Source organism: Pempheris klunzingeri, chromosome 5 (assembly GCF_042242105.1).
Source record: "Pempheris klunzingeri isolate RE-2024b chromosome 5, fPemKlu1.hap1, whole genome shotgun sequence".
NCBI classification, from domain to species: domain Eukaryota; kingdom Metazoa; phylum Chordata; class Actinopteri; order Acropomatiformes; family Pempheridae; genus Pempheris; species Pempheris klunzingeri.
Genome location: NC_092016.1, coordinates 28,837,568 through 28,981,073, shown reverse-complemented (window position 1 = coordinate 28,981,073; position 143,506 = coordinate 28,837,568). Strand labels below are relative to the sequence as shown.

The following is a 143,506-nucleotide window of genomic DNA, read 5'->3' as shown; positions in this document are numbered from 1 at the left end:
AGAAAGTACCATAGAATGTAAAGCAAATTTAGATTCTGACTCTGAAAACTTAGACAAGGACATTGAACTTAAACTTGCATCAGTTCTTCTAAAGTTAGAAAGTGTCTTTCTTGTGTCAAATGCAGCTTTAGATAAGCTCTTGCATGAGTTAAACTATTTGATTGGATCTCTGTCTCTTCCAGTTACTCAAAAGACAATTAGGCAAATATTACAAAACCACCAATGCCAAATTGACCCCATAGTTGTTGAAAAACTAGCCAGTACCCTCTGCGAAACAAACCCTGTTAAAAAAAGCAATTGGAGATAAAGGTTCATTTTCCAGTGCTTGGAGGTGAAAAGCATACTATAAGAGCCACTTTGATGTAGTGGAACCTGTAGAATATATACTTGATCAAAGGAATAATAAGTCATTCCAGTTTATTTCAACTTTACAGTCTTTGCAGCAAATTCTTGACTGTCAGACAATCTTAGATCAGGCTGGTAATTTAAATACTATTGATAAACAACTACAGACGACTTGTGTACACATATACAAATCTTTCTTTGATGGTGCCTTTTTCAGAGAAAATGGGCTCCTGTCTAAGCAGGAAAGCATTTCACTGATATCGAATGTAGCAGCATAGAAATTGTGTTGCCATTATTATACTTTGACGGTGCCAATTGGCAGCACCATAGCCAACCACTGACGGCGCCATGGCTATTTAAGGGGTGGATTTCCCCCTGCTGGTTCTCCCTCTCTGCTTCCTGGTTGGTTGCGTCACTGCTGGCTCGACCACGCTCTCGTCGGGCAGGGCCCTTAGTTCGAGTGCCCCGGAGTTTTTAATGGATCGTGTACCCCGCTCACTGTCGGCACGGTGATTCTTGCGCTCAGGTGTGTGGCATCAGCAGCTGACTACACGGTTGGCGCTGCTCGTAGCTGGGGATCGCTGTTGCTTTGTTGGGACCTGCTTTGTTGGGACCTGCTTTGTGGAGACCTGCGTTGTGTGGATCGCTGCTGCTTTGTTGGGACCTGCTTTGTTGGGACCTGCTTTGTGGAGACCTGCGTTGTGTGGATCGCTGCTGCGTTGTGTGGATCGCTGCTGCGTTGTGTGGATCGGCGTCAGTGAGTTTCCTCGGCGTGTCCGCTATAACGCACCGATTTCCATCATCCGTCCGGTGGAGAGGTTCTACTTCACCAGCTGTGGACCTGCCTTCTTAAGACAATTGCTTTTCCCTTGGCTTACATCACTCGCAAGTATTGCGTGGTACTCTGGTGTGCTGACTGTTAATTGACTGGCTTGATTGGAGCCCTTTTAAAGTCTGTTTGTTGGGAGTGTGGGTTGCATTTTTGTTTTCATTGCCCTTCTTCGTTGTCTTGATTTGTTGTATAGATTATTTTTGTCTTTAGATTTATTTGTTTAGATATTTCATTTGGGCAGAGTTTTTCTTGTTTCTTACCTTATTTTTCTTTGTATTTTGAGTAACTTATATTTGGCAACCGGTAGTTTTGTTTAGTTTAATTGATTTCTGCTGCCATTTATTTGTTTCCAGGTTTTTGTATATTGTTTGTTCTGTTGGATTACTGTAACCCCACTAACCCGTGTGTGTGTGTTCCTTTTGTTTTAGTTGCTGAGGTCCGGTGGTCTGGTGGTGGGATCCCCCTTTTGTGTGCTGTGCTCCCTGGGATTCGGGCATCCTTCACGTGTGTGTGTGTGTGTGACTGTCACAGCTGGGTGTCTTCTCTTTTTTTTGTTTTTGTTGGGATTCACCGCTCCATTAACTCGTGCACCGGTATCCTCAGCTTTAATTTGGTCCCCTAGTCTAATCCCCGTGTGAATGGTGTGTTTTTATATCATTTTAATCAAATTCTGTTAATAAAACTTATTTTTTTTTTTGAGATTGGAACACTGTCTCTTGCTATTTGAGTGAACGGACCTGTGCGCCTTTAAAGGTGCGTCATTCAGTTCTTTGGGCTGAGATCCCAAAGTGGCGTTGTCTGGCAACTTGATTTGTTAAATAGAGTAAGAACGACTGTCTTTATTTCCCTGACCCTCCGCTCGCCACAACCCATTGATGAATTTGAAATGTGTAATCCTCTTGGTACATCTAAAAGGAAGTATAAAATTTGTGGTTTGTATTGGGTTTTGGGTAATTTACCACCTGGTTCTAACTCCACTTTGTCCTCCATTTATTTGGCTGCTTTAATCAAAAGTAATGACCTGAAGTGCTATGGTTATGAGAAAGTGTTAGAACCTTTAATTAATGAGCTTGTAATTTTGGAACGAACTGGAATATTTGTTAAAAAGTTGGGCGGAACAGTAAAAGGAACAGTTCAGTGTGTGGTTGCTGACAACCTTGGTGCACACAGTATTGCTGGATTTGTGGAAAATTTCACAGGGTCATATGTTTGTAGGTTTTGCACTGCAGAAAGATCAGAATTTCAAACTACAGAAGTTAGAAGTGGTGCTTTTACTTTGAGAACCAAAAACATTCATGCAGATCACTTACGTTTTCTTGAGGAAAATGAATTGTCCAGTTATTATGGTGTGAAATCAAATTGTGTTTTATCACAGAGTCATATTTTGACATTACCACAGGGTTTCCACCAGATATTGTGCACGATCTTTTTGAAGGAATTGTTCCTTTTGAACTTGCTTTATGCCTCAGTGTATTCATTTAACAAAACTAATCCAACCTCATCTGGTAGCTGTTTCGGGGGAAATGCACATGAAAACTGGAGTCTAATCAGATTTTTGCCTTTGTTGATTGGGCAAAGGGTTCCCTGTGAGGAGCCAGCTTGGCAAATCTTAACAGACCTGAAGGACATTGTTGATCTGGTTGTCAGTCCTGTTCATACTGAGGAATCTATTGCATATCTTGACTTTAAGATTTCAGAGCACAGAATTAGATTTCAAGAGGTTTTTCCTGACTGTGACCTTAAACCCAAACACCATTTCTTGGAGCATTATCCACACTTGATCCGTAAATTCGGTCCACTTGTAGCCTTATGGTCAATGCGCTTTGAAGCAAAACAGTTTTTTTAAAAAAGTTTCAAGGAATATCAGGTGCTTCAAAAATGTGCTCTTTTCACTTTCAGAGAGACATCAGTTTCAGATGGCACTTCCCAAGCCTCCGTTGGAAGTGGCAAATCTTTCCATTGTTAAGATTGATGTTCTTGACAAGGAAATTGCAAGTGCTTTAAGTCAGAAGTCCTCAAACGTGGATACAGTGTGCCTAGCTAAAAGTGTGACATATAATGGACTAAACTAAAGAGTTCAGTGAAGTTATCCAAATTGTGATACTGCAAGACAAATTGATCTTCATAGTCCAGAAGCTCAGAACAGAACATTACAGATCTTATGATCTCAAAACATCACCAGGCAAGGAAGTGGAACTTATTGAGCCACAAGAACTACATGATGCATACCCACTGGCAGACTACAAAATTGGAGTAATGTGTCTTGTCACATTGAAAAGATATATCCATGTTTAAAGGGTGAGATGATAACTTATTTTATTACACTACAAACAAAGACACACTCTCAGATTGCACACTATTTGCCTCTTTGCCATGCTCCCTTTGAGAGATTATTTTGAGGAACGTGATTGCAGCCTTACACAATTGTGGATGTCACTAGATTATCCAAGTAGAAATGAACTTCAAAAAGCCACACAATGGCACTTTCAGCACTGCTTTTTGAGACAGTTAATGGTATCACAAAAGGGGAATTGCCTTACATGTTGTACCTGTAATGTCTTTGGTAAAGATGTCAAAAAAAAAAACTGTGTCTTGTCAATCAACCACAAATGATTGTTACTAACTGTACTTGTGTTCTCTTCAAAGATTGCTATGGCTGGTTTAAAGCCTGCAAAACTGAAGGTGATTTTGGGGGAGAGCAACATTGAAAAACTGACTCTACCAAATGGCATACCAGAGTCAGTACATGAACTTCTCAGCAAGGTAAAGGATACCTTTGGATTAGAGGACAACATAAGACTGCATTACATGGATCCAGATTTTGGCAATGACTTCTTCAACCTCAATTCAACTACTGACCTTCAAGATTTGGGAACAATCAAGGTTGAGCGCCGCAGAGACAGCATCATCACATTCTTATTCACTTGACTCAGATTATTGTGGTTCATTGGTGTTAAAATCACTTTTAGTCTTTTCCCCACCTATTCACCTACCTGTCACTGAAAAGGCCACACCTCCCAAGACGATATAGGCCAGCCCTTCAGGCCTCCAACTCCCTCTTTTCCCTCCACACCAGAACAAAGGAATGGATATTCCTGAGTTCATTGCGAGTACCTTAGTTTAACTGACCTAAGACGGATGCATTAATGATGTAAGTTTAACTAGAGACTTCATTTGTATTATAACTGTCTTTGTTTAATATTGCAAGAGTTGTGATATTTTCTTATTTATTTGTAGACAAAGTCATCCAGTCAACCAGTTGTTTTGAGAAAGTGGAAATTAAATACTTGGAACATCATGAAGGATCCTGTGTTTAAATGTGCACCCACGTCAGATGTTCAGTGAGCCTGCGCCACAAAGCCACAGTTTTTTCATGGTCCTTCGAGCCAGAGGAACATCTATGCTGGAAAATGGATCCACATGCTGTTCCACCAGGAGAGCAGGCCGAGGAAGGAGGAAGGCCCCAGAGGGAAAGGTTCCCTCCAAGATACCTTCAAGATTACCAAACTGAGCTTTATGGCAATCACCCTAAACAGTTAAGAGACTGTGCAAACCTGTTCCAGAGAAATCAGAAACTGATTTATTAAGACAGGAAGTAGCACAGTTAAAGGATATGGTTAAAGATTTAACTGGTAGAGTTGAACAGTATGAGCAAAGCTACTCAGAAGGAGATTCAGAGGGGGAATGTGGATCTCAGGAACCTCACCAAGCACAATACGAATGTGGACAGCTATCAGGGCGGGAAGGCCCAATCAGAACCAAACCTATTGGGACCTGTTCCTGCTCGGAACACGGGAAAAATTTCCCAATCAGTCCAAACATTGTGTCCTCAAGCCTGTAAGTCCTCTACTTTTGCAGAATATGAACAGAAAAGACCTGCTTTTGATCCTTACATGAGATATAGTCTAGAGCTTCAACACCAGGAACCCTCAAGTTTATTACCTTCAACCTTATCAGCCCACGTGCTACCGCCCCCAGCACTTGTCTGGAGAACACCTTCAAGTTCTGCCTTCCCAGTGTCGGTGCCCCCGTCCAATATACCCTCAAGCTCTAGGTTGTCGTCCAACACCCCTTCTACCCCACATGCCTGCTATTCAGCCCCCTTTACCTATTCCAAACCTGCAAATTCCTCACCATGTGCATCCAGCCTCTTCTTCCCATGTGTCTCCTCACCAATCGCACCACCCACCTATTCCTGCACCCCACGTTTCATTGACCAGTTCACAACCATCTGCTTATCATCCAAGTGATATAGCACCATACCAGTACCAACACGTGCCTCAGCAGTCTGTACAGCAGCTTCGGCCTCAGTACTCTGTTCCTCAGCCAGCTGCAGTTTCATATGGTCCACAGCTAACTGGAATCCCACTTAATCCAAGCTTCTCCTTACCTTTGGCTCCTGTACAGCAAACAATGAGCTTGAGGTATCCATCACGACTGGAGGGACCCTCATTCCCTTATTTCATCCATGACGACCCTCACGAGTTTGTAATGCTGAAAATGGCCTTCACAAACCTTTTACCAGCAGAGGAACCTGAATTGTACAAGTTTCACATCCTATTGGATCATCTACGGCTCCCCTCTGCTCATCATATTGCAATTTCCTATGCTCATGACCCTCAGCCTTTCAGAACGACAGTATGGTCAACCACATCAGCTGGCCCTTAAAGAGATACAGACCATGTTAAATCTCCCTAGACTAGCTCGTGGAGATGCTGAAGAATTTCAAAACTTTGCAGTGAGAGTGAGGTCATTAGTGGGTATGTTACAGTCCCTCAAATTGGGAGAAGGTGCTGCAGAACTTGCCTGTGCTTCACATGTTCAACGTTTATTGAGTAAACTCCCTGTAGAACTAGTTTCTAATTTTGCCAGACAAGCCCGTTCAACGTCTCCTAATGCTCACTATAACCTAGTGGATTTTTCCGCCTGGCTTGAAGGAGAGGCCGAATGTCAAGCTGTTGTAGCACAAGCTAACAATCTTCAAATCAGTGCTCCCCAACTTCAAAGGAGAGACGTAAGACAAAAATTGAAGTTTCCACCAGCTACTATTCTCCATGGAGCTGATCGGAACAAAACAGATGTTGGAGATGCGGTAGGACTCGCAGAGCGGCAGACTGCACACTGAAAAAGCCTTGCCCTAAATGTAATGGCCAGCACCTAGGCATATTACATAATGTAAATAGAACTAGAACAGCATCTAGAGTGTTGTGCATGAACCCGCAAAGTATGTCACCCAAAGTATTACTTAAAGTAGTTAAAGTCAGACTTTGTAACAAAAATAAAATATTTGATACCTATGCTATTTTAGATGATGGATCTGAGCGATCAATGTTGCTACCAGGTGCTGCCGAGTACCTTGGTTTGGATGGACAGCCAGAAAAACTTGAACTGCGCACGGTGAGACAGCAGACAGAAATTCTAGAGGGAAGAACAGTTAACTTCAAAATATCTGCTGCCACATCCCCTGGAAGAAAATTTTCAGTTGATGGTGCCTTCACCTCTGACAATATCATGTTTGTTGAGCAGAGTTACCCTATTGATAAACTCAAGAAACGTTACCAACATTTACATGGTCTCCCACTTACTTCATTTTCTAAGGTACAGCCACACATCCTTATTGGATCAGACAATCCTTTCCTCATCACACCTATAGAGCGAGTCCATTATGGGCCAAGAGGAGCACCGGCAGCAGTGAGGACAAGGCTTGGATGGGCTCTACAAGGACCTACTTCTCTCAGTGAGTCATGTGATTCTACCCAGTGCCTATTTACATCACAAGGCAACTCCTATACTGAACTGAAACACCAGGTGGAGCTACTGTGGCAAGTTGACACTCTTCCTTTCAGAAATGAAAAGTTGATCACTAGATCAAAACAAGATCAGGAGGCCATGGACCTTCTGAATGCAAAGACCACACAAGTTAATGTAGATGAAACTCAACGTTATGCCACCCCTCTGTAAAGGAAGAAAGCTGCACCTGTTTTCAAAGCCCCACGTGAATCAGTAATGCCTCTTCTCCGCCAAGCTGAGCGCAAACTTGAGAAAAACCCTGAACTGGCTGAAAGCTACAATAATGAGATAGGCAAACTAACAAACTAAAGCAGGCTGGTTATGTTGCAGTGCTGACCACAGGACAAATTACTGAGTCTCCAGAATCCTGGTACATTCCACATCATTTAGTGAAGCGTAATGGTAAACATTGCGTTGTATTCAACTGCTCCTTCACTTATCAAGGTCAAAACCTTAATGACCAGCTCCTTCCTGGTCCCAGTTTAGGTCCATCACTAATTAGTGTTCTGCTCCGTTTCCGCCAGCACAGAGTGGCTATAAGTGGAGATATTAAAGGAATGTTCCACCAGGTGAGGCTTCTGCCAGAAGATAAACCACTCCTCAGTTTGTTGTGGCGTGACATGAAACGTAAGGAGACACCAACTGTCTATGAACGGCAAGTGCTCCCATTTGGCGCAACATGTAGTCCATGCTGCGCAATATATGCTGTTCAAAAGCATGTGCAGGATCAGAGTAAAGGTAATGAAGATGTGGTTGAAACGGTTCTGGAGTCATTTTATGTGGACAATTGCCTAAAATCACTCCCCTCCTGATGTAGCTCAAAGGCTCCTCCTGAAAATAAGAGCTCTATTATCATCTGGTGGATTTGATATTAGGCAATGGGCAAGTAACTTCCCATCAGTCGTTGATAATCTACCATCGGCTGCCAGATCAGACAGTGCTGAACTCTGGTTGATTCAGAACCGGACAGATCCAGTAGAAGGAGCCCTGGGGCTAAGCTGGCATTGTGTCTCTGATACCTTAAGCTACAGACATAGACCTGTCTCCTACCAAACTCTAACCATGAGAAATGTCTACAAGGTTCTGGCTTCACAATATGACCCCTTAGGATACCTCATCCCATTCACGGCTAGAGCCAAGGTCCTGCTCCAGCAACTTTGGGTGAACACTAAGCAGTGGGATCAGCCTATACCTGTTAGTGACCTGCAGCATGCATGGAATGAGTGGGAGAGTGAACTTCCAAACCTTGTTCATATTTCCATTCCAAGGTGGTATGATGGCAACAACACTCACGTTCCTTGCAACAGACCAGACAGAGAATTACATATTTTCTGTGATGCTTCAGAAAGGTAAAGGTAAAGAAAGCCAGTAAAGATATTTCCCCACATAGCCGGCTGTCTCCCCTCTCTCCTGAGTTTGATGGGATACTGGAAGTCATAAGAGTGGGTGGCAGACTTAGACAGACTTAAGATCTTGAAAATGATACAATCCACCCCATAGTGCTTGACCCTAAACATCCTCTAACGCAGCTCCTGATTAAAGATTATGATCAACGTCTCTTTCACCCAGGTCCTGATAGAGTATTTGCTGAAATCCGCCGTGCCTACTGGATCCTCCGAGGTAGACAAGCTATCAAGAAACATCATTGGTCATGTACAGAGTGCAGAAAATGGCGTGCAAAACCTGTCTACCCAAAAATGGCAGACCTACCTGCATCCAGACTAAGACTGTGGAAACCCCCCTTCTGGTCAACCGGGGTAGACTGTTTTGGTCCCTTAAACATAAAAGCAGGACGCAGAGTTGAGAAACGATGGGGACTGATATTTAAGTGTATGACCACCAGATGCACACATATTGAACTCCTGAACAGTCTTGACTCTGATAGTTTCCTTATGTCTCTCAGGCGCTTTATTGCTCGAAGAGGACGTCCTTATGAGCTCCTTTCAGACTGTGGTACCAACTTTAAAGGAGGTGGAAGAGAACTGAGAGATGCATTCACATCCATGAACCCACACCTGAGAGAACAGCTAAGTAAATCACAAATAAAATTCCAGTTTAATCCTCCTAATGCCCCTCACTTTGGGGGAGTATGGGAGAGAGAGATTAGATCCATTAAAGCTGCTCTCAAGGTAACACTAGGAAGCCAGACTGTTTTTGAGGATTTATGTAATTCAAATGTGCCATTTGAAGGGGCGGCTGTTAAAATCACAAGTCTTTTCCCCACCTATTCACCTACCTGCCACTGAAAAGGCCACACCTCTCCCTCTTTTCCCTCCACACCAGAACAAAGGAATGGATATTCCTGAGTTCATTGCGAGTACCTTAGTTTAACTGACCTAAGACAGATGCATTATTCATGTAAGTTTAACTAGAGACTTCATTTGTATTATAACTGTCTTTTTATTATTGCAAGAGTTGTGATATTTTCTTATTTATTTGTATACAAAATCGTCCAGTCAAGAAAGTGGAAATTAGATACTTGGAACATCGGGAAGGATCCTGTGTTTAAATGTGCGCCCACGTCAGATGTTCAGCTCCAGCTACACTGAAAAAAATTATTCTGACCCTTTTTAAATGTAACATGTTTTAATCAAGTTTGTTTCATAGATTTTAATGTGTAATGTAATTTTTCTTAAATCATTTAATTAATTCCAACATATTTTTGGAAATTAAAACAAGTCAATTTTACTTGAGTAAAAGCATGAAAAAAATATGTACATTTTAATTTCCACTTGGTGCTCCCATGTGTGCATGCCCATACACATGCGCCATTTGCAGAAGCGTTATTTTGAAATCTTGAGCAACTGTCATGTGCTCAGAGTAAAAGATTCTACTAAGACGGTCTGATTTTGGTAAGTAAACTTTTAACGATCATTTATGTGTTTCTACTTTTGCTTTAGTCATGGTGTATTTACACTTAAAACATAGTTTTGTTAAAGGAAGATATTGTTACAGCTATAAACGACATACAGTCAACGATTCTGAGTAACTTTAGCTAGCCAAGTTCGAGTGAGTTGCTAATACCTTAAAAGTAATCATTATAGTCTTTTTAGAGTTCTTTTTAATTCGTGGAGACCAGAAACAAAGTCTGCCATGTTTAATTCATAATTTATTGTCTTGCAGCTTTACATTTTCTTCTGCCGGGGCCAGCACATTTGCCATCCTGACTTGTCGTAAGTATGTGTGTCTGTGATTTTACAGTGTCCACAATTTAGCACAAAACTAATTATGTAAAATGATACTGGTAAGGTTTGTCGGGGTTATCATGGTAAGGGGTTAATGTTTCTGCTATTAATGTGAAACCTCTTTGCTAAACGGAGCATTTTACATTGTAAACTGCATGAACTGAAAATAACTCAGTGATGTATTTCATGCAAAAAATATGTCAACAGTTTTCTACTGCCTTAGAATCATGTTTTCTATGACAAGACGGTTGTGTGTTGAGAAATTCGCATTCGAATTGAGAGAATACAAGTAAGAGCGTTGTATTATAGGTTGCCTTAACGTCGCTAGGCTTGCAAGTGTTTTCAGCGTTGTTTAGCATGAGTTTTTAACATTAATCAGCCGCTACATTTATTAGTAAACCGGCTTTAATCTGCGGGAGTTTCTGAAGGCATATATAACGTGCTTTGCTGCTACGGAGTAATTAGCGTCACACGATGTCTTCATGCAGAGGAAAACAAGGGCTGCTTCAGGTGATAGAGATGGTTTGTTTTTCAAGGACAACGGTTTTTTATCAGGCGGTGAGTTGCGAGTGCTACTGAATTTGTATGTTGATGATTTTGAGATATGTAATCCGCTTGGCACATCACGTAAAAAACACAAGATTTGTGCTGTTTATTGGACTCTCACCAATTTGCCACCTGGTTGCCGTTCTTCATTGTCTTCCATTCATTTGGCTTTGCTCTGCATGTCTGAAGATGCGAAGAGCTATGGATATGAAAAGATCCTAGAGCCCTTGTTGAAGGATCTTGTGATGTTGGAAAGTCAAGGTATTTTTATTGCTCACCTGGGGGATTTTGTTAAGGGTACAATACAGTGTGTCATAGCTGACAATTTGGGAGCACACGGGATTGCTGGCTTTATTGAGAGTTTTGTAGGTGAGTACATTTGCCGTTTTTGTGAGGCACAGAAGTCTGAAATTCAGGAGAAGGAGGTGAGTTCAGATGCGTTTACTCTCAGAAGCAAAGAGACACATGAAATGCATGTAAGTTTAGCACAGGCTAACGCAAAACCATGTTATGGTGTTAAAAGGCCGTGTGTGTTCTCTGCACATCTTTCTCATTTCAATGTTTGCACTGGCTGTCATGATCCTGTATTTTGTCTAGTTCTGGCTACCCTCCTGACGTTGCACATTATATCTTTGAGGGCATATTACCAGTTGAGTTGGCATACTGTCTAAATGTGCTCATTTCAAAAAAATATTTCACACTTGACGAACTCAATGAGTTCATTTTGAAATTTCCATACAAATGGGTAGATAAGAGTAACAGGCCCCACGCTATTCCCAAGACATTCATGTTGAAAAGTATTGGAGGAAATGCTCATGAAAATTGGAGTCTCTTACGATTCCTTCCATTTCTGGTTGGGAAGTTGGTACCCCCAGATGAGCCAGGTTGTTTGACACACACGCTGCTTTAAAAACATACTCCTGTCCCTGGCAGTGAAACATCAGTTCATGATGGCATATCAACTGGAGTCTAGCGCAGCCGAAAAGGCTAGCTTGACTGTCTCAGCTGTGTCCACTGTCTCTGTTGACATTTTGCATCAGGATGTACAGAAGGCTCTGAAGCTTAAATACCCTGATATTACCCACATTCAACTCACAAAGAATGCATCTGTTAATGGAGTCAACTACTTGTTGTTCATGGCACATCTGGTGGCTTGCCAGAATTTGCAGAAGTTGTCCAGATGGTTGTTGTGGAAAATAGCTTGAGCCTTTTTGTTAAAGAGCTAAGTGCTTGGTATAGAGAGCATTTGAGAGCGTTTGAGTTGTGTCCTACATTTAAAGTATCCGTCATTCAACATGATGCCTTGGTAGACCAGTACCCATCCATCCATCCATTTTCAACCGCTTATCCGGGGTCGGGTCGCGGGGGCAGCAGTTTTAGCAGAGATGCCCAAACTTCCCGGGCCCCAGACACCTCCTCCAGCTCATCCGGTGGGACCCCGAGGCGTTCCCAGGCCAGCCGAGAGACATAGTCCCTCCAGCGTGTCCTGGGTCTTCCCCGGGGCCTCCTTCCGGTGGGACATGCCCGGAAAACCTCCCCAGGGAGGCGTCCAGGAGGCATCCGAAACAGATGCCCGAGCCACCTCAGCTGGCTCCTCTCGATGTGGAGGAGCAGTGGCTCTACTCCGAGCCCCTCCCGGATGGTCGAACTCCTCACCCTATCTCTAAGGGTGAGTCCGGCCACCCTGCGGAGGAAACTCATTTCGGCCGCTTGTATCCGAGATCTTGTTCTTTCGGTCATGACCCAAAGTTCATGACCATAGGTGAGGGTAGGAACGTAGATCGACTGGTAAATCAAGAGCTTTGCCTTTTGGCTCAGCTCCCTCTTCACCACGACGGACCAATACAGCGACCGCATTACTGCAGACGCTGCACCGATCCGCCTGTCGATCTCACGCTCCATCCTTCCCCCACTCGTGAACAAGACCCCGAGATACTTGAACTCCTCCACTTGAGGCAAGGACTCTCCACCGACCCGGAGATGGCAAACCACCTTTTTCCGGTCGAGAACCATGGCCTCGGACTTGGAGGTGCTGATTCTCATCCCAGCCGTTTCGCACTCGGCTGCAAACCGCCCCAGTGCACACTGGAGGTCCCGGCCTGACGAAGCCAACATGACAACATCATCCGCAAAAAGCAGAGATGCTATCATGCGGTCCCCAAACCGGACCCCCTCCAGCCCCTGGCTGCGCCTAGAAATTCTGTCCATAAAAATAATGAACAGAACCGGTGACAAAGGGCAGCCCTGCCGGAGTCCAACATGCACCGGGAACAGGTCTGACTTACTGCCGGCAATGCGAACCAGACTCCTACTCCGGTCGTACAGGGACCGGACAGCCCTTAGCAAAGGGCCCCGGACCCCATACTCCTGAAGCACCCCCCACAAGATGCCACGAGGGACACGGTCGAATGCCTTCTCCAAGTCCACAAAGCACATGTGGACAGGTTGGGCAAACTCCCATGAACCCTCGAGCACCCGATGGAGAGTGTGGAGCTGGTCCAGTGTTCCGCGACCAGGACGGAACCCGCATTGTTCCTCCTGAATCCGAGGTTCGACTATCGGCCGTATCCTCCTCTCCAGTACCCTGGAATAAACTTTCCCGGGGAGGCTGAGGAGTGTGATCCCCCTATAGTTGGAACACATCCTCCGGTCCCCCTTCTTAAAAAGAGGGACCACCACCCCGGTCTGCCATTCCAGAGGCACTGTCCCCGACCGCCAGGCGATGTTACAGAGACGTGTCAACCAAGACAGTCCCTGTACATCCAGAGACTTGAGGTATTCAGGGCGGATCTCGTCCACCCCTGGTGCCTTGCCACCGAGGAGCTTTCTGACCACCTCGGCGACTTCGGCTTGGGTGATGAACGAGTCCACTTCTGAATCCCCAGCCTCTGCCTCCTCAATGGAAGACCTGGCGGTGGGATTGAGGAGATCCTCGAAGTATTCCTTCCACCGCCCGACGACATCCCCAGTCGAGGTCAACAGCTCCCCACCCTCACTGTAAACAGTGTTGGTGGGGTACTGCTTCCCCCTCCTGAGGCGCCGGACGGTTTGCCAGAATTTCCTCGAGGCCGACCGGTAGTCCTCCTCCATGGCCTCCCCGAACTCCTCCCAGGCCCGAGTTTTTGCCTCCACAACCGCCCGGGCTGCAGCACGCTTGGCCTGCCGGTACCTGTCAGCTGCCTCAGGAGTTCCACGAGCCAATAAGGCCCGGTAGGACTCCTTCTTCAGCTTGACGGCATCCCTTACTTCCAGTGTCCACCACCGGGTTCGGGGATTGCCACCACGACAGGCACCAGAGACCTTACGGCCACAGCTCCGAGCGGCCGCGCCGACAATGGAGGTGGAGAACATGGTCCACTCTGACTCAATATCTCCAACCTCCCCCGGGATCTGTGAGAAGCTCTCCCGGAGGTGGGAGTTGAAAACCGCAGCGACAGCGGGTTCCGCCAGACGTTCCCAACAGACCCTCACGATACGCTTGGGCCTGCCGAGTCTCTCCGGCTTCCTCCCCTGCCAGCGGATCCAACTCACCACCAGGTGGTGATCAGTTGACAGCTCAGCCCCTCTCTTCACCCGAGTGTCCAGAACACACGGACGGAGGTCAGATGACACGACAACGAAGTCGATCATCGACCTCCGGCCTAGGACGTCCTGGTGCCACGTGCACCGATGGACGCCCTTGTGCTCGAACATGGTGTTCGTTATGGACAGTCTGTGACTAGCACAGAAGTCCAACAACAGAACACCACTCGGGTTCAGATCGGGGAGGCCGTTCCTCCCAATCACGCCTCTCCAGGTCTCACTGTCGCTGCCCACGTGGGCGTTGAAGTCCCCCAGTAGAACAATGGACCAGTACCCCTTGGCATATTATAGGATTGGAGGCTAACGAATGGTGACACTTAAGGTTAGATAATAATTCATGTTGTTTTTGTTGCATGAGTTCATATACTAATACACAAGGTAACAAGAGGGATGCCTAAAATTTCTGCCTTGAGGACCAATTTTGTTTAGTATAGATAGAAAAAAAAAATCTTTTAAGAATTGTCTTAACAGAAGTTAACCAGTCTTACATTTATCTCATCACCCTCATGTTGCCATTTCTCTTATAAGTGTGTATGCATTTATTTGTGACTAACATAACGTACATTCAAAACTGTTCAAAAGGAAGAACTGCAACACAAAGCACCAAAAAGCAAAACATAGTTTCGGGGTTTTTGGTCACTTTACACAGAAAGTAATTGTAAAATAAATTGCATTTTAACTGCACAATAGAACTGTGTTGCAGTATGTTCCTACTCTGCCTTACTCTCCAATAAAAAGCTATACTTAAGTGTCAGTAATACCAAGTACTAATTTAATAACATGTTTTTATTCTCTTTTGATAACTAGATTAAGGAATGGCAGAGCATCTGAAGCTGAGAGTCATCTTGGAGGAGGATGACTTTAGAAGACTGGACCTTCATTCAGGGATGCCAGAAACTTTGACAGAGTTATGAAATACAATTCGCCAAACATTTGGAATTGAAAGAGACTTTCGTATTCAGTTTATGGATCCCGACTTCAATAATGAGTTCATGAATGTTGCATCATTACAAGACAGAAGTACAATCAAGCTGGTGTACATACAGAATACCCCATGCACTCCTGGGCCATCTGAAAGCTCACCAGGCATTCACAGTACTCTCAGTGTGTCGTCATTGTCCTCGTCCAACTCTGACAGTACCATCATTCTGCAACATTCAGACAGTGAGCTGAGAGCACGTGCATGGCCAAGTGCATTTCCCATACCATGCTTTCCATACAACGTGGAGGTGCAGCTTCAGCGTGGAAATGAGACCTTCAGAGAAACTGGCAATAGACTGAAGATTACTCCAGGACTGAAGTCTGACATCTTAGAGAAGCTAGCCCAGGAAATTTTCCAATATACAGCATATCCCCAAAACTACCAAATAGATGAGGTGGCAGCGGCACTGATCAAAAACTTTCCCTGTTTGCAAGAGCCATCTGCCACTGGTTACTATGGCTGGATGATAAGCCTGAAATATAAAATGGCTAACTACAGGACGAAGATGCGAAACATTGGCTGTCCTGAAGTGACTGTAAATGCTTTAAAAAACAAACCAAGAGATGAATGCCATCCATGTAAAAAAAAAACTAAAAAAGGCTGAGGTCAACTATTGTCCTTCACACCCTGCTGGTGAAACAGATGAAAGTCTTGAAAATGTGAGAGTTGAACTACTGAATGATGTCAGACAAAGAAACCGTGCATCAACCATCAGGGAAAAGATGGCAAAAACATTCTCCTTCCGAAGAAAAGAGGTGGTGCAGGGAAATTCCACTGCTGGAGAGTTTAAAGCCAGATGGCCCGCGCCTTTTCACATTGATGAGGTAAAACATGCTTGCTTTTTCCTATAGTATGCGTCTTCTCATTATGCAGTTTCAGTGTGTGTTCAAATTTAAAGACTGACACAAAAGGTGACAGTGTTGAGAAAACAGTGCTTGGTGATGCAATGCAGGTACTTGCATTATTTAATTTTAGCTTACAGTTGACTAAAACTCACTGTATATGCCTTGGTTACAAAATTACTCAGGTATCTAAACAGTTCTCTTTATTTTCTTTTTCTTTTTCTCTGTGTGTAATAGATAAATGCTGAATTCCAGCGCATAACAACGCTTCCCCTGGAGAGCAGATTTATGGAGCAGTTGGATAATCTTTTACCCCAGCTAGCATCAACTTTCCAGACGAAGGGAGGTGTTACTGGGCAAAAAATTGCCAAACATCTTCATGTCTTACAGCAGGTAAATATGTTTAAACTTAATTATTATTATATTGTTTTTTAACCAAAGGCTGGATATTGTGTTTAGGAATACTTAACTCATTGGAATCCCTGTTCACAGGCTACTGGGGATGTTGTCCTCAAAAGGGCAGCAGTCCTCAAGGCACTTTGCCTCTACCTTGGTGAGAATGATGGAGATCTCATTCGGGAGGACATGGGAAGTGTAATCACTACTTCCCATCTACTTATGAAAATATTTTGAAGTCATTGGCCATTAGTTATTGCAAGCCATTGGAAATTTCCAAGGTGTGATTCGAAAAATTATGTGTAAAATGTTTCCTAAAACTCTCTACTGAGATTGATGCACTAAAAGAATTAGAGGCATTCTATTGTACAAATTGCTGGCTTTTTCAACACAAAAACTTGCTGAAAAAATGCTTATTATTAAAGATTACACATAAAACTGACATATCAAAAACATTTGATATGCAAGGGATGCATAGCATGTAAAGAAAATATGTCCAAAAAGAACATTAGAGTAAAACTATGGTGAAGATGAATCAAAGATATGGTTGTTTGGCCAAAATAACCATAAATATGTTTGGTGCAGACCAAAGGCAGCTTTTCAGGAGAAGAACCTCATGTTAATTGTAAATCATGGTTTTAACCCTCCTGTTGTCCTCATATTCTGTATACACCCCGTGTCCTCCGGGTCAAAATGACCCATCTTCGTTAAACCCCCAATATAAGCAACTTAATTGAATTTGAAACACCAAATCTTATTTTGCTTGAAGAAACAACTTGTCATTCACCACAAATTGTGTGAATACCTGAGTTTTCCCTCTTCACTTGGCAGAAAGATTGCATTTATTCAAGACACCACTCGTTGCTATGACACTGTCAATTGTATTATTGTTTCTTGTTGTCTTGACTCCCAGTTATCAAATCGTAGCAGTCTTCAGTAGGTGTGAAAGAGTTTGAGTGGCATTGTAGCTCAGAAAATTGGCCTTCCACTCTCTGCATCCCATAGACTAGCTACAGTCGCATGACTGTATACACCTGCTAAGATTATGGGTATTATAGGGTATTCCTCCCCATCTTCTTCTGATACATCCTCCACTTCCTCTTCTGAATCAGAGTTGTCTTGCTGGACATCTGAAAAATCAGCTCTAGAGCCTGTTCGACGTTATGACGCGCACTCATGGCTTCAGCACAGAGATAATTCGGGGTACTGTCATCTGCAGCACCTTTATAGCCTCTGGGAATCCACAGACAAAGGGGCAATATTGTTCCATTTGGGTCAGATCAAAGGCAGTGCAGTCTGCAAGAAGACCACCTGTCTTGTCTTGTTTATGTCTGCTACTGATTGATCTGAGACAGAACTAAAACCTTCTCACATTCTGTGGTGTGTAACTAACTCTGTGACTGTGATTTCAACTCTATTTGACTGTCGGGTCATTTTGACCCGAAGACGATCTTTGTACCTTTTTTTGTACAGCTTACATGGAAATGTGAATAAAGGCAACAATTCACTTTTTCTAATGTTGGGGTCAATCTAGGAAAAGTCATCAAATTTCAAGTTGAAAAAATATCGTTTAGGGGAATTTTTTTTGGTTTTTAACACAGTGGCGGGTCATTTTGACCCGAGGACAACAGGAGGGTTAAAAGGTTATGGCTTCAGGTTGATTTACTGCCTCGGGGACTGAGCAACATTACACTCTAGATTCACCTTTGAAATCTGCATCATATCAAAAAGTGCTTGAAGACCATGTGAGGCCATCTGTTGAAAAATTTAACTGAAACTTTTTCTTTGCACATGATAATTATCCTAAGCACACAGATCTGTAAATTTCTTCAAAAACTTCAGCAGGCTGATGTCTTAAGACCAGTGGGCACCTATGCATAGTGCCCAAAAGAAGTCATTTATGCTAAAGGGGTCAATACTAGCTTCTGATACCACATACTTACCTTTTCCACAGTAAAAAATATCATATATATCTGTGGATGCTCCTTTAAGATCAAATGTTTGCTTGTCAAAATATGTTTAAAAAGCCAAAAATTGCCTTTGACTTGAGAGATCGTTGGTATGGTATGTGACCAAAATGAGTATTTGTTGTCACGTGAAGTACACTCCCCTCCAAAAGTATTGGAACAGTGAGGCCAGTTCCTTTATTTTTGCTGTAGGCTGAAAACATTTGGGTTTGACATCAAAAGATGAATATGAGATAAGAGATCAACATTTCAGCTTTTATTTCCAGGTATTTACATCTGGATCTGATACACAACTTAGAAGATAGCATTATTTGTAACGGAACACCAAATTTTTAGGCGAGCAAAAGTATTGGAACAGATAGACTTAAAATAGATTAACGTAAAAAGACTTAATATTTAGTTGCAAATCCTTTGCTTGCAATAACTGCATCAAGCCTGTGATCCATTGACATCACCAAACTTTTGCATTCTGCTTTTGTGATGCTTTTCCAGGCTTTCACCGCAGCCTCTTTCAGTTGTGGTTTGTTTTGGGGCGTTTCTCCCTTCAGTCTGCTCTTTAGCAGGTAAAATGCATGCTCTACAGGGTTGAAGTCTGGAGATTGACTTGGCCAGTCTAAAACCTCCCACTTCTTGCCCCTGATGAACTCCTTTGTTGTTTTGGCAGTGTGTTTTGAATCATTATCTTGCTGCACCATGAAAGATCTCCCAATCAATTTGGTTGCATCTTTCTTTAAATTGGCAGACAAAATGTCTCTGTAGACTTCTGAGTTCATTTTGCTGCTGCCATCATGTGTTACATCATCAATGAAGATGAATGAGCCCATCCCAGAAGAAGCCATGCAAGCCCAAGCCATGACATTACCTCCACTGTGTTTCACAGATGAGCTTGTATGTTTGGGATCATGAGCAGATCCTCTCTTTCTCCAAACTTTAGCCTTCCCATCACTTTGGTAAAGGTTCATCTTTGTCTCATCAGTCCATAAAACTTTGTCCCAGAATTTTTAGGCTTGTCTCGGGACTTTTTGGCAAATTCCAGCCTGGCCTTCCTATTCTTCTTGCTAATGAGTGGTTTGCATCTTCTGGTGTGGCCTCTGTACTTTTGTTCATGAAGTCTTCTGCGAACAGTAGACTGTGACAGACTGTCATCGACTGCTGCTGTTTTCCTTGGTCTACCCGTTCGATGTCTGTTACTTAGTACACCAGTGGTTTCTTTCTTCTTCAGGACATTCCAAATGGTTGTACTGGCTATGGCCAATGTTTGTGCAATGACTGTGATTGATTTTCCATCTTCTCTCAGCTTCACAATTGCTTGTTTTTCACCCATGGACAGCTCTCTTGTTTTCATGTTGGTCACACCTCTAACTATAAATGCAGTCTGCACAGGCAAAACCCAAATCTGAAACTGAACGTAGACATTCAGCGCTATTTATTGTTTGAATGATCAATGTAATAGGACACACCAGGCTGAAATGTTGATCTCTTGTCTCATATTCATCTTTTGATGTCAACCCCAAATGTTTTCAGTCTACAGCAAAAATAAAGGAATTGGCCTCACTGTTCCAATACTTTTGGAGGGGAGTGTATATGGCATTTACCTTTTTCCTTTTTTCCTTTGAATATTAAGGACACTGACGGAGATGACATGCAAAGAGACCTGCAGAAAGCCACAATGAACATTTATGTGATCAACAAGGAGGGTGGAATGAATGGACACTATGAGGACATCGGACTTTTTGTTGAGGGAGTCATCATCCTGGACAACATTACATCTCCACCCCAAGATTGTGCTTTAATGCTGGGAGTAATTTATGCACTGAACCTGGCCTATTCCAAGGAGCTGAAGAATTATTATGAATTCATTCAGAAAGTACTCATGCAGATGGATGGGGAAAAGCTTTCCCCAAAAGTCCTTGGGCTGCGGAACAAAATCACTGTTGGACTGTAAAGATTGTGCAGCCGCACATGCACGTTCAGCGTGTCCCTGTCTCCTCTCTGTGGAAGCTTCTCTGAGACACACTGGACACATTTTGCTGCCACAATTCCAAACATAATCACAACCCATTTTTCATTTTTCTGCACACAAACGTCGTTACTCTGCTTTTGATGTTAATGGTTGTTTAAACCGTCTGAGAAAGGTTTTATTTGTATAAAGCTGTCTCAAGTGTAGCAGTTAAAGCTAACGTAAAGCGTGCAACAGTTAATGCACTTTGCAGTTAAAAGGTGGTTGTCAGATGCTTGTTTGAGTATAATCTCTGACACTCAAGGTTTGTAGCATAATAAAGTCGGAGTTATAACCATTTTTGTGTTTTTTATATTTTTATATACTTCATTGACAATTACTCTACTAATGTTAACTAAGAATGTGTACTTTCACTCAACTTAATTTAAATATGTAGTCAATAAACCATTTAATTGATCTTAATGTACATTTTTAAAAAAGGTTAGTGGTAAACAAAGAATTTAATTACTTTTAACAAGTGTTAAGTTGGAATTACTAAGGAAAATTGAGTAACATTTATTCAAAACAAATGAGTTGGAATTACCAAAATAATATATTTTAAATTGACAGAAAAATAATAAGTACAGTCAACTTAAAAAATATATCTAAATTTAGATAAATATTTCGTGCAACCACTTGACATAGTAAAATTAAATACATTCAACAAAACATTTTTTTCAGTGTAGAGAAGGGAAATTCTGATTATCAGGTTAGCCGCAAAATGTTGACTGTCAGCTCCCGAATGAAGGCTGACATCTTAAATAGACTAGCAGAAGACATTTTCAAATACAAAGCCTACCCAGATGATGCACATTTCCGCACAGTTGCAGAGGCTTTAATCAAAAAGCACCCTTGTTTGAAAGAACTGGGCTCATTCAATGGCTGCTATGGTTGGAAACGAAGACTAAAGGACAAAATGGGAAACTACAGGACCCAGCTCAAATTGCAGGGCTGTCTGGAGTTGTCAGTAAACTCTCTGAAATTCAAAGCAACTACAGATGTTTTCCCTGCAAAAAAAATGACGTCAAGAAAAGAAACAACAGCAGGGTTATTGGAGACAAAATGGCTCACACGTTTGCCTACAGATGACAGGAGGTGGTGAACCAAGGAACCCAGCATCAAGGATTTCAAGGACAGATGGCCTGGGCTGTTTCAGCAGAAAGAGGTAGTAATGGAAATTAAGTGATGGACATCTGTATCTTGCTATTGTTACTGTGAAAATTTTGGATTAGTCATAATATTATTTTAATGCGAGATCCTATATCCACTTCATTTTGTCTGTTTCAGATCAATGCAGAGTTCCAGAGGCTTGTGGAGAAATTTATGGCCCAACTAGACAAGTACTCCAGTCAGTTGATCAAAGTCATCCGGGCCAAAGGAGGAGTAACACGTGAAAAAACGGCTGACATCATTCAAACACTGGACCAGGTATGTACCTAACCAGGGGACCCTAATTGGGCTGGGCTGTACCAATGTTTTTGTATCTTTATGGAGACATGAAGACCAGTGTCTCTATTGTTCTTAGGTTAGTATTCAAGTGCATGTTTCCTGCAACTCAAACTGTTACGGATACATGTTTTCAGAGATTTGGGGAAATAAGCAAGATTATGTTGTCCTAGGTTGAAGACGTAAATCTTCAGAGGGAGTGTCTCCTGAAGGCCCTCATCATATTCCTGGGAGAGGATGCAAATGACCTTCTTAAGGAGTATGGTCAGTTTTCACTGAATATCAGGTTTATTTTTCACAAGCAACAAATGACCAATAAATAGAACTTTGAGCTTCAGGGTGGACCCAAAACAACAAATAATAATTCTCTCTAGAAATTAACCAAAAAGCTGACCTAACAGGTAACAAAAAGACAGGGATCTAACTTCCTGCTATAAGAAACACAGGAGAAAACTTCATGAACGAAACTGGCAGTCCACCCCTACTAAATTTAAGGTAACTGAACAAAGGTTGTGTCATGATCCTGCATTTTGTTAAGTTCCGTTTTTGTCTCGTCTCCTGTTGTCTTGTCATTTCCTGTTGTATTTTGTAGTATCCCTGTTTTCCCTCGTCTCAGTTAGATTTACTTCCTGCTGTCTGTGATTGTCTGGCCCCTCCCTGATTGTTTCCACCTGTTCCCCATTACCCTGTGTATTTATTGTCTGCGTCTCCCTCTGTCCTGTGCCAATTCGTCATGTCCATTGTCATGCCTTCCTGTGATTTCTGGTTCATGAATTTGATGATCGGAGTACTGTTTCAGAGGTTTGGTTTTCTTTTCAGTTGTGTACTTTGTTTCAAGCCCTGTCTTGCTCCTTCTGTTGTTAACTTTGATATTAGTCTAGCCTAGTCATTCTTTAGTTGCTACTTTGTTTCGTGTTTTGAGTGCCCTTTCTGGCCTGAGTTTTTCTGTTGTTACGTTTTGATTTAGTTTTGTTTGATCACTCCTGTTTTCTTCAGAGTCGCCTTTTGTTAGATTAGTTTTAGGGTTTTGTCTTTGTTCCTGTTTTTGTCCTGCCTTTTGAATAAAGTTTCTTTGTTACTTTACTGAGTCGAGCGTGTGGGTTCCATTGTCTTGTCTGCCCGGACCTTGTCAGGTTGGTCATTAAACAGAACTCCGAAGGACCAGTTGGGAGCTGAGGGAGATGAGGGCTGCGGGACAATGCGGAGCGAGTCAGGGCGAGCGAGCGGAGAGAGAGAGCTGCGAGCCGAACGCCGGGTGAGCTAGTAGTGCCGAGAGAGAGAGCCATTCCACCATCTTGCTCCTTATCTGGCCAACGTCATCCGACACCCCCCCAATCCATGTCCACAGCGGCTCGTGAGAGGAGCCACCACATCAGAGAAATTCCTGCAAAATCCCCGATAATAACCACACATGCCCAGAAAACGCCATAAGGCTTTCTTTGATTCTGGAACCAATAATGACCCTCACTTTCGCTGTCACCGGGCGCACCTGCCCTTGTCCCACCTGTTTGCCTTGATAGGTCACAGTGGCTTTACCGAACTCAGATTTAGCGTGAGTGAGGCTTCACAGAGACGGCGAAATATGTTAGTCCGTGTTCCCATATGGTCGGTCCAGGTAGACGAATAGGCCACTACGTCATCCAGGTACACCTCACAGTTTTTTATGTCGGACAAGACTTGCTGCATGAGCCGTTGAAACGTGGCAGGAGCGTTATGCAGTCCGAACGGCATCACCGTATACTGGAGGAAAGTGTCCGGTGTAACAAACGCCGAGATTTCTGACGCACGGGCTGTTAATGGGACTTGCCAGTACCCTTTTAACAGGTCCAGTTTAGTCACAAATCTGGCAGAGCCTACTCGGTCAATGCAATCTTCCATCCGGGGAAGCGGGAACGAGTCAGGTTTTGTAATGGCGTTTATTTTTCTGTAGTCATTACAAAAACGAGGGGTTTCATCCGGTTTCGGGACCAACACACATGGGGAGCTCCACACACTGGCACTGGGGACTGCCAACCCATGTTCTAAGAGATATTTTACCTCTTGCTGCATCAGGGCCCGTTTTACCGGATTAACCCGATATGCGTGCTGTTTTATTGGTTTATGGCCCTCCACATCAACATCGTGACATAAGACCGACGTTTTGCGGGGATGATCAGAGAAGAGGGACATGTTCTTTTTAATTAGACCCACTACACTGTAAAATGTCATTGTATATCTTACTTAAAACAAAAAGTGACCTTAACTCATTTCAGCTTACTCTGTTGAGTCTCCTCACTTAAACTTAGTAAAGACAACTTTCTAATGAGGCAAGTAGCAACTCGGCAACTTTCGGCAGCATTCGGCCTCTCTCATTGAATACACATGCGCAGTTGGCCACTGACGCCATGCTTTGAATAAGGCAGTCAAACAACGAGCGGGAAGAGACATTGCTGCATAGTGCCACGGTAAGTTTAACTTGTTTTATAGTAGCAACCATTTTTGTCATATAATTTATTCGTTAGTCCAAGCATTTCGCGATGCAAACCTCTATGGAAAGTGTACATTCAGAGACAACTGGAGTTTCCGTAAGCACAGCGTGCTTATTAACGGTTGAAAACATACATGCAAATCATGTCGTTTTTCGGCGAAATTCGTCGTTTTGAACTGAAGACCCGTTGCTGGGCACACTTCAAAAGTCGACTTTTAACGGTTTAGTTTTTCTCTTGGTCCCGTTTCGGGCCGTTTGTGGGGTTACAACGGATCCGGTAGGTGGTTTGCTAATACATGGCTAACGTTTCGCCGGTTCGCTAGTTTTACTGCTCCGGCGGGACTGTAAGTGCTTAGCTAGCAAGCTGGGGAGGCCTAGGAGGGAATTCTGGTCGGGTTCGGGGGTTATCTTTGTTTTTAGGTGCGGGGTTAATGTTTTAGAGATCTCATTTTTAGCGAATGTCACACACAGCCTCGGGCGCGCTCGGCGGTACTCTGCGGCGCCCGTCAGAGGCGCGCACAATTGCTAGACAATGACAAGCAGGACATTTTCATCACTTTATAAAAAGAAATCTCCGTTAAAATACTTTAAATAGGTTCCTGATTTAAAAAGCAACAGGCAGTTTATTAATTTTTTGTTTGGGCCTTATTTCATAGTCATTTGGGTTTTATTTTATATAAATTGGGATTTCATTGATCTTTAATAAATAAAACACACCATTCCTTATTGTTTATGTATAAACCCTTTGGGGGATGCTAATGTGTATTTTGCCTTATTGTACTCTTCAGAGTGTTCCAGATTGCTTAATTTATGTGTTATGTGTTTTTTTTGTCACCTTTTTCATGCCTGGTCTTTGCATGTCTGTGACAAAACAACTCTGCTGATCTTTCAGGGCCACTCTTCAACTCAGCAAGCATGTAGTTCATTTCTCAGCTCTTAATTAAACAAAAAATGAGTTTGTCATTGTCCATGGCTCCTTTTTTAACTTGGCGGAGATGTTTTTTTAGTTTACGGTTGTCTCTTTTTATACTGGTCACATATGTAGCAGTTTAACTGATTGGTTTTGTTGTTTCTTTTGTAGGTTTTGATTTCTGAAGACAGAAACCTTGCTATGCATTGGAAGTGTAAGTACTGCTTGTTTTCTTCTGAAAAGAGGGCTCAACTATTCAAGCACTACTGCTTAAAACATGGAAGCTACGCCAGAAGTACTCCAATTCCATGCCTCCACACAGATTGTCTGTGTTCATTCAAGTCATTTAATGCCTTAAAAGTGCATCTTACAAGAAATCACTCCCATGAAGTACATGATGGGCAGATGAGTGGAGCTGATGAAATCCCTGTGATATTCCATTGTCTTCTTTGCAATTTTGAAGAACCCTGCACAGAACTAACTTTTTTTTCCCATTTGCGCCATCATCTTAAAAATAAGGAAACTGTGAAGTGCCCATATGAAAACTGCATTTCTGAGTGCAATGTCTACTCAACATTTAATGCTCATAAATGCAAAGAGCATCGGCTTCCCAGTCAAAAGCGGTTGAAGCCTGACATTGCCTTGCGCAGCACACCTCACGATTCAGATCCAGACGTGGCACAAGATATACAAGAAGTTGAGGATTTTTCAAGTGATCCTACAGACCAAGACAAAAATGAGGAAGAAGCTAAAATTGAAAATTTGGATCACTTACAGCATCAACTTGAGCATAATTTGGCCTCGGTCTTTCTTAAACTGCAGGCAGTCTTGCATTTATCTGACATGGCAGTACAGGAGGTAATTCAACAACTAAATCAGCTTGTTGCATAATGCCATTCAGCAAATTCTCAATGAACATGGTGTCAGTGACAGTTCAGTCGTGAGAAAGATTGTGAATGCTGTCAAAGAGAATAACTTGTTCTTGAAAATGACTGATGCTGGCCAGTCACTGTCCACAGCCAGTAAAAGAGCCTCATATTTTCAGAGGGAATTTCCAATGGTCATGCCAGTTGAATACAATCTTGAAAAAGACTTACAATCACTCTCTTATGTGCCAATTCTGAAAATGGTACAAAAACTTTTAAACAGAGCTGATGTTCTAGATAAAATTCTCACACATGAGTGCACCGTTGATGGATTCAACATTTACAGAGATGGCACTCACTATCGCGGAAATGATTTTTTTAAGACTGAAACCTTAAGGATTGTGCTTGGCCTTTACATTGATGAATTTGAGATAGCCAATCCTCTGGGCACTTCCAAAAAGAAACACAAACTGTGTGGTATTTATTGGGTTCTTGCCAATCTTCCCTCAAAACATCGCTCCTGTCTCCACTCTATTCAGCTAGCAATACTGTGCAGAGCAAGTGCAATCAAACAGTATGGCTATGCAGCTGTCCTTCACCCACTTCTTCAAGACCTGGTCACTCTTGAAAAACACGGTGTCTATGTTGAGCAGTTAGGTGAGTGTGTGAAAGGAACTGTGCTCTATGTGTCAGCCGATAACTTAGGTGCTCATTCTTTTGCTGGTTTTCAGGAGAGTTTCACAGTGCAGCACCCCTGTCGATATTGCATGGTAAAGAGGAGTGACATCCAGCAGAGAGAGGTCCGATCAGGAGCATTTGAGTGCAGAACCAGCCAGGATCATGATAGGCAAGTTTCTGAAGTTTTAGGGAATCCAAATCTGGTGAAAGAGTATGGCGTGAAAGGTCCTTGTGTTTTAAGCGACAATTTGGAACATTTCCACACTGTCACTGGGTTTCCACCTGACATAATGCATGACCTCATGGAAGGTATCATCCCTGTTGAGATGTCTTTGTGCATTAATGACTTGATCTCCAAGAATTACATCACCCTTGAGTCCTTGAACAAAGTCATCAAACATTTTCCTTACAAATTCACTGACAGGACTGATCAGCCTCAGATTATCCCAGCCACATTTGCCTCTAGAGGTACGATTGGCGGTAACGGCCACGAAAACTGGGCACTCACAAGACTTCTTCCACTCATGATTGGTTTTGATGTCCCAGAGAATGATCCAACATGGGAAATTTTAATGCTTTTGAAGGACATCTTAGAACTGTCAGCATCATTCAGAGTAACAGAAGATTCTCTTGACTTCCTTGATGCCAAGATCTCAGAGCACAGAGGTTTACTTTTAACAGTATTTCCTCACTTCACATTGCGCCCAAAGCACCACTTTGTGGAACATTATCCACAGTTGATGAGGATGTATGGGCCGGTCAGAGATATGTGGACAATGCGCTTTGAGGGAAAGCATAAATTCTTCAAACAAGTCATTCGCAACACAAAAAACTTCAAAAACGGGTTAGGGTTAGGGTTAGGCTAACCCTGTCCTTAAAATTATATTTATTCCTTCTCATCCCAGTATTTTCTGCAGATGAATGTGAAAATCGCCTTTTATTATCAAACCCTGCACAGTGAAGCCCAAATATTCAACTTCAACAGGAACAATAAGAAAAACATTTTTGAGTGGAGGGTGACTTCATGATTTAAGAAATTGACCATTGTAAATCCGAGTGCCGAAGTGTCTCATCAAATACACTACTCACAAAAAGTTAGGGATATTCGGCTTTCAGGTGAAATTTCAGGACCACCAATACATTTCCTGCTTCAGTTAGAATTGGTATTTTAAACAGTCCTCCTCATCGTGCTGTTCACATTCTGACATCATGAGACCAAGACGACACCTAGCTATTGATCAGCAGCACCTCAACACTGGAGGCTTCAAACAGGTCCTCAGACAGAAGTGTCCACTGAGCTTAGAGGGTCACAGAGTGTCATCAGGAGGTTGTAACAGTGATACAGAGTGACTGGAAGAGTCACAGAAAGGAGAGGAGTGGACATTTGATTTCTTGCTACTGGACTATGCTCTATATGACAGAGAGGTCCTCACTAGATCCTTATCTGATAGTGCTGTTGCCAAATTTAAGGAGGTGATTCCTTCAGTATTTCAGCCAGTGTGTCCCTGTGCTGTGGATGACCCCTATGCTAATCTTAGCCCCTCCCAAATTGATTATCTGGTCGATAGTGCTGCAGGTTCACTGCGAATGACACTAGACTCTATTGCCCCTCTAAAAAAGAAGAGAATTAAAGAAAAGAGACAAGCTCCCTGGTAAAACTCCCAGACACGTGAGCTTAAGCAACACTCACGAAGGCTAGAAAGGACATGGCGGGCCACCAAAGTGGAAGAATCCCGTTTAATCTGGCAAGATAGTGTTAAAACCTATAGAAAGGCCCTCTGTAATGCCAGAGCCGCCTACTACTCCTCATTAATAGAAGAAAATAAAAGCAACCCTAGATTCCTTTTTAGCACAATAGCTAGGCTGACAAGGAGCCAGAACTCTATTGATCCTTGTGTTCCCTTGGAGCTCAGCAGTAACGACTTCATGAGCTTCTTTAATGATAAAATCCTAACTATTAGGGACAAAATTCAACACCTCCTGCCCTCAACAGGGTCTGGTCCAACTTCAAACCTAGGAACCATAGAAACAGCTGTTAGACCTGATGTGTACTTGGACTGTTTTTCTCCAATTGATCTTGCTGAATTGACCTCAATAATCTCCTCATCTAGATCGTCAACATGTCTCCTAGACCCCATTCCTACTGGACTCCTTAAAGAGGTCCTGCCCCTAATTAACACGTCCTTACTGGATATGACAAATCAGTCTTTACTAACAGGCTATGTACCGCAGTCCTTTAAAGTAGCAGTAATTAAACCTCTCCTGAAAAAGCCTACTCTTGATTCAGCTAACTATAGACCTATATCCAACCTTCCCTTTCTCTCCAAGATCCTGGAGAAAGTTGTAGCTAATCAGCTGTGTAATTTTTTAAACTGTAATAGTCTATTTGAGGATTTTCAGTCAGGTTTTAGAGCGAACCACAGCACAGAGACAGCACTGGTGAAGGTTACAAACGACCTCCTTATGGCATCAGACAGAGGACTTCTCTCTGTCCTGGTCTTGTTAGACCTGATTGCTGCTTTCGACACCATCGACCATCACATCCTGTTACAGAGGCTGGAACAGTTCATTGGTATAAAAGGAACTGCATTAAGCTGGTTTAAGTCCTATTTATTAGATCGATTTCAGTTTGTACATATTAATAATGAATCCTCTGTCCACACTAAGGTTAGACATGGAGTTCCACAAGGCTCAGTGCTTGGACCAATACTCTTTATCTTATATATGCTTCCTCTTAGTAATATTATCAGGAAGCACTCCATTCATTTCCACTGTTATGCAGATGATACACAATTATATTTATCAATAAAGCCAGATGAACCCAATCAGTTGATTAAACTTCAAATCTGCCTTAAGGACATAAAGTCCTGGATGAGCAGCAACTTTCTGCTGCTAAATTCAGATAAAACTGAAGTTATTTTGCTCTGCCCCAGACACCTCAGAGACAGCTTTTCCACTACCTTAACTGCTCTGGACGGCATTACTCTGGCCTCCAGCTCCACTGTGAGGAATCTGGGAGTCTTATTTGATCAGGATTTGTCCTTTAACTTAAACAGATTTCTAGAACTGCCTTTTTCCATCTACGTAATATTGCCAAAATCAGGCCCATCATATCCACTGATGATGCAGAAAAATTGGTCCATGCATTTGTCACTTCTAGGTTGGACTATTGTAACTCTTTATTATCAGGCTGCCCCAATAAGTCGTTAAAGACTCTCCAGTTGGTCCAGAACGCTGCTGCTCGTGTTCTGACGAGAACTAAAAGAAGAGACCACATTTCTCCTGTACTGGCTTCTCTTCATTGGCTTCCAGTAAAATCTAGAATAGAGTTTAAAATCCTTCTCCTCACCTACAAGGCTCTTAAGGGTCAGGCCCCATCATATCTTAAAGAGCTTATAGTACCGTACTACCCCACTAGAGCACTGCGCTCCCAGAATGCAAGTCTACTGGTGGTTCCCAAAGTCTCCAAAAGTAGTTCAGGAGGCAGAGCTTTCAGCTATCAGGCTCCTCTCCTGTGGAATCTCCTTCCAGTTTGGGTTTGGGGGGCAGACACCCTCTCTACATTTAAGAGTAGACTAAAAACCTTCCTTTTTGACAAAGCATATATTTAAGGGCTGGATCAGGCCTTAGACCAGCCCCTAGTTATGCTGCTATAGGCTCAGACTGCCGGGGGACTCCTATGGTGCACTGAGCTCCTCTATTCTCTATCCTCCTCTTCCTCTCCATCGTTATGTCTCATGTCAGCCAAATGTCTGCCTCTAACTTGCTATCTTCCCCGGAGCGTTTCTGTACTTTCTCATCTCTCAGGTTCCTGTGGATCCTGTGGATCCTGGTCCTGGCCCTGCTGATGTGGTTCTCTGGTTCCTGTGGGTCCTGGACCCGGTCCCGCTGATGTGGTTCTCTGGTTCCTGTGGATCCTGGTCCTGGTTCTGCTGATGTGGTTCCCTGCTTCCTATGGATCCTGGTCCTGGCCCCGCTGATGTGGTTCTCCACCAGCCAATGGATGTGCGTCTGTCCAAGGCTACAGCCTGTCCGTCCTTGGGAGCTGGATCTCTCCTTCACTGTGGTGCTCCCGGAGGTTTCTCTTTTCCCACTGGGTTTTTTGAGTTTTTCCTTCCCGAAGAAGGAGGGTCATAAAGGGCAGGTGATGCCTCGGACAGATCCACTGGACTGATCCTTTGGCCTCATCGACTGCTGGACTCTTTATTAGGTTGTTTGTTCGCTTACACTTGTTTATTTCAGTGAACTTTGTAAAGCACTGTGAGACACTCTGTTGTGATATTGGGCTATACAAATAAAATTGAATTGAATTGAATTGAATTGATTACCAGCATCAAGTTCTTTAGCCAGTTATCTCTAACTTAATATCTGTTGTAAGTCAATCTCTAGTGCAGTTCTAAACTCAACCACTAGAATTTAAATCTATGTGTTCTGAACAAAAAAAGTTAAATTATTAAACTTTGTTTTCCACTCAAACTGTTGTCTTTCTTTGTTTTAATAGCTTATCACTTTAAGTTCAGCTTACTTGAACATATCAAGGCAATCGGTTTCCTGATATTTTGCTAGTAATGTGAATGCTTAAAATTGTAAGGATAACTTAATTTTACGAGTACTGTTTAATTAACATAACTCACAAGTTTAAGTAGTCAAAATTGACTTTTTCTAGTCAACCTAACTAATGATTTTGAGTTAACTTTACTCAAATTTACTGCCACTGTATGAGTTGTCTGAATTTATATTTTATAGTTAACCTAATTAATGATTTTTAGTTAACTTCACTCAAGTTTACTGCCATTATCTGAGTTGTCTAAACACACTTATTTTCAGCTTTAACAACAAAATGAATGATCTGCTTTACTTGGGAATTTTGAGGCAATCGGTTTCCTGACTTTTTTTAAGTAAAGTGAACTTATTACAATTTACAGTGTATATCCGCACGGGCTGAATCGGACAAGTGAGCCAAAAAACAATTCAAGTCACTCAATACCTCTGAGTGTCTCAGCCGGGCGGCCGGCATCAGGCCACTCTTCTCGATCAGCCCATCGACAGAGAGATGCTGAGGTGGAGCAGCACACAGGGACCTGACCGGAGGATCAGAAGGCAGCTGAGGGACATAGTTTCTGGCAAAATAACGTTTCAACATGTTAATATGACACACTCTACTTTTCCTTTTCTGATCAGGGGTTTTTACCACATAATCAGTGTCACTGATTTTCTTTTCCACTACGTATGGACCAGAAAATTGCGCGTGTAAACTCGATCCAGGCAAGGACAGCAGCACCAGAACTTCCTCACCTGGCTGAAAAGTCCTGAATACAGTTTTCTTGTCAAACCAGTGTTTCATCTTTACCTGGGCCTGGGACAAATTCTCCCGGGCCAGATGACATACCTGGTGGAGACGCTCGCGGAAAGTGCTCACGTAATCCAGCACATTATGCTCAATTTTTGGCGTCTCCGACAGCCACTTCTCCTTAAGGAGCCGGAGAGGACCACGCACCATATGGCCGAACACCAGCTCACACGGACTAAATCCTAAGGACTCTTGTGGAGTTTCTCGGACCGCAAACAACAGAAGAGCGAGACCCTCATCCCACTCTCTGTTGGACTCGAGGCAAAATTTCCGTAACATGGATTTAAGTGTCTGGTGGAATCTCTCAAGTGCACCTTGGGACTCAGGATGGTAAGGACTTGACTTAATGTAATTCACTTTAAGCTCGGTCATCACCTGTGCAAATACTTTTGACGTGAAATTTGTACCTTGGTCCGTTTGGACCGTTTTGGGCAGACCAAAGGTTGAAAATTGAATTGAATTTGAGTAAAGCTTTTACCACAGGCTTGGCTTTTAGTGTGCGTAATGGAATGGCCTCGGGGTAACGCGTCGCGGCGCACATAATAGTCAAAATGTACTGCTATAGGCTTAGACTGCCGGGGGACTCCTATGGTGCACTGAGCTCCTCTATTCTCTCTCCTCCTCTTCCTCTCCATCGTTATGTCTCATGTCAGTCAAATGTCTGCCTCTAACTTGCTATCTTCCCTGGAGCGTTTCTGTGCTTTCTCATCTCTCAGGTTCCTGTTGATCCTGTGGATCCTGGTCCTGGCCCTGCTGATGTGGTTCTCTGGTTCCTGTGGGTCCTGGTCCCGGTCCCGCTAATGTGGTTCTCTGGTTCCTGTGGATCCTGGTCCTGGTTCTGCTGATGTGGTTCCCTGGTTCCTATGGATCCTGGTCCTGGTCCCGCTGATGTGGTTCTTCATCAGCCAATGGATGTGCGTCTGTCCAAGGCTACAGCCTGTCCGTCCTTGGGAGCTGGATCTCTCCTTCACTGTGGTGCTCCCGGAGGTTTCTCTTTTCCCACTGGGTTTTTTGAGTTTTTCCTTCCCAAAGAAGGAGGGTCATAAAGGGCAGGTGATGCCTCGGACTGATCCACCGGACTGATCCATTGGCCTCATCGACTGCTGGACTCTTTATTAGGTTGTTTGTTCGCTTACACTTGTTTATTTCAGTGAACTTTGTAAAGCACTATGAGACTCTGTTGTGATATTGGGCTATACAAATAAATTGAATTGAATTGAATTGATGTGCTGAAAATTCTCTATTGATTTGTATATTTACAAATTACAATCAATAAAATTATTTTTTTTTTCAGCTCATGCTGTGAATGACACAGTCCCTGCCACATGCTGCTTCAAATTCTTCATGGGAAAGATACCTCGAGTGCAAATTATCTCCATCATCAAGACTCACTGTAGATGTCAGAAAGGGGTATGTGTAAATATAAATATTACATTTCAAAGTAACATGAAGTTAGGTCTGTAGCTATTCAGCCAAATAATATTTTCTAGTCCTAACTTTGTTGTTGGCTATATCTGTAGAGCCAGTACAGCAAGAGGAAAAGAGATATGTGTGGTAGAATCTGAACTTCTTTTTTTTTTTTTTATTCATTTGGCATATTCGCAGAGCACATGTTCCCATAATTGTTTCCATACTGTGTGTATATTTCCGCACAGAGCCACATTGCTAATCTAGATTACCATAATGTAATAACAGTCTTCAGACAGATATTACAGAATGAGTGCAGGGACTCTTGCAGTCCTGTACAGTGGGAGGCAGTAATGTGTTTACAACCTGCCACGACTGGACACGAAGAAGAAAAGGAAAGAGGATGAGGGAGGAAGAGAGGGGAAAGAAGAAGAGGGCCTGTACTAACCATGGCGACACCTGACTGTGGGGTGAAGCCCCTTCAAAATGCCATGAAGATGGCTAAAGTAGCAATACAGCTGGACGGGGGGAACAAACACAAGGTAGTGTGCTTCTCAGCTTGACTGCAACGATAACACGAAGGTTTGAGGCGGCAGGACACAACGCTGACGTTAGTGATGGAGGGGGCGGGAGCTGCTACAGGGTTAGCTAGCAGCTAACTAGCTAGCAGCTAGCTAGCCTGGCTGTCACCTCACTATGCTGTTTACAAGTTGAACTCAAACAGCAGCTGGAAGTCAATGGCTGCAGACTACACATTTCACTTGGTATTAAATGTACGCACTACTAACTTTACCTCAGCCTTTACTGCTCACTGTTCCTGTGGTTAATATCGCACAAATAACTTTAGATGTAAGGAGTAGTTAATTAGCTTGTTATTCCAACAGCACGAGCACTTTGTCACTTTCGATACTGTGCTAATGAATCTTAACTTTAGCGTTAACAACAAACACTCTGCTTTTATTTGAGACCAATTAGATTTGAACAACGAGCGAAAATAAAGTATTCGCTTTCCTAATAAATTGAATTCTACCCACTGCACCGTCTCTGCATTACCTCAGCAGCAGATGAACAACAGCCATGTCGTGAGCTGTGGTGGTCAGATGCTGTAAAGGAGTTGGTGTGGCAACTGTAGCCTAGTTTGACATGCATGACATGAGTGTATGTAAATAGTATTTATATAGAAATGTGTCCAGTAACCATAAAACTTTTCATCTTGATACAGAATAAAAAGTTTATTTTGATAAACATGACATTGTGTCTGTGCAAACTGCACCTGAATTGATCAGCGCAATGCTTTGGAATCTCTGTTGGTACTGTACCCAGTATTGTACCCCTGGATTTGGTTGTTAAGAAACCATCTGCATCTGTTAGATTTAGTAAGAACTGCCAGTGCTACTTTTATTTCTGACATGTTACTATTAACGTGTCTCATTGACAAGAGTTGTTTACTCATTATTCATTATTGTTATGATTATTATGAATGACTGTATACCATAATAATAATAATACTAAGATACACATGCCTGTGGTCTTTCTGCAGGAAGCTTACTGTGAATACCTCCGGACGATCAACTACATATCACATGCACTTTTGGAGGAAGGTGGGTGGCAAAGTAACAGCTGAATAGCGTCATACATGGCTGTGACACTGAGCTTTATGACAAAATGTCCAACCTCATGATTGTGTTCTTTATTTCCTCTCATGTATGTTTACACAGTTTGTACAGATTTGTCAGTCAGCTTTTGAAAAAGTAAATGTGTTCATGCTATGAGCAAGTTTAACAACTGCCAGCCAACTCCCTAGTTCAGGGAAAGGAAGGCCTTAAACATATCACTGTGCTCAAAATGTTGACTGTCATATGACTGTGCTATTGCAGTATTGTTTAATTTTATTCAAATTAATCCAAAAAGTTAGCATGCCACTTTTGAGGGCCTTCATCCAATTATGTAATAGTTGAAGCTGCCACAGTGTTAGATTATACAGTAAGAACTATTACATCAGTGGAGACTGAAATGGGTTTTATTTGTAGCTCATAGTTCTAAGTTATAGCTTACATGGGCTTTTTCATTGGATAAGGAGCTTGGACCCTTTTTAGCTGGCACTCTAATATCTGATGCTGCTCATGTGGGGATTCTTGAATCCTTAATGTTGAACTCCTGAATCGTTGGGTCTCTCTCTTAATTAAAGAGTTTGGTCCAGACCTGCTCTTTGAGGAAAGCGTCTTGAGATAACACTGTTATGAATTCGCGCTCTATAAATAAAGATTGATTGACTCTGTCCAGTGTCATGACAGCATGCTGTTAAGTCCTGATGTTTCTTGTTTTAATTCTTGCTTGCTCATTAAAGCAAATGCCTATCACATGGCAATAAAGCATTGAATCTTTAGGAGACTGTATAAGTTCTCCAATAGAATATCGGAATATAGTGTTGAAACAAGACGTCGTAGCCATCTGATATTTTCAGCAATGGTGTGCTGACATTTTGGGTGATTTTGATTTTGCTTGCATGTGCTCAATCAGAAAATATATTGCAAAAGAGGGTAACCATATTAGTAGCTGTTAACTGCATCAACAATTCAGCCCTCTGCCAAGCTCTAGTGCCAACCAATAGGAACGGCAGCACTATAATGAATTTCAATCTTACAAACATACAATTTTATTTTCACCCCAGATTTCTGTGAAAATATCACTGCTAAACATAATTTTGCTGAATTATGTTGCTGCCTTTTCAGTTAAGTTGATTTTTCTAAAGTAGCTCAAAGTTTTGGTGTTCCAACTAAGACAAAACAAAATCAATATTATTGACTTTCACTTGTAACTCAGACTGACTCTGACCCCTATATCTAAGAAAGCATAAGAAAAAATGGGGGGGGGGGGCAACTTGACTGCATGTATACGTGTAAGAATTCACAAATGTGGACATGCCAGATGATCATATACATTGCACTTATGTAGGTTATCTCTTTCATATGCTGTAATTGAGGGTGGGGTGTCTTTGACCTGCATGTTGTGATATTCAAACATTATTTGAGGACAGGAAGTTCCCTGCTGGACGATGATGATGAGGCTGATATGAGATTTGTAAATCGTGGGGTTTGAACATGTGGCGGTCAGTGGATTGGTTGCTGGGACCAGTCCAGACTTGCTTCATGGGGCAAGCAGAACACAAGTAGCAGTTAGTTAGTTAGTTAGCTTATCAGTCTAACCAGACTTAAACTAATCAACTTGAATACAATAGTTGATAGCACAAAATGGAATGAGATCTCAAATGCTATATAATGGCCTATTTATTGTGGACCTGCATTAGATTTATAATTGAAAAAAACCTCTCTTCTCATGAATTTCTGTCTTCTTTTTCTTTCTGTCCTGCCTTCAGAGGAGAGCGAGTTGGTGGCAGTAGAGCGGCTGTTGAGGCTGGCTGAGCAGTGTCTGGAGAGAGCCAAGTCCTTTATAGGGAAGAGCGCTGACCCCCCCGATCTCTCTCCCTCCATATCCACTTCCCCTTACTCTTCACCTGGCCAATCAGAACCCCACCATACTGCTGTCCCCCCAGCCGGCGCTGCTGCAAACATTGGTGAATACATCCGCACCAATCAGAAACGTCTCTTTTATTGCCATACTGTTGGGAGCCTTTATACAGGGGTCATAAATCAAAACAAGGGGAGGATCATACTGATCCAATACCTAATAATACAGAATTGCTGATATTCATACTGATACTTTTTATTACTTATTTACCTTCATGTAGGGGAGAGCAGTGTGCCAGAGTTTATGAGGTGAATAGGAGCAAACACTTTAAATGTGTCGGGGGCCTAGATGCCAAAGTAATTCTGTCTTCCTTCCTTCTTTTCTGTTGCAGCTCCAAATTCTCTTTCTCGCTTTTTTTTTTTTAGTTATGTGTGTTTAGTTATGCAATTTGTGGTGTTGTCTCAGTAGCCCAAACACATTTCAGTTTGCAACATTTTCATTCACAACTGTGAAATAGCTCCCATGTGCGTGCTGAGAATGTTGTGCTGTGCATACAAAACAACAACAGAGGAGCAAAGAATACATGCATTAGCATGTGTTCAAGACAACAGGACGGTATTTGTTCAGACAATTTTGCTCTTTGATAAGATGCAAATAGTTACAGCGTAGAAGAGAGAAACTGATCCCCTTTTTGGTATCAATCCTGTTAGATCTTTAAAATGAGATGTGGTATCTGCATTATCAATATTTTGGTATCAATCTGCCCCACCCCTAATGAAAAGCAGCCCACGTGAGTTTGTCCTGTGAATCAATCTTTGCACTAATGTACCCTCTGCTGTCACAGTCCCTCCATCTGATACTCCTGTTGACGCAGGGCATAAAGCAACCAGCCCAACAAAGACTGGCCATCGAAGAATCATGTCAGATGGTGGTGGGGAGCTCTCCCCTTTTCTGCCTCCTGAAATCTTTCACAGACTACAAACAGTGGAGTCACAGGACACAAGCAAAAAGTAAGGGCCAGTTTTTATCAAGAAGGGCAAATATTGCTCCATTCAATGAGAGATATCCTCTGAAGTGAACAACACAGCAGATAACAGATTTCTGAGAACCAGTCACTGCTAGTTTCTATTTAAAGCACAGTGTTTTGAATTGACCAACTTTGTCAAAGAGATTCTTACAGTCTTAGATGTTTTATTTAAGGGATAATGTGCAGCGAGCCCCCCAGGATGATTCAAGACCTGCATCACCCTGTTGGGGTTCATTTTTGCAATAATGGCCACTGCTCGCTGTACATTATCCTGCTTTTTACATGGCGTTAGCTAAAGAAATCAACAATTTGATTGATTTTCTTGCTTCAGCTATCAGAACTGCATCCATAATAATGGTCTGTTGTACATGGCAATAGTCCTCTATACAGAAATAACAGACAATAGAATGCTGTAATTGATCAGAATTGAGTATCCAACGAAGACATGCAATAAAAAGAGTAATCTAAATTTTAGACCTGTGGTCGGAAACAATTAAAATGTAAGACTATTTAATAGGGAATCCAGGGCTCCTTCTCACTGTCATCTTCAAACCTTCCTCTCTTAATACCCAAGGATGATTTAAAAGTCTTAATTATAAAGTGAAAAATATAAGATATGACTTGCAGAATTTTGTAGTATGTTAAGACTTTGCATGAATGAACTTTAAATGAGAATGTAAGCCGTGTTATAGACGTTGTTTGATTTGCTTTTGACACACCCTTTAAGTGAGATGTTGGTTTGTTTGTGTATGTGTGTGTATGTACTCCAGGGAACTGACACCTATTGAAGAGGCATCACGTATGAACCAGAAGTTGAAAGCGAATTATGAAGCTCGTCTGGCAAGGCTCACACCTGGCCAGGCATACCAGAAGACATCTTTGGTATGTGAGTGTGTGCTCGCGCGCGCGCGTGTGTGTGTGTGTGTGTGTGTGTGTGTGTTAATGATGGAGAGAGAGAAAGAGGGACAGACGTTCTGGTTCAGGTTTCAGTGTTCGGAGTTCAGAGTTAAAGGACTACCAAAAAAAGCTGTTTTTCAGGTATATGTGTCACATGTATTGACCATATTAATGTCCTGACACTAAAGCAGTGGGCAAACTGAAAGATTGGATAATTACATAATGTATTATGGTACAAGATGCGGTTTGTTTCGGGGTTGTTTTCTTCAGGCAAGACCCCTCCTATTGATACACAAATGAGCTGTGTGTGACATACTGTGACATTTTGGGGGTCCTGTGCTGTGTGCAATACTCATTCTCCACTCAAGTCGAATATTTGTTACATCATTACAGAGTTTTGAAATGTCTAATTTCATCTCAGATGTCAATGAGGTAAATAACATCTTATCTTCTGAGTGGACTGTTTTTATACAGTATTTTATACAGCATTCACACACACTCACACACTGATGGCAGTGCCATGACACATGGACAGGAGGAGGACAGGAATCAACCGCCTACTGTGCAGTTTCTGCACAACCTGAGCCACTCTCTTGAGCCACAGTTGCTGTGGAAACCGTAAACTAAATTCATTTGGGAGTTTGTTGATGAAAAATCTCCTTCAGTTCTCTTAATTGGTGTTTTGTTCCAAAATGTATTTTCAAAAGCAACATAGATTAACTTCACTTAAATTGATTTAAAACAACTTAAATTAGCTTAACTTAAAGTTGAACTCGAGACAGGTTTATGGAGTTTATTTTGCTCTTTTTTTAGCTACAGTCGATCCAGCTCGATATGTTATTTTCAAGAGTGCATAACTTAAGTACTAAGTGCATTTAAGATTGTGTAAGGACCAATATGTGACACTCCCATATGCATCAATAATTGCACACTCAACGTGCCGCTATTTGTTTCCCCTTTATTGGATGTGAATAGAATAGATAGTATGTATGTTTAGGACATAGTGCAGGATGCCTCCCAGCAGGATTGCTGAAAGACAAGTTGAGTTTTGGGCCAATGAAAATAGACCGCTCTCACATGCACTGATCAGTTGTGAAACTTCTGAGTTTGGTTAATGCTTGCTCCAACGGTATTTGCACTAAAATTTGTGAAATTCTGTCAAACTGCAAAAACTTCATTGTAAGGTTTTTAGGGGTCCTACAGTAGATGATAAATAAGTGGTCAGAAACCTCCTTTATTTCAGAATGACCATCGATGATCCCCTGACTTTTCCTCCTCCACCACCAGCTGGTCAAAGTTTTCACTTCCAGTAAAATATCTTCCCAAATAAAGACATTTATGGTTCCGAGACAATGTATCCTAATGAATTTGGTGATTTCGTGACTTTTCCTTTAGTTACACAACAAGGTTGACATTTGTGGTTTTGAGTGAAATACCTCAATAACCATTGAATGGCTTCTAATCATATTGCTTTTTTGTTTTTTATGTTATGTTTATTGTCTCGGCCACTTGTCCTTAAGGGTCGCAGGGGGCTTGAGCCAATCACAGGTTTCCCTGGACTAGGCAAGCACTGTTCAATCACAGGACCAACACATAGAGACAGACAACCATTCACACTCACATTATGGGCAATTTACCAACAACAGTGCTAACCACCATAACACCGTGCTGGTTTATGGTAAGGCACTTGCAAAACTAATGACTAATGACACCAGCCTGAATGTCCCAGGTTGCACAAGGATGGAGGAGCAAGGGGATTTGAAATATTGTAAGATAACTGAGGTTTGCCCTTCGTCTAGCCTTCAGGTTCAGGCTAACAAAGGACATGTCCCCATGGGTTCTGGAGGATGAGTGATGAGTTGAATCAGTTCACCAGCTGAAGTCTTAAACTGATTCAGTATCCGTGGTTGGGCTGTGTTTTGTACAGTTAAGTGATCTGACACACCATTAAATACAAAATAAGCATCCTCTGCTGCTTCAGATCCATGTAGTGTGCCCCAACAGAGCAAAATCAGCCAATCACAGCACATCACCAAGCTCTCTCACTTTTCTCTTACCCCTCCATAGTTGTTTACAGACATAATACTCTACAATCAATTCTCAGAACAGTACAAGTGAGCAATGGGAGTGATAATCATTATACTTTTGATAGTTAAACTGCAACAACCGTTGGGGGCAACCAAAACAGCCTAATCACGAGCCATGAATAAATACGATCGGTTTTAAACGACATCAAGTGTGCTTTTATTTTGGATGTCTCGTGATACTTCCGTTATGTCGCCGCTCCTCGCTGAAGATGAGGTACCTCAGTGAAGGGGGGAGGCTTGTGTAAGGAGCTGCTCTCTATCGCACTGGATATATCAGGCTAGGTGACGTCCCGGCGAACAGGCACTACTTTCTCTTCCCCTCCTGTTGATCTACTTGGAGAGAACCAGTGAAGACCCCCTCCATTTGGGAAAAAAAAAAAAGATGGTGAGCGAGACACGGAGTTAATTTTGCAACACTTGACAAATTCACAATTGCAGCGGTTGCTGAACCAAACATTTTTATCTCGATGCCACTTCTGTATTTGTTGGCGATTTTTTTAAAACTTCGTATTACCCTATCATTCAGATACGGAAAATGTTCCGGCGTCAAGTGGAGCTCCGTGCTTACTGGAGAAAGCTAAAGGCGTTTGTAAAGGTAAAGACACACCAGCCGACTAATGAACGCTGCGAAGGGAAGCTGTGACTCAGCCTGGAGGTGCTCTAAAGCTGTTGTCTGCTTGTGTGCTTTCATATAAACAGTATTAAACGGGGCCGTGAGGCTCCACAGTCACTGAGGACTGAACAGTGTTTAGGGTTTGGGTCCAGAACAGCTCATTCACACACACTAACTTTGTGGAGTTTGGAAATGGCCTTGGCGAGGCAGGTATTCAGCTTTATACAGTCCTTAGGTTGTCTGGATGGTTGAGAGCATAATTTAGGTTTTTGGTCTCTGTGTTTTGTCCCTTGTTTTGCAGGTTGTAACTCTATGGTGGTTCTTTTTCAGTCAGTAGAGTCAAAGCATTGATAAGCATGGATTTGGTAGATTTTACACCAGAATTGGGATGGAACATGGTTGGTGGAAACTGTCTGACTTCCCCTGATGATATTTAGAAACCAGCCTTGGTTTCCCCTTGTTTGTGTTGTGTTTGTGATGAGATGAATTGAATGTTCTCTGTAAAAATCAGTTGACATATTATTGAAACTTTGCACATTTTTCCATGGCCATATCCAATAGCATGAATGCATGTATATAAAGTAATTTCTTTTGCTCTTTTCCAATGCAGACGCTCTCTCTTCAGCGGCAAATGATGGAGAACCTCATCATAGCCAAAGCTAGGCAGGATGCTGTATCCTTCTGTGGTCAACCATTGTCCAGTTTTCACTGGGTTGTAGTGTCCATCTTTGTTGCTTGACAGGTACCAGCAAGCATCACTAACTTAATGAAGTTTAAGGCAGAGTGTGCTGCTTTATTCCCATATCTTATTTGACTCAATTTACTGACTTGGTATTTATTATTAAGATGATAAATATTCATGCACCAGCAACTTAGTAAAAAGTTATCAAAACTAACAGGAATCACAATTTAAGTGCAAACCTTTTAAATGCAGCAACATTCACTGACCTTTCGACTTTAATGTTGTTGGCGATTGTTTGTCTCTTTAGGGTGTCGTTTTTATGTGTTCTTTTGTTTAACACGTGTGATTTGTAACGTCAAGGCTGTCTGTTCCACTCAGTAACGCCCTGGTATGGTAAACTGACTGTATTGTATAGCGACTTTCTAGTCTTTCTGATATGTAATACCAAGTATCAGTATCGCCCCTCCCCAATATTTACAAAAGGGAATGTTTGTGTTTGCTAGTTTTTCCAAGCTGTAATTGTAAGATGCTCCTGATTTAAAGGTAGTTTATGCAACTTATTTTAGAACTTTTTGCTTTGTTATATTCTCATAATAAAGAAGGTCCTTGGACAAAATAAATAGAAACACATGGTGTCTGTGGCTGTCCCAGGCCTGAAATGAACAATTCGGATGGCCAACCTGCCTGTCTACTTACGTACCTGCCTACCTGTGTGGATGCCACAAGTGCAGTCATTGCACATTACCAGAGTTTTCCACTAGGCTAAAGCTAGCGAGTTATTCTCATGTATGGCAGAGAAAATTCAGCCATAGTTTGAGTCACAGTTCAGCAACCGAGTTGTGAGTGACCCAGCTCAAAGCACAAACCCACTTTGCTGAAGAACGAGAGCCGCAATTCTCAAATTTGTGTACCACATGAGCAGTAACTTTAAACTAATGATAACATTATGTTCATGGCGGTTATTCTCTTGTGTTTATGTGATGATGGCCCTTTCTTAGACTGAAAAGCTGAGAGAGGCAGTCAGTCAGTGGAGCAGTCATTACTATTGTGGCCTCCTTCAGTCCAGAAGAAAAGTTAGTCAGACAGTGCGTGTTCATGTGTTGTTGGGGGAGTGGCTTTAAAAGGAAAGCCTGGAGGGAGGGGGTGGGATATTTTCAGTGGGACACTTTTGAAATCTAGCTGCTCTTGCTTGTTCCACCAATGTTGCAGACCCTGCCTTTAAATTCAAAGACATCATCATCATCATCACATCATTTTTGGAATTTTCCTTAATGTTGGTCACTATGTTAGCTTCAGCGGAAGATGGAGGAGAGAAGACAGAGGCTACAGGAAGAGGCCAACAGGTACACCATACTTCTTTACAAACACACTGAATTAGGTTCAAACTTTATTCAGTTTTTTAGGTACTGAAGATGTATTTGAGTATCACACATGCCTCTTTGTATGCATGCATGCATGCATGCATGATACTCATGATACAAGGCCCATGTAAATCACACCCCTCTAAAATAATCTCTTTTTTGTATTACAGTCTAAAATCCAAACCCATTAAGAATAACTTTTCAGCTTTATTGTCACATTTTCTTCAGTCTGTTTGGATATGTCAGCTAGCTTTGTGCATCTATATTGGGGATATTTGTCCAGTCTTCCTGGCAGAATTTGGTCAAATTTCACACCAGATGCATACCTGGGCTTCCTGTACTCCTCCAAATCAGTAAATGTCAGTTTGTACTTTAAGCTTGGCAAGAACTTCACCGATAACCCTGGACATCTGATTTGCATACATACCCTCAGCACAATGTGATCAATACACGTGCTTGTGTAAGACAGCGACTGCGATTAAGTGCTAAAGCAGTGTAGGTCTGAATCTGATTGGTCGCTGATGGGCATTTTAACAATTAAGTAAGATTGGAAGATATGATGGTATAGTAAATGTCTGCTTTTGTCTGTGTGTTTCTCATTGCAGGAGATTTGCAGCATCTGGGACAGTGACTGCCGAGGAACAGGACCAACGTATCCTCTATACCAATGTACTGGAATATGAGCAAGACCATGTAAGTTTGAGAGTCATCACTGTAAAAATGTCACAACTAATGAAACTCAAAATAATTGAGTTGCACTTACTTGATTTGACCAAAACCTCATATAAATCATATATTGGATGCAACAGGTTAAACATGTTAAATGCTCAAAGGCTAAAAAACTCTTTGCTTTGATCAGTTGAGTCATGTATGAGTTTTTTGTCTCTTTAGGATTGGCCCAAACTGTGGAAAGCCAACATAAGGAAGAATCCTGAAGATGTCACATTAGTGTCAGGTCTAGTCTCCTACCTGCTCAGGTAACTGACTACAAAATGAGCATTTTAAATGCAGTTTAGGTATTTGTGCTGTTGTTAGTGAAACGTTGTTGAGGACTAACATTTGTTGTGCCACTGCACCATAAAAATAAATAGGAAATGTGTACTTGTAGCATTGATCTTCCCCATCAACAGAGAAGCAAGTGTTGAAGTGTTTTTGTCCCAGTTTTATCCAGTTGATCAGGGGGTATACCAGAAGGATCACCAGGGAGTTCACAGTATTCGCTGAAATTGAATTTCAGGGAAAACCTCCCTGACCCTGAAAGTCCTTGATAGTACAAACATTGCAGAATATTCATTCAGTGTACACCCAAAAACTAATAATAAAGTAATCTAACAAGTTGATCTTTACCCCTAATCTCATGCCAGTTTTGAGGCTTTAACTGGTGCTGTTACAGCCCTTGCTACTATTAATCAGGAATAGTGCACACACTTACACAGTAATCATATTGTTTTGCATCAGCGCTGCCTCTACATGATGGTTTAGAAGCGTTTGCATTTCCCTTCTGTTCTTTTTAATGATGGCTCTAGTCAGTATGACTCGAGATTGTTACTATACACAGACAAATTCATCATGTAACAAAGATGTTGTCAGTTGTTCTTGTACATAGATTGTACAGACTATGGATTCCTCTTAGAGTTAAAGTTTTCTAAAGCCATGAACTGTAGATGCCAGTGGTCCACTTCTATATTTATCCTCAGTGTGCCGTTTGTTCCAGTCTCCTTGCCCCAAGTTGGCCAAGTGTCCTAAGAAATATAAAGGTCTCTTATATTAATAAATGATTAATGGTGAATATGTTATATCAGCTATCAGTTATATATGAATGAAAACCAAAAAAACAAAATTATGACTAAAAATCATGAAACTATATCCCCTAAACTGCCTAATCGTTGTCTCTCACGATACATTTGAGTGCACTTTGCACATAACGTTTTCAGGCTGGATGGTGATAGACTGACATTTGCACTGTGTTCTCAGTCGATCTGACCACCCAGTGGTAAAGCTGCTGAGGAAACACCAGTACCGGGTTTACAACAGGCTCTACCCCATCGTCAGTAAAGGCCTCCCCCAGAGTCCTGCCCTGCCGCTGATGCCCTCTCGCAGCACTCACAACCTGCTTCATCCAGGTAGGACCAGAGCCATGTATTTGTGCGGTGGGTTGAAAACACTGGGTCCAAATTGATCCTGTACTTTTCCTCAGCTTCTGTCTACTTTTGTTTTGTGCCACAATTAACTCTGTCATTGGTTGTAGTAGCTTTTTCACTTAAGGTCAATTACTGAAATAAAACCCTTTCTTTCCTTTTGAGATCTGGAGACGGCCTCACATGCTTTTATTTCAAGTCTTCTAGACTGGTGGTTTTCAAACTTTTTGTGTGTACCAAGGCCACAACCTTATGAAGATTAAATGTCCAAAGCACACAGATTTATTTACTCAAAATATTGCTATATGCATTATCATAAATATCGACTATATACCATCTCAAACAGACAAGGTAAAAGAGAGATGGCCTACACATGAACTCCTCTCAAAGTACCACAAAACACAAGCCATGCCACTTGTCATAGCTTGGCACCCATGATTAATGGGTGCTACATCAGCACTGATACAGTTGCTTATGTGAAAATGTTGTTGTCATACAGAGACCCAGAGGAAGCCAACCAGGACTGGGGGCAGTAGCATAGGTGGCCAGAGCTTCAGCACTGGCTCTTCTCCTTCACTCTCTCATGACCTCTACGCTAATTATGACGATGACGAAGGGGGGGAGCCTCAAACACAGGTGACGGCGACAGATCGGGAGAACTCGTTTGAAGATCTGGAGCAGTTCCTGAATCAGTTGGACTGGGCCATGCCCCACAGCAGCACAGATGACACCGGCTCGGATTTAGAGCTGACCTGTGATCCGTCGACGCAGCTGGAGCAGGACGAGGGAAACATCCAGGAGCTGGAGATGAGAGCCTTGACAGAACACTTGAAGGCCATCGTCAAAGACATTCATATTGCTATTGGTGAGCACAGTGATAGAGGATCTATGTGTTTGCATGCGTAGAAAGTCTTATCTTGTTGATTTTAAGCGGCATCAATTTCCAGTTGCTGTTGAAAATGTTAAGGCTGAATTTTACATTAACAGCAAATGTAAAGGTTGTTGGATATTAAATGCTTGGGATGTTTCTTTATGTTTCAGATCAGCTTCTTTCATTGTGCTTGCTGTCTTTTGAGTGTCTAAACACAGCCAGCTCTAAAGACCTGTGCCTTGCCAGTATAGAAGAAGCCTTCTTCACGCCCCTGTGGAGTGCCTTGATGGCTCTTTTCAGGTAGTGCATCCTAAATCCTTGTGACCAAACACACGTCTTCATAGATCTTACAGTACATAAGTGCAAAGGGAATGGTGATTATCAATTAAACATACACAAATTATTTACCAACATAGGTTTTGAGTAAAACATATTTCTGACCAACAAGAAAACACAGATTGATCTGGCAAGACAAATTTGAAAAGTGTTTCTTGCTAACAGCCAGCTGCACTGGTAGGTAGCATTTGAATTAGTGTCATTTGAATGCTTGAGGCATCATATATTGCATTCTAAGTGGCATTAAAAAGTCTTGACCCTGTTTGAAGTGTATTAATATACTTCATTTAAAGCAAATATTCACTTTTGGCATGAACTGCTTCCTAGAAACACGCTGTGGGTCACGGTCTCTCACTGACCAGCATGTGGCAGTGCTACTCTAAGTATGTCCGCATCTTTCTAGCTTCTATTGCTGGTTTGATTATAATTACACTTAAGTCTTTAACATTGTCAGTTGTGTTACAAAATCAATATTATGACTAATACAGACTTCTTGTAAATGTACATGTATCTTCACTTATGCATTTATTTATTGTATTATCGTTTGACTACTGACGTCTTTTGAGAAAACATTTCTACGGAAAAGATGAGCAGATGAAGTAGTTAAACAAGGTAGGCATTTAGTTGACTGCAGTAAATTAGCTAGACTATATGCCTATGTGCATAATGTCTACACAGATATAACCTAAACTAATGTGATAGCATATGTGTGGTCACGTAGCTTGTCTAAAAAAAAGTCATTTACAAACTGTCACTGACAAACAGCCATATTAATTCATGTAATCATGAAGTGTTTGTTCATCTTGGTAGACAGAGAGGGCACATGGAACGAGCATGGAAGAGGACGGGAGAACTCAGGGAAGGACACAATAAGAGACAGAAGAGAGGAGGCGAGGAGAGAAAAGTGTGTAGGCGAGGGGAGCGAGAGAGGGAAGGAGAGAAATGTGCTCACTAACCAGGAACAATACTGGAGGAATAAGTAACAAAAAGAGCTAGATTTAATTTTTACATCATCAAGAAGGCTGACTGGCAGACCTAATAACTGTTGGTTCAAAATACCTCCACTCCCAGTTGCACCAAACCGTGCTTGTGCCCTGACCAACCACTAAGAGTCACAAGTGGAGCCACAATCCACTTGCAAGCTTCCCACCCACGAACATGGCCAACATGTTATGTTGGAGCAAATACCCAAGCCCCTCAAAGTTAGACCTCTGTACTACCACCTAAGTTTTTGTCTTTTGATCAAATTGCTATTGATCTTTCAAAAATACCATTTGGAATTTTGTCTGTCTTTCTTAGAAAGGTCCACAGGGAGAGGGAGCAGGCCTTTGAGATGAGTATGAAGCTGTACCGAGATGTTTCACCTGAAGATGTTGGTGTTCCCTTGAAACTGTTTCCCAAAGACCCTGGGCAACTGCAAGGTTCCTACCCCTATGAGTCTGCTGTCCAGGAGCTTAAGCTTCTCATTACAGACAGCTGTCCACAGAGGAAGCTGGAATGTATTGGTGAGTCAGATTTCGCTGTTTTTATTTTTTTTTTCTCACACAAAGGATGCCTTTCAGGACAGATGGCTTCAGGCAACCTGAAATAAGGCAACCCACTCTGGTGCAGCCACAGATAGCAAAGTTGTTTGCTTTAGGTCTGACTGTGCTGACTGTTGGAAAATCCTTCAGCGTTCACCAGTTTCATTCATCTTATTGAAACAATGCTTACCTTACTGCATATCTAGCTTCTTAATAGCCTCATGTAAGATTACATACAACAGGGCTGTCATTAGTAATGGCCAGGTGGCGTCTTTTCAAGTGTGTCAGCGTAGGTATTGTTCTAGCTCTTGGGTAGCAAATGGTTTTCTATACACCAAGTTAACCAAAATCTTTTACATTTTCCATTACACTCTGTGACTGTGTTTGGTCCAAAGACAGGTTTATATTTACTGCATTTACTTTATTTTGTCGCAGTTAGGACATTACGGCTGATCTGTGCCTGCGCGGAGGATTACAGGTGTCTACATGAGGTGGAATCTACACCCAAAACAGCGGCCATGTGAGTAAATGATCAGGTGCATCAGATTTTTGGGGTCTGCATCTCCTGAGAAAATGAGAAATTAAAACACCCATTTATACTGGGAATTTCAGTAAAAGAAGACCTCGTTAAACTTCAAAATGAGACAGCATTTTCTCCATGGCTGTGATAGGGAGGCACAGACTGTACCAAAGTTCTTGGAAGTACCCAAACATCATTTAAATGCTCTTTGCCTTGGTAGCTGCCCTGTCAGGTCTCATCAGTTCTCAGCTAAGCCTAGCACAGCAGGGGCTCCCCTAGGTCTATTGGCCCCTATAGTGTCCCTCTCCCTAAAAGTGGGTCGGCCTGTCTGGGTTTGGAACCCATAATGGAGAACATTATGGGTGGACTGTGGACTCAATTCAAATGTTTCTGTGTTGACAAAGTTTGACTTCGACACGTACAGATGATATGCAGAGGAAACTGTTGCAATGTGTATCTTCCTGTTGTGGCTTCACATTATCCCCACATGTGATGCGCCTATAATGATCCTCAGCACTATATGGTTTTAGAACCTTTATTTCTAAGTTAGTGGACTGAGAATAGTTTTGCATTAGTGTTGTAAAAGCAGAGACTGAGACTTCTAGTGAAGGTGGGGATCGTAGTGCTAGAATAGGAGCATTTACTGGGTTGTTTGGTAGAGCCAGTAATGGGTTAAGGTTAGATACTTTTTATTATGACTTAAAAATCCTTAATTTTGAATTAACTTAATTTAACTTAATTAAAGAGTTTGGTCTAGACCTGCTCTTTATGGAATGTGTGTTGAGATAACACGGTTACGAATCTGCGCTATATGAATAAAGATTGATTGATTGAAAAAGTTGGTGTGCAGCCCATAGGATATGTCAGCAACATTTTAAAGGTGTATATGAGCACATCATTAATGCTTGTAGTGCAACCCACAAGCACACAGTATCAGGAAAAAACATGCAAAACATCATGTTGATATCATGTTTTTTTTCTTACACACTCTTGTCCTCGTCCCTTTCTGTCTTTTTTTTTTTGGGTGCACTAATCTTTTTTGAGAATGGCTGAGGCTATGTCTCCTGCTCCATATCTGTCTCCTTGTATTGGCATGTGTGTGAAAGATCAGAGACGGCAGGGTGGAACAGTTGACTGGGCACAGCGCACAGTGACGCTGAAGGATTTTTCTGTGTACTCCCAGCACGCTAAAATATACAACTTGGTAACAAAATGTGGTTCCAAGAAATTAAATCAGAATTATGCTTTGTGGAATTTGTTTTGTTTCCTAGAAACATTAGTCAAACTCGACCAGACCGTAGAAGATGATTAATTTGTTTTTGTTTATATTTTGAGACAAAGAATATAATCATTTCTGGCATCTCAGGATATGATCTGTAATCATCTTTGGTGAAAACCATTACAGCTTTGCCAAGAATAAAAAAATCAAACAAAACCAGCATTTTAAAGACAAATTCTGGCTCTACTCGCTCATCACAGATCCATTTTATTGTTACAATAGCATAATGTAGGCTGTGGTCATTTGCAGATATAATTCAATAAAACTTTTACTCAGAAGTAGACTTCTGAAGAAGTTTGGGTCTAAATTTTTATCCTCCACTACTTGAAGAGGGTAAACTTTAATGGTGTGCTTTCCTGCCTCCAATCTACCACATTTTTTCTGTCCTGAATTTGGCTCAGTGCAGGCCCATATGTGACTGCTTTTCTTAGTCCATCTAAATACAGGTTGCCTTTTGAGTCTCACTGTGATTCAGAAAATGTTTTTGATCAAAGTCTGACTAGAATTTAGAGGTGGATGTATAAGTAATCACAATGTTCAGCTGACAGACGAACTCATGGCAGGAATGAATGCATGTATGTGTATTTATATTGCATATATAGCATTCATTGTTTCTGCTTATTTTCTGCCATCCCCTTGCACTTAAGTTTCTAATTTGAAATCTCACCCACTAACACACTTTATTGTACTCAGTGCCCTCCTTTATTCATTGAACAGCATTTCCATGTTCATCGGTTCTTTGTCCTTGACTAACTCCTTTGTTCTCGTTTGTGCTTTTGTCCACATCCTTTTCTATTCTCTTTTCTATTGTGCTGCTAAATTGGTCACCACTCTTCCTCTGTATCCTGTTAATTAAGAAGTTTTCCCCTCTGCCCGTTTCTGCTGGTTTTATCACCCACTACTGTAGAATGCATTGCAAGCCCATAATGGAGCCTAATCTTTTTACTGAAATCTGTATTTATGCATGTGGGAAGAGTGCATTGTATTCTTGGAATGCAGAGACACAACAGGTTTCGTGTGAGAGGACCGATGTGTGTGTTTACAGTAGTGAACTCAGAAGAGTATAATTCAGGGTTGTGTTTGTGTATTTGAGGTCCAGCTCTCAGTGGTTACATGAGCCTGTCCACACCTTCCAGAACCTGCAGGAGGAGAATATCGAGTTGCATGCAGCTGGGTCAGTCAAGGGCCAGCAACCTACCTTCTCACGCAAACTAGCAAGCAAGCAGTTAGCCCTGCGTGTGAGTCCTGATAAACAAATGGTCACTGTCTGCACACAGGGAGAATGCTATCAGGCTGTCATCATCTCCCAGGCTGCAATTTGTCCTCCCAGCAGATCTTAGGCAGAGGGAAAAAAAGCTTTATCATTTCCATCCATGAACACACATCCCATTAAGAGCTACATTTGATTTAGTTTCCATTCAGTCCCCCAGGAGAGTATGTGCCATCATACTCTGTCACTCTTTATTTTTTCCCTTCTGCTCTATTTATTTATTTCTGTTATCCCACTTAACTTTATCTCACCACCTCATTCTTCCTGTCGTCTGACAGTGGTGCAGATGACCTGTTGCCTATCCTCTCCTTCGTGGCCTTGCAGTGCCAGAGTCCTCAGCTGGTGTCTGAATGTGCTGCTTTGGAGGAGTTCATTCATGAAGGGTGAGTTATCATCATGCTATAAAAAGATGCTGCATCACCAGCTCCTTTTGTTTGCACCAAATACACAGATTAGCCTTAATAGCTCTTAGCCACAATTTGAAGGAATGTCTACCTGCACAGTACCATGGCACCATGTCGAAGAAGACATTTGCAAATTGTCTTGTACTTGGTACGATCATGCCTAAAGTTAACCTGATAATATCAGCCAGCTTGCACAGTACTCATCACTGCAACTGTTTTGATCAATTACAGGGTTGTAGGGCCTACAACTTTGAATTTGGCAGTGCATTACATCAGTCAACACCACTAGATTTTTCTCAGGAGTGGGTGGAAACCAAAACAGAGCTAAAAGCAGAGTGAAATTCATTCATCAGGTGGCCAAAAACATGACTCCAAATGAATGCTAAAGTTGCCTCGTCTCTGCTGGATATATAAATATGAATATATAAAAGATTAGATCAAAATAATGCGGTAGAGTTGCAAGACCTTCTGTACACCACAGGTATAGTACTAATTAGAGCCTGACTAATACATTGCATGTATTGTCTTGCACACTAGATCAGATCCTTATCAAATCTGTGGTCATGTTGAAAAAAAATCGAATACAATATATCAGCCAATTTTTTTCAATATAGGTATCTGAATACAACTCATGCTGCTTTGCTGTTGACAGTGCAATAATATCCAAGTTTTAATCCAATAATCATCTTATTGTTTTCTGATGCTGACAGGTGCACTGAGCCTTAAAATAGTGTTTTAAACATAAGCCACCGCTACCAGGTGAATGCATGATAGCAAATAGCAGTCAAGTAGGACAATTGGGGAGGGATGGTGGTCTTGAGTTGAGATACTACTGTATATCATACTGAGTGCCATTGCGTGTGAGTTCAGACCACACCCAAGAGGTCTACTCATGGCCATAAAAATAGTGAGTAGTAAAAGCCAGCTGGTAAGATTGGCGGTAGCTAAGGAATGTCAGGATATTTGGGATTTGGGTTTTCTTCTCTATAAAAATACAAATAAAGTCCCACTTGATGTTTATGTAGTTCAGTGGGTTGGAAGCGTTCAAGCGAAGGAAGAGGTGGAACCAAGTCAGGCCACGAGGCTGTGAGAGGGCTCTTGTTCTCCAAAGACGGTGAAGAAAATAAAGAGTTGTTTGCTTGAGTCAGCTGTCAGTCAGCGTATTTGGGATTTTTCCAAATATATAATGACAGTTCAGTGTGCGCACAAACCAGTCAAGGTACAGGATGAAGCCTCCAAAAAAATACATTAAGAAGTTAAGATGGGACAAAATAATTCATTTGACATGATACAAAAAGAAATTAAGCCTTGTGAGATGAAAATGTATATATTTTTTTTTTTTATCGTTTGACCAACAACAGTGTTATTGTCAATCACATTTCACAGACATCACATCACTAAAATAAAAGATACTATAGTTACATCAACTGCTGAAGAGATACTCTGGGGCAGCAGAGGATAATGTTAAACCAGTCAGGAGCATAGTTGGTTTAATTGTTTAAACCCATTTAAGAGCAGATGTCACAAAGAATTAAAGAAAAGAATTAAAGCAAGGAAGAGTGAGGCGCATATTTGTTTTGGTCGGAGATGCTGAGATATTGTATAGAGGAAAAAATGGACGAGATCTCCAATCTGTTTATTACCTTTACTTAGTTGTTTTGTTGTGTATCTTGTCGGCTAACACTTGCTTCTCCTTTTCAGCTATTTGATTGGAGAGGAAGGCTACTGTCTGACATCCATGCAGAGTGCCTTGGCCTATGTTGAGTCACTGCACACAGGAGGAGCTCACCTACCTGCAGACAAGATCATTTGAAAAAGGTAAAGGTCATACTTGATGCTCTGATGAACATTTTGTTGAGCTGTAGTTTAAAGTAATCTGAAAGGCTATGTAATGGGCTTTTCATTAAAACAAAGAAATGTAGTATGAGGATAGAAAACAGTCTCGCTGTTGAAGATTTTTAATGAAATAATATTCACGCCATCCCTGCACATCCAAAACCTTCTACACATATTACCTAAACTATCTGACTAACTAGTATTTACAAGGTTTTAATTCAAAAACTTTTCCATCCTCTAGCGTTATGTGAATATTAGGAGCTCAGCACATAGAGGCTGGTGCCACTAATTCTGCAGTGGTGTGGGAGACGGCACAAGGAGCTGACTTAATGAAAGAAATTCAGTGATGGAAAACCATGTAGAAGACGTGATGGAAATATGGCATTTCTGTTTTTTTCATGTATTAATTCGAGGAAGGCTTTAGTCTCATCCTCACAGATTTGACGTTTAGTCTAACAAACAGGATTTAGTCTCAAGCTTCAGCTTAAGTGACGTTAAATCACATGCTTTATGCACGTCCTTTTTTATTTGCCAAGTCATTATAAGATATTCCTTTTATTATGAGTAAGAGATGGGTGAGAGAGAGGGATGGATGGAGTGAAGTGGACTGAGACTGATGCATTACACTGAGAGATGAGTGTGTTGCTGAATGGCTTGTCTGGGGCCCATGGTGGCGATTCTACACTGCTGCTCGGCGGGACGAGGTGTAAGAGACTGCATGTTATAAAAAGTGACATCCTCAACTGGCATCCCGCAAAACTCCCAGTGACACAATGATTCCACCACAACCAAATATTTCACTTTGCAGACTGCTGTGCTCCACAGAGCCGTCGCTCATCTGCCGGGCGGCTGGATTGATAAATGGAAGCATTCTGAGTATTTCATACTGGAGGAACAGATTTAGTTTTAAATGTCTTGTTTATACAATATGTGGGCAGTTGTTACATGACTTAAAATGTTGTCACTCTTATTCAAATGGAATTTGAACGACATCCATATCTAATAAGGCTGTAAGTCATGTGCAGTTGCCTCTTGCCAGAGTGAAACATAATTTAGGGAGATGAGTTCTAAATACTGTTGTTTTTGATTTTCAGGATGTAGAGCGCCATCAGATTAATTTGTAGCATGCTACAAACTTTAGTACACTGAAAAGTTAGACTATAGAGGGGATGGCTGGTAAAGTCTATATGCTGCTTTTCACCCACTCAGTGTCTGATCACTGGAGGAAGGAGGGCAGTGGCATGCATTTCTTTCCTTTTTTTTTTTTAATGGCTGGAGGCATTATGTTTTTCAGCTGTCACAATCTTGTGAATGTGATATCTCAGGAATGCCTGGAGAGGATTTCTTCAAATTTGACACAAATGTCCACTTGGGCTCGAGGATGAACTAATTTTGATTTTGGTGGTCAAAAGGTCAAAGTCACTGTGATCTCACAAAACACGTTAAATACAAGAATTCACACTGTAATCATGAAATTTCCGACAAATGACAACAGAGGTCGGGTATGCCTGCGGTGGTTTTGCCTGCATTTTTAAATTCTGCATGTAGGAGCTTTTAAGGAGAAGTCTAGCATTCCTGTATTTTTCTTAGTGACAAAAACACATTAGAAATGAATAAAAACCCATGCTAAATTTATCCAACTAACAAGTGTTGTGTGTATCCAAAGCCTGATTTATGGTATCCGTCTGTTGTTATGTTGCTGTATTGTCATATTATATTTGAAGAAATCTGTTTATTTTGTCTTTAACAGTTGGTCTGTGTTAAGAGTTTTGTTAGCCCAGTTACTGGAGTATTGGATGATGTGTTGCTTTTGCTGCCACAAAGGACCGTCACATTCTGGTGCCAAGAACTGACACACACTGAATGTCATGATGTGCAGTTAAAAGAGTCCTAAAAATCCTAACAGCCAGAGAAAAATAAGTCTTTCAACGCTCAGGAGAAACTCCTCCCATGTAGACACCATTAACTGTACGTGCGACAAGCTACAGAAATGTGGGATTTAAGTTTGTGTTTCACGCTTCTTCATTACCATGGACACACACACTGTATATTGTTTTTACACACTTCAACACACACTATCCGACTGCTGTAAAGGCACACGAGAGCACCAAATGTGGATTAATTTCCAACACATGCACTACTTCTGCCTGTTTGAGTAAGATTACTAAAAGAACTACAGTGGCCAGTGGTGTTGGAAATTACTGAGACATTAAATACAAAAGGAAAAGGGAAAAACTATACACTGTGTTTCAGTAGGAATGAATACCCGTCAGTTTGGGTAGGACACACTGAGAGGCAAACTCACAAAACACAGTAAGAGAAATATATAATGCTCTTTTAATAAAAGTATTGTTCCATTTTATGTTCTAGGCTGCTGTAGTCACGAGACCTTCCCAAGAGTTCATCCCTCATTCCCTGCTGTGCTACAGAGGAACACCCACTGAACCTGCATCTCCCTGCATGTTCTGCAGACTCATTTCTTGCACACACAGATGTACTGTGTTCAACAGAGGGGGAGCTCCTTTTGCTCTGTTTCCAACAGAGGCCTAAACCAGTGCCTATGAGTTGTTTCCAACCATATCAGACCCTGCATCCAAACTTGGCTTTGCTGGGACCTCTAAGGATGCGTTTTCAAACTGTAAAGCATCGCCACATTAACCAGCACTGTATTGTAACCCTAAGTAGGGAACCTTTGGACATGATGGAACTGATTGCTTTGCTTATATGCAATATGGCTTTACTAATAAGGGAATGTATTTGAAACGCATATTGCAGGTTCTCATCAGATTTTTTTTCCCTTGCATTGCAAGTACCTTGTACCTTGTGGCTTTTTTAAAAAAAATCTTGCGTGCAATGCATAAATTAGGCGGTGTGTGCATGTGTGTGTCCATATGTTTTTATGACTAGTGGCGAAATCCATCCACGGACTATGAATTAAAACTATACATTTTTGCACTTTGGATTGTTCATGGGTGGTTACACTGGATGATGGTTTTGAGTTCAGATAGTGGATCTAATTGCAGACAGACTTGCCCACAGGACAGAGACGGCGTTTGTCAGAGATCCCATATAATGGGGACAATGTGAGACACTTGAGGAGCACCTGCTGTGGGTTGAAAAGTTTGTAGCATCTGTTGTCACTGCACATAACAACATGCTGGTTAACATAACACACGTTAGGCGTACAGGAATATGGTTAGGTTGTACTTATGGTAGGTATTTAAACTGTTGCACTTTGTTTGTTAGTACACTTTAAGTGCATGTGTTTGTGTGTTGCTTGTAAAACAGTTTGCAAGTGAAGCCACATGGACTGCAGGTATATGTGACGATTATCACGCCATGTTGATTTATGAGAGTGTTTTCAATTTGCAACAGTTAACTGGTTTGTTAAGTTTAAACCGTGGTGTTTACATAATGGATTCAAGGCAAAGATGCAGACATGGGAGCAAAATCAAACTCCTCTGAAGCTCCCTTTTCCCAGTTACACCCTTTGCTCCAAATTCCTAATCATAGGATGGGAGCTGGGAAATGGGTGATCCAGTAGTAGACCTTCTAGTGCTTGGAAAGGATTTGATTTGATGTGTGGTGTGGTGGGATCGTATCATGTTGATTTTACATGACTGGAAAGTAGTGGAGGTCTTTACTGATATTTGATTTTTTTTAAATGCTTTTCTCTGAAATCCTTCAGGCTGTTTGGTTTTAATACACGCAGACACCAGAGTGAGTGTTTACCTGAAAGGGTCTCGTTTTTAGCATTTTTAGCCAGTTTAACTACAATACCTGGAGCAGCTCGCATGTCTTTGATTCAGTCTGTGTAATATATTGGAATGAATGGAAACCAACAACTCGTGGAAGTAAAAACATTCAGGATCTTTAATTTTGGTATTCTTCAGTAGATGATGGGCGGCGAAATCAAATTACACTACACGTGTAATAGATGGGCTAACATATGTGAACATGTTGTTTACCCTGTGTTTTGAAGACGCACGTGCAGCAATCTTGCCTCCAATTACAGACTGAAACACTACTGTTTTACAAATCGTCATCTAATCATTTGTTTGTTTGCTCGAATGTACTATTTTATTATTAACTTTTATTTTGTATGGGGCCCAAAAGATGTGAAAAGGTGTCTTAAGAATTGTGCATTTGTTATTGCTACCTATTTTTGTGACATTTACACCAAAAACAGATTTGTCTATGTAATAAATGTATGTAATAATAATAAAAATGGCAGAATGATATTTTGCAAAGTGGATTAAACCACTACATTTATGTAAATGATTTATTGTACATTTTGCATTGCTTTTGAAAACTAAAAGTGTTACTTCATTATTAAACCTATTTACTGTGAAAGATTGGAAATGTTTGAATGAGAATGTTGAATGTGAGTTTTGAGAGCTGGGTCAATAAAGAAAGAAATGTGTAAATCATTTCCCATGTATGGTGTGGTCTTACTTTAGCCTGTATCATGAAGTTCAATATACTACTTTGGTTCTTCAAAGCTGGTTTAAAGTGACAGAGCAGCTCGTTTTTGGGTAAACCGCAAACATGAATTCCTTTTCAGACACAAAAGGCTGTTTTTCTCAGATTTATGACAATAATTCCACAATTGCATTTTTCATAGTGAAGAGTTAAGTGTGTCTATGATTAAATATACAACAAAATAAATGTGCAAAGCAGCAAAAAGATAAAAACCCAGACCTTGAAAAGACCAGTGGTTTCAAAACACATGGCTTTTAATTTGACATTCAAATGAGAATTTGGCAATGGAAAATGTGTTCGATAAGTAGCTGCAGAACACACTGTGCTAATTTTTCTGCAATCAAAACTGCTTTTCAAGAGGTGTGGTTGAGGACTCATGATTATCATATAAATGTCTCTTGCACATCCATGGGGGAGAACTCCACCCGGAACACACCCGGCATTAAATGTATCTGACCCCATTCATTATGATTCATTATGTTATGTCTAAGGGAGAGCAAGGAGTGAGGACGCCTAAAGCAGAGGGGGTCAGAGAGGTGCAATCTGAGATGAAACATAAGCTCGGACAGGGCCACTGAGCTGAATGGGTTGTTTAATATATATAAAGTGGATAAGAGTGGAAGTACAGGGACCTGGTGGTTAGCTTTGCTGTGCAGTGCAGAAGGAACTGTCTACTCCCGAACATGACCAACACCAACAGGATGGTCATAGACTTAAGGAGAATAAGGACTGTTCTGCTCTGAAAGAGTAGGTGGAGGTGGTGGAAACATACAAATGCCCTGAACTTCACCTAGACAACAAACTGGACTGGAAATGTAACACAGAGACACAGAGACCAGGAAAGGACATTTCAAGAAACTCAGGTCATTTAAGATGTTGCCGATCTTCATTCAGTCTGTTGCAACCGCAGTCAATCAGTCAATCGATCCTTATTCATATAGGGCCAATTGACAATTCAGTTTTCATACAGAGCCAAGACCAAACTCTACTTAAGGATTTAAGGAACGATTCAGGAATTCAAAATGAAGGAATGTAGAAGCCCCACTTTTGCGAGCAACAGGGAAGAGAAAACTCCCCTGTAACAGGAGGAAACTCAGCTCAGGCGTGGGTGGCTTTCTGTCTGGGGCCGTGTTGGGTGTGGGAGAGAGAGAGGGAGGGGGAGAGAGGGAGAGATAGTTGCGCAGCAACAACAAAAATAATGGCAACTATATTACTGATACTGATGGACCACTGATAATAGGCTGAATGACTAATAATGAATAATGTGACTAATAATGAAAGATATGACTTGTAATAGATAATAACTCACAATAGTAACAGAAACAGTGGCTGTGATGAAAGTGTGGGAATTTTTCATGCAATTAAAGCTGCTTTTTAAAATAGAATGTTTAGTGAGACAGACAACTATTAAATTATACTTCCTATTGTAAATACTGGTTCATCTACAAAAATGAAACACTCCTACTTTCACAATAGACACTTTGTAATGTCATAGAGGTAAGGCACAGATGTGACTGTTAACACCTTGAGTAGAAACATTCAGAAGATTTTAGTTTCTACAGAGGCACGTTGTACAATGAGATGTCACTCTTTATTGAGAGAAAGTTATCAACCCTTGAGTCTCTGCCTCTTGACACACACCCAGCACTAACAAGAACTAACGTGACATGTTTTTCTTTGGTGTTTTTTTTGCCAGGGTGTCTATGTGGGTGTGATTCCTGGGTGATGCGGGAGGCTGTGATGGGCACATGGCCGAATAGCAGCAGAAGAAAAAACAACATGCCACTGCGAATCAGTCAGAACACCACCAGAAGCCAGCGCACCACCCAGCGTGTCATCCTCCTCTTGCTGCGTTCTCCTGCTCTTTCTCTCCATGGATGTTCTGTTTCTCTCTCACTGTGTGTTCTATTTGTCCCTTTCCAGTTCACTGGAGTTGTCGCCACCGTAACTGAACCACGGTCTCAGAGTTCCCTGGGCGTATTCCACGTCAGCGGAGTTATCGTTGAAGTCATCTACCAAAAATCACGTAAAGATTTATGTCAAGGGATAATCTAATAAGTTCATAACGAGAGAATACAGAGAGACTTCATATTTATTGTATATTATGTTGTATATATTCAAAATGTCCTGGCTCTAATGCTGATTGCATTTCCCCTGCTCATCCACATCCTGCAGACAAGGTGCAACGCCGTGGAGTGAGTCCAGTAACCCCACATTAACAAACAGCCCAGGTCAAAACGTATATATACTGTATATATTTTCTTATTTTTCTGTCCTCACAGAAATGTGCATCATGGTGAAAGTAATGGGTGCTCCTTGCTCTTGTCCTCATTTAAACATGGCAGCAGTGGTAAAATATTGTCCCACTCTGGCCTTAAACCACTTTACAAAATCACATTTTGAACTAATTAGTTTAGAAGTGAGTTGCTCTGTGTGACATGCTGGCATACATCAGTGTTTACAAGTGTGTTTTCCTGCAGTGTCCTGTTAGCACAGCGGGACACACCCTGGACGAGATAGCGTGACTTGAAAGTTCTGTTGTGTTTCCCTGACCTCAAAGCTGGCCGCTGATACAACACAGGCCTCTGGAGTGTGAAAGCCTATATCAATCGTTTCAAAAGCAATAAGTCTGCAGACAGCTGTAACCAAATGGACAGATTTATGGGCTGATCACCCTCCTGTCCCCTTTTTAAATATGCTATGACTCCCACTGACTCTCCAGACAGGGAAAGATGATATCTCACCACACACACACACACTCACACACAATATCCTGCCTTCACTCTGCCCTGCCTCTCTAAACTAAACTTAACTTCTCCTAACTAAACCAGCGTGTATCAGTCAGCCTGGCCAACTGCGGCCTGTGGTGTCGCCTGGCGAGTGAGTGTGCGGTGTGCCTCAGCACTGCTTTGGTGAGGTCCCGCTGCTCTCTCACGAACTGCAGAGCACCATACTGCCAAGATCATGGCTTGTGTTGCCATCTGGTTTCAATTTTTGATCTCTCTTGTCTCAGCCACTCCAGTTTTTAATCAAAAGCAGAGGAACGATTTGACACCCACTTCTCATCTGTGAACTGCTCCACCTCTCTCATTGCCCTCATGTCCACATTCTCATCGAGTACGGGGTAGCACTGCACTGTCAGGGACGTCTTCATCCCTCTTCGCCTACTCTATATTACGTTGACAAAATAAAAGCATTCACTCTGTGAAGCCATGTTTGTGAAAGCACCCTGATTATTCTAGGATTACTGATAACCCTACTGCTGCATACAACTTTTCATTCTCATCAACCTTATCCTGGTTATGCTCTCATTTCTAAATTAAAAGATGGGATCTATACAAAGTGAATTGCAGGTTCCTGGTTGGTTCCCTAACATTTGAATCTCAGCAAGTTTTCTTTGGTCCTAGATTGTTACACTAATACTTACGATGCGTCACTCCTAGCGTAAGCATGCTAACATCTCTGAGACACAGCAGTGCTTTGAGTTCAATGCTAACATCAGGAAGTGACAGTGCTGGTGTTTAGCAGGTGTAATATGGTCACCATCTTATTACTAACATTTAGTCATAATTAGCTGAACACTAAGTTCAACAGCTGAGGCTGAGGGGAATATCATTAGTTCAGCAGGTGATCATGGTGATCATGTCATTTTGACATGATGACAGCACTTGATAAAAAGTCAGATTCAATTCAATTCAATTCAATTCAATTCAATTCAATTTTATTTGTATAGCCCAATATCACAACAGAGTGTCTCACAGTGCTTTACAAAGTTCACTGAAATAAACAAGAAGTGTAAGCGAACAAACAATCTAATAAAGAGTCCAACAGTCGATGAGGCCAATGGATCAGTCCGGTGGATCAGTCCGAGGCATCACCTGCCCTTTATGACCCTCCTTCTTCGGGAAGGAAAAACTCAAAAAACCCAGTGGGAAAAGAGAAACCTCCGGGAGCACCACAGTGAAGGAGAGATCCAGCTCCCAAGGACGGACAGGCTGTAGCCTTGGACAGACGCACATCCATTGGCTGATGGAGAAAGAGATCACCACACTGATTGTAGTTCATCCTGAGGGGAACATGCACATCAAAGTACCATCAGTACCAGTTCACAGGCTCACCAGAATCAGCAGGATAAGTTGTTTGGGAACCATGAACATCTGCGCGAAATGTTGTGGCAAGCTTTCTTGCAGATGTTTCAGTCAGCCGATGAACCCCACAGTTGTAGTAATTAAACTTGAGTCACCAGGGATGTTTGTACCAAATTTAATGGCAATCCATCCCATAGTTGAGATAATTGACTAAAACAAAATTCAACTTGATGGTGGTTTTGGAGGAAAGGTCAGAGGATCTCCATCGTTTGTGCACAACAGGAAGTTAATGTGGGCATGCTTAGATTGCCACGACGTTTGTTACATGCTGTCAGAGGGACAATTCCACATTACTCTTTTGACCAACGCCACTTCTCTACCGCTCTCATGTTCCTACCCAAATTTCTCTCATTTCATTTAATCTGTTTGGCCACAATTCCTTTCTGACTGCTCCTCAGTCCATTGAGTTTCGTTTAGAAGACCATGGCCCCTCGTTTCCCCTTAAACAAAAGCCAGTTTTCTTTTCCTATTAGAATGAGATGAGTCATCATCAGAGGGTGAACATGGCCGTTTGTGTGTGTGTATTTGACCGTTTTTGTCCTTTTCAGCAAGAGAGAAAGAGAGGGACAAGGGGGAGGAGATGGAGAGGAAGAGAAAGTGGGGCCCAATGGGTTCCCTTGCGATTTAATTATAATTTGGCCTAATTGAGCTCTCAGCTGACAAGTTCAAAACAAAAACTGTGACTGACTGCTCCCCGACTACTACTACTCTCGCTTTCCCCACTCTGCTTTCTTGCCCAATCCCAGTTATACTTGTCCCTGGGGACCAAACGTAGCCCAAACCTTCAGAACCGTCAGCTTTATTGGCTTGACAAATTTAAATTTGTGTTACAGAGCGTGTACACATTAACGGGACAGTATACAACACTGCTCCCTCTGATGGTGCAGTCTGCTGTGGCCTCCAAACTTGTTGCCGCTCCAAATAACGGGTCGTGCATACAGTGAAGGGGATTATAGGGGGTCGGTGCTGGTGGTTGTGAACAATACAGTCACGCTAGGGGGATGTAAAATCTGTCGAACCTGCCCCGTCCCAAACATCACCCTTGATGCTCTTCATTATTATTTATTCATTTTGTTTCAGCGCTACAGTTTCCCCATGGACACAATGAACCTTGTTACTGACATTGTTAAAAAAAAAAAAAATCCAAGCAAACACTGCAATGAACACACAGGATCAATACTGTACACAATATCTTATTTATTGTGTATTTGAAAGCAGGACGCTACATATTTAAGCTTTCATTTTTTTCCTAATAAAAGCTTTACACAGAGGCTAAAGTGGACCAGGTCATGCTGAGTGCCCATTGTATCCCTAATCAGTCAGGTTCTGACATTGTGTTAATCATGCCATGCAAGTGACTCTTACTATTCAGAACCATGAACCATCTACAAGGGGTCAGTGTGCTTCAAATGAAGTGCTTGTTAGATTGTCTTGCGATATTCCCCCCCCCCCGATGAGGTGTGTGGAGATGAAAAAATAGAACACGCGCGTAACGCGTAACACGCACCCTGGCCTATGAGGAGTTGGTACGCTTCGACAAAGTGAAGGTCAGATTGTCTAAAAGCGGAGGTGACAGGATCTGATGTTTTTCTAACAGCTCTATTGTTTCATTCTTAGATCTGTCATGTTTTGCATGTGACTGGTGACTGTTGTCGTAAACCAGCCTGTACATGTGTGGGTGCTTTCTAATACAGAACAAAACAGGCACGGAATCCTTTAATTCTAGGTTTGTAGATATACACAATCACATGATCTCCAACCAAACGACCTCTTCTTTTTGGTCCAGTTGTTAAAACTAGGAACTAGGCTAACTAGCCTCTATCCACTCAGTGTGCCATTAACCTTCACCTGCTCGGCCCAGCGGTTTGGAAGTGTAGACGTCTAGTTTTATAACAAGTATATTTAGCGGATTGCTGTGTCATATTGAGTATCATCAACAAGAAAGACAGAACAGAAGTGTGTGATAATACTTGTACATACTTTTACAGACATGTCACATAACAGCACATGCAGAGAAAACAGTTGCCAACGATCTGAGAATGGGCAGCAGACATATAATATGATATATATTCACATAAAGTTGTGCATGGATGGGGTTCAGAATTATGGGAGAGGAGAAGAAATGCACCGAAAGACGCTGTAAATGTGTTTCTGGAGAGTTCAGCGGGGGCACGAGCAGAGGAGCTGTAGATATGTCCCTGTAACAACAAGGTGTAGCTGGAGCAAAGGTTGCTAAGTCTAAAGGTTATTCTCCAGGAGGACAGTTTTTAAGTCTGCGGGGCAGTTGATGGTGAAGACGGTGTGGGAGGTGTTTCGTCTTTCCACAAGTGTGGCGACAGCCTCACCGAGGTCCAGGTGATTCAGGTAGCCGGGTGCCATGCGCTCTGGAGTGGCTACACCTGTGTTGATCTTGATCTGCCAGGACCAATCAATAAAGGAAGATTTTCACTCAGGCTTGACCATCGACCCTCCTGTGACACCTCTGTCTCCCTGGCTGTCAGTGTCTCACCCCAGATGTTTGGATCTGGACCTTTGTCCTCCTTCCATTGTCTCCCCCCCCCCCCCCCCCCCATGCTGTACATGTCTCTTCCTCCCTCTGTCTTCCCCTGTAAATAGCTCAATGAACGTTCTCCCAGATCCATTCTTCATAAATGCTTCCACTCTATCTCTTACTTTTGCCACCCATGTTCTTAAGCGTATTGTTAACGGCTTTATTTATTTTCAAAAGGAAGAAAAATAGGTTTTTGAGGAAATATCAGAAATTGGAATTTTTTCTCCCTATTGGATTCTGATTTTTCCTCAAAGGAGAAAACAGAACGTGTGTTTTCCTAGAGCAGAGGTTGTATGATGTGGCAAACAAAAAAAAAATGCAAATGAATTTCATTTGGACGTAAAGTGTTGTGAGAAATGCAGCCTGTTCCATATCAAAGTGACATCTATGTGATTTTCAATTATCTAACAATTGCCATGTTAAACAAAGCCTGAACTTTCTATTTAAAGCCTCAAGCCGCTCTGTGTGAAAAAGAACAGGGCTTTGCCGCAATCTGAAGGCTTTCTTTTACAATCTCAGCTGGGAAGAACTAAATGAACATGACAAGGCTACGACACTGAGGCCCTTGTTAATTGAAGTCTCGCTGTTTAATCCCATTAACATCTCACCTGGTTGAGTTTGCATGGCACCTCGGGGTACTCTTCTCGTAGTACCTGGCAGAAGGCCAGGGTGCTGGCAGCTCCCACTGTCAGGAAGCCCGTACCAGGCATCAGCAGCTTCTCACCTGCTCCACCTGTGGCATAGATCAGCAGAGGGCTACCTCATCAATGCCAGGCTTTCCTTCGAGGCCACAGGACCGACAGCCAACTGATAAGACACTGCATCTGCACTAACTCTCACTTTTATGTCATCGGCTACCATAGAGCAGTCAATGCAACTATCCAACTTAAGAGTTTATATATTATACCACCTCTTCCTCATTTGAAATCATGTCATCCGCCTCCCATTTGATCTGCTGAGTTCATTATTTATTTTCTTTGTTTTGGTTTTATTCAAAAGAAACAAACAATTAGGTTTTTAATTCCCTTTTTTACTTGAGTTGGAGGTTTTAATGATTTGTTATTAGACATACACTGTGTGTCCATAGCTGGACAGAGTGGCTATGTGACAGTGATCATCTTACATTAACTGTGATGAACTGGTTTGTTCTTGTTTTTTATCACAGAAAATGATAAAATTACTTAAATGTATGCTGTTATGAAGAAGAACTTTAATATGCTAATTCTAAAGCTGAAATAATCAGGATTTCTATAAAAACGATGGATCCCCTGACTGTGTGTCATGTGACTCACAGTGGTGAACCCACAGGAAACTGTCTCCTCGGCTCTATTGAGCTGTTTAGGGTCTTTAAGCTCATTGCTTTGATTTTCTGGCCTCCTGTTTTACTATTGGCTACGAACGGCTTCTCTCTTTACAAAAGCCTTTTTATTTGGCCTCTGTGTGAAGAGAAAGCAAACAGCAAGTGTGTTCAGTTCTCTCAGAGTTTCTCACATGCAGCATTTGACAGAGGCTGTGCTATTAGCAGAAATAACTGGCTGAGTTACCTGTTATGAATGTGTAGGTAAAGTTGGAGTCGTCCCTCACCAAGGGGAAGAAGGCCTTCCAGGACACAAATGTGCTGAAAAGTAATGTCTCAATTACCTGGAAGGTTGACAGGAGATGAAATGTGAAATAATCAAAAGGTCATTCTTGCACCAGAGGAAAGCAACAATATTGCATGCTTACTTAATTCTTATTAAAACTACTGGCGGTCTCATGTATCGGTCTGGCAGATGTCTGGTATCTGAGTGTGTGTGCTCACCCAGTGGAGGTCCTTGAGAGACTGGGTGTGCGGGGGTCCTCCTTGCCACCAGCTGAAGCCCAGAGAGGAGACGACGTCTGTCACCTTCCCCACCGCCTGCAGCAGGGCCTGCTTGGCCTGCTCTGCTCCCTCCTCTGACCCTGGAACAGACAGGAGAGTTCAGGAGGTACAAAGGCCTTCAAACCAGAGCAGTACGGGAGACTATGGTTAGGCTGATGTGAGGTTTTAAAGGCTGATAATGATGTTAATGTTAATGGTTCCTAAAAAATGACTCCTACTGACTTTGGTAATCTAATTATTTAACCTCATCAGGTTTGCACCTCGGTTCCGATTGAAATGTGTCAGCAACTATTGGATGGATTGACATTACAGTTCATACAGACATTCACGTCCCCTGTAGGATGAAATACAATAACTGACTTTTCATGCAGCACCACAATCTGGTCAAAATGAGGAGGTTCACCTGTGACAAACACCTGCAACACTCAGAACGTTTCCATCAGCCTCAGCTGCAAGTCGTGTTTTTGTGCTATTAAGCAAATACTAACATGCTAACACACGATACTGAGATGTGAACGTGGTCGACATCGCACCTTCTAAACATCGGGATGTCAGAATTATCACTGTGAGCATGTTAGCATTCTAATGTCTGCATTTAGCTCAAAGCACCACCTTACCATTGTTTGCAACGCTCTAACAACAGCAAAATAATCAGCACTTGTTGATGTAAAAAACTTTGCAGAGATTCTTTTCAGTGCAGCTGCATGTATGGTGGCTTCACTGGATGGATGGATGGATGGATAAAGTGGTAACATGAATTAAAGGATATGTAACCTGACTTACCCACATTCCCCACTATAGTGGTAAGGTTATCTCTCGTGTTGGGCGAGACAAATGATCGCAGCCTCTCCAGCCGGCTGCTGTCCCTGGAGATCACTGCAACTTTGAAACCTTCAGAGATGCACACATTTATTTTGGTCACCTTTGAGGATGTTACAAAGACTTACATTCATCACTTCCTAGAGACCTTCCCTAATCATAATTATACCTACTACTTGTCAACCATTAAGCCAAGTCTTCACCCTAAAATGTAATGTAATGTAATGTAATTTACGTTACAGGGGCTTACATTTTGTCCACAAAAGGAGGGCGAGCCACCACAATGTGACTGTGTGTACAGATTAATATCCCCCCAACATGAGTAATACATGACACTCACACACACACAGGCACACATAACATTAATCTATAGTGCAGACAGACAAAAGCAGCACTTTTAATACAGATTCAGTGGGTCTGATCCCTCTCATGTGAAATTAACATTCACTTGTAGGCCGACATTGTCCTAATCTGTTTATCAAGGTCATCGGAGGGATAAATGTGACAGAACAGCAGATGGTAACTTTCTGCTCAGTTCAAACAGCAAAGCTAAGGACACGCATTGTAAATCCAAGGCCAGCGTAGTTATCCTTCTATGTCTCCATCACTGGTTCATGCATAGTCCAGAGGCAGGGGAACACATTAAATAACCCAAATCCAATAAATAACCAAAACCAAAGCTACACTCATCTACTTTGAACCAAAACCAAAGCTGAGATCAATTCATGACAGAAAGTTTTGGACTTCAAACCACCAGAAAAATCCAAGGTATGATAAAAAAACCACTAGCTCACTATCCAGACATAGGATTAATAACCACACATTTAACAATTCAGATACAGAAAATGCTCATTAACTACTAAAATACACACAAGATACTCATTAACTGTATATTCTGCCTTTATCAAGATTGCATTAAAATCCTACATGTGTGCGTAAATTAACTTGGATGTCAGTTAACACAGAAAATGCAAAACATTCCTCTGTGTTAAGGAATATATTGAGAGCAGTTTCCCCAAATGTTCTCTTAGGAAGTAGAGCAGGTTTTCCTCAGTGGCCCCCTGAGCAGCTTACCTTTGTCCAGCAGTGCTTTAACTATGCCAGAGCCCACAGTGCCCGCTCCCCCCAGAGCTAACACGACCCTGTCCGAGTTTGGCATTCTGGCTGCAGCTGATGGAGGATGCCACACTGAGTCCGCTGCAAGTGAAGCTGCTGACTTCAACGGAGCATCTTGGCCGACCCAGGATGCTTTAAAGTGAACTGAGGCGGCTCAGGTCCGCCCTTCTACCAGTGTCACTGAAGCCACGCCTGCGGGTCGCCAAACGAGCCTCACCGCTGTCTGCAGCCCAGGACTGTGTGTGTGTGTGTGTGTGTGTGTGTGTGTGTGTGTGTTTACTGGCTGATTAGAACAGACAATAACTACAAGGAGCCGGTTAACGTGGAGGCTTTCCAAGCGGTGCGCTTAAAGTATGAAATGACGCCATCTAGTGGTTGATGCGGTTCGGACAACATGTTGAGGGCAAAGTAGGCCACACAGGCAAATTGGTACTTTTATCAATTCATTTCACAACAACATTCACCTAGTAAACCTTTAACTGGATTTTCTCAATGCAGTTTTGATCCAGCATTTTAAGTTGAAGCCATCTTTCTAGTTGAGCTCCTCTTCCTCGGGCCGCCCGGATACACCAACCACGCGCACCCGAGTGAAACTGGGAAAATCCGGGCCACGTGACAATGTTTACTTTAAAGCTGCCGTCAGCTGCAGGGACGCGGCGGCGGAGGAGCCGGAAATGTTTTACATGATTCTTTGATATACATCTGAATAAGTGCCAGACGCAGGTGAGTTTGTGTGTCAGCCAGCGCGTGTATTTTGATTAAACTTTCAGCTGTAACTTTAGCTGCGAGGCGACGTTAGCTTAGCTCAGACACGAGTAGTTTTCTCTCGTAATTTTACTGATTTAATATTGCCTTACGTATCGACAAAAGACCATACCTTTTAAAACCCCAGTCACAACACGTTCTAAACCAATTAGAGTCCACCTGTAATTCGGCTTATGTCCAAAACTACATGAAAGTCTTTTCTATATGTATTTTGAACTTTCCTGAGGAAACGTGCTATTACTTCCTGTGTCTTCCCTGCATACACCACAGTGTTTGGCGGACAGTAGTCTGGCCCAATTCGAAAAGTTGACTCTTCGTTGGTAGGTTAACCGATTTGAAGAATAGCTCTCACATTTCTGTAAACTTTTCCAGTGGTATTTTATGTCAAAGCCATATTAGTAACAAGCCAGGGAGTTTTAAATGTGCTAATTTTTATGAATAAATTGGTGTGAAATTCTCGTAAATAAAAAAAGACCAAAAACGAAACAGGTATCCTAGCAGCACTAGCTGTCAGTGTAGACAAAGGTTAAGCTAATGCTAACATCAAACCTAGCTTCAAACAACCATTACTGCTGTCACACACATTGACTAATGGCCTGTTTGCAGTTGTTGGCTAACTTAATGTTATAACCGCGTTGGTATAGTTAGCTGTGACCTTTTACACTGTTTTCTTTCACTTCGGCTGAGGTGTCATACGTTTCACTTTCGGTTAGAAATACAAGTAAGTCCGCTCGGAAACACAGTATGGCGAACGTGTTCTGCACTATTTATTATTTCCAGTGTCCGTAGTTCCGCCAGCCTGTGCTGCGCCCGTGCGAGAAATTTCCACGACACCCAAAATCGCCATAATTTCGTGAAAGCCATGCACCGCTGCAGTTTGTGCTTTGTGCCATGTGCATGTTTACAGGAGCTGCTTTATGTTTACAGGCATGCACCAAGCACACAGCAACCACAGAACAGACAACACGACGGGCCTACACACACACACACACACACACACACACACACACACATACACACGTGGATTTGGAAGAAAAAGATAATAAGATAGAGCTACATTTTCCTCAAATGGTCAAGTTTGTCCTTGAAGGCACCTGGCAGCCATTTAACTATTGCCGTACTAAAAGGTGTTCTGGCAAATTCTGGCAGCCCCTAGCAATGAATAGGGTGGGTTACACCAGCAAAGCAGTCAGTGATGTGTGACTATGGTCACTGTGGAATCTGGTTGCACTGCTTTTTATCCGAGAAGTTCTTAACTTACTTATTTCTGAACTTGAAGTGAGCATGCCTGCCTGGCTCTTACAGCTCTGTGTGTGTGTGTTTCAGTTGTTGCATTTAGTTTTACATGAATTGTAAAATTGCTTTCTGTATGTGGTGGAAAGTGGTCAAACTATTAATTGCATAAAAGTTTCCTGCTGATCACCATCCTGCTTTTCATTTAGGGAAAGATGTATTTCTTTAAAAACTGAGCAATCAGTAAGCACACTGTAAAATACTGGATTAGATTAGTGATGGCTTAATATTAATTCAGTACATACAATACTTTCAAAGGGGAGAATAAATCCCATAGTTTTATTCCTCGTTTCAATGTCCTTCTGTCTCCCTCTCACCTGAAGGGAAAAGATGAGCTTCCTCAGGCAGAGAGCCAGAGATCTGTTGACCGCCTATGATCACAGTTTGGAGCAGCAAATTGTGGGACGAGGCTCCAACCTGGCGTGTAGAGATGAGCAGCTGTGGAAGCAGGTAGAGGGGCTGCTGATGGACGGAGATGCTCAGGAGACACACTGCCTGGGTCTTGATCCACTGAGGGTGATGGAGGAGTCGCTCAAAGCAGCAGCAGCAGCGGCAGCAGCATTCATACCAGCAACAGCAGCAGCCGCCGCTGAGCGAGTCAGATCCAGAAGAGGGCTTCAAGGCCTGGCTAAAGCTTTTGAGGTTCTGGAGCAGGCGGCCCTGAACCTCTACCTCGGTCCCTGGAGGGAGGAGTACAAAGTAGTCAAGGTTGGCTGAAAAAGCTGGAATAATGGAGTCATGTATTAAATTAGATGAGTTCGATTAATTTCTTCTTAAAGCATTAAACATAATATCCCGCTAACTCTACAGCTACTCACTTTTTGAAATTAAATAATAAATCCAGGAGTTTCTCCACTTTGACAAGAATAAACTCGTCAGACACTCAGTGCTTTAGCTTTTTTGCACGACAGTTCAGGACAAAATCATGACTTGATTTTAGTGAATCCCTGATCAGCTTCATCATTTTTTGATTAGTCTTTCGTTCTCTTCTTTTGTGCCTCAGATGTACTCCGGTGTGTTCACCCACTATATCAAACCAGTAATGTCGATGCAGCAGATTAAGAAACTGTTTGGCCTGCTAGGATACCAGCCTAGCACGTCTCGGCACGAGCAGCTTCGTCTCCAGGCACCCAGAGTCGGTCCCACCTCCCTGGATGACCTCCTCCACTTGTCATGTGCCTTCTTTCTGGCCCGCTGCGAGTGTCGCCTCCTTTTGACAGTCCTAGGGAAGCACGGGGGTGATGTCCAGTGGGAGCTGAGCGTGGTGAAGGAGAGGCAGAGGGGAAACAGTCTGCAGGTTTGTCTGCCTGGTATTTTGAATATTAATCAATCAGAGGTCTGTATTCTGAAATGCTTTATCGCCCCTTGTCTGGAAACGGGATGCTTTCTTCTTTTGCAGTCCCTCTTTGTGATTCACCTGTCCAACCCAGCTGGGGGGTCAGTCATTACAAACTCAAGCTGTGCTGCCAGACATTGCTCACACCCAAAGACATTCTCATACCAAAGTTTCCACAGATCCTAAATAATGCGTTGTTGTGAAATTTGATGGCAGAACATAAAAAAAGTTCTACCTTATTTAATCTTATTTCTCTTACAGCTTAATTGACCTAGTAGCACTGCTGATACTGTAATTCTGCTATCATTTTGAAATGATATCAGATCTGTAATGGATGTTTATTTCAGATAGAAGTCTTACTGACTGCACACTAAAACAGTCAGCCCCATGTGACACTTACTGCCATCTCGAAGTACAGTTTTAGATCCTCACTGCTGTGGACACATTTAGTCAGTAGTAAAAAAAAAAGATTTAGGTTTGACGCTACACCACCTCAAATGGTAAATGCTCTGTATTTGTACAGCACCTTTCTAGTTATTTCAACTACTCAAAGTGCTTTTACATCACATCCTCATTCACCCACTGAAGCTGCTTCAGGAGTAGGGGGTTCAGTGTCTTGCCCAAGGACACTTCGACATGTTGACCCATAGGATCGAACCCCTGACCTTCTGATTGAGGGACGACCCACTCTACCGCTGAGCCACAGCCTTTATACCCTTTATGGTTTGACGAAGGCTCAACATGATAAACACTGCATCAGCTAGATCTAATAGTGAACAGTAAATAGATTTAAATGTCGGGGATTCATTGTCCATGCATCTTAACAGGTCGCCCTGGACAACACCAAGAAGACGCTGGAGGTCAGCCAGCCACTGATGGAGCCGTTTGATGGAGAACTAGAGGTGGATCTTTACACCGATGAGCAGATGAATGGGGGGCAGAAGAGGGTGGCTGTCAATGATGATGAGAGTCCCCGTTCTTTAACTTGGGTGACTCAAAACAGTGCATCACCCTCCGCTGTCACAGCACACAGCAACGGAATAACGTCCTCGTCCTCATCATCCACCTCCCTGTCCGCCAGAGAGCAGGTCTGCATCTCTACATTCAGCTGCCAGCTGACCAAGATGTCACCACTGGAATCAGACACTGCCGGGAGCTTGTCAGCCAGCATGAGGAGCAGACAACCCTGTGAGGAGTCGGCGTTTGACAAAGTGGACTTACAGTCACACAGCCTGCAGGTAGAAGCAGTGGGGATTCGCAAGAGTGAAGCTGACGCCAACGATTTGTGCAGCTGTCTCCAATCTCCCCTTGGTCTTAAATTCTGTATTGAATGCAACGCCGTGCACGATATCACCTGTGCCTTTTTTGAGCATTGCCGCTCGGAGGGCCACCATGTGGTATCCCATGACAATATGACAGAAGAGATGGAGGAATCAAGAGCAGTGCCACCGCAGGATGGAAGCCGCGGAGCGAGTGGTATGAGTGCGTCGCCAACTCTCTGCAACAGCAGTGCAGCGATGTCCTCCTTAGTTCTGTGTGATGACCATGAATCAGTAACTCCATCTCTGCATCCAATAACCTACCACGACTGCTGTGACCTCGCACAGCTGGACCCTCAGGTCCTATGCCTCAGTTGCAACGTCTTCCACTCTGGCTCCTGCAGAGGGATAGACTTCTGCCAAACTTACCACACGATCAAGCCACTGGGAGTGTGCTCCTGCGGGAGGTCATGCTCCAGAGATCCTCTTGTTCTGTGCAGATATTGTGGAAATGAGTATTGTAGGGACTGTTGGTATAGAAATCCTGTTGTATGCACCTGCGGCCAAACTTTTGACCAATCATCCTCTGTGTGATTTGCATTAGACATGCCATTATGAGGCACAACTAGCAACAATTGTGCCTTAAATCCATGTACTGGAAACTGAATATATTGAAAATCCAGTACAATAAATGAAAATTCAAATGTTGCCTTGACACAGCAGTGTATTTAATGTTCTCCAGTTTTTCTACTTTGGTCCCCTTTTGGACTTATATTAGTGCCATATTTAACATCAGTATTTCTGTAATGTGTAGACCACTTCAGTCTGAAGCACATGGAAGTCTGTTTCATCTGCATTTGCTGCCTACACGCATTGGAGTAAAAAGGGTCAATGTGCCACTTGTCTGTGTTAAATGTGTTTTATAATACATGAGCAAATTACTGTGTGTGTGTGTGTGTGGTCTAGGTATACAGGTAAACTAACTGACTGAAAAAGTACCTGGAAAATCAGTTATCACATTTAATATATTATTATTAACTAACAAGCTTTTTGTGTTCTTCATAAATCTTTTCTTTTTACATGTATTTGCTGTAAAAACTTTGACTGCAACTAACAGCTACTGTCATGAACTCTGGAGGAACTGATTAGGAAGTTTGTTGATAAAATGTCTGAAATTTGTAAAAAAAAAAAAGTCATTACAATTTCTTTGAACATTTCTTTGACATTTGAATTGCTTATTTTGTTCAAGTAAGTCTGAAACATAAGTATTCAGTTTAGAGTCGGAGGAATACGGAGCCAGGGGGTTTTCTTGCCTAAGAAATGGTTATCAAAATTTTTCTTTTTAACAATTCAACCATTTCAGCTTTTAAGCACAAGGGGCAGGAACTTGTTGACAACGTAATGTGTCTGTACATAATGATCTACGTATCAAAGTGTTACCTTTTCAGATATGAGAATACAGTTGTGGGATAATTTAATGGGTTTCATTAGCATATAAGGTTACATTTCACAGGTTTAAATCTTTCTTATTCTCATATCTTTCAAATTTATACACTTGAAAATCTCCAAATTTGCAGGCACGTGCTTTGTGCTGCATTCAGTCCATATCTTGATGTCCTAAACATCAAGGCAGATCTCTTAAAATCTCAAAACATAAATGTTTTGTCACCTAAGTTTGTACTGGGTCATGCCTGCTCATGTCCAAAACACATCCCGAGTCCCCTCCCCAAACTGACTAAGTTAGAGTAGATTCTTCCGTTGTCATGTACAACAGTTGTGGGTAATGGGTAACCCTTTGCTCCACAAGTGTTCTCCTCTAATTTGGGTATTTGTACAACAGTCGTATTAATTCATTGTGGTAGCACTAGGTAAGGGCCACGCTTATGATTCAACCTTTTTATCATGAACATATGAACCTCTTTATTAATCATAATTCACAGAACATGCCTCTCTCAGCTTGTGCAGCAAGTGCAGTGATGGGTTTAACCCTTATGCACCCCTCGGTACATTTTTTGCATTTTTCAACTAAAAATACTCAATAATTTTGCCAATTTTAATGATAATGAGACAAAATTTTGCAGGGATGTCAGTCTTTTACCACATTTTAAGATTTCAACTTTGAATGTATTAATAGAATTATAATACACTGTGGAGAGAAGAAAGTTCCTCTCGTCACCCTTAAAACATTTTTTGCACCATTGACTCCCATTAAAACATCACTTTTTGATCCTACTTTAATTACACCATAAAATAATGTTTTACTTATGACTACCTTTTCAATCTAAGCTTTTGGCTTGAAAATTGTAGTTTTTTTCATTATCCATCATTTGACATCTTTTTCCACTATATGGCTGAGGGCTCCATTATATGCTGTTTCAGTGAATCCTACTTCCGTTGCATTTCTCACTATTGCTCCCCAGCAGAATGCATGATTCCAACTAAAATGGTCTGAGTGTGTTGGCAGTGATGTAAAAGTGTGGTATGAATGTGTGTTTTGACAAATTATTTGATGAGTGTGTGTGTGTGTGTGTGTTTGTGTACAGGGAGTTAGAAAGTCATTTTTGCTCACCACATTTTGCACATCCCTATCGCTATCTTTCTTATGACTACAGACCACATGCACCCACTCACCCCCCCGCCCACAAACACACACCTACACACACACACACACCTATTCGAAGCCCCCAGACACACTACAGCACTTGTAAAAAGCAATCAAGGTCAAAAGGTCAAAAGGTCAAAAGGTCAAAGAATCTAAGGAGGAGCACCCTAGCTTTTTTTTTGCCTGGAAACGTTTTTTTTTTTTTTTTTGACCAAAGCAGTCTTTTTATTGTTTTGGTTTACAGTGCAGCATGTTTATACAGGTGCTGTGTCTGCAAACCTCAAGCTGCACCTAGCTGGTGCTGGCTGGTCATTTCCTCAGTGACAATGAAGAGACACTTTTGTGTTAGAGGAGGCTCTGACTGCTGTCCTGCAGTCGCCTGAGAACGAGGAGGAGATGTCCGGCACAGACACAGGCACTGAGGACATATCAGGGGAGGCTTCACCTGAAATTCATCCAGATGGGTCTCCAGCTCAAGTGAGGACATCCATGTCCTCACTTGAGCTGGAGCTGGAAGACCCATTTCCTCACTTGAGCTGGAGCTGGAAGACCCACTAGTGCGGCTGCTGCTTGGACCAGCAGCAGCCACACTAGTGGATCATGTCAGAGGAAATGGAAGAGCCAGCAGGAGAAGCCAGGCCCTCAAAGAGGTACAGGCAGTGCACATTTTGCATGGGACAGAGAAAGGTCTGGACCCATTGTGCCAAGTACAGCAAGTATGGATGCCAAGTACAGCAAGTATGGATGCAAAGTATACATGACAGTGATCTGCAGGTCCTGCTCCACTGAGTGACCTTTCTCATCATTTGTCAATATATTCCCAAAATACCATTAAAGGGTTAAAATTAATTCATAAATACATGTAAATTGAATAGTTATGATCTGGACTGAGGTTGTTCAAAAGATTTAATGCATTGAAAGTGAAAAAAATATTAATGTATAATATTTTTAGAGCACTTCTTAGGAACAGAGTATTTTTTGCACAAAGGATAAAAGGTGGCATATTTTGTACATAAAGTCAAACTGCTCAAAAAATAATGATGGATTCAAATCAATGTTGTTGTCAATTATTGACATACCCAAGGGTGTAATACCCCCCCAAAAAAATTCCAGTTTGCAATTAGTATATGGAAAATATTTCATATTTTGTGTTTTACCTCATTTGAAATTTTTGGTTTTATATTCCCAAAATGGCACTAAAAAGTTAAAAATACTTAATAAATCCATGAAAATGGAATAGTTATGATCAGGACTGAGGTTTTTCAGAAGATTTAATGCAATAAAAGTGAAAAGAATATTAATTATAATATTTTTATAGCACTTTTTAGGAACAAAACATTTTTTTGCACAAAGCATAAAAGGTGGCATATTTTGTACATAAAGTCAAACTGCTCAAAAAATAATAATGCATTCAAATCAATGTTGTTGTCAATTATTGACACATCCAAGGATGTAATTGCCCCCCCCAAAAAATTCCAGTTTGCAATTAGTATATGAAAAATATTTCAGATTTTGTGTTTTTCTCATTTGAAATTTTTGGTTTTATATTCCGAAAATGGCACTAAAAAGTTACAAATGTTTAATAAATCCATGAAAACTTAATAGTTATGATTAGGGCTGAAGTTGGTCAAAAGATTTAATGCATTGAAAGTGAAAAAAAATATGAATGTATAATATTTTTATAGCACTTTTTAGGAACAGAACATTTTTTGCATCGAGGGTAAAAGGTGGCACATTTTTACATAAAGTCAAACTGCTCAAAAAATAATAATGCATTCAAATCAATGTTATTGTCAATTATTGACATATCCAAGACTGTAATACCCCCCCAAAAAAATTCCAGTTTGCAATTAGTATATGAAAAATATTTCAGATTTTGTGTTTTTCTCATTTGAAATTTTTGGTTTTATATTCCGAAAATGGCACTAAAAAGTTACAAATGTTTAATAAATCCATGAAAACTTAATAGTTATGATTAGGGCTGAAGTTGGTCAAAAGATTTAATGCATTGAAAGTGAAAAAAAATATGAATGTATAATATTTTTATAGCACTATTTAGGAACAGAACATTTTTTGCATCGAGGGTAAAAGGTGGCACATTTTTACATAAAGTCAAACTGCTCAAAAAATAATAATGCATTCAAATCAATGTTATTGTCAATTATTGACATATCCAAGACTGTAATACCCCCCCAAAAAAATTCCAGTTTGCAATTAGTATATGAAAAATATTTCATATTTTGTGTTTTTCTCATTTGAAATTTTTGGTTTTATATTCCCAAAATGGCACTAAAAAGTTAAAAATATGTAATAAATCCATGAAAACTTAATAGTTATGATTAGGACTGAAGTTGGTCAAAAGATTTAATGCATTGAAAGTGAAAAAAAATATGAATGTATAATATTTTTATAGCACTTTTTAGGAACAGAACATTTTTTGCATCGAGGGTAAAAGGTGGCACATTTTTACATAAAGTCAAACTGCTCAAAAAATAATAATGCATTCAAATCAATGTTGTTGTCAATTATTGACATATCCAAGACTGTAATACCCCCCCAAAAAAATTCCAGTTTGCTATTAGTATATGAAAAATATACCATATTTTGTGTTTTTCTCATTTGAAATTTTTGGTTTTATATTCCCAAAATGGCACTAAAAAGTTAAAAATATGTAATAAATCCATGAAAACTTAATAGTTATGATTAGGACTGAAGTTGGTCAAAAGATATAATGCATTGAAAGTGGAAAAAAATATGAATGTATAATATTTTTATAGCACTTTTTAGGAACAGAACATTTTTTGCATCGAGGGTAAAAGGTGGCACATTTTTACATAAACTCAAACTGCTCAAAAAATAATAATGCATTCAAATCAATGTTGTTGTCAATTATTGACATATCCAAGACTGTAATACCCCCCCCCAAAAAATTCCAGTTTGCTATTAGTATATGAAAAATATTTCATATTTTGTGTTTTTCTCATTAATTAATTGTAGTTTTATATTGCAAAAATGGCATTAAAGGGTTAAAAATATTTGACAAATACATGAAAACTTAATAGTTATGATTAGGACTGAAGTTGGTCGAAAGATTTAATGCATTGAAAGTGAAAAAAAATATGAATGTATAATATTTTTATAGCACTTTTTAGGAACAGAACATTTTTTGCATCGAGGGTAAAACGTCATTATTTTTTTAAGGGGTGCACAAGGGTTAAACAGTTCATGATTACCCTGATACCAAGCTCTTAGTCCAGCAAAAACCAGAAACCAAAATGTATCTCTTTCTGTTAGCCAGAAAGTTTTTCTCATGAAAGATTAAGCACTTAGCATGTGCTGATCAGGGATGGTGTGGAGCGAAACCAAACTGTTTTACAGATTCTTATGTCTTTCTATCCATTGTGTTCTTGCCAGTTGATGTTGATAAAAGTCTTGCTGTCCATGCGGTCGATGTAGAGGGCCCCATTCAGGTGGTCCATCTCATGTTGGAGGATACGAGCTGGCCAGCCAACGGCCTGCCATGTGACAGCTTCACCTTTCTCATTCAGACCTGCAGGGTGAACATGCAGAGGAAGGAAGAAATACATCAGCTTTTGCCCTCTAATGTGCCCTCTAATTAGACATTCATTTCTCCAAAGAAACTTGGTGCAAAGAAACTTTTCTTGTTTCGGGTGCATCACAAAGACAATTTTTTTACAATTACCTTTTGTTTTTCATAGCCTGAGCAGTCATAGTCTCAGCAAATGAGATTTGAAAGTCACTTAAGGATAGATTTAGCTATAAACATACGTACCAGACACTTCCACAGACAGGTAGCGTGGAACTGTGGCAGAGAAGCCTGAGATGCTCTCACAGGCCTCCTGAAAGAGCACAGTCCGTCCATCCAGGATCCTTAGCTGGGGGTTGACAAAGATCCTCAGGGGCTGGATGGAAAGACCACGCAGCTCCCTCTCTGCAGGTGAACTCTCTTCCAACATCTTCACGGAATATTCCAGGGCCAGGATGCGGAGAGGCACCCCGATTTGAGGTGCACTCAGTCCCACACACTCAAGTTTCCGCATCACCTTCACCATAGTGTTGATGACCTGTTGGACCTCGGGGCCTGTTACAGCTGCAGGGTCAACAGCAGCTGCATGTGAACGCAGCACCGGGTCCCCTACCTGGCAAACATGACAATATGGGGGACTGGGAGAGGACAAGAGCTTGTTTTTCATGTACTGAAGATAGGAGCGCACTTTGACGCTGCTGGAGTAAGAGCGACTGCAGAGTACAGAGGAGTGGGGTGAGATATGTGGAAGACAAGTGGAAGTCACTGTTGTTGCACTCAAGGCTGTGACACTGCAGCGAGGGGCTTTGGATGCACAAAGTCTGAATCCCATCTTGGAGAGCTGAAGCAGAGACGCGCACGATGCAGTGTTCATGATGGAGGCGAAGCTCAGATGATGTGTCACACATCAAGGGCGGTGCACGTGCTGCAGGGAAAGCATAAAAAGGAGGACATTAAGTCGTGCTTAAAACTTGTCATGTTGACTCAGTGCACACTGAGATTTTATGAGATCATTGCTTTGATGACAATGACGCAGTTTCATTCAGGCCCAATCTTGTCCTAAAGCTACATATCACAATGTTTGTGGGCAAACAAACAAACAAACAAACAGTACCTGCATGTACACAGAACGTCGTTCTAAATCCTGGGCTTCAGTCTGCTGCTGTCAAGGCCAAACAAGAACTACTGCCTCAAACATCATTGTATGCTGTAGCATTAAAGTGTCCCTGTCTTAGAATTAAAGGGCCTGGCCCAAAACCACGGAAATCAGACAGAGACCAGAAGCATGCCTCCATCAACACACTTTGGCCACATGATGTAGAATTACTCTGATGGCTCGAGCCACAGAATCTCATGCTACCACTGGGTGGCGCCATTGTCCGCACATTTCAATTGGAACCCTCATGAGTACATTTAGTCATTTGTAGCAGACACACTTTGTCGGTGAACACAGTAAACGCAACATGTATGTGGTTAGATTGGCGCAGTGCTTCCTTCATTCATCAGACGACTCACCGCTTCACAGTGCGACAAACACCGCCGACGGGGCATGCAGGTGTCACCAACATGCGCGCCCAACAGACACCGCTAGCTCCAAGCCTGACTGACCCGCCCGCCTGTCGGTGCTGTTATATTCACAGTGCTCTGTTAATGCTAAAAACGACACTTAGTGTGTTCATATTTAAAAGACATTGTCTATCTCCGTTACCTTACACTACAGCGAATGCTTCCATGTTAAGGAAAACGACCACATATTCAGGACACAAGGTGAAAACAGCTCCACTCTGAAAACACGTCCGGGTCAGCGATGTCGCGCGGCAGTAAACTTCACAATAAAAGTCTGTACGCGTTGGACACTGTCATCTGATAGAGCACTTCCTTTAAAAACTTTTATTTTGACAATCACCTCTGAGTTGATAGGGAAATAATCTCCAACGTTTTCAAAACGAAACCATTTGCAAACGGTCTCAGAACTGTAGCGTTCAGCACCTCACATCGTCCACGACTTGCCGGTACATGCCCCAGCTGGGTGGGTGAGGCCACCCCACTCATGAATGGGAGATGCAGGAGTCCAGCCGGCCGCCCCCCGCTGATTTCTCCCTTCACCAACCTTGCGGAGCTGCGGGACGTAGTTTCACTGAGCAGCTGATGGAGGGAGAGGAGCCGCAGTCTGTCCACGGATGTGTGCACGACTTCCCAAAGTTGCCTCTTTTGATCATAGAGTATGTCTGGGCTCACAAGATGATGGATATACAGGAAGGTTGGTGTTTTTGATGAGCTGTTTAACTCAGATTGTGACGTTATATGTTTGATTTTTTTTTTGTAGGTTACAATTCAAAAAGTTGGAGTTGTTTGTTCTGGCATTGTTCAACTGATTCCACACTCCAGTGTCTGCAGTCTAAGCCGTCGTGAACTGAAGCATAATTGCAAATTCCAATCGCACGTGTTTATTTTAACATTATATATATTTATTCTTCCATATCCCCACTACTAAAGCTTCTACTCCAGATAATCAGCACATTTACATTTGGCATGCATGACCTTTACTTTACACAAAGTCCTGAACAAACCCAAACCAGCTGCACCATAACACGTTTCAGAATAGACATCAAATCTGTCACTGCAAAAGTTATTTTGAAATATCTGTGATTATTATACATACACTACTCACAAAAAGTTAGGGATATTCGGCTTTCGGGTGAAATTTCAGGATGAACCTAAAATGCATTTTAACCTTTCCAGGTGAACTTAATGTGACCTTCTCTAAACTTTTGAATGCACATGTCCAACTGTTCAGTGTTTCAGTACTTTCTGCACCAGTTGCTGTTCTCTAACAAGAAGCTTAACAGCAACATTCACAACAGGTTTGATCCATGAATCCACCAATACATTTCCTGCTTCAGTTAGAATTGGTATTTAAACAGTCCTCCTCATCGTGATGTTCACATTCTGACATCATGAGACCAAGACGACACCTAACAGTTGATCAGCAGCACCTCAACACTGGTGGCTTCAAACAGGAAGTCCTCAGACGGAGGTGTTCACTGAGCTTAGAGGGTCACAGAGTGTCATCAGGAGGTTGGAACAGTGATACAGAGACTGGAAGAGTCACAGAAAGGAGAGGAGTGGACGTCCTTTGGCCACATCCCAATTTATTGAGACACTGAAAATGTTTTGTTGCGGTATACCTACCACTGTTGTTAGATTTTCTTTCAATAAATTGTTTAAGATGAATAAAATGACCATTGCATGCTTCTACTTAAATGTCCTACTATCATGATATAATATCACTGTAGCATTCACTTTTTACATTTTCCATATATTTCACCTGAAAGTCAAATATCCCTAACTTTTTGTGAGCAGTGTATATATCTAAATAAATATCTATGATATGAAACTGACGATGGCGATGAAAGTTAAATCAGAGGAGCGTGTGATGTGATTTATGTTGTTCCTTCCAGCTGTGGACCCTTCCAGCTGGCCAGACATAGACTCTCAGCCCCTGAGCCTTGAAGACTCGTGGAGGCTGCGTGTCGCCTCTGCCCACGTCCATTCCATCGTGAAGAACAGGAGCATGGAGCACATGGAGAGAGCGATGGGCTTCTTGGACGCCACTCACAGACTGCTGCCCACACTGGTGGCTCCCATCAAACACATGAAGATCATGTTTGGTCTCAAGACCATGGTATGGAAATGAGAGGCAGGAGCATCCATGCGTCTGACTGCATGCTGACCCACGGCTGTATTGGTGTTGTTCATATTTTCAAATGTTATTCTTAGTTTCCCACTCTCAGATTGTCTCTCCTTCCAGGTTGTCATGTGGATGTTGAAGGAGGGCTGCGGAATGGTTGAAACTGTGTTTAAAATCAACCAGTTCTTCCCAAGCAAACTACCTCAATACCAAGATCAGTGTGTAAGTACAACTACGTGTTCTGCATATCTTCAAATTGAAATTTGAAACAGTTTAAACATACTCTGACTCACTGTTTTTATATTGCATTGAACTTCTTGTAATGTTAAAGGTGTCTCTATATAAAAAAAACAGCCAATTCACACATATGTACACAGTACAGACACACCTTCTCAATCAATAGTTTTATTATTTATTTTATATTATTTACTACAATGCAGATTAATATTGAAGACGTAAAAACTATAAAGGAACATAATTATGGAATTTGACGACATAATTCCATATAGATAGATAGATAGAAATACTTTATTGCCTGGGGGGAAATTCTGGTGTTACAGTAGTATAGAAAAAGTGACCACCACCATGAATACAAACAATAAATAAGCAAAATAAAAAATGTACAAATGTTGTGTGTAGCAGGTAAATAAATACAGAGTGTAATATACACTATAAACAGTACCAAGTGGACCAAATGTAATGTGCAGAGTAGAACAGTACCAGATGTAATGTGCAGGGTAACACTAAAGTGCAAGTTAAATTAAAAATGAGTGCAAGTAGTAACATGTTAGTGTTAAATGGCAGAGGGTGCTGAGAGCTCTCTGCCAGCCAGAGGTGAGTTATTAAACAGCAGCATGGATGTTGGCAGGAAAGATTTCCTGTATCTGTCCTTGTGACAGCGGAGCTGAACCAGCCTATTTGAGAAGCTGCTCCGCTGTCTATCCAGAAGTGGGTGAAGGGGGGGGTCAGGATTGTACAGAATGGACAATAGTTTGTTCAGAGTCCTCCTTTCCACCACCACTGCGAAAGTGTCCGGTTTGCAGCCAATCACAGAGCCGGCCTTCTTAATCAGTTTGTTTAGTCTGTTGGTGCCGCCGGCTCTGATGCTGCTCCCCCAACAGACCACTGCACAGTATGTTTCATAGTTTTAATGTCTTCGATCTTAATCTACAATGTAGAAAAAAAACAAAAGTTTGACTGGTACTGTTCATATCTCCAAAGAGCACATCTTTTACCGCACTATTTGTTTAAGCATGGGAGCACCTCGCCGTGTCTAGCTACTGTCTGTATGAAAATCTTACCAGTGTGCACCAATGTTTTGTGTCACAGAGCCAACGTGAAATGTTCCTAATGAGAAAGAATCATATGGACTTCAAAGGTCTGGCACAAACACTTGCTATGGACAAAGACAAACTTGGAGACTATATTATGGTAAGTTTATTTTACCATGCTGTCTTATAACAGTAGGAGTAACTTTTTAAGTGGCTTGTGTTCATTCCTACACAAGAGCCTGATTTAACATGTTCAAATGGACCTTCTCTCAGTACACAGTCCAGCATCTTATAGTGGGGTTAGAGGAGGAGCAGAGGCTTTGAAAATGCATTTGTCCTTATCATAAATGAGGTACTAGCACTGAAAACAAATCCATTAAATAAAACATTATATTTTAGTACTTTTTATATTCTATAATTGTCTAAATAAATTGATTTATTTTATTTTTTAAGTTTTTAATATTTGTGTCATGCTACCTGCACATATTTCTTCCTTACAAAACGACCAAATGAATGCAAGGCAGATCTAGAATGCTCCATATACATTTTCAAACAATTCCACATAAAGCACTGAAATTCATACATCACTGACAAAACATGCGCTGTATAACACTGGAAAAATAAGAATAAATGCAAATTAAATAATTCATCTCTTCTCTAGTCTTATTTAAATTAGAAAACATAAACACATCAGTCATTTCTCTCACACACACACACACACACACACTTTTTCACATTTCTAGTATTTATCCTGTTATAGTTGTTCATGTACTGGGACTGGTACATAGCAGCACCTAATTGTCAGTCCCTTTCTATCCAACAGGGTGCAGTGCAGATCTAGATCTATTTAGAAATAAATGCAGGTTTACCGTACATGGTGTACCATACAAATGTAGAGCTGTCCATGTACTCATGGCATCATGACGAGTAATACATGCTCTCCATTGTTGTTTCCACTTGGGGCTTGGAGGGGAAACGTTTAGAGGTTTAGAGTTTAGAGGGTGCAGGAGTGGAATTTGGCAAAAACAGCTCTGTAGAACTATCTTGAACTTGTGTATACTCCAGTATTTAAAAACCCATACCATGACTGTTGGATTCATCCTGTGTAGCAAATTAAAAACAGGCTCTGATGAAAACAACCCACGTTATGTTTCTTAAAGTTTAATGAAGGGTTTGTTTGCTTGCTTGTTTTTCAGAATCAGATGGAGGAGCAGTATGGTGAACATTATGCCCAGAAGGTAGAGGACAGGCTGCTGCACTATCTCCATGCGCTGGAAACGGTGTTACCAGGAGATACCTACATTGATAAGGTGTGTGTTAGTGTGTGTGCTGTAGTCTGTGCTTGCAGCCTGATGTCACCTTTTAACAGAGCTGTGTTATTTTGGTAGATTTGGTTGAAATGTACAATGGTATTTTCAAAAGCTTTATTGATTCTGATGGTGTGACAAAAATGAAAGCTTAGTAATACGTTGCACACTATGAACACTGTAAAAATGACATCACTAGAATTACCTCTGATATCAGGGGATTTCTCATTAATTGCATTTTTTGCCGTCTATAAATGTGTTACTAGATACTGAAGAAAGAAAGTCCCGTGACTGAAGCGGAGAGGCTACTGTTGGAAGTGATTACCTCTGATTCCGTGACCATAGCAACAACTCTAAAGAAACTGCTGCACTGTGGTAAGAAACGCACAACAGCATACAAATGCCTACTTCACTTCATACATTTGTGGAGAGCAAGACGAGAAGAATCTTTGCTGTAAAGTAGAATCACACCATCTCTGGAAAATAAATAAAAACTGTAAAAAAAAAAACAAAAAACAAACTTTAACCACAAATATGAAAAGGTTTCACATGCCAATTGCATTGATGAAATTATGATTATTCAGAAAAATGCTTCTTAGAAATGATGGCAAATAGGAATGAAATTAGAGGAGCAACTCAACATCATGCAGCTGTATGTTAGTGCACAGCTGGACTTACTTAATTAGGAGGCATAATTCTCAAATACACTGATGATGAGAAAACGGATGTGAGTGCTGAGGTGAGGGGTTGATGGAGCGTTCCTCACACTCACAATAATTGATCATTAATGCTTCAAAGTCAGCACTGATGCAGCCCTAGCCTGATGCTTTGTTTTTCCCTCAGTAAGGAACGGTATATCCATCCTGCCAACATCATTTCCATTTGGCAAGGTAGATATAGTGTTTGTAAAGAGCACATAATGAATCTTTTTTTAACACTGATTACACTGGTTGTTCTCTCTGTAAGTTAGTGTACAGCATTATTGAACATTACTGAAAATGCAAATAAAAATGCTCTGCCGTTCCGTTCCTTTTAGATGTGGCTTCCTGTGGCCTTGGCAGGGTTTCAGAGTATGGAAAGAATGGAATAAAAAACCCTCAACTCTCAAAGTCCGTTTTGTACGGAAGCTCCTCAAAGGCTGTCCTCAAGTCTGTGGATGCCAAAACTCCCCAAGAGCTTGAGTCAGAGGTTGTTAGGGGAGGATTGACGTCTGACCGAGACATATCCAAGGTCAGTGTTAATGATTCAAATGTTAAGAGACATCAACAAACAGAGGAGGATGGTGGGGTAGTCAAGAAGCTTGAGGGGGAGAGCAGTGACAACAGTGAAGGTGTCCAGGAGGCCGCATCCTCAGGAGATCCTCAGTTCTGCTCCAAACACCAGCGATGGGTGAGGACCATCCTGCAGGAGTGTCCTGACGAGGGCTCAGAGGAGTCGCCGCTCCAGGCCAACGCTTCTTCTTCTCCCCTGCTGTTCCAGTCGTCCTCATCGACCTCTTCATCACAGGACCTCACCCCCTCTGACCTGATCCCATGCCCCTCTGACCAACAGCATCCTCCCTCCCACACCTCCACCCCACTTCAGACAGCAGCCCAGGCATCTGAACAAGCGAACCTCAAAAGTAAGCGTAGCCATGGATCTGCGAGCGATACCTCTCAAACAGAACCTCCACCTCAGCCTTCTTCTCCTAGAGACACTCCGCGGCCCACCCTGTTTAATCCGGTGGTCCGATTAATAGACATCGCCTCCATCAGAGGGCTAGACCCTACCTTTAAACTCCATCAAGCATATCCAAATCACTTCAGCATGTCTAGTAATAAACAGGCAGCTTCCAGCCCTCAGGTACTAATCTGTCCATATGGCCATACCTCAGAGAACAACGCCATAACTCAGGGAACGATGACGGAGTCTAAGTTCAACCAACCAGAAACTCAGGCTCCAACAAATCCCCCTTACACAACGCACAAAATGCAAACAGCTTCTGTATCTGAGGATGCATCTAGCGCCACCAGTTCTCAACCACTAACTCAACAGTCTTTCCCCAGACTCTCCAGGACGTTCAGACGGGCTTGTACTACCACCAGACATTCACACGCTCTGAACACATTTAATCGAAACCCCGAGGCTGAGCCGTTCAAAAAGGTCCCGACTACCTCTCGGACAAGTTGTCTGCACTTGCCTGATGACGTCAATGTCCCTCGGCCACCTACACAAGATGCTACCACCTCCACCTCTCAATCGGGGATTCTATCCTCACTCTGTAATCGTCCTTTTATCCCTTTATCTACTAAGTCATCTCGACAGATTGTCCCTCACAACTCCATCAAAGCTCATCCTCAGGCACACATCAGCCGTTTTCTATCGAAGACCCTACAGTGCTCCGTCGCTGTCTCCTCTCCCTCAGATTCTCATTGCCTGGCTGTCAGATCTAAGGCCAGCAGAGTGTCAAGATCCCGGCTGAGGTTTTCACTGCCCTGTCAGGCTGTGCTGCTGCAGTCCAAGCTGCTACAGCCCTATGTGAACCTTACCAGGCTTAGTGCTCCAGAGTGTTACAGATTGACCAACGGGAGGTCCTCAACCAGGTACGTAGAGCCTGTCGTACAGGACAACAGTGATAACGAGGATGAGGAGGAGGAAAAGACAGACTCCTCTTTTGATGTGAACATTCTTTACTCCAGTCATTCTTCAAACAGTGACGAGGATTCACTTGATTGCGACCCTGAATACAAACCTTGCATTAAAAAGAAAAGACTTCTTTTAGAATATGAGACCGCAAGGAGCCTGGACATTTTGCAATGTAATAAATCAGTTTACATGTCTAATGGCGGCACTGTTAGATTACTACAAACCTAACTACATTTCTGTACTGCAATTTAACTATTGGCAAAACACAACATATATAGTGATTCCAACCATCTGGAATAAGCTATAAGAATATGCTATCTGTTCAGCACCAAACAGTAGACAGGTAAAGTTAGCAGCCAGCTGGTGAAGAAAGTAGAGCATTTGGCAGCTAAAGAGCCAGATATTTTTTTCAGAAGGGGGTTGAGTGATTTTATTGTTTGCTTCATAAATGTATAAAGCTATTACACAACCTTGTGAATTTCAGAGTGTGAAGTGTTCCAATCAGAGAGCAATTTCAATGGTCTTGGATACACATTTACTGTGTGATAGAGCTATAAATCCACCATCTAGAACCTGTTCTCAAGTATTATCATAGCAGGTGTCTCCTGGATGGTTGAGATTTATGTAACCACAGAAAAAAAAAGTGTTTCTTAGTATAGATTTGTTGAAATATAAATGACCCAGAGGGGCTCTCGATAGAGCCGTCTGATATGTTTTTTGTTGGTCAGTAGGTTTGTCTAGCACATTGGTCCAGACTGAAATATCTCTACAATTGTCACGAGATTTTATGAAGGCATTCACGGTCCCCAGAGATTGAATAGTTATTATAATCCAGGTGTCATCAGATGGTCAGTTTTTACTCTGCCAGGGAAATATCTCAACATCATCTAGATAGATTGACACAACATTTTAAACAGTTGCGATTCCAACGTGATTAGGATACATCGTGTATCCTAATCACGTTGGTGATCCCGTGACTTCTCCACCAGCACTGCCATGAGGTTGATATTTGTAATTTTGAACACAATGTCTGACCACTGTTAGATGATCTTTGGTAAAGTCATTCACGTCTGTGTTCAGACTAACTTTGTTCTTACTCATTCAGGCCAGTCCAGCAGGGTAGCAGGGGTGCCAACAAAGAGGGGGCTAGCAAAGTTTTGCCTCAGCTCTCGGTGCAATGCAAGGTGATATCATCTGACAAGGTGGTGCGTTGACTAATCACAAGCCGCACATCGTCATGAGCAAAGATAAAATAAATGCCACTGTGATAGCGTTCCAGAGTTGTAACATCCTGTCTGTGAGTATTGCAAAGCGTTGTTTGGTGTTCTTCAATCTGATAAACCATTAAATGCAGTAATGCATTACTTGAATTGGACTTCTGGGTCGTATTTCATTGTGTCACTAGTAAGCTCCCTGAGTTGTTTTAACACATGGCTGCTCTTCGTCTGAATCCCCACTTGGGATGAATTGTAATAACTTCGGTGATCCCTTAACGTTTCATGTAAAATGGTAAATGGTCTGTATTTGTATAGTGCCTTTCTAGTTATTTCAACTACTCAAAGCACTTTACATGACATCCTCATTCACCCATTCACACATCAATCACACAGGAGGAATGTAATTTGGAGGAGACTATTCTTTCATACTCATTCACACACTGAGGCCATGCTTCAGGAGCAAGTTGGGGTTCAGTGTCTTGCCCAAGGACACTTCGACATGTTGACCCATAGGAGCTGGGGATCGAACCCTCGACCTTCTGATTGAGGGATGACCCACTCTCTCTACCACTGAGCCATCATCGGGGCAACACAAAACTGGGGAAACTTTCAATTCATTCTTTTCACACACTGGTCTGAGCAAAGACAGAAACCTATACGCATGGATTACTGCAGAGAGCCCAGTACCTTGCTCAAAGGCATTTCGGCAATTTCCAGCATGAAGGACTGGGTCGGGGGGGGGGGGGTGACCTAAAGCTGGAAAAGCCTGGTCTCTGTCTCTGTCTGCACCTCCAGATAGGAAGGGACGCTCCATTGTCAGGGTTACCAACATGATGTGGGGTTACATGAATGGTCATAGTTCCTTGTTTAGGTTTCAGGGATTCACATTTGGGCAAGAGGTAAATTTCACATGCCTAGAGGGTTCACAAGAATCACAAGGAGCAGCCTTTCAGAACGGAGGCAGCATCAGGTAGTGTTCACACTGAGTGCTGTTGCCTCTGTTCTTCTCCCTGGAGCATGAGTAAACCTTGCTGTGTAAGATATCAAGGTCTCCAGTGAGCTTTTCCTCAGTGACTGAGCAAACCCACATCCAAAGATTTCCATCACACTCAGGAGCTCAAAGTACAGCCTCAGAAGGTGCTAGTATGGCTGTGCTCAAGCCTCATAATTTTGTCCTTAAAGGGATCCTGTGTGGATCCGTTGCACCAAAAGCACCAATATGAATTCAGTCATGACACGAGCTCAGAGATCCATTTCCTGGTGTTACAAGGAGCCTGGTTTTAGTACAAGCCTGTTTTTTTTGGCAAAGTTTAGATAAAACAAATCTTTAAAAAGTCAAGTCTTGTATAAAGCAAGAGAGTGGACTAGCCTTGTCCTAGTCCATGGGCCGCCCACTGGGAATCACCACTGCTTTTCTTTGGCCAGTTATGTGTCTGTCTCCTGAGTTAGCCAATCAGCTTAGTGGAAGCCAGCTTTATATAGTGGGATGTCCAGTGGTACGACACGGCACCAACTCTCTGCATGATGGTCTAATGTGTGAGCAAAACTGGTATAGACAGGAGATGTATTTTACAAAGGGTCATCAGTGCCCCCCCCCTGTTTGCATGCATGTATTTACACAGTGCTGTTGGGGGGGATAGTAGGTTGGTCCAACCTTAGCGGTAGAGATAAAATGAGGACACTGGTCAGTGGCTCTTGACCTGAGGATTGATTAGGAACTGTGTCCTTAAATGACACACCCTGGACAGAAAGCTGTACACAGAACAACTATAGGAAATGTGTTGCATTGACTGTTGCAAGTGTTATTAATGGACCAGAAACGTTTCATATGGTCAGTCAATTGACAAAGAATTTTGTTCTTTCTACATTAGAATGGTTTTCTAATTGGACACATGTCGATCTGGGGAGTGGGGATAGCTCATTTCTTAACCAGTAACTGAATTGAGATCTACAATTAAAGCAACCTCTAGTGAGTTTGAGTCTAGTAATTTCAAACTCATTTTCATGTCCTGTCAGAATAGGTCTCCATATTGCAGGCCCAATCACATAATATTGAACCTGGCATTTCACCAAGATTCAGCAGTCTGAAGTTAATGTTCCCAAGTTCAAGTCACGTAATCTGACTAGATCACACTACTTCTAGTACTGCAGCAATGTGTGAGGGATTATATATTGTCCATAGACATTTTTGAATATTTACTGGTGAATTAAAGAATCCAACAATATAACCAACACTGACCAGATGTGGGAAGGAACTAGTGTTCTATGGGAAGACTGTAACCCAAACTGATTCTACACTAACTGATCACTGACCCTACATATGTCCTGCATAGGCTGAAAAATTAAGACCCAAACCCATGTCTTTCAGGCCAAACACAACTGGTAATGCTGAAACCCAAACCTGATATCTCTGCTATATTTTTGCTTTATTTTACCTGCTAACTAATGCAAAACATGACATTACATGCATGCACATGTTCATGTCAGTGAACAACCACTCAACCACAATATGATGTTAAGCAGTGAACACACATCAAAGCAGGCCTCCCGAAAGAAAGGGGTTGCAAAATGTTTGCTCTTATTCATCAGTCTTGCTTTCCTGTGATTTATTCATGCTGTTCTGGTCACGTGTATTTTGTTTGTGCACAGGTGCCATCACCATCAGTGAGTGACAGAACGCTTGCTCTTGCCTGCTCTTGGCACGGCAATACACTGCTAGTAAGGTACAAAGTTCCAAGCGGTATAACTGTGTGTGTATAGAGTCATTATATAATTCCCTATTAAAGAAATAGAAACAGAATTTATATGATGACATGGTATTAGACAACAAAGCTAATATATGAATGAGCATAGACTAATACTACTAATACTACATATTTTCTTCCTTACTTTTAAAGCCACTTTGCAGTTTTTAATATCTTTTCATTTGTAGTCTTTGTGGCGGCTCAGAGGCAGAGTACGTCGTGCATCAAGCGGAAGGTTGCTAGTTCGATCCCCGGCTCCTATGAGTCAGCATAGGACGCTGAACCCCAACTTGCTCCTGAAGCAGCTTCAGTGTGTGAATGTGTGTGTGAAAGAACAGTCTCCTCCAACTTAGAGTCCTCCTGAATGAATGATGTGTGAATGGGTGAATAAAGAAGTCTAAAGTCTAAAGTCTAAAGGATGTGATGGAAAAGTGCTTTGAGTGGTCGAAACGACTAGAAAGGTGCTGTACAAATACAGAGCATTTATCAATATTCATCAAAATATTACACAATATTACAGGCCTATTTCCATGGACCCATTCCCAAGAGCTTATAATATTGATTTTAATCCACTGCAGACCTACTGCACGTCGACTCCCCCACCAAGTTGATTTTATGAGTGGTCTCGCCTTTCTGAAGTACCAGGCAATGACTTTGCAGTTTTGGGTGAAAGCTGAGGTCAATTTAAGGGCCGCTCAAGCAGCCAGAACATCCAGTCACAAAACCTTTAACCAGTCCTTTGATCATATCTAGAATTCAGGAAATACCAGGCATCCTCAGAAACGTTTTCTATTTATTGTTACGTATGAAGGACTAGAGGTGTGTGTGTGTATATATATATATATATATATCATTGGCATTATTTCACTTAAAAGGACTATACACTGAACTGGTGTTGAGCATGAACACCCTGTGGCTAAGAAAAAAAAACTGCTTGACTGACTGACTATTATGTAAGAAGTAGTTTTCCACAGATGTTGTTTAAGGTTGTCCTGCCCCCACCACCCCCGCTGCCAGCCAGTCAGGCTGCTCACTGTACATACTGTAAGCTGCAGTTTGTGAAACATAACTGAAGTAAATAGAATACCTTTGAAAGATGACGTTGCAACAGCATCATCAGTGTGTTTTGTCTAAAGTGCTGTTTGATTGTCTGATGTATTGATTTCACACAAAGTGACAGAGGCTCGTCTCCGGCAAACACATGAAATCACAACATGTTGTGTTGACTCGGGTATCTGCCTTAGTATGTCATACCCGTCATGAATAACTAACTTATTTGGGCAAGGCACATCCTAGAAGCAAGGGGCTAATGACTTACGGTTACCCTTAGTTTTTGTCCTGATTTTGAGACCCGTTGTCTTAGTTAGAGTGTCGTATTTAACATTTTTGTATTCATTATAAAGGACAAAGTTAAATTTAATAAAATATGATAATGTAGTTCTCTCTCTCTCTTTTTTCCAGCAGACCTTTTAAGTTGTCATATGAGGAAAAGCACCAATACTACTAATAACACTAAAGCAGCATTGTATGATCAGTAATGTTTAGATGTGTGAAAGGAGTGTGCTGTGGCAATGAACCCACAGAGAATTATCATCCGACTCTGCAATTCCCACTCAATGGATATAATCTGACAACTTTCAGCTCATTGTTCTGGTTGTCCATCCCATAACTTGATTGGCTCATTGCTTTTGATCAAGAAGTGCACTCAGACAAAATGTACATGTGCATTATTATGCAGAGAATGTTCACTCATTCATTTGCAAGTAGGATTTTACTGTTGTAGTTGTTCTAGGTGGAAGCAAGCATATTATTTGATACCTTAATCATTTAGATTGCATGGTAAATAATCTTTTTTCCAAATATTCACAGTATTTGATTATTTTCAGCAAAGCACAGACCGGTTGAATTTTCAGGTACTTTTCTATGTCATCTTTGCTGCCATTTTGAGGGACCCACACTTGGAGCCAGCTCAGTTTTCACTGCTTGTGCGCCACAAGGTGTCCTGTCGCATGCTGAAACTGTCCCACTGTGCCCCCCCCCCCCCCCCCTCCCCACATAATTGATTGCGTTAAGGGTTTGAGGTAGTATGGTTCTGGTTAGTGATGTAAGAGGGGTGTAATGGCACAACCCTCAGCCTCCACCAATGGAAATATGGGCAGGGCTCAACACCCATTTTCGGGAATCTTGTTATAAAACCGGCTTAAACATCTCACCCTGTCCACTTTATTAACCCGCGCTGCAGCATCGTGGAGAGACTTTCTTGATTCAATGAGGTAAGCACAAATCCTTTTTTTTTTTTTTTTTAAACGTTGTATCATCTTTCGTCCATGTTTGCAGGATGTATCAATGAAAGCTGATCTTCCAAAGATTATATATATTTTCTACGACTTTTTTCTTTCTTTTTTTTTTTTTTGTCAAGAATTGAGAATTTGCTCTGGTCCCGCTGTGAAACCTGCTCTGTGTCCGTTCATTGGGGAGGGTCACACAAACAGTGAGGACAGAATGACTTTAGGGTGATTTCAAAAAGAGTTTTGAGAGCGCAGCAGAGAGAAAATCTGCCTAATAATCTACGTTAAGTGATGATGGTGATCAACAAATGTTAAGAATATTTCATTTGATCCTTATTTTTTAGATGCCCTCCTTTATGCATAAAATAAGAATTTGGAGGTAGTTTTTTGTAGTCATGCAACAGCATTGAGTATAGTTAAGTATTCCAGAAAAGTACCAATACCCCACTTAAAATATATACAGTATACTTCCAATCGTCCTGCACATTCAAAATTTTCCTCAAGTTACAGTACACAATTCTAATTATACAATTATAGCCTCGTTCAGAGTGTTGCATTATTATATATTTTATGGGCTGTCAGTGGATTATTATTGATGATTATTGAACAGTTCATCCATATCTGTGCAAGTGATCTGAAAAAAAGAAAAAAAAGTGCGTGTAGGCCTGAGATGCATTTTCTATGAGTCTATCAGTTTGAGAAGTGAGTGAGAGAGTGAATGTATGTGTGTGTGTGTGTGTGTGTGTGTGTCAGTCAGTGAACAAGACAGACAAAGAGGACAGGGAGACACAGAGATAGAGAGCTAATTACAAATTAGAATTGGTTGCTGTTGTCATTTTGATTGCTGCCCTCTCTAGGAGAGCTGAAGTAATTCTAGTAATGTAGCGTTAATGAGCAAAAGGTGGAAAAATCTCAGGCTACAGTGCATTAATTATTTGTCCCACCCCTACTTTCCACCACTGGGATCATCCCTACACTTTGCTGCTCTAACACACATTGTCCATCAGTTCCAGGATGGATAACAAGCCTTACTTGGTTCAGATGAATGGGAATGGAGTCCACGGCAAAAGCACCGTCAATGCTAAAAGCCTGAATGGGACCGGCATGAATGGGAAGGGAGTACACGGGCACGGCATCCACCATGTCAGTGTGAATGGCAGTTTGTATCCGGCCAAAGCCAAGAGCCGCAGGCAGAGGTGGGAGGTCAAGCCATCAGAAATGGCCAACAACACGCTCAATCCCATCAGGGCCATTGTGGATGGGATGAAGCTCACCCCGAACCCGGATAAACCCATGATCGCACTTTCCATAGGTGAGAAGGTTTCTGCATGATCTAATTAGTTATTCAAAACTTAGGGGGGGGGACACTGCTTTGTTGCTTACATGCAATGCAAATTAATGAACTGTTTAATCATTAAGACCATAATAATATGTGTGTAATCCACTGATCCGTTTTTAGTTGTCTGCTTTTATTTACTTTTGCGCATTTTTATGTGACCTATATATTCTGTGACTTTTTTCGTGTCTAGGTGGATGCTGACACTTGATCTTCATCTTATGCTTGATGATCTTTGTTTTCTCTCACTGTTGACTGATTATTTACAATCGTATCTGTTCCCCCAGGGGACCCCACTGTGTTTGGCAACCTGCCAACAGATGGTGCAGTGCTTCAGGCCATGAAAGATGCCATAGACTCTCAAAAATACAATGGCTATGCTCCATCCGTTGGTGAGTCGCACTAACCAGCAAACTAACTCACTCCAAAGCAAACGTCTTTGAATGCACCAAGGATAAAAATGTAATTTCATGTTAGCTTTAAAAGCAGAAGTATATTCGATGTTTCACTGGTTTTACAGCTACATTAAGTGGCTCTACATGTTGTCACCTTTAACTTGTGTTGAGAAATGTAGTAACCAGAAATTGTCTGATGTTAGTAACTCACATATTGCATGCCATTTTGCAGTATGTGAGTGTACGTGCACATACAGCATGCTTTGCCAACCTTTGCCAATATTCTCCTCCAAAGGAAGGAAATGTTGTGGCAATCATATGAATTGACTTGTCACTATCTGTGGGTGTCATGTATCTGTGTGTGAATTTACTGTCTGTTTTCTCTGTGCCCATCGACAGGTTATCTGAAGAGCCGGCAGGCAGTGGCCAACTTTTACAGCTGCCCTGAGGCACCCCTAGAGGCGAAGGTGCCCACTCCTCATACACTTTATACCTTTGCTAACTCACTTTTTCATTTCATCATCATCATGCTTTCTCATCCTGCACCCTCTTGTAGTGCTACTTTTAAATCTAAATCACAGTATATGAGAACTTATGAGAACACTGTCGGGTGTTGGTGTTAGCATGGTTTTATGGTTTTGGTGTCTATGCTCTTAAAAGTGAAGTGAATCCACCCTCCCTTCCAGGATGTGATTTTGTCTAGTGGGTGCAGTCAGGCCATTGACCTGGCTATCAGTGTCCTGTGTAACCCAGGGGACAACATCCTGGTCCCGTGCCCTGGCTTCTCCTTATATAAGACTCTGGCTGTCTCCATGGGCATTGAGGTCAAACTCTATAACCTGCTGGTGAGTGGGGGGGTATATAAAATAGTATATAAAACTATACTATTTATTCTATTTATTATTCATTCTGTTTCCTCTCTTTGTTCCAAACACAGACACTTACTGTACCTACCTTTGAATTTGCAAGATACAATTGTGTAAAATAAAGATATGTTTAGCAGTGGCTTTACTCAATGACTTGAAGTTAAAAGTTAAAGTTTCAAACAAATCTAAAGCTGTCAAAGTCATGTTTTAAACCTTGTTTCTTTAACATGTGTAGCAACATAAAACCAGAACAAACTATTGTGCTTTCAAAAGGTCACACTAGCTAGAGTAAAATAGAGCATCCAACCCAGCTAACTGGCCATCTGGTCATTCCAATGTTTCACATTCAACTGACCATAGGCCAATGGAATGACACAGCAGTGTAGTAAACCATTCTGAACAGGAGAAGATATGTCATTGACTCCATTAAAAGGAGGAGGATGTGGCATCCTGCTGTTGCTGAGGAACAAAATGCTGACAGGCTTGAAAAGTTAGTTACAATGAATGAGGACTGGCTCAATGGCAGCTGAGAAGGATACACTGTACAACTGTTAACAACCTTATATTGACTACATGATACCTTTCAAGTTCCCGGGTCCTCTCCAACATTACATTACACTTACCTCACTGTAATGTCATTACAGTCTGATGTCAATGTCATCAGAACACAGATAAATTCACAAGTCATGCACAATAAAGTTTCTACCCTTGTCCTGACACACATGTTTGATTTGCAGCCAGAGAACTCCTGGGAGGTTGACCTGCAACACATGGAGAGCCTAATTGACGAAAGAACATCCTGTCTGATTGTTACCAATCCATCAAACCCATGTGGCTCTGTCTTCAGCAAGGAACACCTACAGAAGATCCTCAAAGGTTAGCTGCAGTTCTCTCCCACTCTGCAGTAGCAGACCTCTTTCTGAAAAGCTTTGAATTAGCATCACAGTTGAAGGCAAACATTTCTGACAGTCACATAAACACAATATTTGCCTCATCTTTGTGAAACAATGAAATTATTCTTGTTTTCCTCAGTGGCCTCCAAACACTGCGTTCCTATTCTAGCTGATGAAATCTACAACGATATGGTGAGTACAACTGCAATACAAGTCATGTAGTATAGATTGGCAGGTGGACTTGGCCCTCTGTAACACCAGCGAGGCACATTTTTCACCCCAGTGACAACAGAGGTTGCGTTTCATTTGGTGGTATTTACCCTGGCTCTGGATGGTGAGTGGACAACCACACATCAGCACAGGGGGGATTAGGGCCCATGTGCTGTGAATCAGATCTGGAAGCAGCAACCAGTAAGGCGGGTACGTTGGGCGAGCGGGGAGCAGGGAGGTCAGCGAGGGCAAGCAGTGGATGTGGACTGGGGTGATGGCATTTTAAACTCAGGCTGCACGTGTGTACAAGTTCAAAAGTACCATCCAGTTCAAATATGATGATGATTTATCACAGTGTTGTTTTTTGCATGATGGTCTAAATGCAAATCCAAAGGTGCTGCTTTGTAAATTCCAAATACATTACCTCAAATGTTATATTATAGCTGTTTCATTTTTAGAATATCGTGACTTCTTTTGTACCTAGTTATCTAGATATCACAACTTTATTCTCAAACTATCACACACTCTTTTCTCCTACTATTACGACTCCTTTTTCTAAAAGAAAAATATTTTGGCATCATCCTTAAGCCAGCAAGTTCATTGCAGTGAGAATCACTTCTTTTAAATGTGGAGAAAAAGTGAGAAGTGGTATCAGATTGAAACTTGGTGTCAACCAAACATTTTTAGTTGAGGTATCATAATCGGTATGGGGAGAGACAAAGTTGGATCAGTGCATCCCTAATTTCTGCCTCACTCCCAATGAAAAAGCAACAACAACATGCCTTCAGACTGATAATGCATGTCAACTTTAGAACTGTGAGTGTGCATACGTGCGTGAGTGTTTTTGCAGTTGATTGTGATTGTGTGGCTCTTAATGATCTCCCCTTAATGAACTTAGTCATTTTACTCCAGAACCTCCACTTTTTCTCCGTCTCTGTGAAGTGAAGTCATACAGCCTTGTGATACGGCCAGTTGAGTTTTCATGCTCAAGTTGAGACACTTTCAGCTCATGTGGACGTGTCCTTACAGTACCTAAGTTTGAGCAGCCAAGAGCACGTTCAGGGCTGCTTGCACTCGCTCACATCTTTCTATTGACTTTTTGCCCATTTGCACCGTCTCTGTAATTTGCTTTTGCCTGCTGTCTGAACAGCATTTTCCTCCAGAACTACTCTCCACCAAGAAAGGCCTCATGAAAGCTGCTGATGGTATTATCCAGGATAGCATGGGCAGTGTTTCAGAATAGAGATGATTGATGATCAACTTTTTTTTTTCACTTTTTGAAAAAATGGCTATAAGCATTAGATGATTCCGATCATTTCCAGTTTAGAAAAGAAACATTACAAGTACATTCAGTCGAAAGCGTTGGCATCAGTGTCAGCCTTGACAAGTCTGTACTGGTCAAACTTCAGTTGAAGGTCATGCAAACATGTACACAGATGAACACACAGACACAAAACAACCACTAGCAGACACCCACTCACAGGCAGGCTGAATGTTGTTTCAGTGGTCAATGTTAGTTAATAAAAAATGGGGATAAGGTTATAGTTGAGTTGTCCGGTGCAGTAGTTGTTGTCCAAAAGTATCTTTCAGCCCTCGATTCATATCTCTTCACCTACTTCAGTTTTGGGTCTTTATCCAATTTAAGTTCTTTTAAAAGTCAGTGTCATTTAGTAATTATATAGCATTTATCTGCCTTTGATAGTTCCTGTTGAGGAAAATATTTATAGTGTGACAGAAAAGGGTTTGATCTTTCCAAGAGAGCATGACAGAGCCACATTCGTCTCTACTGGGTGCAATAAAGGTGCTGTAGTTACAGGGTAAAGATAATGAAAAGGTCACAGAGGTATCTGAAAAGAGAACAGTTGACTTTGTTTCACAGCTGCAAACCATAAAAGAATAGAAGGGCTTTTGAAAGCTTGCATTTGTTCTTTTTGATTGTGTTGTAGTGCGTTTGTGTGAGTGGAAAAGTTTAGAGTTGGGATCAGTGGGTGCATCCTATCCCCGTCCCCCAGCCGCCACCACCACCACCACCACCACCACCACCACCACCACCACCATATTACCACTTCACATTGAACACAAGCATACCAGCATGACTTTGCACTTTTTCCCCTGCATGTGTTTGCAGTTAATGCAGATGTTGGGTTTTGGTGCAGCAGAAACAGGAGGAAAGGGGCGTGTGGTGGGTGGAGAGCTGGGGGTGTGCTGGTGAGGCCTTTCTTTTATGTGTTTGGAGGCTAAGGGGTCAGAGTGTCTGTGAACTGCACCGGTCAAGCAAGGCTCAGTCAGTAGGGCATTATCCCCGTGTCCCTCTCCTCCATATGACCCTCAGCAGTAAATCACGCTTCTATCATGCATGTCTGCACAGTCTAGGTGCTCTCTGTGCAGATGTATGACCTGTATATGAGCTGTTAGGTCAGTCGCTATCATTATTAACTTGCAGAATGGTGTGTTTCCTTTTCTCAACACTTTAAATTCATACATTTGTCTTAACTAGTGGCTAATGTCGGATTAGTTGGTAACTGCTCCTTGTTTGCTCCATTTTCATCTAATTTTTGTGGCACACCTAATCATGATGTTTTAATGTAATCCAGTCTTACTTAACTCTTATTTGATTACAAAGAGGGGGGAGGAGGTCTCTGCATGTCAGTGTCCATGTTATTGCTTTAAATTAAAGAGCCATGCAGGAAAAGACTGTACAGGCACATTTCAGATGTACATTGCTGTTATGTCATTCAGTCGTCTGGCCAATAGGACGCGGGGCAGTTCCCCACTCAAAGTCAAAGACATTGTTTGCCTTTAATGAGAACCAGCTTTCTGTGGGCGGAGTGTAGCTCACTGTGGTTACTGTACCATCACCCTTCCCCTTACACATTCCCTCTCTCTCTCTCATCATATTCCTCCGTTGGTTTCTCCCTCTCCTCTCAAATGAATATTACATAATAGATCAAAAAATATATATGCAATACTGTTCAAGTTTGGAGCCACGTGCCACAAAAGCAGTACGACTGTTCTATCTTTTTAAACAGCCTCTCATGCTTTTAGGTTGTAGGACGTGTTCTTTACAAAAACGTGCTGTTCTCTATGAACAAACCGTTCACTAAGAAGTAACGTTTTGTACATGAGAAACAAAACGCTGCACAATGGTTAAACCAACTGCAGCGGCAGAACGAGACAAAGATCCCAGTTAAATAAATACATAACAAATATCCACTCAAATCATTGATAGAATTTTAGCATCAAAACCTGTGCAGGTTTAAATAAGAACAGGTTCCTGTTTCAGTGCACAATAATACCTATAACAAGCTGGAATTAACAGCTGTGTTGCTTAACCAAAGCTATTCTTAAGACTTCACAATAGAAGTAGAAGGTTATGGATGGTTTTAAGGGGCAAAACTAAATATATAAATAATAAATAATTAAATAAATACAGAATTAAATGTAGAAATAAATTAAGAGCTTTATAATTTTAGGATTACATTTAAAAAAAAAAAAGTATAATCATATGATTAAATATGCAAATAAATGAATATTTTGTTTTATCAATGTATTCATTTATTTATACTTTTATTTATACATAGTGTTACTCGTTGCAGAGAACAAAATTTGTCAACATTAGTCATCAAAAGTCAGGGGCGGGCTCCGCTCTGTGATTGGTGGTTGATCTTGAATCTACTGCTTAATTCAAGATGGCAGCATGCACCTAAAAAATGGTTTCCAAACTGCCAATCAAATTAGAAAAAGAAGAAGAGGAAGAAGAAGAAGAAGAGGAAGAAGAAGAAGAGGAAGGCGGCAGCGCCCGTTGAGGATCTGAATGCTGTCTTAAATGCCACAATGTTGGAAATGTTTGCTGTAGCTGATCAAATGGAGGCAAATGTCAATTCTTATGCTTTTTTAGATGTTGTTGAGGACTGAGATTGCATGAGAGTGCATTACCTGAAGCGGCAGGGTGACATGATGGAGGGCTGCTACAGCAACGCTAGTCGATCTGGCCTTTCCATTTACCGGCTGACACAATTGAATTGATTATTTGCTGTGTGGCCTGAAAATCCCTGATCTAGTGAATCTGCTTGGAGTGTCTGAGCGTACCATTTATTTATTGCCAAACAACTAATTGGTATTCTAAAAATATCATATTATATGTATTTTGAATCGTGTATGAGTGTAAACCAAACTCATAGCTCGATCCAAGCAAGCTGGATCGACTGGTCGAACCTGCTGGGGCTGCAACACTCCTCATTCACCAATCACAGGCTTTACGCCTTTTGACGACTGAAGTTGACAGATTTATTTTGTTCTCTGCATTAAGTTACACAATGGATAAATAAAAGTATAAATGTATTAATAAATGTGTGGAAATGAATAATAACTAACTAACTAAATAAATAAATATGCAAATGTATGAATGAATGAATAAATCTATAAATACATGAAAAAATACATTAATTAAATAGATTATTCATTCATTTGCATATTCAATTATATAATCATACAAGTATTTAATTATCTATGTATTTATATATTTAGTTTTGGCCCTTAAAACCCTCCATAGAAAGGTTAGTCTAGGGTTTGTTAGTCTGGAACTGGAGAAGGGAATATCAGCACATCATACAATAGACAGACAAATCACAGTTAAACCTGTTCAGTCTAACCAATGAGCAAACTACAGAGGGTACCAAAGAAAAACCGGTTCCCAAAATACTGAGAGCCCAAGTGGCCAAGTTTACAAGCTGTGACACATAGTGAGGTTTGTACAGATGTTGGAGCTCCTGGGTGTAACTTTTAAAAAGCTTAGTCTCCAGTCCCAACATAGTCCACTTGACTGCCACATTTCATGTACTGCGCTTGTCTTTCCTTGTCAAACGTATGGTCTCTATTTGAATATGAGTTCCATTCGAAAGCATGATAAACTTATGTTACCATCAAGCCGACTGTCACTCAACATAACAGTGACCCATAAACATGGATCATTTTGTCCTCTGAACTTATTTCACTTTGCTCCTGCTCCTGTCCTCAGGTTTTCCCAGGTTACAGTTGTCCTTCCCTGGCATCTCTCAGCAGTGACGTTCCGATCCTTTCCTGTGGTGGCTTGGCTAAACGCTGGCTGGTCCCTGGTTGGAGGATGGGATGGATCCTCATCCATGACAGGAATGATGTATTTGGATCTGAGGTACATATGCTTTTCTGTGCATTCTTTTAAACAGAGAGAAAACAGGACCTGTCTAATAGCTTACCGTCACATTTACCTAATTGACATATGCACTATGTCTACTTTGCAGATTCGACAGGGTCTGGTGAAACTGAGCCAACGTATTCTGGGTGCCTGCAGCATCGTTCAGGGTGCACTGGAGAGCATCCTCAACAACACACCTCAAAGCTTCTACAACAAAACCATCAGCTTTCTCAAGGTAAACGGGATGATGAATTAATATTGAGTAATATAAGTAATATCTTTTTACCATCTGTTACATCTTCTGATAAATCAAAAACAGGAGAAAGGTGTTATTAGAAAGAAAATGGCAGTTCAAACCTATTGCTTCAGCTTCACATATACAAGGAAAGTGAAGGCTAACACACACAAAGAAGGTTAATACACAAAGCTACAAATGGTTTGAGGGCCAAGGACAGAACTGAGCTGCTGTCAGATGCTGTCATCGAGTGACTGGAAACCCCGGGCTATTAGAATTGTAGGGTTTAAATGGGAGAGCCCATCTGTAGGCAACACAGTCCAGGCCAAACCCACATGCAGCTAATCAGGTATTCTCTGAGTTCTCAGAGACATGGAGCTTAATTTTCCTTGTTTATAGAACATTTACTTTTTACATGTTCTTATTATGACTCACAGTAAATTGTATCACATGAAACTGACTGGATTGTTTCTTTTTCTTCCTCAGTCCAACTCAGAGATTTGTTTCAATGAGCTGTCCACCGTCCCCGGCCTGAACCCCATCATGCCATCAGGAGCCATGTACCTCATGGTCAGTGTTGCGAATGTGAAATGTAAAATATCCCTTTTATCCCTATAAATTACAAAAGCTATCACAAAAGCCTCAATTTCATCTCAGAATTGATAGCCAGATTAAGAAAATTAAGAGTAGCTGATATTAAGATGAAGCTACGCCTCTTCTTAAATTCACTAGATGAGCCAAACTTAATGGACAGTGTAGCATGTTACATCATAAATATCCTCATCCATGCATGTGAATCTATACTTTTGCTTCCATCATTCTTTAATTGAGGTTTAAATATGAATTTGAGCTTCTCATGAGAGGAAATTGTGTGTGTGTGTATTTATCCAGGTGGGGATTGACATGGATCACTTTCCAGATTTTAAGAATGATGTGGACTTTACTGAACAGCTGGTGACTGAGCAGTCCGTCTTCTGCCTGCCTGCCTCAGTAAGACACTATCCTTGTTTTTCCACTGCTTTTAGAAGAAAATTTTAAAAAATGTGTGAAATCACTTCAAATTAATCTTCTATTCTCTCTCAGGCATTTGAGTATCCTAACTTCTTTCGCATTGTGGTGACGGTGCCAGAAGAGATGATGGTGGAGGCTTGTGGTCGGATCAGGGAGTTTTGTCAGCGCCACTACCGGCCCCGCAGCCGGGACAGCAATGATTTGGACCAGTGATGAAGAGGAGCTGGACCAGTCAATGGCGTAGACCTCATGGAGACCAAAGCCTAGAGGATGGAACAACTAACCACTAGTCACATATTCTGAGCTGGAATCAGCTTTGAATTTTCTTCCCACCATGTTATGACGCTAGATGTAGAAATATGATGTCCGAACTGTATTAATATTGTCATCACTGTGGCAACAAAAAGCTTGGAAGAAACATCTGATGGTCCATTGATGGTGTAATTTTTTATGTAAACTGTTACGGAATGAGCAGACATAATATTTATATTTTATACAGGCAACTTATATTAGCCTCTACTTATTCTAGTGTATTTATATAATTTGTGTAATGCTTTGTATGTCTGTATAACGTAACCTCTTTGATGTCAACAGCAGGATCATAGACTGTGCATACTGTTCTCTTTGCTGTCACAATTAGGGGAAGTGAATGTATATTTGAATATACATTTTTATAAAAGTTAAGTAGTGATAATCTCCTGCATACTCTGCTTGGCTTGTGTTAGACAATGAATCTAAATGCATGTCATACTCTTTAACAGAACATTCCCTTATATTGTTTGTATGTTAATTGTTTGTCATGTTGAATCAAATATTTTTACGGTTGTGTAACACAATTTTATTTAGCAGGTTTGTTTATAGTAACCTAATAAAAAGATGTTAACGTAGCTGGTGTCGATATAAGAGAAGTTCATTAGATAAACATTTTGTTTTACACGAGTTTGCACTGATGTTGTGCATACTTAACTGAGTTAGACTTTCAGAGTCCTGACTGAATGTTCTTTTGAAATGCCACCTTTAATTTGACTTTTAAATCTTATTTTAAAGCCACAATTCTTTAAATCACAAACTTGCTTCAGAGAGCTTCATCATTATTATCATCTGTAACATATGACATCCTCGAAGTCTGCTCTTTTACTTTCTACAGGGTATTTGATTCTAACATAACTTTCAATATGACACAAGTGACTATATAAAATGTAGAGAACAGCTTATGGATCCTTCCACAGCAAAGTATTGATTGTAACTTCACTGGAGGGTAAAAGGCCTTTTCATTTGACAGTATTTCTCAACTAACTTTTTTGCAAACCCTTGGGGAAAAATATCCTAACTATATACATGATTTCACTGTGTGCTGGTGTGTACTTCTTGATACAGGAGAGTCAGGGGAAATTGTACAGCAAAGGTGGTAGCGGTCAGCGGTAGAGGCAAAACAGGCTTGTATAGGTGATTATTTGAGTGTATGTGTTATTGGTTTAGGGATGTGTATTTTTATGTTCTGTCATCTGGCATTTCAAAAGCCTCTCCATAGGATTGCAAGGTAATTTGTCTGGCCAGGCATGTCCACTCAGGTGTTGTAGTTTTGTGCACCATGTCAGTTCAGGAGTTGGACAAGCCCAGCTTCAGCTGTTGCTGTTATGATCCTACTGTCTCTCTCCCTCTTGTGTGTTTTGTCTCTCTCCCTCTTGTGTGTTTTGTCTCCCCCTGTCTGTCGCCGGAGTGGAGTCAGGAGGGTTACTCCCGGTCATCTATCCACACACCTGCAATAATCACACACCTGTTCCTCATCAGCAATCCAGCCACCTACTCCTCCCCAGTCTTTATTAGCCCAGTTCACCCTCTCCCTCACTGCCAGAATATCCGTTTCCCTTGTGGTTACCTACGGCTCCTTAAATTGTGATTTCCTAGCGTTAGCCTTTGTGCTTCTTTCCCTCGTCCCGGTCCTGTCTCCCTCTCCGGTTGTTTCCCCAGGTCTCCAGCCCGTTCCCTCCTGGTCTCCCCTCCGGCCCTGTCTCCCTCGTCTCAGCCTGCTTCCTCCTGGTCTCCCCTCTGGTCCGGTTCCTTCGTCTCCACCACGGTTCCGTCCCTCACTCCACCAGCCTGCACCTCCCGGCTTCCACCTCCTGCCCAGTTTACAATAAACGTACCTGTCTTCAACGTCTATCTGTGTCAGTCTGCATTGTGGGTCCAGCCAGCTCGGTTCTCATAACAGTTGCCCGTTATAGATGCTCCCTTTGAAAGGATATGTATGGAAATAGTGGGCCCTCTTGGGAGAAGTTCTGCTGGTAACTGGTGATTTGTGACAATACTAATCGCTATCCTGAAGCTTTTCCTCTCAGATCAGTTAAGGCTAGACAGGTTGCCACTTGTCTACTGCAACTGTTTTCTAGAGTGGGTACAGCCAGAGAGGTTCTCACTGACTGTTGGACCAATTTCTGTATCAGTTGTTGGGCATTAAAACCACCCCATACCACCCCCAGTCAGATGGGCTTGTGGAACATTTCAGTTGCTGTTTGGTCGTTAAGTGAGGGGGCGCTGGACTCGCTCAGAGATCACTGGGAGAAGCCAACAGCAGCTGGGGAAAATGTGGTGAAATAAGGGAGAGACTTGACCAAATGGCTGTACTGGCACAGCAGAACACAAGGACTGCCCAAACCAATCAGAAAACCGGGTATGATAAAAAAGGCCAGGCCACCTGGACAGCAGGTGTTGTTACTGCTTCCTTCTAGTGACAGTAAGCTGCTAGCCAAGTGGCAGGGGCCTTACCGAGTCAGACAACGACTGGGTAGTGTAACCTATGAATCGTACAGGCCAGACAGAAAAAAGAAACATCGAACATTTCATGTTAACCTCCTGAAGGAATTCCGGGTTCCCTCACAGCAGCCATTAGGTGAACAGCCAGTTCCTGGTTCGTGTAGTCAAGGATGACGAGCAGTTCTTTCCCACAAACAATTCAGGGCCAGGTTCAGTATCACTTACTCAACTGCAGGAGGATATAAGGCCTCTCCTCGATCCAGAGTTGTTTCAGGAAAAAACCTTGCTTGTCCACAAGTGAGCAGAGGTGTCTATTCCTGGCCAGATTGTACTATCAACTTCACAGTTCAGAAGACCCACACGCAGAATCACTGGGCAGGGGCAGCAGTAAGGCAACACAATGATTTTACTAAAGGATTTTGGCTAAAGTACAGTCCAACCAGGCATAGGGACAAAGACCTCAGGCAGAGATACAAATCAGGAAAACAGGCACAGGTCAAAAATACAAAAGGCAAAGCATACAACCTGGTAGGTTCTGAAGCAGGCAGGAGCGCAAATTGCTAAGGCAAACTGACTGGATAGACTGAGGGATAAATGAGCAAACCAGCAACAGGTGAGTGGCAGAATGAACAGGCTGGCAGCTGACAGGCTGATAGACAATACGGGGGGAGTGCCAGTGGGTGTGGATGGTGTTCTGGTTGGAAAAGCTGGCAGGTGCTGACTGTAGGATGAGCAGCAGGAAGTTGGGGATTAAGTTTCCATGACACAGACTGGCAGTCGGTTGGTCCACCACTTTGGTCCAGACTGAAATATCTCAACCACTATGGGTTGTTGTCAGAACACTTGATACAAAGATTCACAGTCCTCCTGGGGTCTTTCCCAAAGTCAGCTGGGATTGGCTCCAGCCCCCTGAAGGATAAGTGGTATAGACAATGGATGTATGGATTCACAAATTCACCAATAGCCCCCTTATCCCCCCACCCCATTGTGGACATTGTAACTGCTGATCAGTATGACAAATAGCCCAGACATTGTTCATAAAGGCCCTTCCATATTCTCAAACATATTTTCGGATATCACATTACCACAAACCAAATAACACAGTTTGAATTTGAGGCTTTCAAAGCCCTGAATCAGTTGTCTGCTTCGCCTGTTGCTAATCATGCCTTTTTCCAGCATTTTTTCTTACAAAACAGAGACACCAAAATTGGCATTTTTGAGAAATAAACACTCCAATTTATGCTTGTGTTGTAAAACAACTATGAAAATAATCTCAATACTATGGCACAACCTCTCACCATACTATTAATTGACAAAGATTGATTCACTTTACATAACCTGGGTATAGTTGTTTGTTAACTTGCAGAGAGGGTGCATTTATTTACTTACCAGTATTTGTTAATCATACTTATATTTGAAGACTGTGAGACTTTTATCAACAGTACAATGATACAACATCACCATCTAATGGTGAACTGGAAATATTACAGCAGCTTTTCTTACAATGTGACACTACCTGTGTGTGTGTGTGTGTGTGTGTGTGTGTGTGTGTGTGTGTGTGTGTGTGTGTGAGAATGTGTGTGCACTGCTACCCCTATGAGAAAAGTGACCTTTGCAACATGCTCCTCCTCACTTACTGAGTACATGCATAAATACTTCATGGTGGTGAAGTACTTTGTGTGTTGTCCAATAATTAACTACGGGACTGATAAGAGGAGGAGGAGAAGAGAGAAATAAACAGTGAGAGGGGAAAGAAAAAAGGAGCAGGAAGAAAAGAAACACATGAGAGTGAGAAACTCAACATAAAAAAAAGGACAGTGACTCAGCGGTTGCAGTGTGAGGGGAGAAAGAGGAAGAGGAAAGCTCTGACAGTGCACTGGTGTGTGTATGTGCTGAAGTTTGTTCCTCTACTGCCAAGCTTCAATGTACTCCATGGACGACACACAGGTGGCCAGGACCATAGAGCTGAATGATGGCACACAAATGCCAGTTTTGGGTCTGGGGACATGGAAGGTAGCCTCAACACTCATTCCTATAGCTGGTTTTTAACTAATACGGTTGTTATCAACTTGTTTTGTTGCATGCTTTTTAAGACTTATGTTCTAAATGATGTTTTTCAAATACATGCATTTTAGAGGAAAGACCATATCAGTCAAGGGAGGCAATTGATAATACTGGATTCTGACTGGCAGATTGTTTGTCCTTGTCCAGTTCAAATGCCAGGGGACTTCCTTGCAGGCTCCATGTGAATCCTGTTTCCTTTATCAAAGGTATAGTTGTACATTTTGGGAAATAACCTTATATTGCTTTCTTGACAAGATTCACATAACAAGACTAATACCAGTCTTATGTTTGTGCATTAACTAAAGTTCAAAGTTAAAAAAATATGCCTAATAGTACATCTAATTCACTTATTAGAGCATTTTATTAGTTTGTTTAATCCAAACCAAACTAAACCAAAATACAGTCTCTCCAATTTAACCGCCAAAGAAGATAGTAGGTTAGTGTACCAGGAGAGACTCCCAGCATGGAACTTCCTGTGAAGCAACAACAAATGAAATATAATATAATGATCGCAGAGCCTCAGTTGTACTTGCAGGCATATTTTTTAAGCATTTGACAGAGCCAGGCTAGCTGCTTGCCTCCAGCTCCAGTTAATGTAAAATCATGAGAGCGGTTTTGATCTTGTCTCACTCTTGACAAGAATGTGAATAAGTACCAAATGTCAAACTATTCCTCTAAGATTGACCCTAACCATCACCTTTTATAACTGGCATCGTTTAAAATGCAGAGCTTGTTGGATGTAGCAAGTGCTGCCTCAGGGGAGAAAAAAGTCTCTTAATTGATCAAATGAGTAGCTTGCTCAAAAACTCCTAAAAACTTAGCTGTATCCAAAAGTCTATAAATTAAACTTCTGCCAAAATTCTTACTGGAAGTGTTGACATCACACCTGTTCATATGTGAGTATGTGAACAGAGGAAGGCTCATTTTAAAAATATTTTTTGTTGCAGTCCTCCCATCTTCCCCGCACCTCAGTCCAGGGTGCAGTAGAGGCGGCCATTGCAGCTGGCTATCGCCACATAGACACCGCTTACAACTACAGGAATGAGGCTGATATTGGCAAGGCTCTGTGTTCCAAGATGAAGCAGGGCATTATCAGGCGCCAGGACGTGTTCATCGTCAGTAAGGTGGGTGCTGGAGAGAACAGGTGTTACAGTGGGGCCTGGGTACAACATGAGGAGGGGAATTACATCTTATCTGTTTACACAACTGATATACTTTGTCCTGTTTGAATTGCGCAGAGTAGGACAAGCACATGTCACATCCATGCTATGCTAGAAAGTGGACAAACTAAACCTTATACTGAGTTATTGAAAGATAAGCCCCATGTTTTACAATATTTCATGTGCTAATAAGTACTTAGGTTTTGAACTATTTTTATTCTTAGTATGTTGTCTTATATATTGTATATCATATTTTATTTTATCTGATAATACCTGATGCTGCTCATGTGGGAATTCTTGAATCCTTAATGGTGAATTCCTGAATCGTTGGGTCTCTCTCTAATTAAAGAGTTTGGTCTAGACCTGCTCTTTATGGAAAGCGTCTTGAGATAACGCTGTTGTGAATTGGTGCTATATGAATAAAGATTGATTGACTGATTTTGCTGTTTGTAGCTGTGCTATACCCATCATGCCCCAGAAGACATCCCTTTGTGCCTGAATAAGTCCCTGAATGATCTTCAGCTGGACTACCTGGATCTTTACCTTGTGCATTTCCCTGTTGGCCTAAAGGTAGAGAATAAAATCCTGAATTCCGATGTTACTACCCCCTATCTTGTGCTTATCCCAAAGTATTGCAAGGTTCTGCTTCAACAATAACTAACTGACAAATGAAAAAATGAAAAATGGAAGAATGAAAAAAAAGAGTAACGCGGCCATCCCACTGGAGTCGTGTTTCTAATCACCTAACAAATGCAAGTTCAACGATGACTCTGTTTTGGTCTCCACCAACTGCTAGAAATGAGTACAGTAATAAGTACAAATGTATAGAGAAATGTTTGGGTCTTTACCTGCTAGATATTCAACTGAATTCACCAGCTGTATTCACCAGCTTGTCTGCTGTGTGGCGCTGTGGAGGTACTGCACAGAGCTCAGCAGAGCTTGCTGTAAACAGCTGCCTGCCACTACTATAAGATCAAGAACCTCTCACATGGATCTGGATTAGTGATAGCTGCTAGAGTCAACCATAGAGTCTATTGTGCAGGCCAGAGAACCAAAATAATGAGATAAAAGAGACTGAAAGAAGCTAAAACTTCATAGAGTGGCAATGTTAATTGTCAGCGTTGTCACAATGAGCAACCTGTTCAAATTACATTTCATATTATTCGTTGCCCATCTCAAAAATATCACTTAATGCAGGTTAAGAGTTGTTTGTTTTCTAAATATAAATGTTGAGAAAATGAAACACACTGTATCTTTGCCTACAAACACTTGTTTAACTGTTACCTCTACATTTTTTTGTAGAAAGAGGGTGATGAGCTTTTCCCAAAGCAGGACAGAAAGATGCTGACAACTGACATAGACTATGTAGATGTATGGCGGGTAAGAAAATATGTACTCTCTGTCTGCATGCACACTAAAAACTTGATTTCCCCACCAGCCGAAAATGCAAAATAAACTCTGATATGTCTAAAATAGTCATAGCAATGGCAAAAAGGAATAGAAATTATGGTGCAGATGTACTCATAAAAATATTCATATAAATGCAGCTCTGCACATTTATCCACAATATCGTACAGTTAAAGAGATTCACTTCAGCTTGTTAAACCAGTTGCAGAAAAACAGAATATAAATGCTTTCCTAAAATTAACAGTTTCATTCTCCAATGTTGATTTGATTTCCTCATGCTTTAACTATAGCATACTTCATTCACCTAGCATGGGAAGGACTTTTTTTTTTTCAGTTAAGCCACATACGCCTTTTAGAGTGATTGGACGTCTGTCGCTGTCTGTTGTTGTGTCTGCAGGGGATGGAAGCCCTGCAAGCCTCAGGGAAGGTGAAAAGCATCGGTGTGTCCAACTTCAGCATCCTGCAGCTGGAGAGGCTTCTTGCTCTGTGCAGGGTGCCCCCAGCGGTCAATCAGGTGCTGCATTTTGAGCTCCTTCATTAACATATAAATGCTCATTTCCTTATACCATCAAACCTCTTCAGCTATGGACCCATGTTCCATGCTTTCATTTACTGTGACATATCATAGCCACCATCTGCACTTTCGCTCATTTGTTTTTCTCCCGTGCAATATACACCTTCTGCACAATACACACGTGTGTATTTTATATTTTTATATTTGTATTTATTTGTTATATCCCTTTTTTTTTACACTACTTCTGTCACTGACACTTTGTTTCTGCTGCTGTAACAATTGAGTTTCCACGGTGTGAGATAAATAAAGTCTCTCTTATCTCTTATCTTAAAGCGAGGAGTGAGTGGTCCAACCTCAGTTGGGTTGTCTCGACTGACTGATGGCCTGCCTCATAGAGATCACATTACGGTTTTTTGTATTGCCTTTGGTGGACTGAGAAAGAGGGAACATTTAGGGGAAAATGGTTGGAAGTTGAATTTATAATCGTTTCCTGTGCGGGGCTGGAATATAGTTAGGAATAAGAGTGAAAGCAGAATCTGTGTGAATGGCTTTATATAATAATACATGCTTATAGTGGAGAAGGTATGATTATACCCACATAGTAACAATAGAATGATATTCAGTATATAATGACACCAGGTGAAAACAGACAAAAAATATTTTAACAGAAACTAATCAGAAATATTGATCCATGACATCATAACACATCATACAGCTTGAATACATGAACTGGTGTCATTGTATCGCATTATGGGATGAATGACGTCATGAATAACTCGTGACAGACGTTGACATCATATGACATCACAAGCATCATCATGTCATGTCATGAATAAATATTTACATGTATGATCTCTAGTTATCATATCACAATACACTGTGTGTTATTGGTTGATGAACATACTGTAGCTGCACTGTGCCATCACGTGGCGTCACCACTTGTTGCGTGACGTCTTCATGTAATTCAATGTGACGATGTGCTCAAATGACATCATACATAACATAATTTGTAATGTGTTGTTTTTTGTAATCTACATTGTTCTGTCAACGGAACTTACTGAAACTAAAATTCGGTCCTGCCTCTTTGGTGTTATCTCATTCATAGGTGGAGCTCCATCCCTACCTGGTGCAGACAGATATGATAGAGTTCTGCAAATCCAGGAACATTGCCCTGACTGCGTACAGCCCCTTTGGCTCGCCTGCAAGACCCCCCTCAGAACTGTAAGATGCACAACATCGCTGAAAAACTCTACTGACTGAGGATTAAAAATGAATCAAGAACTCAGAAGCTTCTGTTAAACTTCAGGTGCTATCATGCTTATGGTCTGAGCCGTAACAAATATACCATACATTGTTATACATTCATAACATTTAGTTTTATATCTTCTATTACTGGTTGAATGGTTTTTGATGATGATATTGTCATGGACACTGTAAAGCTTCCTGCAGTAAAATCCCTTATTTATAACTGATGATAGTCAGTCATACTGTAAACTACTTAACTGTAACTATGTGTACAGTCAACACTACAGTGTCCCTCAACCCACAGGAAACTGTTTTAACATGAAAGCTTTTCTATCACGACCTTCACCAGCTTGTGCCAGCACCAACAGGCCTCTAACAACAGGCTGTTATTGGCTGATTGACCGTTTTTCATTTTGGAATGGATGATGCATCTCCATCTCAAAAAAACATAAAGCTCTCTTTCACCTCCTCATGAAAGCTAATCTGCGCTGCCCTTTACTAGAGAACCCTGAAATGCTATACAGACTGCTATCAGTCTGTTTTCTGTGCTGTGAATTCATGTCACCATAAGAAACAATTCATTCAGTTATTTAAAAAAAACAAATGATTGCTCTTTTAAAGTGTGTTTTGCAACAGTGTGCTTATCGCCACAACATAGAAAATAAAAGTTCCTGTAGATTATTCTCAACTCAAACTCTCCTCTCCGGGCTCCTCTGCAAAGATCAGCACACTCCTCTCACTCTGCAGAGAAACTGGTTTGACTTCCGTTGAATCTTTAGAAACTCTAGTTGATCAAAGTATATGATGACATGGATCCTGAGAAGAGCTGCACTCTACTAGTTTCTCCTTCTTATTAGTTCCCAAGAGAACTTTGGGAGCTGTAGGAGATCATATTGATATAGTCTGGCCGTGCAAGGTCAGCGGTTCAGCAGATCTCCCAACATCGAGCCTCATTATTATAATGGCTTTATTCTCTTGATGAGCCTTACCTGATTTACAACCACGGGGCTTGAGTTCAATGAGAAGGAATCTTTAATGTTTCTGATCTATTCTGAAGCAGGATGCAGCACCACTCCATTAGATATTGTATGGAGAAATGAGTGCAATAGAAATGTAATAGAACTACCCGTCAAGTGTATGGAGTAATATGAATGAAAAATCTTTTGGTCTTTTTGTCTTGCCTGTCTTAGGTTCGCAGGAGAAAGTGATCCATATAAGATCCTGGAGGATGAAGTCGTTGCAGATGTAGCCAAGAGGCACAGACACACCCCTGCACAGGTCAGTGTGTCTTGTATTGTATATCTGTACGTGTGTGTATGTGCATATGTTTATTAGCAACGGTGTTCTTCTCCCAGGTATTGCTGAGGTACCACGTGCAGCAGGGTATTGCAGTCATCCCTAAAAGTGACAAGCCTCATCACATCCTTGAAAACACAAAGGTAAAACAAATCCTTGCTCTCTACTCTTTATCCTCCCATTATTTATATGTCTTTGACTTATTGCCTACAATCTGAAGTGCTCCCTTTACTTTGTGCTTTGTGACAGCAATGGCAAGTGTTCTCCCTCCTGGAGTCTCCTGGGACTGTTCCCTGAAATGTTTTTATTTAGTTCCTAAAACTGGAAAATACAACTTCCTCCTAAATGCAACTTTGGCCAAAAAAGAGCTCTGAGGTGACATTAAATCCAGTTTTTAAAAATCAAGCCCCACTTGCTAATTTGTTTGTTATATGTATGTATTTAGAACTGCGTGACTCGATTGTTGGCCACTTGGAGGGAGCAGAAAACACACACTGACATATCACCGTCCTTTTAAGTTGATATGGGAACATGTTAGCAACATTAGCAATCATGTTTCAATTTGACTGATGAATGTAAGTCCAATATTCACTTTGCTCCGTTTTGGTCTCCACCACCTCCTGAGAAAATATTTGGCTCTTTAGTAGCTAATGCTTCACCATGTTAACAAGTGAGTCTCTACTCCTGTCTGTCTGCTATGTGGTGCTGAGCAGGTACAATACAGTGGGTTTATCAAAGCTTTATTCAATGAAAATGGCTTCCCGGAAAAAGGATTCACCTTCGGGGACAATGAATGTCTGTGCAAAGTTTAATGCAATCAATCTGATAGTTCTATAAATAATGCAGTCTGAACCCACGTGATGGACTGAAGGGGTGTAATTTTAGTAGCATTAATGAACAAAGTGATGTGTGCACACTGACTCTAAGCCTCTTCTAAAAGCAACTTAAAAAGTACATATAACCCCAGAAAGTCACTATTCATCTGAACACATTTGCATTGTATTTTACTTTGAACATACAAGAAGATATGAGATAAGAAGAAGAAGCTATGTCTGGTGTTTCAAGAGTAAAAATATAAAAGCCCTTCAGAGAAGGCGGCTCATGTCCCCTCCTCTTCTTGGAGATCTAAGGTGCATTAACTTTGTAGTTCTACTCTTTGACAAGTATCTTCTTGAGATGTTAATTGCTTAGAGATGATTATCACCTGATAAAGCTACTTGGAATGAAACGTCTTTTAAATTCATTTTGTGGCTTGCAGCCTTGCATTTAGTGGCTACAAATCACTAAATCACACTCTACTCTTGTTGGATAGGGTCAGTGTTGTACTATCAATCAAGACAACGTGTGCTTAAGTGTTATCATGGAGTATATGATGTATTTTGTATATGTCAGTTTTCCAGTTGACCAAATAGGCTGTTATCCCAAATGTGGTGCATTTCCCCTTAGAAGGCTGGTTTATTCATTGGACGCAGGAATAACACCATCTAGGACTATGAGCATCAATATGCCTTTTGTCTGTAAAACCAAGAGGTCTTAATCTCTTTCAATGCTGGGGGTATTTTATGCAGATCTTTGACTTCAGCCTGACTGCCGAAGACATGAGAGCACTGAAAGGACTGGATCGAGGGTGGAGGTCCTGCAGGCTTGACGAGTAAGTCAACACACAGCCATCATAGCAATAGTTGTCTGCAATAGTTTCACAGTAAACATTGTTGTTCTGCTCCTCAGAGTCAAGTCTCATCCATACTACCCCTTTGTATGAGGCTGCAAGGAGAGTGAAGAGAATATACAGTGGACTGGATCTACTAATACCACAAACAACAACTCAGATCAGCGGCATGCAGTCTAGCGACAGTGTCGGGCGCTGTAACTCATGGGTGACTTGTTCACCTTAAGGATGGAATGTGAAGGCGAATCTCAAGACAATTCAGTTTCCACGTGATTATCAACAAACAGAAGCACTGATGAGCCATTTTCTATTTCGATCAAAACTGAGATGCTTTGCTTTTCTGTTGTTTGCGTTTACATAATGACTACATTTTTTTTTTTTTTTTTTAATTAAAGGCAATTTGAATGACCAGATGCACTTTTACTCATTTCATCCTGATATAAAACACTGAACACATCATTTCAGTTTGTGTTGTGCTAGGCATTGCCGAATGGACCACGAAAAGCATGTAACAATTTCTCTGAGAGAATTTATGCTTTGGTTTGTAACATACAAGGCCGTTCAGTCTGCAGAGCAGTGTAAAGTTGTCCACACGCGGATGAAATAACACAAATAATCATTTACATTAATGGACTGTCATTGTCAGAAAATGTGAACTCTTTATCACTTGTAGTCCTGTATAGCAAACTTCCTGTATGGCGAATTTCCTGAAATGAGGATTTTGAGGGACTTCCCTGCTGGTTTTTGGGAAAGTGGCCCCCCACCACGGTGATTACCTGCCCCGATATCTGACAGTTCTTCCTCTGTCTGTACAGTGCCAATGCTCAGGCCGACAGTATGTTAATCCACTGTAGTACTTGCAGGATGAAAGCAGAGTGAAATACTTTCTTTTGCAACTCACCCCCCCCCCCAAAATAAAACAGTGACACTGCCTTGTTTTTACAATGGTCTTCATGAACACCTGCAAACATCTGACACTGAGGTTAAAGCTGCAACTCCCAGGCAAAAGGCAGCATCCTCACAATATGATCCAAGCATTGTTCTTGTAATGCAGTGTGGAGCAACTTAGTCCAAACAGCTAGTTAGTGCCTGGTTATTGTTGCTAAGCTGATTAAGGGGGGGGGGGGTATAGCAGTTGATTACATAACTGTAGCTTGTGCAAGGACCTGGGCATATCTCTGGAAATCTGAAACACCACAATCTGTGCCTCCCTAATATCTCGGCTCCTAGTTTGAACAAAGCAATCTTTTGTCTGGGAAACGGCTTCATCTGCATTGTAAGAATTCAACGGTCAACTCTTCAACACCAAAAGAAAAAAAACTAACAAATATCAGCATGTCTGATGGTTAACAACTGTGCCCATGCTGTCACATTACATGTAGCTTACATTTCAAAATAAAGACACTGAAGTGAACTCACTTCTCTTTTAAGGGCTCCGAACAATCTGCATTGTACAAAATAAATTTTAAATTGACGCACATTTGTCCACAACACAGACTACAGCTTGAGGAACTCCCATCCCTAAATGTATCAAATTATAAAATGCAAAGTGAGCGAGTAGAAGAAAAATCTGAATCAAAATCAACATTCAGTGTGACCACCCTTTGCCTTCAAAACAGCATCAGCTCCTCTGGGTACATCTGCACGAGTCTGGGCTTTTGTAGGATCATAGTCAGGTGTATGATTCACCAGTTATACCAAACTGGTGCTATTGATCTACAGCTTCATATGTAGGCTGAAACAGTCATTAACTGAAACAAACAGCTGTAGGAGGCAACAGCCAAACTCTGCTACCAAGTGTAACTAGAAGAACTGAATGCCGTTTAGAAGGCAAAGGGTGGTCACACCAAATATAGATTTTTCTTCTGTTTGCTCACTTTGCATTTTGTAAAGTGATTTTAAAAAACAATTGAATTTTATATTTTTGAAAGTATTCTTACTTTACAGCATTTCTCCACACCTGGCTAGAACCTTTACACAGTGCTGTACATTTGTTAGATGTTCTTTACCAAAGAAAACTTTGGTTAATGTAGTATTAGCGTTATTGCTCCTCTTCTTCCTCGCGGTGATACTGCAGTGCCTCTGGGCTGGAGAGAAAATTATTCTGATTGTGTAAAATATATATTTTTTCTACTAAAGATCAGCAGCAAGCTCGGCCTCAGCCAGAAGTCAAGCATTGTGCACTTGGACAAAGAGAGGGTTCATCACAGTAGTTACGTGGGGTGTGATCTTACTTTCACCCCTTGTCCCATCTTCTTCGAAGAGGTTGACGATGCTGAGGGCTTCACACTGCACACACATGCTGAGGCCCCTGCGATGCATTTCAGTAGGTCGGGCCCTCTGGACCATGAGCCCTTGTCGGGGTCGTACACTTGAGTGGATCTGGAGAACGCCATATTTTCCCAGCTGTAGCCCCCAAGCACATAGATCCTCCCCGCCCAGACTGCAAGCCCTGCCTCGCTGCTGGGCAGCAGCAGTGGTGCCACCTGAGTCCACTGGCCGCTGCGTGGGTCATAGGACTCCACCTGTAAGATGTCAAAGCGTTCTGTGGTGTCTTCGTGGTCATCGCTGCCACCAATGACGTAGATGAGGTGGTTGAGGGAGGCCATGCAGTGCCAGCCACGGGCCACAGTCATGGCCTGGCATTCCACCCACACATTACTGTCCTGTGATGGATCATAACTCAGGACTTCTCTGCGGTATGGGCCGATTTGATAGTCGTGACCGCCTGAGATGTAGACTACCCCACAGTGGACCGTCCCAGCATGTCCGTAAGTAAACCTAGAAAAGATAGAATTCAAATGTAGGATTGTTAAATAACTTTGATAGCTCAAGAAAAATTCAACCACCATGGTAAAACTTTTTGTAGCCCTGTTTTGGTCTCAACCAGCTCCTGACTGAAATGTGATGACTCTCAGTGATTTCATCTCTATGAAGGACAACTGTTACACTTTAGAGTAAGTTGACCCATTGGTCATATTCAGTTACTTATTAAAGCAGCTTTAACCGAAAGTGTGTGTTTGAAAATTTCCCATGAAACAGCCCAGACCCAGAAGTAACACGTGTTCCTACCTCGGCAGTCCTGCCACGTATGACCAGCAGTCTTCAGTAGGACAATAGATCTCCACAGAGGACAGTGCTCCAGTGTCATTCCTCCCCCCGACGGCGATCAGGCACTCCCCAACTGCCCCCAAGTAAAAATCCACTCGCCGTTGGTTCATTGGAGTCCCCTGGAAAACATCACACTGTCACTGTGTCTGTGCTACTGCAGAACAACAGAGAGGAGGCCAGAAATAAGACGACGACTATGGCAGACTATTGGTAGCTGGTAGGTGGGAAATGTACTTTTACTCTGATAACATCTCAGATTACCTCCTTCATTCAACATTCCAGCACTTTTGTTTGCACTTGAGTTAAGATGAACTTCTCTGTATCCTATATACGCTTCATTTGTAAACCAAAACCTTTGGTAAAGTACCCTGGTCCACTGATTGTGGCGGGGGTCGTATCTGTACAGCAGGTTACAGGCAGCATCTCCACCATTGTCCCTGGATGAGCTGCCACCGGCGGCGAAGATGAACCCCCCCAGCACAGCCAGGCAGTGGTGACTCCGCTGTGCTGGCAGCTCAGTTTCCACCTCCCAGCTTCCCGTTTCACTATCCAGTCGGCAAACATTGGCACTCAGTTCCTCTCCACGTTCCGAAACCTTGAGAGAGCACATTGAAGAAATCTAATGGGCTTCTGGTCCGACTGAGAGTTTACTGTACCTTATGTCCAAGTCAAGTCATAACTTAAAATAATGTCTTAAGTTTACAGCTCTATCTTGCTTAAGCATTCAGCACATTTTTCACTAAGGCTGTAATATTTAAACATTGCAGTGAAGAAAAAGATAGCTTTCTATTGAACTGAGACCAAATATTACATATTCTGTTTTTTAGCAAACAAACGTTCTATAACTTGCAGACTAATGTAAGATTAAAAACCTGTACAAACACCAGAAATAGCTACATCTGACTTTGATGTCTCTAAAAAAATCAAAATGCTTCATCACCCATCTATACCTCTCCTCCAATCAGCAGCAGCTGGTCCACTCCTCCCCTCAGCGCGGTGCGTCCTGTTTGCAGGAGCGGCTGGGCACTGGGCCTGGCGTGGTACCCCAGAGCTTCTTCCACCAGGGCCTCGCAGCTGGCCTCCTCCGGTAACAGTGCGCGCAATGTCGGCAGGACACGGCCCACTAGGTCCCCGACTGGCATCAGAGGGAAGCGGATGTGGGAGAGGAGCTGTCTGGTGTGGGCGGCCCGCTCAGGACTCTGGCTGAGCCACTGCAGAGAGGCCTGGAGAAGCGCCTGCTCGCCGTCATGCTGAACCTAATGATAAAAGAGCTCAGACATTAATTATAATGGCTTCTTATGATATTACCCCCACATCTGTCTCCTTGCCTTTGTTAAAAATAAATATGTTGAGACTGAAATGAACTTTCAATAAACAACGCAGAGGATTTACCTGGCCACTACAGAGGTAGGAGGTGAGTTTGTGTAAAGGAATGTCCCGAAGGAAATCTGGGGTGAAAGAGAGCGTGGCGAAGCGTGTGAGGATGAAGTGGTCGATGAATGTGTCGAGTCGCTTCAGACTGTACAGCAGAGCCAGCTCCTGCAAGTACAGATAGTTGTCCTCGCTCACCTCCCTCTCCAGGTACTGGCAGCAGAAATCCACCACTCGCCACACCTGAACAACAGATCTGCACTTATTAACATTTCTTAAAAAAATTAAAGGGTAACCCTCTATTTTAGCATCTCTAATTAAGCTTTTATAAACGCTATTTAAAAAAAAAAGGAATAAATGCTTTATAGCACAACGTGTCCTAATACACAGGAAATATGTAAGTGTTTATTCATGCCTTTGTTATCAACTATATCTCATCCTATGAAGCACTCAGAAGTGATGCATAAATAGTTGAATGTTTGACATAGCCTATAATACAGTATCCATCCATATAGAGACACACAACCATTCACACTCACACTTACGGGCAATTTAGAGTCACCTGTAAACCTAACCTGCATATCTTGTGTGTGGGAGGAAGCCGGAGTACCCAGAGAGAACCCATGCAAACACAGGGAGAACATGACAATTCCACATAGATGGGCCCCGAGTTCAAACCAGGAACCTGCCATCCATTCGAACCTGAAACCTTCTTGCTGTGAGGCAACAGTGCTAACCACCGCACCACTGTGCTGCTCTCAAGTTTGGCCACAGCTCAGCAAAAAGCTGTTTTGTCTTTCACATAAAGTGCAATATGATGCACTTTTGCACTACAGGTAATCTAAAACAGCGAGGATTCAAAATCTGGTCTATATATTAAACATCACGTGTTGAACAGAGAGAGCCCCTTTTTGTTTTACCTGCAGAAGGTGAGCTGCTTCCAGCACATAGTCAATGTTTCCTCCATCCAATGGCAGCTCTCCGCTGTACAGGAAGTCCACTACAGCGGTCAAACCAATGTAGGACAAACCAACCAGCTCCACCTGCAGTAAGAGGACAACCACGCTTAACCAGGAGTCGGACATGTAATGTGTCTCTGCAGCATTCTATGTACCTCCTCCTGCTGTTCCTCCCTCATCCCCAAGGTAAACATAGCGTGGAAGTATGGGCTGGAGATGGCCAACAGGGCTCGGTGAGCGGGGACCCGCCGGTTGTCAGCCACGAGCACCACATCGCAGAAGTGGCCGTGCTGCCGCTGCTCATTGAGGCCCTGCAATACCTCCACAGACTGATCCACCCAGCGAAAAACCTGCCAACACAACAAGTTTGTGAAGCTCTCGGTAGAGCATTCTGGGATGACGGGGATTCAAATATCTGAAGAAAACAGCACCGCAAAAGTTTTATCAACACGGAAATGCAGTCACGACACTTGTTAGGTCTCAGGGACACACTCATGTGTTCAGGTGAGAAACACTGAAGGTAAAGAGGAGGAGTGTCCACTGCCTACCTACAGTACAGCTGGTGCTGCTCACTACGAATCAGGGCCAAACAGGGCTGTGTTCTCATCGTCCCCAATGTGAAAGTGTTGGTAGTGTTTGCATGAATCAGAGGCTGACTTGGCCCCCTCGTCACACACACACACACACACACACACACACACACACACACACACACACACACACACACACACACACACACACACACACACACACACACTGACCTCGGACGATTCACTGATCCGCTGAGGCCGACACACACGGCTCGGTTTGCCATTGTCCATGATGTCCCCTCAGGCAGGCATCACCTACAGGACACACACACACACACACACACACAGACAGACAGACAGACAGACAGACACACACAACACAGACAGACAGACAGACAGACAGACAGACAGACAGACAGACAGACAGACAGACAGACAGACAGACACACACACACACACACACACACACACACACACACACACACACACACACACACACACACAATACTTGATTAGGAACACCAAAGCCCATTCCTAGAACAGAATGAACCCTCCACCAGCTCTGTCGGGCTGACTACGCAGAGCACTAACGTCCTTCGCATGTGAAGACATTAGGACCTCAGACTAACATGCCGTCTGAAGGATGTTACAGACCCACTGTCTGGTGCTTACATCTGGCCGTACGGAGCAGCGGAGGGCATCTGGTTACCCCGTGATACAGTTAGCAGCATAGCTTGCTACCACAGTTTAGCACAAGAAGCAACGATCGACATGCGACGCGTTTCAACGACGACCCAACCCGGACGGTTTCCTCCAAGTTTCCCTAAGAGCAGAGTCTCATTTCACAGGGACATACTGCTGGAAACACACAGCTAGCGGTAGTTTCTTAGACCACTAAAGAGCTGCACAGTGTAGCATCCCGTCAGCTAGCCAGAATAAACAAATTGACTTCCGGTTTAGTGTGTCAAAATAAATTCCCTTTGTCTTATGGCTCCAAAAATCCCCCCAAATGAAACCTTTAACAGTGATATTGAGCAAAATTAAACACATATACGGTAAAACTGAACAAAAGCCGAAACCTTACAGTCTTTGTATCGCCCGTTCTTGTAACCTAAACATTATATTTTTCATCAATTTTCACTTGAAAATTTCATCACATCTTACTTTGCTATTTTATTTTGGAGCCCAAACTTTTCAGCCTGATTTTGTGGGTGACTTTTGCTACCTTTACGCAGCAGGCTTTGAAAAACATCCCGGAAATAATGGACCAATCAGCACTAGCTGTATGTGAGCACGTTCAACAACGGCACTGTCACCGTGCGTTTAAAGACTAAATACTGCTCAGTAAGCCACAATGAACTTTTTACTTCATGACTTTGTGAATCATGATAATGCAAACAGAACAACTACACGCTTCAGAGACTAATAAAATGTCAAAACCCTTTTATTCAATATTGTTACTCTTATTACAAAATATTAACAAGGACACATGTGGCTCATTAATGGCAGAGGTTCATTTTTGGAAAGTGGGTGGATTATTTCTTATAGAAATTATTATTCTTATATTTAGAAAAACAAAATATGATCAAAACCTATCACACAGGCAAAATGAGAGAGATAAACAGAGAACCTTAAAGAATTTGTGCCATACAACGAGGAAGTGAGGAGAGTTTTCTTTGCAAAAAGCTACAACTTAAATTCTATAAAACTGCAGTTGCTATCAGAAATATTCAACTCTCTCACCTTGAAAGACGTTACAGATTTAATCACCCCTAGCTTCCCTACTTTGTGGAGCATCATTTAACCTTTAAAAGTTCTATTAAGCATTTTCAATAAGTGCTGGCAAGGTTCTTACACCACTCTTTTGGAATCTTTGCCCATTGTTCACATGCAAAAGCCTCTAGCTCATTGACGTTTGATGGCCTCTGTGCTGCAACTTCCTTCTTTAAATCCCACTAAAGATTTTCAATGGGATTTGAATCCCGGCACTGAAAGGGTCATTCCAGGACATTCCAGGGTCTATTTCTCAACCAAGCTTTGGTTGACTTAGGGTGTGCTTACTTGGGGAGTCCAGTGATCACCAAGATCAAATTTTAAATTTTCCAACATCAGGTTCCTTTTTAAAGTGGCGTGGTATTTTTGGGAATCCGTGATGCCAGGTTCACAGTCAAGGCTGCCAGTTCCTGTGGCAGAAAAACATCCCCACATCATCAGTGAGCCACCTCCATGCTTGACTGTGGGGATGGTATTCCACTGCTCATGAGACAGGCCTTTCTCACACCAGACATACCATGTTAGGCACCACAACCAAGTTTAGCTTCATTAGACCACTGATCTCTCTCCTAAAACTCTGCGGTCCTTCGCAAATTCCTCCTGATAAATTGTATCCCTGTTGTTATCTGAGTGTTGTTCTGACCAAGTTGCCAAGGGATGACATTTTGGGCTTTCTCTCACGGCCAAGTTTTAAACTTCCTTAGTGGTGCCCGTTGGTATGTTATGTTTTTTGGGAAATCTTGGAAAATCTCAATCCCAAAGACATAGTTATGTTTTAACTCCACTTTAAGTCAGAAAGTACGGCCTAAGGTTTTAATAGTAGCCAAATAATTGTGACATGGCTATATTAATGAAATATCCTGTTACTCACCAATACTACATCATAGATTTTCTTTTTGTTGATTTTATGCATCACTCAACTGATACAGACGCCAACCAAAGCAAAAACGAGGTCTATTAAAAAAAAGAGAGAGAGAGAAGAGCCAAGCTAATCAGTGCTGTGTGGATGTGAAACAAGTGGAATAGCTGATTATTAAAACTGATTAGCCACAAAACAGATACATTCAACTGAAAATAAATCATCTGTATTAGAGCCAGATTATTACTAAAACCAGAGTAAGTGACCATAAACTAGAGATGAACAGAGGTCATTAGATATAATCATGGAAACCAGCAGAGGAACATATATATAACTATCCTTTAGAAAGTAAAGCAGAGATTTTTATGTATGTGTTGAGACTATGAAACTACTTGAGATGAATATGACCCTACCTGATTAGGAGAAATGCCTTTTCTCTTGGGGGAGCAGAGGAAAATCACAAGACTAGTTGTTCATTGTGTTACCTGCTGCCAAAGAAGCAAGACAGACTGATAACAAATATCCCGTGAACATCTGACTTTGCATACGTATATTATGTGAAATGCATAAAATACGAGTGATGTATTGAAGTACTCGAAGCAAGGTAATGATTTCCTTAATGATGGTCACTGTTACTTTCTTATATTGCTACATCACAACAACACCGGAGTGATGGACCACATTTTCTTATGAGCCCATGGGCTGTTGAGCAGCAGGTGGTGGGGTGGTGCATTAACAGATAACTACGGGCGATAAAACTCAGAGCAGGGAGGTGGCGGTTGTCCTCTGATCAGGCATCATCAGTGCTGGTCAGAGAACCGGTGGAGCTGGCGTAGTCCAGACTCTCAGCAAAACACCTTTAACCCCTGTGCTGTCTGTCGGCCGGACTGACCACTGCAGCCTGATACTTGACTGCTGAACCTCATGTAGCCTACACACACATGCACCCTGACTACAGATGCTACACTCTAGGCCACTGCTTTGTTGTCTACTGTTCAGTTTGTATTGTAGCTAAGCGTTAGTAGCCACACTACTTGTACCAACACTGTGAAGAATGTTGCAATGAACAACACATTCATCCCCCAGTACAGGATTGTACTGTGGGATATAACTTAGTATCTCTTTGTAGTAGTCTAGTCTAGTAAAGGGCCTTCATTGGAACTAAAATTAGTGAAAATTAATTTATTGAAACAAATTTGGTGGATTTTAAATCCTCTGCATTGAGCTGTGTCAAATTTCATAAATTAGCAAAGGCAAAACCAGGAGTTGCTTGTTTTGCCTTCAGAATAAAACAGTGACTTGTGTCACTGCAAAAGAAAAATCAAGTATTCTTTATTTTCTTTATGTTTTGTATTTACGTGTCTTAAATTTGACTCTTTTGTCCTAAGCTGCAGCTATTTTTCATGTTGATTAAGGATTACCTTTTTTAGATGTTGCCCTACTCTTGCTCATCCTTTCTCATGTTCTCTCCCCCACCCCTTCATCTCTACATCTACATTTCCTGACAGCACAGCTGTCACATCAACCCCTCACTATCCTGCTTTTTCTGTGTATTGTTTCCAAAATGAAGATCTCCTGCAGATCTCACCTCACCACCAACAGACTTAGGTATAAGAAATGTGGCATAGTCAAAAATAATACACGTCCCTCAAAGCTAAATCAAAATAAGGAGCAAACTAAACGAAACTGAAAGAGCTTTATCCATTAAAAAAAACAACAACAAAAACAACAAAACATGCTACACCATACCCTGTAGAAGCATGGTTTTATTGTGCTGCAGCGTTGGCCTCTCTTTGTACATTATTTTGAAAGTCCTTCCCGGAAAAGGTAAGTGTATGTCGTAGCTACCTTGGCAGTGGCCCTGCTTCCATTGATCACACACCGGGAGAGGGTGAATCCTGCGTCTACGTCTGGGGGACTTCTCTGTCTGTCTGCTGGCAACCTGCTCGACTAACATCACCAACGCCCATAAAGTGGCAATATACAGGAAATGAACCGAGCCACTAGAAGAAGATCCCTCTTTCTCCATTAAGTCCGACCTGCTCTTTTGTTCCAGTGCGTTGGTTGTGATTTCGGAGCGGAGCCTATTGTATAACGCTGCCAGTGTTAGTTCTCTGATGTGTCACATCAACCGTACAAGTTAGCTGCTTTATTACTGCGTAGCTCTCCCGGTTCGGACTGATACGACGTGACTTCGACCGTTCGACTCCCGTGCACCCGAAATATGGCAACCCAAATCGATAAAGAAGCTTGCAGAGAGGCGTACAACCAAGTCAGAGATGATAACACGGACATCAATTGGTGAGTGTGTGAACGTGGTTATTTATCCGTACTCCGTTCAAGAATGCGACTATCGTATATTCACCTGCATTTACATGGAAATGTGTTGGACATGCGACCCGGGCCTCATTTGAAAACTGAAAAATTGCTGCTCATTAGTTTCTTCGGCCACCATATAATACAGTAAGCCGTCTGATATCCGTTGTAATCTCAGTAAAAATGTGAAATCACACATAGCCCGTTACCGCCCACCGCGCCGTCTTTTCGGTGGAGAAGGGTGCGAAAATAAGAAACGGACCTGTTTTATAAAAGTTTCCATTTTACTAAAATGAGCACAGTTTGGCTAACATGATTCATGCCGAATGGAAGACAGACCCCCTACAGACACCGACAACGTAACGAATTGTATTTTTGGCCGCACGAACCTTTTCATTTAGCCAAGGTATCTTTAAATTGCCCGATATGTAAAAGTAGTTCGCCCCGTTTGCTCAGAATACACGCTAGAATTTCACATTGGGGTTTTGCCGGTAACTGAGACCTTCGTGAATTGTTTCACGTCGGAAATGTGAGCCCTAATTCCAGCACTTGTGCTTCTAACAACATCGGCTAAAATACTTGAAGCATTCGGGGTCTGATCTGATCGAGCTCATCTGTATTCTGGCTATCCAGCGGGTCTCACGCGGCACAGTGATCAAGCCCAGCGGGGCAGAAGTAATTTCCTTTGTCCTGTATTCAGAGAGGATAACGTTATAGTGGTGACACTCACACATGGCTGATGCACAGCTGCCACCTTGCATGGGCGTCTAAGGCATTTTGTGCATTGCTTCGGTTTGCGTCATGGCTCAGATATGCCCATAACGCCATTGTTGTTGAATCAACAGATCATAGAGACTGTATGTATTCTGCCTCCCCCAGGGCTGCGTTTAAATATGAGGGCTCTAGGATCGTGCCTGCAGGACAAGGGCCCGACTATGAGGACTTCAAGAGGATGTGCACAGGTAATGAGCAGATTTTATTTGCAACAAACGTGTTGATGAGTTAAATATGTCACCCTAGTTGTTAACTAAGCCGTGGTCGTGTGATGTATGTGAAACTTATCTCCCTGCTGCTGACTAATCTAGTCTGTATGGGGTAGCATGTGTGCACGGGTTAAACAGCCTATATACCACACAGCTTGACTTGGCAGGACACTAATCTTTTAAGACTCTGTGCTCTGTCACCCATGTGCCTTGGACCCTGTAACTATGCTGTCAAAGCACTTAACAGTGTATGCATTGCATTGTATAATCTGTTCTACGATATCCTGTGCAGGATTTTTACAAGGTGAAACATTTGAGGTCGACCTTTTCTTTGACGGCGAACATATTTCCTGAATTACAACGAGAAGTTGTTGAAGTACACTTTGAACTTTATTCCTTGGCCTCCAACTGGCTGTTACATTTTTCACTTCCTTTGAATTCCAGCAACACTCCTACCAAAATATCTGTATACATGACATCGTATGAAGTTGTGTGTGCGTGTGTGCCTGTATGCGTGCGTGCGTGCGTGTGTGAGAGTGAGAATGTGTGTGTGTGAGAGTGAGAATGTGTGTGTGTGAGAGTGTGTGAGTGCTGTGTTTCGACTGCACACCACAGTGATTAGTAGTATCTCAGTTTGCATGGAGCCTTTTCTTGTTCTTCACAAAAAGAGAAGAATAGTAGAAAAAGTAGGGACTCCCAGCCGATGTTTCCCAGTGAGCAGAAAGAACTAATGGGTGCAGGCTGGATCTCCCACTGTGGTCTCTCTGTGCTCTCTAGAGTAAAGCATCTGCTCAGACGTTGGGTGTGGCTGTTTCTGATGCATGCCCGTGTTATCTTTAAAGCTAGCTGCCTCAGGGCCTTTTTTTTTTTCTCTCCTTCACGACATTTCAGAACTTACATTCCTGTGTTGAAGTAAGTCATTCATCCCCGTGCTTTATGACAGTTCAGCTGGCGCATCCGCATTGGTTCCTGTTCAGGGGCGACACATGTTATCAGACGTCGTTCTGTATGTGGGCTTGTTTTCCTTATTTAGCAGTGAAGTTGTAACTTCAGTTGAAAAAGAGTGTAGGAGGAGCTGAAGAGGAGGACTCCTTTCAAATAGTGCTATTTAGCTGATCCAGCTTCAGAAAGTAAAAGCAGGTGAATTCTGGTGAGCAAAAATGTTGGTTAAATGTTGCAGTGAGCAGCATTTGACATTATTTCAAGCAGCACAATACTTTAATGTGGGCCGCCACAGACAAATCGAATTAATTAATTAAAATGAGTGGAAATTCATTTATTGAAATAGAATTGGTGGATTTTAATTGGGGGATTCATTAAGTTGTGTCAAATTTGGGCTTTTTTGGCTTACAAAAGCAAAACAGTTGCACTTCAAACAATAAAGAATTCCTCCCATGATGCCTCAGATACGGTCATTATTTGATATTAAATGCATGTCACAATTTTATTCTTTTGTTTCCGGTGGCAGTCATTTCTAATGTTGATTAAGGATTACATTTTTAGATATTGCTCCATTCCTGCTCATTGTTTCTTATTCTTTCCTCCTTTCTCCCTCATTTCCTCTTTTTTCCTGCCAGCAAAACTGTTTCAAAATAGTTTCTAGTGTTTTTAAGGTGCCAAAGCGGCGTGACTCTAGGGATGGCAGTGTTGGCTGGTCTGTCCACCACTTTTGTTCAGACGTTGTTCAACAAATAATGGATGGAAGATTTTCACCTATCCTGTGAGATATCTCAACAGCTAAGGTTGATTTGTGCAGACAGTCTTATACTTTTGGGCATCTTCAAGTGAACTGGGTATTTTGGTTAATATATAAGCAGTGTTAAGTGCAAAAGGGCTGTGTGAAGGTGATTAATAAATACTCTCCCAGCCAGTTACATAACTAGTCTCATTGCTCTGAAACAGCTGTGCCAGTCACAGTGGTGCATTACAACTAGAGCTCAACAAATGAAAAAACAGTTTCTCCAGAAAAATCGTGTTGTTGTCTTGATGGTGTTATGTGGCACGTCAGCACCATATATCTAGATGACTGCAGGTTTGTTTTTTTTCAATTAATTAGTTCAATGATGATTTATTTTAGTCATAATTCTACAGTATTTCACACTGTAAATGGTTAAAACTCAAAATAGGACAAAGCAGCGTTTGTGCTATAATGCTTTTCTAGAATACATGAATTGCTGAAATAATTTTGAATTGGAAAGCAGGCCTAATGCACAGGATTATTGAGCTCTGGTAATCCCATGTCTCCTACATACTCAGTAAGAATACTGAGTTATAACAGATTGGTCTCATGTGTTTAAAAGCGTGTGGCTATTTTGTAGTCAGTGATGTGATCTGGGCGGCTGTGGCTCAGAGGCAGAAGGGGTCGTCCCTTAATCAGAAGGTCGGTGGTTCGATCCCCGGCTCCTATGCGTCAGTGCCTTTGAGCAAGATGCGAACCCCAACTTGCTCCTGAAGCATAGCTTGTCCTCCAGCTTAGATTCCTCCTGTACGAACGATGTGTAAATGAGGATGTGATGTAAAAGCGTTTTGAGTAGTCGAAATGACTAGAAAGACGTTATGCAGGCACATTTTTACATACACACATTTACCGTTTGCACAAGATTTGATAACTGAATTGATGGCTGTGCCTACTGACGCTATGCTGTGACACAGCACTTTCCTAATCAGAGGCAGCAGATTCACCAGCATATCTGTCCTGCTATATCTGTCTTGCTGCTACCTTCAAGCAGTGCAAAGCAGCTGTGGACAACAGATACTTTCAGTCATATTGATTTACAGATGCAGACTGCTTTTTTCACATTAAATGTTATATTTAGGCCAGTTTGGACACATCTATTGGCAAGGGATTGTTTGATTTAATTAGTTAATTTCCGCATAAGTGAAAATCTTGGCCTGACACGAGTGAAAATGTCATCAGGTCAACCAAACCAAAGTGTTGTTCAAGGGGTAAGTATTGACCCAAGAGTCGTGCTAGATATAAAAGATCCAAGTGGCCCCCAAATTGTTAGGATTCATCCTTTGGGCATCCACACTAACTGAAATGACGATCCTCAGGCACTGCTGTTAGCAGAGATGAAAACAAGACCAGATTTGGACTCAGTTAACACGTCGGTAACACCACTCCTCACCAAACCCACCTGACACTGTCCACAGGAGACAGCTCTAGTTTCCAGGGTGTGTCGCAAAGGGACTGAGCATGGGCTGAGGAAACATACACAGGAAGTGTCACCTTCCAACCTGTGGTGTGCTACGAAGAATTCAATTTATGCCGAACAAAGTCTTTCCCAAGAAGTCTTTTTTGCTGTCTCATTACTGCTGTGGTTTCAGTGCAGTTTTCTCTGCAGCAGGGGGAGGTGGACTGCAGAGTCAGCATGGCTTTAAAAGGAAGACAAACCAGGAAGAATCTGGCAGAGGGAGGAAGTGTGCACGGGTGTGGGTGAGATCCTGGTTGGGGTGAGAGTATTTGTTTGTACTAGTTCCTGTCTGACATCTCAAACAGGAACAATGACAGCTAAGAGAAAGGGAGGCAATTGACCTTGAGTGTCACAAAATTGGCTATGCATTGCTGCAGGTGAGGTTTTTGGTCGGACTGATAATACTTTACAGTGGCTAACCCTGTTTAAAAGCAGCTGATCTGAGAACATTATTGGAAAGTCCCGAAAGTCGTTATCGGCTGCTTCAACAGGTACAGATAACACAGGCCACAAAAAATCTTTCTCTTAATAAGCCATGGAAGAGTACAATACTGAATTGCCCATACGGTAGATGAAAGTGGCACTCCACCAGTTCTTCACACTGAGGTCAGTTTACACGGTTTTTGGCTGTAATGTTTGTGTAAAGGGTCTTAAGAAAGACATATAATTGCATAATGGGAATTGTAGGTTCCAGTGTTTTGAGACGATGTTGGGATATCTTGGCCTCTGCGATCTATCAACATATCAATTAACTATCTAATAATTTCAGCAATAGTGGGAATATAGCCAGTTGATGGAGACTTTGGAGGATTATTATACTTGCGTCTTAGGTTAGTCTGACACTAGTGGAAACAAGCTATTCATGATGAAGATTGTCGCCCACTTCCATCCCTCCCAGCAGTGAGCTGCAGACGGTGCGCTCACGTTTCCCAGACTGGCTGGTGTGTGATGCTGTTGCGTTCCAGTCGGCAGGGATGCGATGCTCTTCCCAGTTGCTGCTCCACATTACATTTTAGGATGATGTATAAAAATGCTGCCTAGTGGAGCTTTAAAAGTAACACAGTAGAAATCTGGCAGGGTTCTGGCAGTCAGTGGAACACTACAATGATGTGCAGGAAAACTGACTTGTCAAATTATTGATGAGTGGATGTTAACTGATTCTATTTATCCCATGTATGAACTACGCAACTTCATGAGTAATTTATTGTCCTCCGCTCACTATACTCTACCCTGTCTACACCTTCTTTAACAAATCCAAACCAAAAATCTAATGTAAGTCCAGTTGCCTTGACTTTTCTGCCTGGACAGTTTCTTTATGTCTATAGATAACCTCTTTAAAAAACACAAGTCATTGTTTAGAAAATGATCACTGCAAAACCTCGTGAGCTCCTCTTCCCCTCATCATGGTGCTTTTAATAGATCACAATCACACCCATAATTCTCAGTGATGATTACTGAAATTAATATGATGGAATTAAACCCTGGGTTTGGTACCTGTTCTGCTCTTGCAGTTTTTTCACTCAACATGTGTCTGGCATAATCGAAACGTGCAGGACCTCAATTGTTGGATCTTGTTCGATATATTAGACACCATTAGCCTTGTGTAGGTAACAACTGTGCACCATTGGTTGTTAAATGATAGCATAGCTGTCTCAGAAGAAAATAACTTCTTCTTTTGGGCCTGGACCATTGAAATTCTAAAGTGTGTGTAAATGATTAGCTCCACCTGATGGCATCTTGCATGATAGCCCCTGCCATCAGCGTATGAATGTGTGTGAAGAGGTGAATGTGAATCCAGTGTAAAATGTGATGTGGTGTTTGTGGTCAGAAGACTAGAAAGGTGCTATATACACATACTTATATATGATGATGTACAGTTGCACTCAAAATGAGGTGTATTGGCAAAATGTACAAACTTTCAGCCGTGTTCAATGAACAACTCAGACAAGAACGATATAAACCGCTCTCAAAATGATTTACCCCCTGAATAGAGTCCCTCATGAGAACACTCATTTGCAAATCAGGTGTTGTCTCAAACACACCTTATCAAGGGCCTCATTAATTGCATCACGTGTGCTTGAGATAGAACACATCAACTGCCCAGGGGTTTGTTCACAGTGATGTTTGGTTGCATGTCAGAAAGTCAAAAGAATTGTCCAGAAGTTTAATTGCTGTTTCATTGCTTTGCACAAACACGGAAAAGGATACAAAAAAGGTTTCCTAGAGATGCCGTTGGAAGCAGAGTTCACAAGTTCAAAGCTAAAGGAACTCTGGCTATACTACTTGGACGTGGCAGAAAGAGGAAGCTATCCACAGCTGCCACCAGAAATGCCACCAAATGCCTGCCTACAGTGAAGCATGGCGGTGGCTCTGTGATGCTCTGGGGCTGCTTTGCTTTTTCTGGCACTGGAAACCTGCAGCGTTTGGAGGGCAAGATGGGGAATCATGTTTACAGCAGGTCATAACAGCAGAAAGGTGCTCTGCTAGGGACTAAAGATATTTGTCAAGAAGGGGTTGAATAATTTTGCTACTGCAGCAGTTATTAGAAGTGGCATATTGTGTTCAATTTGGAGAAGTAGTTTACGTTTTTTTTCCCCCAATACACCTAATTTGCAATGGGGGTTGAATAATTTTGAGTGCAATTGTAAGTGCAGTCCATGAAACATTTAGTAGACAACATTCTTCTTTCACCAAGCAAATATATCTCTGTGTCCAATAATGACATTTTTATCAGATTCTGGAAGTTTGTGTTTGTCCCATCCAGGGCAGAAAATGTCTATAGTATATAGCATATAAGGAATTTATATACCCTGTCTAGCACAAAGCCCATAAAACGACTACATTATCCATTCTGATGTCAGAAAAAAAGTCAGAAAAAAGCAGCACAAATGTTTTTTTCTGTGAAGCGTCTGCAGTGAACCACTGTGAGACCAATGCATGGTCACTGGGAGGTCTGTGACACAACTGCAAGGCTCACAAAAGATTTTACTCATTTAGTTTAGTGACCTGAATATTTCCTCATTGCAAGCACACACACACACACACACACAACCCAGAGTTCACAAAACCCAGTTAAGCAATGCTGGGAAAGCGGAACCTTGTATTCATCTGCACTGCAACGCTAAAACTTTTTTCTCACTTTGACACACTTTGACACACTTTGACACGCAGCACATAGACATACATAGAATGTACTTTTGAAGCATGATGCCACACACCCCTAACACATCACAGCACAAAGTCATGAATACAAGGACATACACACAGATTTAAATATGGCTGCTTTTACATCCTTTTTTTTTTTTTTTTAATTTCTTGTAATCGATCATTAGTGCACTCATGGGAAGCTGCATTTTATCTACCTAGTCTAACAGCTGACTGTGAAGATCTACAGCTGCTGTGTCTGTCAGCGCCCGATCAGACGTGTAACATTTTAAAATGTCAGCTATAACTACCTTAGATCTGTATATTCAGTCTGACACTCTCCTCCGTATCTCCCCTTAGATGATGTCCGTCTGTTCGGCTTCGTCCGCATCACAACGGGAGACGCCATGAGCAAACGAGCCAAGTTCACTCTCATCACCTGGATCGGTGAGAACATCAGCGGGCTGCAGCGTGCCAAGATCAGCACTGACAAGGCGATGGTCAAAGAAATCGTGCAGGTCAGATGATGTGATGATGCATGTGGAGGGAGTGACAGTGAAAGTAAATGGTGTCATTATGAGAGTTTAAAAAAATGGGTGGGCAAGGCTGTGTAGAGTTGGACAAATGGAAGCATTTTTAAAACCAATAGACCATTTCAGCCTCAAACAAGAACAAAAATAAGCAAATGCATCATGAAATAAGTGTAAACGGACCCAAATACAGCACGGTGGTGCAGTGGTTAGCACTGCTGTACAGCAACAAGTTTCCAGGATCGAATCCAGGTTTCTGTGTGGAGTGTGCATGTTCTCCCTGTGCTTGCGTGGGTTTTCTCCGTGTACTCCGGCTTCCTCCCACAGTCCAAAGACATGCAGGTTGGTTAATTGGTGACTCTACATTGCCCGTGAGTGTGAGTGGTTGTCTGTCTCTGTGTGCTGGCCCTGTGGTTGGCTGGCATTGTATTGGCTCCAGAGCCCCCCCCATGACCCTAGTGGGTAAGCGGTACAGACAAAGGATGGATGGACCCAAATAGACATTTGAACAAAATTAGTACATAAAAGCAATGAAGAATAAAAGAATTAGTAAATGTATTTTCAGCATTTAGCAGTATGCAAAAGGCGAAGTAAACAAATAAAAGTCATGATATACTGCACATCCTTGAGGCCTTTCAAACACACTGAATTGAATGTACAGTTTTGTGTATTGTCATGCAAATAGTAGTAGAGTATAAGATACAAATAAAATGAGCGCCCGCTCATCAAAATATTGCTCCACAGTGCTGCTAGTGGGCAGAAACTTCACACGGTACCTTTAATATGATAATTTCGAAACAAGCAGCAATGGCAGGTTATTAAAACGCACGCTCCAACATTGCATTGTGTTGCGTGTTTGCAGTTTCAACAACTATATATTTAGCAGAGATATACAGATGAATTTCTCGACGGCACTCGGCTTTAATTGAACGTCAATACTTTTTTGGCACCAACTGAAATGTGTCTGCACCATCAAGTATCAAAAGTTTGGCATTCATTTCCCATGTCAGATTCTTGTGAAGTAGTACTGATTTACAAGTTTCTCATATTTTTACCAAGGAAAAAGTATTTTCTAGAAAGATATATTTATATTCCTAGTATTGTCAGCCCTAGTCATAAGTTTGGTCCCATTGTGCAAAAGCTACAAAGTGGCTGTGGGTTTTTTGAAGTGGTGTTTGCTGCACGTACGCATGTTGTTTCTCCGACATCAGGAGTTTTCTTGTCACTGCTTTTTCTAAATGTCTAGAAGTTGATGTAAACTGGCATTGCTTTTTTTGGTGCAAGGTGTGTTTATCATCTGCTAGCATCGCTCTTCAATTCAGCATGTGTGTGTGTTTCCACAGAACTTTGCCAAGGAGTTCATGTTTAATGACCCGAGGGAACTGGACGAGGACAACATCCGTGATGAGCTGAAGAAGGCGGGTGGAGCCAATTATGATGCTCAGGCAGAGTAGAGAAGTGCCATGGTCCACTGGAAGGGTCATGGGGGTAGAGGTGGGGGGTGGGGTGGGTTACAATAAATGGGGGTGGGGAGTGTTGGGGCAGAGCTGCTACCTCGGGGAGAGGGCGCGGCGGGATGGAGAAGGCACTTGACGAAAGGAAAATGCTCACAACTGGGGCACACACACATTTTACTGTCAAAGTGAGCTCCAGGAAAGAGACGTCATGGTTGATCAATTTGCCCATTTACAGGAACACAGGTTCACAAAGCAGTGGTGCACCTGGAGCAGTTTCTAGAAGCAGAACAAGTGTTTCAAATATTAACCAATCACTGTATACACTCTTTGTACGATTATAGCTTATTGTAAAGCAGTAGATTCTCCTTTTTTCATTAGTTCAGCAATTCATTCATGGACTCTCAACAACAGCTTCAGAATAAGTTAAGAGATAACCCCAGATCATAGTGATCCCGGTGGTGATGGTGTTGGTGCATCTCTAACATGATAACATCTGTATTAGGATGCTAACAACGCTAATGTGAGAGCTGCACTGTTCGCATACTTGCTTACATTGTTTCGTCTATCTGCAAGATTAAAAAGCACACCTATAGCACATTATGGGGCTAATCAGGGCCAAAATATCCCCAACCAACACTGGAATATCCTCCTTGAGATCTTCATATTTTGCACACATAACATAGTGACACAGAAGGATGGTACTGTATTGTTAAAGGAATAGTTTGATATTGAGGGGAAACAGTTGGCTCTTTCCAGAGGTAACAAAATCCATCTACCAGAACTGCTAAATCTCACTCTCCATTCTATGTCTGTGTTTAATCCACACTGTAATCAGCGGAAGTCACTGTCGTCGGCCCAGGAACAGTCAAGCACGTACTAGGCTAGCTGTTTTCCTCAATTTTCAATTTTTTATACAAGCTAACCGGGTGCTGGCTCTAGCTTTGTATTGACAGATATGATAGTAGTATTGCCTTTCTCATCACTGTACCACCAAGACAGCAAATTTACCAACATTTCGAACTGTTCCTTTTAAGTTTCCGAAATTAGACGAAAACTGATTTTTACTACGTCGATCACAGAGTGCCTTCTCTCCTCTCCTGCCCTCCGCCCTCTCCCCAGGCAGCTCATGGTTGGTTATCTACTGTGCTGTGCATCATCATCTCACACTCATCCTCTTCTCAGCTGGGCTGCAGTTGAGCAATATTAAGTTATATCAATACTTAAGCACTGTTTGGTAGGAATCATTTCATGTAATGAGGATGTGATGAAAACTGATGGGTTTCACTTCAAAATGTCATGTTATGTTTATTGATCTTGTAAAAATGAGTTCTCTGACAAGGATAGATGTCTCATTTTGAAATGAAACTCTACTTACAGGGATGCGTTTGACACCAGAGCATGCTCTTGGTCATGATACACTGTACCTCCAGGAGGAAAAGATATCCATTTTCTAACAATATCCTTGGTGATGGTTGTTGGCCTGCTTTGAGGAAGCTTGAGTCATAGTGCTAAGTACACGTTTAGCCACCTCGTCATCTCTATCCAGACTGCTGTGTTTGGTTTATAGCCTCAAAGTCTGCCATTACATCTTGTCCTCAGATGGATTGTAATTCATCCTACTGTTTTTATACCTGTGCTTTGTGCTGTGAATCCCTTTTATCACTTGTCCAAACGTCTCTTTCTGTGAGTGTGAACTTTTTCGGACCTTATTTCAATGTGCTTTTTACTTTCAACTTCCAGTTTGTGTTGGAAATAGTTGTTTGTTGTACGTTGGAAACTGTTAACAACTGTTGTTAACAGTTTCCACAGCTTTGGCAGAATTTGTAGAAGAGTACATGGCAAAGAATGAGACTCTTGGTCTTACGTGAGGCTTCCTGTCTGCATATATTATGCCATAGAAAAACAGAGAAACAACTAATATATTGAACACTCAGCAGCACATGTAGGCAAGTATTGAATATTGCCCAGAATCTCAAAGGATTTTGAGAATGGAAATCTTTTTTTTCTGGTATTTCATCTCACTTAAAGGTATACATGCATACTGTAACCTACTGTGTTTGACTGCCTTAGGCTCCCAGGGAGAGAGGGGTGTCATGGGAGTTTGTGGACACTACACTGTGATTGGTTATCCTCCTTACGTGGGGGTGGGACTGTAATCTGCACTTTGCTCATCAAGGCGTGGGGCTAGGCTCATCACCCCAACCAGGAGGAACCATTTCTCGGTTGTAGCATCTCTGTTTATTTGGTTTCAGCTCTCCCTCCCCCCCTGCAAAAAATAGGATTTTTTTTTCTTGTACTTTCTTTTGTTTGTTTTTGAGATGGATTTTTAGGGTTCTACCCTTTTAATTTTATTCTTAAGACCACTGTTATCTTGGACATTGACAGAAGAGATTTTCAAAAAAAAAAATAATGCAAAAAAGAGAAGAGAGAAAAGTGAGTGGGCACAAGATGAGTCATTTCAAAATAAAAATTGATGTTTTTTCCAAAACTGGCTTTTCAAAGTGTTATATGTGTTTCTCTGAAGTTTACAATACCACAAATAATAGGGTAATAAATAAGGACTTGAAATTACAAAAAGAAGTTGGCTTAGACACATTTCATTTCTTAGAGTTGTAGTTCTGCACACAAAATGGTAAATCAAAAGAACATTTTCCAAAACTGTTATATACTGTACTTTACACATTTGTTGATTTTCAAATGCAGGCTGTACAATGATTGTTTTTTTTTTTTGACATTTGAATGTGTGGCAACATTTTGTCAGCAACCCTAACCATAACCCTTCTGTTAGTAGATTCTTGCAACTTGTGAAGTCCATCAAGTCAAATTATTGCTTGCATGTATGTTTTCTGCTACAATATACAGAAGTGATCTGTAAATTACATCCAGGAACCAAAAGGAAGAAATGTATTTTTTACGTCTTGGTTTTATTAATGCTGTTGATTCTGTCAATCGGAGAATTTCAAATTGTTCAATTTAATTTGTGTCCATCATTGTGTCACAACACAAAAAGAACCCCGAACTTTGAACAACAATCATCAGCTTCCAGTGAATCTATCTTATTTATGAGCATGTACAAGTCTTGTCCTGCATCTTCACTTGCTGAATTAACTACCTAAAACTCATTCATGGGGTAGAGTGCATTGTTGACATAAATTTGCGGGCCAGATCAAATTATAGAAACACCAACAGCATACAGACATGCAAACACGTGTTAACATTGACTGCCAACCTGTCTAAACAAAACATGTCACTTTTAAAAGTCAAAGTAATCAAGATGTCAGATAACCTAATGCATGCACAGCGGTTGTCAAACAAACTGATTAGGTGAAATTCCAAATAAAACATCATGTCAGATAGCATTATTCTTGTGTGCTCTCACATTAGTTTCTGTTGGAATGATTGTTTGAATAGGTGTTTGCTTCTGATTTGTTTAATGTGTGTAATTTACATATTATGTCAATAACATAAATTAAGTTGATTTGTAAGTTCAAGGCTTAATAAGTTCAAGATGACCCACGCTGACCTGTCTTGTTTGATGGCTATGCATAACATCTCTCTGTGAGAGGACTGGATGTTAATTTAATATTAACTGTCACCCTTGACAGACTATGATGCATCTTTGTGATATTAGTTTTAAAAGAGTCTTGTGACTCTATTTTGTGCAATTTTTTTTTTAGATCTTTATTGCTGCACAAACCCACACAGCCATACAGTACACTTGCAATTAGAGAACAAGAGTGACCTGATTCCTAATTGATGTTGTAACATAGCGAGCAGATTTGCATAAGATAGTAATACCCTGCCCCATTTTTGCGACAGTTCTGTCAATATGGTCTGACTATGCTCAGCAATTCTTGATCTTTTCCAAATAGACGGCTTTAAACAATTTGATCAATTTGTTTTCCTCAGCCACATCAGACACAGATTCACTGCATAATACTTCATTTAGTTCTTTACATGTTGACGTAGCACTGAACGTGGCTGAGTCATCTATGTATATTATTATATTTTCCTGTTCCAAAACACAGGGCAGATCTTTAGTGAAATTGGAAAATAGAAGTGGGCCAAGGCAACTGCCTTGTGGGTCTTCATGAATCACATCTTCTGTTTAAAAACACTTTTTGCTTTTACCCAGACAGGTAGGTCTCCATCCAAGATATAGCATTAGAAACCCATAACCCCATAATTTGGTTTTTAGCAGCTCATGAGTAATGATGTCAGAAACTGCACTGAAAGCAAGTTGTGGTCACTGCAACCAATGGCTAAAGATGCAGCTTTTGAGCAGTGCTCAAAAATGTCTGGTTGATGACTCAGCACTGGCCTTTGGTAGTTTCACAACTTGAGTTAGGTTCCAAGTACTGGCAACTAAGAGGCTTTTTCCTAGCATATTTTGGAAGGGTTGTCAACACTTAAATCTCCCAACATTCTATCCAAGTATTTCATATTAGCATTCAGAGCCACAGCAGCGAATTAACATTGGCCTTTAGTGTGGCAGGTGTACTTGCACCCAAATATATCACTCAGCAATATATCTTTTGGGTCTTTCGTTGATATTTTGCTCTGTTATACACTGCCACAAACCCCCCATATTTCTTGCTACTTATCCTGAAAGGAGTATAATTATGTATGCTCATTTCCAGGTCCAGGTGAGTTTCACTCAGAGCTAGAGCATGTGTTATTAGAATTGACAATTTGGATTATTTCATGAATTTTGTTTCTGAGGCTACATATGCTCAAATGAGCTATACCCAGGCCTTTACCTGGCAGGCCTTCCACCTTCTCAGGTTTAAGCACCTTGGAAGCATCTAATATTAACTGAAAAACCTTTTCTCTTCCTTTAGATAATGCAAATAATAAGAGCACATGGACTGAACAAGGGGATGGCTAATTGTGAATTGGACTTAAAAGGGCAACTCCAATGATTTTGCACTGCAAAGTCTGTTTGCAGGTCTTGTGGAGTACCACTGCATATGTGAAAAAAGTTATATAAACGTTGTATAAAGTCTTTTGTGTTAAGTGATGTCACTTGAGTCAGCATCGGTTGATCCTGGAATCTAAAAGTGTGAAAACCTGGGTGAGTGGAGTTGGAAAGACGTGAGCTAACCAGACCTCTGTAGCCCGCACCTCATCTCCACTTGAGGTGAGGGACTTAAAGCTTAGCTGCTAGCAGTAAAACACACCAAGGCTCAGACTGAACTGTTGATGGTTGAGTTACATTGTGGTGATTGTAGTCGCCAGGTTTTGACATAGAAGATTGTGTGAAATAAAAAAGACATAGCTCTGGCTCATCTCTTTTTTTATATTGTCCATCGTGAGTCTGATAATATGTTATAAAATCCTCTGGTAAGGGGCTATTTTTTTTTTTTAGATCTCTTTTTGTTAACGGTGCCGGAGGAGGTAATGGGAGCATTGGATTCAAGGTCAAGTGGACCCAGAAGTTCAGTGTTCCCTCGCCCAGGTTAAGGAAAATGGGGCCACCTCCTGGAGTGTTAAGTGGTCGGGATGAGAGTCAGTACCTCTTAGTCTGAGGCCATGGTTCTCTGCCGCAAAAAGGTGGTTTGCCCCCTCTGGGTTTTTTGGGGAGTTTAAGTATCTTTGGGGTCTTCTTCATAAGTGAGGGTAAAATGGAGCGTGAGATGGAAAGACGGATTGGTGCAGCATCAGTAGTAATCTGGGCACTGTACCCATCCGTTGTGGTGAAGAGGGAGCTAAGCTGAAAGGCGAAGCTCTCGATTTACCAGTCGATCTACGATCCAACCCTCACCTATGGTCATGAGCTCTGGGTGATGACCAAAAGAACGTGGATACATTTGTGGATACAATCTCGGGGGTTAAGGCATCTGGTCAGGGCATCTCCCTTTGGGGGTTTACCGGGCACGTTCCACCTCGAGGAGACCCCGGGGCAGACCCAGAACTTGCTGGAGGGATTATATATCTCAGCTGGCCTGGGAATGCCTTGGGGTCCCCCAGGAGGAGCTGGAAGGCTTCCGTTGTTTGGAAGAAGGGGATCTGCTTGACCTGTTGCCACCACGACCTGTCCCCGGATAAGTGGAAGATAATGGATGGATGGATGGATGGATTCAAGGTCTACACAGCAACTGTCTTTGGGAGCTTAGGGGACTCCTCAGGGTTTCCATGGTCAGTGCTGTAACCATCATGATTAGGCGTTCAGCAGTTGGGGAGGAAGACGAAATGGTCTTTAGTGTTCTAGTCATACAGTGTCTCAC

General features: G+C 41.8%; 8 protein-coding genes across 10 annotated transcripts; 5 read left to right on the top strand and 3 right to left on the bottom strand.

Annotated features, from left to right (window-relative positions):
• The first annotated feature begins 34,006 nt into the window (after positions 1-34,006).
• Positions 34,007-58,314, top strand: vps9d1 (VPS9 domain containing 1). Its single transcript, XM_070830614.1, has 17 exons — positions 34,007-34,132; positions 35,131-35,191; positions 36,967-37,164; positions 37,903-38,068; positions 38,856-38,967; positions 42,293-42,355; positions 43,655-43,707; positions 44,331-44,418; positions 44,617-44,702; positions 45,700-45,848; positions 46,363-46,728; positions 46,905-47,034; positions 48,370-48,575; positions 49,029-49,113; positions 51,941-52,045; positions 53,768-53,884; positions 56,273-58,314. Exons 1-16 carry the CDS (start codon positions 34,040-34,042, stop codon positions 53,877-53,879), a joined length of 2,073 nt encoding a protein of 690 aa, XP_070686715.1. The 5' UTR covers positions 34,007-34,039; the 3' UTR covers positions 53,880-53,884; positions 56,273-58,314.
• A 6,224-nt stretch (positions 58,315-64,538) lies between these two features.
• LOC139201049 (peroxisomal trans-2-enoyl-CoA reductase) lies at positions 64,539-68,972 on the bottom strand. The gene is made up of 6 exons (XM_070830263.1): positions 68,838-68,972; positions 67,728-67,835; positions 66,885-67,024; positions 66,628-66,724; positions 65,692-65,816; positions 64,539-64,947 (listed from the first exon to the last, which is right to left on the bottom strand). Exons 1-6 carry the CDS (start codon positions 68,920-68,922, stop codon positions 64,771-64,773), a joined length of 732 nt encoding a protein of 243 aa, XP_070686364.1. The 5' UTR covers positions 68,923-68,972; the 3' UTR covers positions 64,539-64,770.
• A 545-nt stretch (positions 68,973-69,517) lies between these two features.
• Positions 69,518-74,755, top strand: spata2l (spermatogenesis associated 2-like). Of its 2 annotated transcripts, none has more exons than XM_070830779.1 (4): positions 69,518-69,602; positions 71,261-71,645; positions 71,941-72,234; positions 73,101-74,755. In XM_070830779.1, the coding sequence occupies exons 2-4, from the start codon at positions 71,268-71,270 to the stop codon at positions 74,124-74,126; spliced, it is 1,698 nt and encodes a 565-aa protein (XP_070686880.1). In that variant the 5' UTR covers positions 69,518-69,602; positions 71,261-71,267; the 3' UTR covers positions 74,127-74,755. The 2 variants fall into 2 exon arrangements, with proteins under 2 accessions (XP_070686880.1, XP_070686881.1); XM_070830780.1 differs by lacking the exon at positions 69,518-69,602 and adding an exon at positions 69,937-69,964.
• Positions 74,756-75,459: 704 nt separating this feature from the next.
• Positions 75,460-81,303, bottom strand: pdf (peptide deformylase, mitochondrial). Of its 2 annotated transcripts, XR_011584322.1 has the most exons (4): positions 81,197-81,303; positions 79,928-80,606; positions 79,355-79,684; positions 75,460-75,520 (listed from the first exon to the last, which is right to left on the bottom strand). XR_011584322.1 is itself a non-coding variant. In XM_070831013.1 (3 exons), the coding sequence occupies exons 2-3, from the start codon at positions 80,553-80,555 to the stop codon at positions 79,527-79,529; spliced, it is 786 nt and encodes a 261-aa protein (XP_070687114.1). In that variant the 5' UTR covers positions 80,556-80,606; positions 81,197-81,303; the 3' UTR covers positions 78,917-79,526. The 2 variants fall into 2 exon arrangements, 1 of the variants encoding a protein (XP_070687114.1); XM_070831013.1 differs by lacking the exon at positions 75,460-75,520 and having other exon boundaries at positions 78,917-79,684.
• Positions 81,304-95,838: 14,535 nt separating this feature from the next.
• Positions 95,839-105,156, top strand: tat (tyrosine aminotransferase). Its single transcript, XM_070831387.1, has 11 exons — positions 95,839-96,136; positions 96,448-96,552; positions 96,955-97,022; positions 97,242-97,400; positions 98,159-98,297; positions 98,454-98,506; positions 103,542-103,694; positions 103,804-103,932; positions 104,419-104,502; positions 104,824-104,922; positions 105,016-105,156. The coding sequence occupies exons 1-11, from the start codon at positions 95,839-95,841 to the stop codon at positions 105,154-105,156; spliced, it is 1,428 nt and encodes a 475-aa protein (XP_070687488.1).
• A 4,265-nt stretch (positions 105,157-109,421) lies between these two features.
• LOC139201364 (aldo-keto reductase family 1 member B1) lies at positions 109,422-117,515 on the top strand. The gene is made up of 10 exons (XM_070830658.1): positions 109,422-109,710; positions 110,709-110,885; positions 111,375-111,491; positions 112,224-112,301; positions 112,726-112,842; positions 113,948-114,063; positions 115,278-115,365; positions 115,443-115,526; positions 116,952-117,034; positions 117,112-117,515. The coding sequence occupies exons 1-10, from the start codon at positions 109,621-109,623 to the stop codon at positions 117,143-117,145; spliced, it is 984 nt and encodes a 327-aa protein (XP_070686759.1). The 5' UTR covers positions 109,422-109,620; the 3' UTR covers positions 117,146-117,515.
• Positions 117,516-118,938: 1,423 nt separating this feature from the next.
• klhl36 (kelch-like family member 36) lies at positions 118,939-123,314 on the bottom strand. The gene is made up of 8 exons (XM_070830657.1): positions 123,255-123,314; positions 122,649-122,843; positions 122,455-122,577; positions 121,556-121,777; positions 121,114-121,419; positions 120,531-120,758; positions 120,125-120,282; positions 118,939-119,833 (listed from the first exon to the last, which is right to left on the bottom strand). Exons 1-8 carry the CDS (start codon positions 123,312-123,314, stop codon positions 119,266-119,268), a joined length of 1,860 nt encoding a protein of 619 aa, XP_070686758.1. The 3' UTR covers positions 118,939-119,265.
• Positions 123,315-127,532: 4,218 nt separating this feature from the next.
• Positions 127,533-137,304, top strand: cotl1 (coactosin-like F-actin binding protein 1). Its single transcript, XM_070831236.1, has 4 exons — positions 127,533-127,956; positions 128,851-128,933; positions 135,653-135,810; positions 137,166-137,304. Exons 1-4 carry the CDS (start codon positions 127,880-127,882, stop codon positions 137,274-137,276), a joined length of 429 nt encoding a protein of 142 aa, XP_070687337.1. The 5' UTR covers positions 127,533-127,879; the 3' UTR covers positions 137,277-137,304.
• Positions 137,305-143,506: the final 6,202 nt, after the last annotated feature.

Coding starts and splice junctions, on each gene's coding strand:
- spata2l (XM_070830779.1), top strand. CDS start 71,268: ATGAGCTTCCTCAGGCAGAGAGCCAGAGATCTGTTGACCGCCTATGAT. Junction 71,646..71,940: donor AGGAGTACAAAGTAGTCAAG/GTTGGCTGAAAA, acceptor TTTGTGCCTCAG/ATGTACTCCGGTGTGTTCAC. Junction 72,235..73,100: donor AGAGGGGAAACAGTCTGCAG/GTTTGTCTGCCT, acceptor GCATCTTAACAG/GTCGCCCTGGACAACACCAA.
- LOC139201049 (XM_070830263.1), bottom strand. CDS start 68,922: ATGCCAAACTCGGACAGGGTCGTGTTAGCTCTGGGGGGAGCGGGCACT. Junction 67,025..67,727: donor CACTATAGTGGGGAATGTGG/GTAAGTCAGGTT, acceptor TGTCTGTTCCAG/GGTCAGAGGAGGGAGCAGAG. Junction 64,948..65,691: donor TGCCATGCAAACTCAACCAG/GTGAGATGTTAA, acceptor TGGTCCTGGCAG/ATCAAGATCAACACAGGTGT.
- pdf (XM_070831013.1), bottom strand. CDS start 80,555: ATGAACACTGCATCGTGCGCGTCTCTGCTTCAGCTCTCCAAGATGGGA. Junction 79,685..79,927: donor CCTGTCTGTGGAAGTGTCTG/GTACGTATGTTT, acceptor TTCACCCTGCAG/GTCTGAATGAGAAAGGTGAA.
- LOC139201364 (XM_070830658.1), top strand. CDS start 109,621: ATGTACTCCATGGACGACACACAGGTGGCCAGGACCATAGAGCTGAAT. Junction 112,302..112,725: donor ACTATGTAGATGTATGGCGG/GTAAGAAAATAT, acceptor TTGTGTCTGCAG/GGGATGGAAGCCCTGCAAGC. Junction 117,035..117,111: donor AGGTCCTGCAGGCTTGACGA/GTAAGTCAACAC, acceptor TCTGCTCCTCAG/AGTCAAGTCTCATCCATACT.
- cotl1 (XM_070831236.1), top strand. CDS start 127,880: ATGGCAACCCAAATCGATAAAGAAGCTTGCAGAGAGGCGTACAACCAA. Junction 128,934..135,652: donor CTTCAAGAGGATGTGCACAG/GTAATGAGCAGA, acceptor ATCTCCCCTTAG/ATGATGTCCGTCTGTTCGGC. Junction 135,811..137,165: donor TGGTCAAAGAAATCGTGCAG/GTCAGATGATGT, acceptor GTGTTTCCACAG/AACTTTGCCAAGGAGTTCAT.
- vps9d1 (XM_070830614.1), top strand. CDS start 34,040: ATGGCGACACCTGACTGTGGGGTGAAGCCCCTTCAAAATGCCATGAAG. Junction 38,968..42,292: donor CATACCAGAAGACATCTTTG/GTATGTGAGTGT, acceptor TTTCCAATGCAG/ACGCTCTCTCTTCAGCGGCA. Junction 52,046..53,767: donor GAGGAGTTCATTCATGAAGG/GTGAGTTATCAT, acceptor TCTCCTTTTCAG/CTATTTGATTGGAGAGGAAG.
- klhl36 (XM_070830657.1), bottom strand. CDS start 123,314: ATGGACAATGGCAAACCGAGCCGTGTGTGTCGGCCTCAGCGGATCAGT. Junction 121,420..121,555: donor CCTACCTCTGTAGTGGCCAG/GTAAATCCTCTG, acceptor TTTTATCATTAG/GTTCAGCATGACGGCGAGCA. Junction 120,759..121,113: donor TGCTGCTGATTGGAGGAGAG/GTATAGATGGGT, acceptor TGCTCTCTCAAG/GTTTCGGAACGTGGAGAGGA.
- tat (XM_070831387.1), top strand. CDS start 95,839: ATGGATAACAAGCCTTACTTGGTTCAGATGAATGGGAATGGAGTCCAC. Junction 97,401..98,158: donor TCAAACTCTATAACCTGCTG/GTGAGTGGGGGG, acceptor TTTGATTTGCAG/CCAGAGAACTCCTGGGAGGT. Junction 103,933..104,418: donor AAACCATCAGCTTTCTCAAG/GTAAACGGGATG, acceptor TTTCTTCCTCAG/TCCAACTCAGAGATTTGTTT.